A 121,896-nucleotide genomic window follows, 5' to 3' on the forward strand; every position below is an offset into this window, starting at 1 on the left:
TGCCCCTCGTGATTTTATAGATTTCTGTAAGGTCGCCCTTCAGTCTCCAACACTCCATGGAAAAAAACACCAGCCTGTTTATCCTATCCCTATCACTCCAACCTTTCAATCCTGGCGATGTCCTTGTAAATCTTTCCTGAACTCTTTCAAATTTAACAATCTTTTATTTAGTATGTGTCCAGTGCTGTTTTTTTGCTTTAAAATCCCATTCAAATTTGCAGCTCCAACAGTGCAGTATTCACCTGACAGTGAACTGGAATGTTAGCCAACATTTAACAATGAAATCTCTATAATGAGGCTTAGTCCCACAGCCTACTGTGTGACAGGCAAGTGTTCTAGCCAATGTACCACAACTGGCACCTTGGTTTTATACGTAAGCCAATCAGCTGGATTCGTCATGCTTAGTATTCACCTACATTTGTCCTGTTCATGTGGCAAACTTATGTAAACTCAGAGTAATGTATACATTCATGTACAGTACATACACTTGGATAAACTGCTTCTTCCTGTGTACATTTGCATTATCCAAGTCAACCTCTCTTCCTCTGTCCAATACGATTTCTATGTTATCACGTCTGCTGAAATTCAGTGAAACCAAGAGGAGATCGTAGTCACTACAGGTTGTCGCTAGTTTTAATATACACGTTTCTGCCTCTCCTTAGGTTGTTCAGATTACATTTCATGATGTGCAGGGTGCTATGGTCAGTCAGTCAGCGGTTGTGAACAAGGAAGAGGATCTGGTAACGTACCATATAATGGACAGGAACCACACAGCAGTAGTGCTGTTTGACAGTAAGAATGTAAGTAAGGGGCTGGTATGTTCCAGTATGTTTTCTAAATTAATTATGAGTTGCTGCTCAGATCTCTCTCAGCCAAATCTCAGGTTGAATTTGTAGTGGCTTCATCTCAGTACAATTGAATTTATTATGTGTTTATGGATTATGTTTCACTTAACCTGCTTTCCATTTAAATTCTTGTAATCTGATCAGCATATCCTTCCCTTGTTTCCATCATGTACTTAGCTAGTTGCCCTTGTGTTATATGCATCAATACTATTTCAATCCAATCACTCCACGTGGCATACTGACCACTCTCCAGATAAAGAAGTTTCATCTGAACACATTATTGGATTTTTTTTTTATTAGTGACTGTTACATAACTACTGACCTCCTTTGGGATGGAAAACTTGGAAACCTGTGGGTTTCCTCCATTCTGTGGCATTTTAGTCCCACAGACTGCTACATTTCTCAGTAAGATTTCACCTCTCCCCTTGTGGAGAGCTTCTTAGGGCAAACAACCACTGGATTACATGTTGGGGGGGGGGGGGGGGGGAAGAGCTTGGGAGGTACTCCTGCTCCATCCAGCTTCCATATACTTAACATCTCCCCCAATACTGTCCCTACCACAGCAAACCGTCCCTCAACAAAGTAGAGTGTCTCCCCACCCCTTATCTTATATGTTAAACCTGAATATTGTTAGGTTTAAGATTTTAAAAATGTTACTATCTCCCCAAGCACATCCCATTAACATTTGGGTCCTAAAACATATCCCACAACTTCATAATTTTGTAACATCTGATACATCATGAGACAACTGCTAATATTACAAAACAATTGCACATTAACTAGTGCAATAGTTCTGCATCACATATGAGAGGTAAAACTCACCAGCAAAAATCAAGGTTTGGATATTCTGTTGCTGCTCAGAGGTGCAGCAGCAACCCAATTGGTAAGTTATAGATCTTATTACTTAAAGTCAAATTTCCAAATTAATTTGTTCATTTGAGACTTTAACCATATTGAAGTAAGATGAGTAAGTCTAGTGCTGTACCTCAGGAAACTTCATATGTTATAAATAATGCCTATTAAAGCAGGACACCAACTTTATGGGCACAATGTAGCTGTTCCTTGCTGGTTCAAGTTAGAGTTTAAGTCAACATGGTATCTGGTCTCTCTCCAATGCCCCTGTTGGCCAGCAGGATAACTTCGAACTTCTTACAAGCCTCAGTGACTGAAAGTTGTTGCGTGTTAACTCTTTCCAAACCACAATCAAAGCATGGTTAATTTCACCATTGCATACTTATTGATTTGGGTTGGGTGAGTGTAATAAGTAGTACATCTCTATGACTCTATGGCTCTCAAGGGTGATGGGCATTGACTGATGTTACCTCCTACTAACTCCTGACTGGTTCCTTATGTTGAAAAATGCAGCACTGGAAAAGCATAGCAGGTTAGGCAACATCTGAGGAGCAGGAGAGTTGAAGTTTTGGGCATATGATCTTCTTCAGGAATGTGGAGGGGGAAAGGAGCTGAGAGATAAATAGGGGTGTGGGGGTGGAGTGGGGGGGAAGATATCTGGGAAGGCAATAGGTGGATGCAGGTGGGAAATAATTGTGATAGGTCGGTGGGGAGGATGAAGCAGATAGGTCGGAAGGAAGATGGACAGGCAGGACAGGTCAAGAGGGCAGTGCTGAGTTGGAGGGTTGGATCTGGGATGAGCTGGGGGAGGGGAGATTTGGAAACTGGTGAAGTCAATGTTGTCTCACTTTCTCCTGGTTCCTTATGTCGTCAATAATTAATGGGTCCATTGTCTTTATTAAGATTGTTATCATCATTTTATGCCATTTTACTAAGTGGATAATTTTAAATGTTCTTTACTTCTTTGTGAAAGCAAAAGGGAGGTTTATGCAGTCAGAATCTAAAGATTAATATTCTCGAGCTCATTTCTCAATTCTTACTTAGGAGTATGGAAAAGTTCCCATAAAATCACTGATCATTTCCTTTTCCAGAGAGCTCTCTGCTTTGTGATTTTACTTTGAAGGTAAAACCAATACATACAATCAGAAAGTAGTAATATAAAGATACAGGTTTTGAGATGGGAATAAGCACGGCAGAGGTCTCTCAGCATTGCAGATGTAACTCTAAAACATTAATGGTCTTTACTCTGTTCATAATCCCATAGCTTCATTTGACAAAAAAAAAGCGCTAAGCAAAGTCACATGATATTACAGTACCAAGATCTGCATTGGCTATAGAACATAGAACAGTATAGCATAGTACTTCGGCCCTCAATGTCGCGCCAACCTTTTATCCTACTCTAAAGATCAAAGTAACCTACATACCCTTCATTTTACCTTCTTCCATGTGCCTATCCAAGAGTCGCTTAAATATCTCTAGTGTATCTGACTCTACTCCCACTGCTGGTAGTGCATTCCACGCACCCACCACTCTCTGTGTAAAGAACTGACATCTCCCCTAAACTTTCTTCTAATCACCTTAAAATTATGCCCCCTTGTGATAGCCATTTCTGCCATTGGAAAACGTATCTGATTATTCATTCTATCTCTGCCTCTCGTCATCTTGTACACCTCTATTAAGTCACCTCGCATCCTTCTTTGCTCCAATGAGAAAAGCCCTAGCTCCCTCAACCTTTCTTCATAAGACATGCCCTCCTGTCCAGGCAGCATGCTGGTAAATCTCCTCTGTACCCTCTCTAAAGCTTCCACATTCTTCCTAGAATGAGGCAACCAGAACTGAACACAAGTGTGGTCTAACCAGGGCTCTATACTGCAGCATAACCTTGTGGCTCTTAAATTCAAATCCCCCTGCTAATGAAAGCCAATATACCATGCATCTTCTTAACAACCCTATCAATTTGGCTGGCAACTTTGAGGGATCTATGGACATGGACCCCAAGATTTCTCTGTTCCTTCACACTGCCAAGAATCTTGCCTTTAACCCTGTAATCTGTATTCAAATTCAACGTACTAAAATGAATCAAGTTGAACTCCATCTGCCACCTGTCAACCCATTTTTGCATCCTGTCAATGTCCCTTCTCAACCTACATCAGTCCTCCACACTATCCACCACTCCACCAACCTTTGCGTAATCGGCAAACTTCCTAACCCATCTTTCCACTTCCTCATCCAAATTATTTATAAAAGTCGCCAAGAACAGAGGTCCCATAACTGATTGCTGCGGAACACCACTGGCCACCAAGCTCCAGGCTGAATACTTTCCATCTACTACCACCCTCTGTCTTCTATGGGCCAGCCAATTCTATATCCAGACAGCCAAATTTCCCTGTATCTCATGCCTCCTTACCATGGGGAACCTTATCAAATGCCTTGCTAAAATTCATGTACACCATATCCACTGCTTTACTTGATCAATGTGTTTGTTACATCCTCAAAGAATTCAGTAAGGCTTGTGAGGCATGACCTGCCCCTCACAAAGCTAACCTGACTACGGTTTTCCAAGTAATCATAAATCCTGTCTCTCAGAATCCTCTCCAATAATTTGCCAACTACAGATGTAAGACTGATGGGTCTGTAATTCCCAGGATTATTCCTATTTCCTTTCTTGAACAAGGGAATAACATTTGCCACCCTCCAATCATTTGGCACAACTCCAGTGGACAGTGAGGATGCAAAGATCATCACCAAAGGCACAGCAATCATTTCCCATAGTAACCTTGGGTATATCCCGTCATGCCTAGGGGATAACTTATCTATCCTTACATTTTTCAAAGTGTTCAGCACATCCTCCTTCCTAACATCATCCTGTAACTAAACCAAATCAATCATGAAATGTTAGTTTCCCTACCAAACCTACACAGTGCTGAAATAATTTATTAGGCTTCTGACATAGACTAACTGATTCTTTGCTTCCTTGGCAGGGTTTAGTTTGTTATCAGCCCGGAGGGGGAAACATCTGTCTAGTTCGAAAAATGTTGGCTGCTGATCAAAAGAATATTCACACTGTCATCACTGCCCAGAAGCATAAGGTAAAACGCGGTATGGAGACTCAACAGTTGGCACCAAGGTCTCACTTCAATTCCATCTTTGGGCGACTGTCTGTGTGGAGATTATACATTCTCCCCGTGTTTGTGTGGGTGTCCTCTGGGTGCTCCAATTTCCTCCCGCTGTCCAAAGATGTGCAGGCTAAGTGGATTAGCATTGACAAATGAGTGGTTATGAGGATAGGATGGGAGGGTGGGTCTGGGAGGGATGCTGTTCAGAAGTTTGGGGTTAACTCAATGGCCCAAATGGCCTGCTTCCACACAGTAGGGATTCTCTGAAAGCAATATTTACATCTCCCGAAACATAGCCCAAATCAGAACATAGCTTCATGGAGCAACAGAAACAACATGTTCTATCCATGTGCTGTAATAATAACACTGTCTGGACAAAAAGAGCAAATAAACTGTTTAATTTTGTTCAACTGAGGACTTATCAACCTTAGAGGTATTGTCATAGAGATGTACAGCACGGAAACAGACTCTTCAGTCCAACTCATCCATGCCGCCAGATAGCCTAAATTAATCTAGTCCCATCTGCCAGCACTTGGCCCATATCCCTCTAAACCCTTCCTATTCATATACCCATCCAGTTGCCTTTTAATTGTTGTAATTGTACCAGCCTCCATCACTTCCTCCAGCAGCTCATTTCATACTAGCAGCTCATTTCATACAAGCACCACTTTTTGCATGAAAAATCTGTCCTTTAGGTCTCTTTTAAACCTTTCCCCCTCACCCTAAACTTAAACCCTCTTATTCTGGACTCCCCTAACCCAGGGAAAAGACCTTGTCTATTTACCCAATCCATGTCCCTCATGATTTTATAGACCTTTATAAGGTCACCCCTTAATTTGGCAGAACAGTTGGGGGAAAAAAAACGATGAAACAGCAAAGATACTGAGCATACTTTTCCACAGCTGACTGAGAAACAGGAATTGTGACAAAATTGTGAGCAGCAAATATGGCAAAAAGGGAAATAACTAAAAAAGACATCGTTCATCAACAAAAACTAACAAAGATGGTCAATGGTTGACTAAAAAAATTAACAATGGTACCAAATGGAAAGAAAAGAATGCTGCAATGCTGCAATCTAAATGGTATGACAGAATAAAAGGAAAAAATTTAGAACCCGGAAAAGGATGGCAAATGAAATAGAGAGATAAATTAGAATAAGATTAAACTAGCAAGAAATATTAGAACAGACAGTAGGAGTTTCTAAAAGTGTACAAAAAGGAGGAGAGTAGGTAAACTTCGTAAATGAGACTTGAAAATTAATAACAGCCAATAAGGAAATGGCAGAGATTTTGAGCAGCTGTTGTTTATATCTGGTTTCATAACGAAGGCAATAAAAGCATCAACCTATAATAGAAAATCAAGGAGTAAAAGGGAGGGAGGAATCTAAAACAATCTCTGTCACAAAGAGATAAAGTATTAGTAAAACTGTAAGTCTGAAGGCTGACATGTCCCCAATCCTGATAGCCTTCATCCTAACATCTTAACGAAATGGTTATTGTAGTAGTGAATGCATTGGTTATAATCTTCCAAAAGTTCCTTAATCTGGAACGGCCCCAGTAGCTTGCAAATGGAAAACTGCAAATGCAGCACTCCTCTTCAAGAAAGGATTGATACAAAAAGCAGTTACCCTAACATCTCCTATTGGGAAAAATGCTGGAATTCTTGATTATGTAAGAAGCAGCAGGAATTTAGATAACCAAGCAGGATCATCAGGGTTGTATGAAGGGGAAATCATATTTGAGAAATTTATTGAAATCTTTGAAGCTATTACAAACAGGTTTATAAAGAGAAACAAGCACATAATAGTTTATTTAGAATTCCAAAAAGCATTCAATAACATATCACATAAAAGATAATGCAGAAGCTAAGAACTCATGGCGATGTGGGTAATATGTTAGCATGGATAGTTTATTGGTTAACTAATTGCAAAGAATCAAGATAAATGTGTGATATTCAGTTTGACAAAATATTGACATAACTTGTATGGTGTCACGGGTATTAGGCAATAAGCCTCAACCATCCACAATCAATATGAAGGTATATTGTAGTCAAATTTGCTGATGATTTAAAGAGAGCTAGGAAAGCAAGTTGTCAGGAGAACATGAAGAGTCTACAAATGGTGAGAGCAGTGAGTGGGTAAAGTTGACAGACGAAAAATATTGTGGGAAAACGAGAGTGGTCAACTTTGAAAGCAAACAAAATGGCAGAATATTACTTAAATGAAGAGTCTCTACATTTGAGTCGCTCATACCTAAATCATAAAGTTAGTATGCAGGTACAGCAAGTAATTAGGAAGGCAAATTGAATGTTGCCCTTTCTTGCAAAAGACTGAAGTATAAAAACAGGGACATTTCACCAACTTGTACAGGGAACTGGTGAGAACACACCTTGAATACTGTGTGCAGTTTTGGTCTCCTTATTTAGGGGAATATATACTTGACTTTGAGTTGGTTTGCTTGGTTGATCACTGCTATGAGTAAATGCTGAAGTTGAACCTTTACTCATTGGAATTTGGAAGAATACGAAATGATCTTAATGAAACATATTAAGATTCTGAGAGGTCTTAACAGGGTACTGAGAATATGTTTTTCCTTTTGGGTTTGTCCACAACAAATGACAGCTTCAGAATGGCTGCAGAACAGGCTCAAGAATTGAAAGGCCAACTCTTACTCTTATTTCATGTGCTGTGAAAATCAGATTCTGAAGTTATTAAAAGTGTATGATTGACAATTTATCCTTACAGGGGATTTTTAAAAATTATTAGTCGGAAGCAGGAACACTGATCCATAGCCTTCCGGTTTTCTTTAATGTCAGCGATACGTACTGTATTTAATTTGGAGTTGCTGGCAAGAAGCCTAAGTAACTCAATACAAATCAATAATATCTTTGAAATCCATCTGTAGTTTGAAGTGAAACCATAAATGAGGACTGAGCAGGCTCACAGGGGTTTCTACTCAGACATCTGCAACATACAGAATTTACATGGGCAGGGCAGTTGCAGAATATGCACAAGTGCTAAAAGACACTTCTTATAAGAAATAGGACAATGAATACTTAAGAAATATATTAATATTCTTATAGACCTGGACATCAAATTCATTAAAAGTTGAAAATTGTTGCCCATTAAAACAGGTCATTGCAGCCAGGAAGCAGAATTTGCCCTGAGTATTTCTGGTGGTGGGCTAAGGCCCAGAATGAAATGCATCCCTTCAGGAGTGGCCTTGGATTTAACACAAAACCTGCTTTGTTCCACTCTTGCTGTAAAAGTTGTAGGACTAATGTGGAATGCTGCACTGAAACATCATCTCAGTTCACATCTCCAAGTTGATTCTAGTCATGCTTTTACACAGACTTCCCATCATCGAGGAAAATTAGGTTCCAATAAAGTGCAGATTACTCACTTGTATCTGGAGGAACAGATTCTCATTAAACATTCTCCTATCCTCTTCTGTCGGTACTGACCGTTTCTGGAATACAGTTCCACAGGCTCCAGTAAACTTGCCTAAGCAACTATTTTTCATTAGTGACCCCAGACTGAGCTGGTGAATTATGATGAGGAGTCGCAGCATGCGTGATCAAAGCATTGCCTGATTTCCACTCTCCAGCAGATGACCATGTACATTCATTTTCTTCCTGTCTAATTTAAAGTCACTAAAGCCATTTTGCACAACCGTTCTCCATCTGAGTATAGTTAATTTAGCACCAATAAGGAATCAAACCTTCTATAGTTCTGCTAAAGCATTTTACTTACTATGAAGTGTTTGTTACTCATGAATTTTGCAAAATTATATGCTCACATTTTCACAGTTTGCAATCATTCATCCTGTGCAAATTGCATTTCTTCTGCATTTCATTTCCTTTAAAAAATAATTTCTTTTATTTCTCTCTTCCTTTGTTGGGAATTCCTTTCTCCAATGATCTTGTGCATTCCATCTCAGTCTGTTGATTAGTCAAATGGAGAACATGGTTTATGTTCAAGATGTCTGGCTTGCACTAGTGAAAGAGGTGGTCAGCACAGGCAAGATCAAAAAACAAAATTAAGATTGTGGCATTTTAGATATTTTAAACTATGTACTATTTGCAGCACAGTATTTTCAGTCATACACATACACACACACACACACACACACACACACACACACACACACACACACACACACACACACACACACACACACACACACACACAGACGTACAGGACTACATACTCATCATCTTTCAGTCATGCACAGGTCATTCAGCAACCACAAATTGAATAGTCATAGTACAGCATGAAACAGATCCTTCTCGTCCATGCCGACCTTGTATCCTAAATTAATCTCGTCCCATTTGTCAGTATTTAGCCCATATCCCTCTAAACCCTGTCTATTTATTTACCCATTCAGTTGCCTTACAAATGTTATGATTTGGAGGGGCCAGTGTTGGCTGGGTTGGACAAAATTAAAAATCACACAACACCAGGTTATAATCCAACAGGTTTATTTGGAAGCACTAGCTTTCACATTGCTGTTTCTTCCCAAGGTGATGAACATGCAGAGCTGCGAAAGCTAGTGCCTCCAAATAAACCTGTTGGACTATAACCTGGTGTTGTGATTTTTAACTTGTAAATGCTGCAAATGTGTTGCTGGTCAAAGCACAGCAGGTTAGGCAGCATCTCAGGAATAGAGAATTCGACGTTTCGAGCATAAGCCCTTCATCAGGAATAAGAGAGAGAGAGCCAAGCCGGCTGAGATAAAAGGTAGGGAGGAGGGACTAGGGGGAGGGGCGATGGAGGTGGGATAGGTGGAAGGAGGTCAAGGTGAGGGTGATAGGCCGGAGTGGGGGGGGGGCGGAGAGGTCAGGAAGAGGATTGCAGGTTAGGAGGGCGGTGCTGAGTTGAGGGAACCGACTGAGACAAGGTGGGGGGAGGGGAAATGAGGAAGCTGGAGAAATCTGAATTCATACCTTGTGGTTGGAGGGTTCCCAGGCGGAAGATGAGGCGCTCCTCCTCCAGCCGTCGTGTAGTTGTGTTCTGCCGGTGGAGGAGTCCAAGGACCTGCATGTCCTCGGTGGAGTGGGAGGGGGAGTTAAAGTGTTGAGCCACGGGGTGATTGGGTTGGTTGGTTCGGGCGGCCCAGAGGTGTTCTCTGAAGCGTTCCGCAAGTAAGCGGCCTGTCTCACCAATATAGAGGAGGCCACATCGGGTGCAGCGGATGCAATAGATGATGTGTGTGGAGGTACAGGTGAACTTGTGGCGGATATGGAAGGATCCCTTGGGGCCTTGGAGGGAAGTGAGTGTGGAGGTGTGGGCGCAAGTTTTACATTTCCTGCGGTTGCAGGGGAAGGTGCCGGGGGTGGAGGTTGGGTTGGTGGGGGGTGTGGATCTGACAAGGGAGTCACGAAGGGAGTGGTCCTTGCGGAACGCTGATAGGGGAGGGGAGGGAAATATATCCTTGGTGGTGGGGTCCGTTTGGAGGTGGCGGAAATGGCGGCGGATAATACGTTGTATGCGCAGGTTGGTGGGGTGGTAGGTGAGAACCAGTGGGGTTCTGTCTTGGTGGCGGTTGGAGGAGCGGGGCTCAAGGGCGGAGGAGCGGGAAGTGGAGGAGATGCGGTGGAGGGCATCGTCGATCACGTCTGGGGGGAATCTGCGGTCCTTGAAGAAGGAGGCCATCTGGGTTGTGCGGTGTTTACTTAACTTGTAAATGCTGTAATTGAACCTGCCTCCACAACTTCTCTGGCAGCTTATGCCATACACACTCCACCCTCTGTGTGAGAAAGTTGCTCCTTAGATCCCTTTTAAATCTTCCCCCACCCCCCTCACCTTAAACCAATGTCCTCTAGTTTTGGATTCCCATGGAAGATAAAGTCTCACAACTGAACAATAAGATATACTGATGCTCATGGGATAAAAAAAACATGGTCAAGCTATACAGTGTACTGGATGTGTACAGTGAAGAAACTTTAAAAAGCTAACTGATGAAGGGATGGAACAGTTTGAATGGAAATAGGGAGGTGAACCCCACAGTGCGGGGAGGTAGGAATTTGCAGACACAAGGATGACTAATAATCAAACGCACGTATTATTGAACCAAGAGTTAATGTGTCAGTGAGCCTTGGTGTGAGGAATGATAAAGGACAGAAAATGGATAGTGGGAACAAGTAGGTAATTTTTCAGGTTATAAGGCTGGTATTAGTGGGTATACTCCAGACACAACTCTCTATAATGTCTATCTGAGATGACGGGATCATGTTTGAAGTTTGCTGATCACACAAAGTTATGTCAGACAGTTAAATAGGAGGGGGGCAGGGGAAGGCCGGGAAGGGGATTGGACAGGTTCAGTGAGTAAGTAAGCAGGAAATAGACTTTGCAACATCTTATAGAGAAACGGGCAGCTTGTTCCTTCTTTTAGTCTTGAAAGTGTTTCAGTCTATTCTTAGCTTTTTTCGATGATGATCGTAGTCCTAGATCCAGAAGCAGAAGCCTTTCTCTGTAGCCCAGCAGTTTCCATTATTCACTTGAAAACTTCAATAATCTCTGATCATTTCAGAAATATAACCCTGGATTTGTGTTATTTCACTCCCTCGCCAATGAATCCGTGCTGTCCAACTATCATTCTGGTGAATCTATGCTGCACTTGAATGGACAGACTCCCAAGTCCCTACTCTTCCCTGCCTTTCCCTATTTATAAACTCAATATCAGATTTGTGCTATCAATGAAATGGCTGCCATGAACAAACCTTAAATGGCTGACTGACTGACTCCTGCTGAACCTTTGATCATTTATACATTCCTGCACTATAGAAATGTTAATTAGCATTGAAGAAGCAAGATGTGGAGAACTCTGTTACAAAGAATATGTACATTTAATTGGATGAAGTTGCAAATTCCAGGATCTGTTTAAAGTCAGTATCCAGAGAAATTGTCAGTGCTGTCTGTCTAATTTTCCAAACTTCAAACAGGAAAATATAATTGGAGTATACGAAAGATAATATATCCGGTCAGCCACTGCTGAATTGTAGGTGTTAGGCCTTGTTTAGAATCTGTCACAGAGTTTGAACCTGGAGTCAGACATGTTTCATCCAAAAAACAGGAATTTATCAAATGCCACACTGTCGGACTTAGGCTTCAAATTGTATGCTGTTTAAAAATTTTTTAAAATGTGGATTTGCAATTAAACAAACTTTTGAACCTTTAGATACACGTGTGTTGTTTGTACATACTTGTGAGGAAATATGTGTGACAGTGAAGGAGTCTGTGTAACTGTGAAGTGAGAGTGCATGTGAGGGAGTGATAGTGCTTGAGGGGGAATGAGAGTGACTGTGTGTGTGTGTGTGTGTGTGTGTGTGTGTGTGTGTGTGTGTGTGTGTGGGGTGGCGATAATTTATGGTTGAGCTTATTTGAATGAGAGATTGTACTTGAGTGCGAGAGAGATATGCGTGAAATTGTGTGACTCTGAGAGATGGTGAGTGTGTAATTCTCTACATGTTAGTCTGTGTGAGTGCATGTGTATGTGTGTCTGACTGAAAGTGTGCAAGTGCACGACAGAATGTTTATGTGTGAACATGTGTCTGTGCAAGAGATTTTGTGAGTTCCAGTGTGAGAGAGAGACTGAGTTAGTTCTGTGTCTGTGAAAAAGGAACTCCAAAGGGATATTGATATCTTCAATGAAAGGGAAAATCTGACCTAGAGATTCACAGCAAGACTTCTTCACTTTCCAAACAACATCTCTTGGCAATAACTGGCAATATATCATTTGTCCTCCTAACTGTTGTCTCTAACATCATGTTAGCTTTCTGATAACATCACCCTAACCCCCCTGGACAATAATGTTTCACAAATTCTCATCATTTTGAATAGTAACATTCTGTTTTTCTCTTACAGAGAAAATACATAGAGTTACACAGCACAGAAACAGACTTTGGTTCAACCAATCCATGCCAACCATAATCCCAAACTAAACTAGTTCCACCTGCATGCACTTGGCCCATTTCCCTCTAAACATTTCTTATTCATGTACTTAACCAGAAGTTTTTTAAGTGTAATAACTGTACCCATATCCATGGTTAAATAGCTGAAGAATAGAATTGAGAATTACCAAGAAAGCCATTAGAAACTATCACCTAACTATCCAAATATTAATCTGTATTTTCTTAAAATCTTTTATACTTCAGCTCAGATTTGATCATACCTAATTGTCATGAAATACTTGTGTATACACTGAGTATCAGTTACTGTTGTTAAAATTCAGTTTAATATAAAGACAACAATCCTGGCAGAGGAAAATAACTGTTTCCATTGAGACGTAGTAATCAAGTTGCAGTAGCAATGGAAGATTAATGATAAATGACATAAACCAGACTGATAATGAAGTTTAAAAACAGAAAGAACTGTGGATTCTGTAAATCAGAAACAAAAACAGAAGTTGCTGGAAGGGTCACCGGACCCGAAACATTAACTATGATTTCTCTTCACAGACCTGCTGAGCGTTTTTCAACAACTTCGGTTTTTGTTTCTGATGATGAAGTTTAGCAGGGCAACATTCAGATTTCACTATTCCATGGGATCATTCTTAACTCTGACAATTAAACATTTGACTTGGTTCCAGCCTTTTAGTGGTTTAACGGAAGATGGTTGTGGAATGACATTGTTGGATTTTGCTCAACTAGGTTAAGACCTCAATTTAATATTCTTTACAAGTCTTTAAAATGTACAATAGTACAAATATATGTTAATTTTACACAACAATGTAATTGTGACCCGAGTGGAATTGCACACATTATACTGAACAAGGGAACATTGGTGTGGTGTAGTTATAGCCGCAAACTCAGAAAGACATATCTTTTCTTTCCCCTCAAAGGATAATAAATGTTTGGAATAATCACAAGCATGATGATTAGAAGCAAGAACATAGAAGTTATTTGAGGTATAATTGTCTCTCAGTGAGCAAGTTAATATAACTGAGGAATGAACTTCAAAGACAGAGTTAACAAGCAGTAAGAGCTGAACTTAACTGAATTGATAAAAAGGATTTTCTTCAGAGAGTGCTGCTGCACAAGAGACAGAGATTTCAATGGGAGCACATGCATCAACAGGCTGAACTTCAATGATAGATTTATACTGCTGAAACAATATAAATTTATGAAAATATTCCACACTATTTCCATGTAGAGGGTGAAGGCTCACCTTGACAATGAATAGTGCACTTCTGACAATGCAATTCAGGGTCAAAGAAAACAGAGAGTGAGATGGGACAATTGGGTGGGAGTTGGTTGCATTGAAAAAGTGATAAGGTGAGGTTGCGAAGAAATTTTACAATGAATATATGCAGGGGAAGGAAACACTTGAGGTTTGTGAAGTTAAGGCCGATAGGGTGACAGTATTTAAATAACAACAATTTATATAAACGTATGAATTTAATGAAAAGAGCTTTGGTGCAATGAAAAGGTGAATTACAGAACAAACCATGACAATAAGCCACTTAAGGAGACATTAAGTCAGATGACCCAAAACTTCAGAAATGAAATAGATTTTCATGAGTGACTTAAAGAAGGAAATAGACGAAGAGTGTTGGAGCAAAATTCTGTCATGATGGAAATGTGACGTAAAATCAGAAAATCCTGGTAAACTCAGCAGTGGCGGTAGCAACTGTGGAGATTGAAACTGAGCTAACACAGAGTTCAACATGACTGTTCCTCAGAACTGAAAAGATTTAGACGTGATTGGTAAAGGAAGAGGGTAAGGAATTGGTTAGAGAGCAGGCAAGATAACTAAAAATGGAGCAAAAGGCAAAGGGAGTAGAAGTAGTTGTAATGAAGATTTGGGGCGAAGTGTTAGTAGCAGAAGGAAGCAAACTCTATCAGAAAGGAAAATCACGAAAACAGGGCACAGACTAGCACTAACATAAAGAAACAAAGTAGAGGCCAGAGTTCATGGTCTGAAGTTTAGTTGAATGTTGAATCCAGAGAGTTGTTGAGTTCCTAAATGGGAGATGAATTGTTGTTCCTCAAGCTGGGCTTCACTGGAACACTGCAGCAGGACGACAGAGATGTGAGTATGAGAACAAAGTGGTGAACTAAAGTGGCAAGCAAAGTGGTCACCCAGTTTGTATTTTGTCTTCCCAGTGTAGAGAAGACTGCATTGTGAACAGCAAATACAGCGTTCTAAACTGAAAGAAGCAAAAGTAGTGTCCCTTCTTCTGGATGGAGGTTTTAGGGTCATGGACAGTGAACAATGTCTTGACAATAATAGAGGAGGAGAGAAAGGTGGAGAGATAATAGGAGGGTTTAAGCTATGATGAGAGGTTGAATAGGCTGGGGCTATTTTCCCGGAACATTGGAGGCTGAGGGGTGACCTGAGAGAGTTTATAAAACCACGAGGAGCATAGATAGGGTAAATAGATAAGGTATTTTCCCTGGGATGGGCAAAGTCCAAAACTAGGGGGCATAGATTTAGGGTGAGGGGGGAAAGATATAAAAGAGAACTAAGGGTCAACATATTCACACAGAGGGTGGTGCGCATATGGAATGAGCTGCCAGAGGAAGTAGTGGAGGCTAGTATGATTACAGTATTTAAAAGGCATCTAGATGAGTACATGAATAGGAAGAGTTAGAGGGATGGGCCAAATGCTGGCAAGTGGGACGATATTTATTTAGGATATCTGGTCGGCATTGACGAGTTGGACCAAAGGATCTGCTTCCCCGTTGTATATCTCTATGACTATAAATGGCCAGTTGAGAGCTGCACACTTATCTCAGAGGTTAGGGACAGAAAAGGGGAAGGCAAATGCCGTGGGAGGATTTTAACAATAAGGGCAAGTTCAGGATTTACAAATTATAAGTAACCAATTTATCATGTGGAAAACCTGAACAGTTATACAGAACAAACATTGATTTCCTTTTAACTTAACCAGCTCTTGCTGCCAAGAAATGAAACCCAATTCTCCAGGGAATATCTTGGAATTCTGAGTAGAAAGAAAGTGGACCCACTGACTTTGGGCGATCATATTGACAGGCTCTGCAATCACACCTCTATTTACTGGCTGCAGAAAAGTAACAGTAAGTGTTGTATTTTTAAAGGGCTTTAACAATTGCAGTGTTATTTTATAAAACACTAAGTATCAGGGTTGGATTAGCTCCTTTTACTTATTTCTGACAAACTCAGAATGTCAGTTGTGTAACTTTCCTTTTGCTCCTTTACATTAAACTCTATTCAACAGTGTTCTTGGAGAAGAACATGATGCAGACAATCCATTTAAAGACGCTCTAGCTCAACAAGTAACATAATTTTACTTGTAACTTGTTCAAGTGCCACTGAAGGGAGGAGTTTCATAACTTTTACAATACTGTGCCATGACCTTGTGGTATTGAATCAGCTCTGAAAAGGTGCAGTTATGCTGTATATTCAGTGAATAGTTAAAGGTACATTAGTGATCCTAAGAGCTGCATTCCATTTGGCTACTGATTTTTCTCATAGTGCTATCTTTCTGCTTCCACAGGGCCTGCACGGCAACGGCTGATCTACTTCTGCATCGATATCTGTTTTCCAAACAATATCTGTGTCTCTGTGTGTTTTTACTATCTGCCAGATTAAACATTTCCTGCATTATTTCCTTACATTAAACTTTACGATGAACATAGCTGATTTGTTTTAAAAACAGTGACTTAATTGCTTTTCCCTTACTCTTACAATTTTGATTTCTTTCTTTCCCAATTCTTATTCAAAGCTCCAACTGTTAATTAATAAGCTTCAATGCAAGAATATATAACAACCTATGTATACGGGGGGGGGGGGGGGCGCTGTTGTTGAAGGGAAGGAAGTTATTTTTGTTAGCCTGGTTAGTCTGTTGAATACAAAATGTCACTTCTTCCCTATTTCAGAATTAAACTATTTTGATATTGAAGTATTAGTGGTTAAAAATCAACGAAATTCAAGATTTTACGATGACATCAGAGAACTAGTTTCTTTATATTGCTTAATGCCATTGCCTATTTGTTACCCGATGTACCTCATCAATTTATATGTTTTTGAGGTTTCCAGAGAAACAATAAAACTGATGAACTCTTCATGGATACATCTTTATTGTCATAGTTTATAACATCCAGACATGGGATCACTTCATTGTCAAAGTCTCTAAACTGCACCCATTCACAGAACAAGGGAAGTGGGAGGATGGAATAAGGCCACTCATCGCAAACTCAGTACTGATCTGGAAGAGGTCCTTAATCCGAACCATATATGCAGAATACCAAAAATATGTGTTCAAAAAAAGAGAGACTGAAAAACACATGTGCACTTCCTCAATGTTTTTCTTGATCCTGGATCTTTCTAGAGTGTTTTACACCCAAAGGACTTTTGGGTATAATCACTATTTTAGTTTAGAGAAAAAAAGCATCAAATTTGCACACATATTTTGTACACAGTGTATATTGCAAAAACATTAAATCTGTTCCTCCATAGATGTAATCTGACTAGTGGAGTATTTCTAACATTCTCTGTTTTTATTTCAGATTTCCAGTGTCTTCAGTAATTTACTTATGTATGTGTGCTGAAACATCATGTGGTTTTAAAACCATCCAGTTATTCAGAGACAAAAGAGAAATAAGATTTGCACTTATAGAGTGCCATTCCAAACAGAACAGTTTAATGATAGAATCTATGATATCCTTTCTCCCCCTCTCAAAAAAGGAAAGCAGCATCCAGTCGGGTGTAGAAATAATTTTATTTGTCTATAATTTTAATGATCTTACTCAGCATCAGGCTAATGATGAGGGCATTCAATATTGCACTGTAAACTCATTGGCCCATATTGTGTCAGTGCACAAAATGTTCAATGATTATGCTACTGGCACCATGTATGCCCACTTCCTGCAAATCAAACAGCTTCCATTCTGGCTCCTACAACAAGTAGGAGTAAAAGCAAACCTGTTCATGCTGGAGTTCTAGAATTTTTGATAAGCTTCTCTTCTATCAGAACTACTACATAGAAGGAAATAACAACAGAGAACTTATGTTTTAACATTGCACAAGATATCCTTAATTTGTACCTTCAAAAATACTCACACTGTTGTCACAATAATAGACTTGTACTTACCAATACTTTAATCCAGTATTAGAAAGTTCACAATATACATCTGACTGTCTAGGTTTGGAAGAATAGTATCTAGAATTGTGCTTCTGGACACTTCTTCACCATTCAGGTGGATACTGTGTGAAGGGTTCACTCATCCGTCGCTAACTTTATTGAAACCTTGATGTCAGAACTGATGCTTCTTGGGCTATTAATTACTGCCTCACAGGTCATGTGATGGTGAGCCTGCCAAAGATGCAACCACAAATGTTCCAGCATTCAGCAACTTCGACTGATCTCACAGAGACTTCCAAAGAAAAACTTCGACTAGGAATTCATTTTAAAAATAGCTTGGAATGGAAGAGGGAATGGGGCAAAGACAGAGATGGAGGTGAGCTGGGAAACAAGTTTTTTTTTTTGGAAATCTTCAGCCCAGAACGCTGTCATTAAAGGCCAGGCACACGACTGCCTTCTGATGGCCACTGTACTCTCGTTTAATTTCACCTGTCTCCACACACCACAGGCGCGCAAGGTTATCTGAAGAGGCTGTGAGCGAGAAAAATAACACTATTCTTCAGTACACAAAGAATGCTCATCGGCCATTAATTTAGTCTTCTGGATGAAAACATTATAACATACTTTATAAAGATCTTGAGCTCACTGTTGGATAAAGTCAGTTACCTAAATGGATTTATGCAGAAGTGGGTACAGTAGATAGAACATAGAACAATACAGCACAGAACAGGCCCTTCGGCCCTCAATGTTGAGCCGACCTGTGAACTATTCTCAGCTCGTCCCCCTACACTATCCCATCATCATCCATGTGCTGATCCAAGGACTGTTTAAATCTCCCTAATGTGGCTGAGTTAACTACATTGGTAGGCATTTCACACCCGTACCATTGTCTTAGTAAAGAAACTGCCTCTGACATCTGTCTTAAATCTATCACCCCTCAATTTGTAGTTATGCCCCCTCGTACAAGCTGACGTCATCATCCTAGGAAATAGACTTTCACTGTCCACCCTATCTAATCCTCTAATCATCTTGTATGTCTCTATCAAATCCCCCTTCTTTCCAATGAGAATAGACCCAAGTCTCTCAGCCTTTCCTCATAAGACCTTCCATCCAGACCAGGCAACATCCTGGTAAATCTCCCCTGCACCTTTTCAAATGCTTCCACATCCTTCCCAAAATGTGGGGACCAGAACTGTACACAATATTCCAACTGTTTTGTACCGTTGCAGCATGATATTGCGGCTCTGGACCTTAATTCCTCTACGAATGAAACCCAACACACCATATGCCTTCTTAACAGCACTCTCCACCTGGGTGGCAACTTTCAGGGATCTATGCACATGGACTCCAAGATCCCTCTGCACGTCCACACTACCAACAATCTTTCCATTGACCCAGTACTCTGCCTTCCTGTTATTCTTCCCAAAGTGCATCACCTCACATTTAGCTGCAGTGAATACCATTTGCCACCTCTCAGCCCAATTCTGCAGTTTATCCAAGTCCCCCTGCAACCTATAACTTTCTTCCAAACTGTCCACTACTCCACTGACTTTAGTGTCATCTGCAAATTTATTAATCCATCCACCTATGCCTGCGTCTAAGTCATTTATAAAAATTGACAAACAGCAGTGGTCCCAAAACAGATCCTTGTGGCACACCCACTAGTAACTGGACTCCAGAATGAATATTTTCCATCAACCACCACTCACTGCCTTCTTTCTGAAAGCCAATTTCTAATCCAAACCGTTAAATCATCCTCATTCCATGCCTCTGCATTTTCTCCAACAGCCTACCAAGTGGAACCTTATCAAAGGCTTTACTGAAGTCTATGCATACCACATCTACTGCCCTACCCTCATCTACATCCTTGGTCACCTCCTCAAAAAACTCAATGAAGTTTGTAAGATACGACCTGCCCTTGACAAGACCATGTTGACTATCAGAAATCAAATCAGATGCTGGAGATCAGAGTCAAGATTAGAGTGATGCTGGAAAAGCACAGCAGGTCAGGCAGCATCTGAGGAGCAGAAAAATTGACGTTCTTGGCAAAAACCCGATGAAAGGCTTTTGCCTGAATCGTCGATTTTCCTGCTTCTCAGATGCTATCTGACCTGCTGTGCTTTTCCAGCACCACGTTTTTACCTAAATGGTTTTGTCAAGCCAGTGTGTTTTTAAAAGATATAATTTGCATTTACACAGCATCTTTCACAATTTCAAACAGGTTCCAATATGTTTTAAAGCCAATCAAGTATTTTGAAGTGTAATAATTATTTATCCAAATAAATACAGCAGTCAACGTTTTGACAGGGGTAGTCTCACAAACAGCAATGTCATACATGACTAGTCTATCTATTTCAGCAATGTTGTTTAAGAGACAAATACTCAGCTGTACTGTGGAAGAACATCCCTGCTAGTTTTCAAAGTATATTCCAGAATCCTTTGTGCCCAGGTGAGGTCAGCTGGGGCTTCACCTTAATGTCTCACCTGAAAGTCAACAACTCTAACAGTGTGGTTATCTGTCAGTACTAATCTGGTGCGTCACCTTAGATTATGTGCTCAAGTCTTGCAGCAGGACTTGACTTTACAACCTTCCAATTCAAGGCTATTGAGCAAAGCTTGGTTTAAAAAGCAGAGTATGTTAAGGTCTTTAAGGCATAAATAGAGTTTTATTTCAAACCCATAACTCCTCGAAACTGCTCTGCTATCTGACACTTCCACAATACTAATCTGTAAGATCTCATTTTGACATCATGATTAAGAGCAATGAATCAAGATTTTTTTTTAAAGAGGTCCAAATCACAAATGTTTCCATGAAATCAATTTTAAGTTGGAGTGAATCATTCATTTTCACAAACCTGATGATAAAACCAGAACAGTTCTAGGCAGAGCTAAAAATGGAACCATTTCCTTCCTTGTATGGTACTCTTCTTACCTGTGACAATATATTGTGAATCCCCAGAGAATGCACAGTCCCACATCCAGCCTCGTGATGTCTCTCCTGGATTGTTGCTCTTGATGCTAAGCTCTGTCATCAGCGAAAAATTTGAAGTCCTCCATATTTTACAGGTCTGGTCAGCTGAGCATGTAGCAAGAAGTCTAACAGGAAATAGTAACTGGACTTGTAATGGGATCATAATATAGTAAACAAGAATACATATTAACAGGATGATTTCAAGCAGGGTTATTATAAAGCACATTATTAATAGTGTGATTTAAAGTGGAATCAACTTATAATATGCAACAATACAGAGTACGAGAGGGTTTGTTCTAAAATACTCAAAGCTTTGTTAGCCTGAGCCTTCTCAGTGGCAGCTTCTCTGACATAGTCAGGTGGTTTTAATATCAATGATGTATCGCCTGAAAGGACAGCACAAGTCATTTGGTTCTGATTAGTTCTTCCTTCAATTGCTTGTGCTTGTCCAGATATCTGAATGCAGGCTGTAATAAGGTCAGGAGCTGAGTGGCACTGGCAGCACCCAAACTGGGCATCATTGAGCAGGTTACTGCTGAGCAGATACTATTTGACAACACTGTTGACGATCTCTTCCATCAGTTTACTGATGAACAAAAGGAGATTGTTGGGGCAACATTGGTTGAATTGGATTTGCCCTGCTTTTTGGGTATAAGGCATACCTGGGCAACTTTTCACATTACTGGGTAGATATCAATGTTGGAACTGTACTGGAACAGCTTGGCTAGGGGCATGTCAAGTTCTACAGCATAAGTCTTCAGTACTATTGCTGGAATGTTGTCAGGGCCTATAACCTTTGTATTAACCAGTACCTCCAAATATTTCTTGATATCAGATGGATTGATGCAAATTGGCTGAGGACAGACATCGGTAATACCGGAGACCTGTACCTTGATGGACTATGCAGATGGAGAAGCAATATGGGACTGACTGGATTTCTTCACAGAGAGCCAGAAATGAAGCTCAATGGCTTCCTTAGGTACCATAAATGAACTCTGCTAACTTTTCTGATAGTATTGACGAAGGGAGTAAACCACTTCCTCCAAAGAGGTCAAAAATTAGCAGAAGCACAAGGCTGAACATCAGTGTGACCACAGAGAAGCACCACTGACTTCCCGATATAAAGCTTGATGGACAAGGGAAGGAAGCATCAATGTCGTTGAGTACTTGAAGTAGTGAAACGAGGCAAGTACCGGTAACAAGTACCGTAGGAGAGTGTCTACTGATTCAGTACAAAGTTTGGAGCAGAATTATTTCATCATGTCAGATGTTGTGAAACTTGAAAGGGTTCAGAAAAGATTTACAAGGATGTTGCCAGGTTTGGAGGATTTGAGCTATTGGGGGAGGCTGAACAGTCTGGGGCTGTTTTCCCTGGAGGGTTGGAGGCCGAGGGGTGACCTTATAGAGGTTTACAAAATTATGAGGGGCATGGATAGGATAAATAGACAAAGTCTTTTCCCTTGGGTCGGGGAGTCCAGAACTAGAGGGCATAGGTTTAGGGTGAGAGGGGAAAGATATAAAAGAGACCTAAGGGGCAACTTTTTCACGCAGAGGGTGGTACGTGTATAGAATGAGCTGCCAGAGGATGTGTTGGAGGCTGGTACAATTGCAACATTTAAGAGGCATTTAGATGGGTATATGAATAGGAAGGGTTTGGAGGGATATGGGCCGGGTGCTGTCAGGTGGGACTAGATTGGGTTGGGATGTCTGGTCGGTGTAGACAGGTTGGACCGAAGGGTCTTTTCCATGCTGTACGTCTGTTTGACTCTATGACCCTATGTCCAGTCTTTTACTAGACTTTATATTAAGTAAAATAGAGGGATGAAGAAAATTGCAAACTTTTCAGACATTTCTTACTTGAAACAGTTAATCTGAAGTGTGTTGTTGGCCTATTTGGGTACAACTTACACATGCATTGACTTATTATTCCTACTGCACACTTTCAAAGAGAGTAGGGTCATTGTTTGTCACATATGGGCAGCACGGTGGCTCAGTGGTTCGCACTGCTGCCTCACAACGCCAGGGACCTGGATTCGATTCCCACCTTGGGCAACTGTCTGTGTGAAGTTTGCACATTCTCCCCTTGTCTGCGTGGGTTTCCTCCGGGTGCTCCGGTTTCCTCCCACAGTCCAAAAAGATGTGCAGGTCAGGTGAATCGGCCATGCTAAATTGCCCATAGTGTTAGGTGCATTTGGGGTAGGGGAATGGGTCTGGGTGGGTTACTCTTCAGAGGGTCGGTGTGGACCTGTTGGCCAAAGGGCCTGTTTCCATAGTGTAATGAATCCAACCTAAATTATACTCGTCTGCAGATTAATCTAAAAACATACATAAAGCTGCAACAAATCCAGAGGACCACAGGGCTGCGTTCTTATTAGAGAGATATGACTGGTGGTGATTTAATTTGAGGATCACTGTTCCTCAGGTGAGGAGCAAGGTCAAGAAAGTGGGACTTTCATGGGGACCTTAGCTGGTATGGGAATTAAACACATGTTGTTAACATCATTCTGCATCACAAACCAAACATCCAGCCAAGTAATACAGTCAGACATGTTTTGGGTCTCAGGAGACAAAGTACTTTGCAGCAAGAATAAGATGAACTATCATCCCCAATGCATTTCAGACCCACTTACGGCACTGAGCAGAGTTTGACAGCAGGTTAGGATATCACAGAAACAGAAGGACCTACGTGGAATCAGGGCTGAATTTGCAGCGGAGAGCATAGCGTTTGTGAGCTGGGATCTTGGTCTTGGGAATGAGCTGAGTAACATCATCACCAATTCCACCTGTCAGGTTCCACACATAGCAATTACCCTGGAGATAAAGAAAAAACTGAGAAATCAATTAATCTATTAAGCTTTTATGGATAGTATTGACCTAGGGAGGAAACCAACCTCTCCAAAGAGAACAAGATTAGCAGAAGCACAAGGAGGCTGAACATCAATGTGATGAACAAAAAAAAAACACTATTGACTTCCGCCATAAAGTTTGGTAGATAAGGCAGAAGAGCTCAGTGCCACTGTGTACACAAATTGTAGTGAAACAAGTGTGAAGCAGGAAAAAACACCAGGTCGACAATTGGTTGCATAACACCCCACCAGCACTGATTACACCATCTCGCTTTTCTTACACAGCCCCTGCTGCTCCCATCCACCTGCACTGGGTCCCTGCTCCCAGAGTCCAGCACAGACCCTGACACCCACCAGCACCAGGCCCATGCTCTCACCCACTAGCACTGTTCCTGCAAAATTCATCTATGATTTTCTAATTTATAGATAAGGTGAATAGCAAGAGTCTTTTCCTAGCATGGGGGCAGTTCAAAACTAGGGGGCATATTTTTAAGGCGCGAGGAGAAAAATTTAAAAAGGACTCTCGGGGTAATGGTTGTACACAGAGAGCAATTCATACATGGAATGAACTGCCAGAGGAAGTAGTGGTTGTAAGTAGAGTTACAATATTTAAAATACATTTGGATAAATACTGGAATTGGAAAGGTTTGAAGGGGTATGGGCCAAATGCAGGCAAGTAGGACTAAGTTTGGTTTGGGAACATGGTCAACTGACGGGTCTGTTTCCATGCTGTACGACTCTATGACTCTATGCCTCAATCTGGTTTTGACACAGATGAAGATATGTTCTACTCATGGTTTACTTACTGAACTATTGATAGCTGCCATGTAACTCGCATCTGGATCGATGTGTACTGCATTGACCGAAACATCTGGCTCTGGAATCAGCTGCTCGTTGTGGTCAGTTTTCAGATCCCAGATGTGAATGGCACCACTCTGATCCCCAACTATCAGTTCTGCCTGTGAAACAATGGTGGCAACATCCCATGAACATGATCCATATGATCCAGAGTCCAAAACAGAGTTTTATGTTCTACAAAGGGGATAAGATGGTGAGCAAATAAAGACACCAGGAGCTGATGCTATTAACATTCGTGAATAGAACAACTTCTGCTATGACACTCAGACATTCGTAGGAATTAAACACTTCACTTATAAGCAATTCAGTGTTGTTCTCCTTAAAGCAGAGAAATATAATGAGAGGTATTCAAAATTCTGAGGCCATTTTGATAGATTAGATAAGAAAGTACAGATTTAAACATCTTTGGCAAAAATATCAGGGAAGATGAGGGGACAGCACATTATGGTGATTTGGAATGCACTGTCCATAAAGATGGAGGAAGCAGATTCAATAATATTTTTCAAAAAGGAATAGATTTATATTTCCCCAGGAAAATTTAGCACAGCTTTATGGATGGAGTGGAGCTGGGTGGAGAACTCTTTCAAAGAGCTAGCACAGGAGAATGGCTTCCCATTGTAATGAGAGAGTTTATCACTAATCCAATCTCTAAACGAATATTCTACTTATTCCATATCTCATTATATGAAGACACAGTTAGTAATTGAAGCATCCATCAGTGTTGAAATTCAGACCTTCAGTTGCCCTGCTACACCCTAACTATTACTATCCAGCCATCACATGATTTTTTGCATTGTTATCTTCTTCAACCTGTTACAAAACCTGAACTTATCTGATTTCTGCCTCTGGCAAAGACTTTACTTTTCAGCAGGCCCTGAAGTCCGAGCACATACTCGGAAGAGTAATGCGACAGGATACATTTGCTTTCTGTCTTTCTGTTTTACATTTAAAGGGCTTGACCATCAGGGTGTCAGAAGTGCACCTATAGGATTGCAGTGGACGCAGAACTGACCATGAGACATAGACTGGTGCAAATTCATGGCACAAAACCCAGGACAATGATAAAGAGAAAATGAACAGCAACTGGGAGAATGAGACCTATCCTGAAAAGGTGTCTTTTAACAGATTCTAAGCAGTTAGGGCTCAGAGAAGTCATGAGAGCCAGGAGATGCAGTTAAGTGTTGGGGTAAGGCTCAGGAAAAGTGCAGGAGTTACAGGGGCTTGAAAGAAACCTGAGGGTCACTAACTTCTTCAGAGAAGCTGTGACAGGTGTGATGGAAGCCCACAAGCAGTATTTGTTAGCAACAGCTGAGAAAGACTGGAGTTCACAGAAACCCAGGGACAGTGCTAGCTTCCAGAAACTAGCAGCCAGTGAAAAAGTTAGAATTGTATCTTTATGTAGGTGCTGAAATGCAGTCTCAAAAATCCAGGGGAGACAGTGTCAGAGGAGGAATTTAAGGTGCCAGGATGTGAATAATCATCGAGGTGGTCCATAAAGAAATGACTTCAGAGGGATTTCGAGGCTGAGTTTTTGGAAGTGAAGAACTAGAGTCCTTTATAAAGAGAGGTATGGTGACATTGACATTTGGGAGGATTTCAGAGAAAATAGGGATGTCTCTTGAAAGGTTTGCATCTTGACGTGCTCTATGGGATAATTCATCCACGGTTTGTCTAAAATCCATAGTTACCTTTTTATTTCTGAATGATTTAAGAGTATAAATTGCATATTTAAAAATCAAGTGTTCCACCATTCTAGTTTTGCATAGAAAAGTTCATTTCATTTATTCAAAATCATTCAAACTGGTGGCTTTATTCTCTTCAGAAGTACTTGGAAATCACTTTTCATCTACTTCAAAAAATTTTTATTCTTTTCTAGCCAACTTGTAACATAAATTTGGTGGTCTTGTCAGAGGTCATAACAATCTCTGTCCTTTTGTTTCATTTGCTCAAGTTTAAAGGCTGATTTCAATTTAGGTTGTATATATTGGTCATTTTTGCTGATTTGAAATAGTTATTACTTTCTTCAACACATGTACAGTGTCCAGCACTAAAAAAACTTTGCTCTAACATTATGATTATCACCAGGGCATTGAATCATATCTAAATTCTTGATTTTCATAAGAGAAACTTTCAATGCTTAGGCTGAATTTGTAGGTCAGGAGCTACTGAAACAAAACAGTTTAAGTCAGCCTGGATCAGATCAACGATCCAATCAGTACCAATAAATTATTAAGAGACTTTGCAGAGGACAGCAGCGCCACACACTGGCAGGAAATGTTTACTGTGGCAAAGTTGAAAGATAAGATTTCCAGCTTTAACTATTTGCATGTCTCCATTGGAAACGACACAAATTTAGCTTCTTAGGGTGAAGTGACAGGCAAAGTCTGTTTGCAGTTTTGGGCACGCAATGTTTCCCCTTACCTGATTGGGATGCAGGCAGACACAATTAATAGGAGCATTGACCTGGAAGATTCTCTGACACTGCAGGTTACGTGACCTGTTGATGGGGAAAGATTTCAGTCCAAGTTTGAAATGAAAAACAACTTGTACTTATCTAGCATCTTTAATATAACTTCCTAAGGCACTTTGAAGCAGCATTATAAAACAAAACAAAGTTATTTGCATTGCCCAGAGCATCATAGAAGCCAACCTCCCATCCATGGACTCTATTTACACTTCCCATTGCTATGGAAAGGGTGCCAACATTATCAAAGACCCCCTCCCACCCCGGTCATGCTCCCCTACAACGTCTTCCATTGGGCAGAGGATACAGAAGCTTGAAAACACACACACACACACACACACACACACACACACACACACACACACCAACAGGTTCAAGAACAGCTTCTTCCCTGCCATTATTAGGCTGATTAACTCACTAACTTCAAATAATGTTGATCTTGCTTCATGCACCTCCTTTGCAGCATAACCTGTGTGCCTCATTCTGTCTAGGTACCCTATGATCTGTATGTCCTTGCTTACTATGATTTGCCTGTACTGCTCGCAAAGCTTTTCACTGTACTTAGGTACACGTGACTACAACAAATTAAATCTGCAAATCAAAATCATCAAATATGACGTCAAGAGAAGTAAGGAATCATTAGGGCAGCAATAAAAAGTTTAACTAAAGAGATAGATTTTAAGAAGTGGACCTTAAATGAGCAAAGGGAGGCTAAGTTGTTTAGAGGAGGAACCTCAAACCTTAGGACTCGGACAACTAAAGGGATGTCCATCAATGGTGAGGTGAATTGTTTTATTTATGCATTCAGAAACATGGTGGTCTTTGGCTAGACCTGTATTTATTGCCTGTCCCTAATTGCCCTTGAAATACACAAGAAGATCAGAATTACAGAAATGCAGAAACATTGGTATACTGTAGACCTGGAGAAAGTTGCATAAATAAGCAATGCAAAGACCATGAAAGGTTGCATGAACTTGAAAAATCATGGTAAATAAATCTGAAGATTCATAATAGAAATAAAAATAGATTCAATGGTTTGACTCATGCACACCCTCCACCCAGTCAGGATTTCTCTCAGGTAATTGGCTGGGCTGAGACACACATCACTAGTGAGCAAGTGCTGGAGACAGAGACAGTAGTGGCAAGACAAATCTCTGTCAGAGGTGTGGGACACTTTAAGCTCTGAGAGAGAGACTAAATGTTGGCTTGGAATGGAGAGTACATGACCAGCATGATTGCATGACCAAGATGGTGCCAGAAAATGGTGACCCTGTACATCTTTTCACTGTACTTACACATTTGTATATGTGACAATAAAATCTAATTCTCATTCTAAATGACGGGAGTAGCAAATGAGCAGCAAGTGCCAGTGAAATGGAAGGATTATTGACTATAGAAATGCTTCAAACTAGGCTAGGCGAAAGAAGAGACCAGTGGGAACAGCTGACAAGCCAGGTGTCTACATAGCTTTAGCTGCAAGACACCTAACTGGACATCACCAGTAACTAGGTATGCAGCTACAGGCAGCCTGGCAAAATCAGACTTCTCTTCCTCTTGGTGCTAATCCTCTTCATCTAAAGATAAGCGTTATCATCACATTTGTCTCCTACAGCTCCAATCCTTTCTGCTCTGCCATGTTTTTCAAAGTATATTAATTCACTATAATTTGATACATATCGTGCATACTGAAAGGTGGTCACTATCTGTCCAGGTAACTCAATCACACTTCAACAGCCTAACTGTTTTCACAATAACCATCCTTGTTCATGTGGATTCTGTTTTATCTTTCCTATACACTAATGCACAATTAGACGCCCTCACAGGTATCATTAGCAATATCTGCAGAGGTTATTCCTTGTCTCAAATGAGCCTTCTGTTAAGTCGCTTTGAAGTTTGGAAGATCTGTGAGGGACCTAACTGATGCAGAATGAATGTACCATGGCATGCTTCGTAAATATTGTACACAGATATGCACACAACCTGATCCATTCCCTTATTCCTCCATACTTCCCTTGACTAATGCACCCAACGTTACGGGGTAATTTAGCATGGTCAATCCATCTGACCTGCACATCTTTGGATTGCACCCGGAGGAAACCCATGCAGACATGGGGAGAATATGCAAACTCCACACAGACACTTGCCCGAGCCTGGAATCGAATCAGGGTCCTTGGTGCTGTGAGGCTGCAATGCTAACCACTGAGCCACCGTGGCACCCCTTTCTTTACTCCTAAATACTCCTAGTTTCCTTGAAGATGCCTGGGTTGCCTGATGGGTGCAATCTGACTTTCTAGACTTGTAGGAATCCAGTCACTGCATCTAACACAAGGGCCCTCTCATTCCAACTGGCTTTCTAAGTTGCAAAAATGGTTGAAAGTGGCAGCCTTTGCAAACATGACAGGAGCCTGGAAGATAAACTGTTGTAGTACAAATTGTGAAATTCTTCAATGTTACCAGCTGATGCCTGGAAGAAGTTAAGTCAAAGAAAACTGGCACCTTGACCACAACTAGCAGTATATGCCTACATGACTCAGTGGACAGTAAACCTTCCAGAACAATGCAGATGTGTGCAACAATCATAATCTTCATATGGATTTGCAACATGCACAGCAGCAGCTCAGCAAATCCTCTTTTAAACAGACTGCCTCAACTTCTAGGAGGGCAAGGGCATGGAAAAACCACTGCAAGACTGCTTTTAAGTGGTCTACCATTCGGATATCGTTATTCCTTCACTTTCACTGCATCAAAAACCAAGGACTCCCTTCCTAATGGCACTGTGGGTTATTGTCATCAAGTTGATTGCAAAGATACAAGGAGGTGGCACAGTGACTCAGTGGTTAGCACTGCTGCCTCACAGCACCAGAGACCCGGGTTCAATTCCTGCCTCGGTCAAATGTCTGTGTGGAGTTTGCACATTCTCCCTGTGGGTTTCCTCCGGGTGCTCCGGTTTCTTCCCACCAGTCCAAAGATGTGCAGCTTAGGTGAATTGGCCATGCTAAATTGCCCATAGTATTAGGTGGATTAGTCAGGGGTGAATGTAGGGGAATAGGTCTGGGTAGATTGCTCTTCAGAGGGTCAGTGTGGACTTGTTGGGCCGAAGGGCCTGCTTCCACACTGTAGAGAACCTAATCGAAACACTACATTGAACATACAGGTAGAAAACTAACCATCAGGATACATGAACATCAACTTGCCACAAAACTACATGATCCACTCTCACTAGTATCCTTACGTATGGATGAGGAAGGACACCACTTCAACTGGGACAAAACATCCATCCTAGGACAAGCCAGACAGACACACACGAGAATTCCTGAAAGCATGGCATTCCAACCACAACTCTATCAACAAACACATTGACTTGGATCCCATTTACCACCATCTGAGAAAAAGAACAGGAAATGGCATCACCATAGGAAATGACATCACCAATCCTAAGAAACTCAAACATATAAACATAAAGCAGGCTGCACCACCAGTGCTTCATTCAGAGCCCCACTGAAGGTATTATCTAGTATGGTGATGAAACATCTGAAAACAAGCCTTCCAGCTCAGTGAGATACATCCAGATGTTATATTCCTCCTTGACCACCTTATCCACTTGACTTGGCACTTCCAGGGAACTGTGAAACTGTACACCTAGATCCCTCTGTGTGTCGATGCTAAGGGTCTGCCATATACTGTATATTTCCCTTCTGCATTAAACCTTTCTCAAAATGCATCATCTTGCATTTGTCTGCATTAAACTCCATCTGTCATTTTTCTGCCAAAGTCTTCACTGTTCCAACCGTTACTCTGTCTTCTAGAGCCAACTTGCCAGCTCACCGTGGATCCCATGCAATTTCACCTTCTGTATCAGCCAGCCTTGAGGGGCCTTGTCAAAGCCTTTCTAAAGTCTTTATAGACAACATCTACCACCTGCCCTCAGCAATACCTTTGTCACTTTCTCAAAAAAACTCACTCAAGTTTGTGAGACACGACCTTCCCCACACAGAGCCATGCTACCTATCGCTAATAAGTCTATTCTTTTCAAATGTGAGTAAATCCTACCCCTAAGAATCTTCTCCAATAATTTCCCCACCATTGACGTGAGACTCACTGGCCTGTCATTTCCTGGATTATCCCTATTACTTTTCTTGAACAAACAAACAACATTGGGTCTTCTCCAATCTCCAGGACCCCTCCTCTACTTAAAGAGCAACAGAGTTTTCATACAAGACCAGCAACTTTCTCACCTGCCTCCATCAGATCCTTAGGACTTGCCTACTTTAATGCTTCTTAAAACACCCAATACCTCTTCCTTTTTTATAGTCACATGCCCCCCCATTACCAACATACCCCTTCCGAGACTCATCATCGACCATGTCCTTCTCCTTTGTTAATACTGAAGCAGAGTTCTTTAAGGACCTCACCTCTTCCTCTGGCTCCACACATGAATTCCCTCCTTTGCCCTTGGCTTCTTTCCCTTTCCCTAGGAACACCCTTTCTCCTCACTTATGAATAAACCACCTGGGGATTTTCATTAATCCTATTTGCCAAAGGCTTTTAATGGCCTCTGTTATCCCTACTAATTCCTTGTTTGAGTTATTTCAAGCTATCTTTGGAGTCTTCGAGGGCTCCGTCATCTTCAGTTTTCTAAACCTTAAGTATGCCTCCTTTTCCTTTTTGACTAAGCTCTCAATTCCTCTTGTCATCCAAGGTTCCTGAATTTTGCCGTCCTTATTCTTCACTTTCACAGATACACGCTGGTCCTCTCAAGCTGGAACTCTAATCAACTGGCATTTAAAAGATTCCCACATGCCAGATGTGGATTTATCGTCAAACAGATGCTCCCACTCTACATTCCCCAGTTCTTGCCTAATATTGTGCAAGTTAGCCTTTACCCAATTTCATACTTTCACTCAAGGACTACTCTTGCCCTTATCTGTAAGTAACTCAAAGCCTTCAGAATTACGGTCACTGTTCCTAAAATGCCTCCCCCCTGAAATTTCAATCCAGGTACATTCCCCAATACCAGGTCTAATATGGCCCCTTCCTTAGTTAGACTACTGAACACATTGTTATAAAATAAACATCCTAGACACACCTAACAAATTCTCCCTCATCCCTAAGTGAGTCCCAATCAATATTGGGGAAGTAAAAATCCCCACCATATCAACCCTGTTGTTTTTATATTTTCCATAATCTGTTCCCATGTCTGTTCCTCTATTTCCCACTGGCTGTTGTGAGGCCTGTAGTACAATCCCATCAAAGTGATTGCACTCTTCCTATTCCTGAGCTCCAACTATATGGATGAGCCCTCCAAGGTGCTGTCTCGCAATAAAACTATGAAATTCTTTCTGATCAGTTAAGCAACTTGCTCACCTCTTTTACATCCCTCTCTTCCATGCCTGAAACATCTAAGTCCCAGAATATTAAACTGCCAGTTTCGGACCTCTCCCAACCAAATCTCTGTAATGGCTACAGTATCATATCTAAAGACCTAAGACATAGGAGCAGAAATTAGGCTATTCAGCCCATCAGATCTGCTCTATCATTCAATCATGGCTGATAAGTTTCTCAACCCCATTCTCCCACTTTCTCCCCGTAATCCTTGATTCCCTTTACAATCAAGAACTTATCTATCTGTCTCAGATATACTCAATGACCCGGACTCCACAGCCTTCTATGGCAGTGAATTCCACAGATTCACCACTCTCTGGTTGAAGAAGTTTCTCCTTATCTCTGTTCTAAAAGCTCTTCCCTTTACTCCAAGGCTGTACCCTTAGGTCCTACTCTGTCCTACCAATGGAAACATCTAGCCAACATCCACTCTGTCCAGACCATTCAATATTCTGTAAGTTTCAATTATATCCCCTCTCATTCTTCTAACCTCCATCGAGTATAGACCAGAGTTCTCAAACGTTCCTCAGATATAAAGCTGTTCATTTGTGGGAGCTTTCTTGTGAATCTCCTCTGAACACGCTCCAAGGCCAGTACATCCTTCCTGACATATGTGGCCCAAAACTGCACAACACTGTGATCTGACCAGGGCCTTATAGAGCCTCAGAAGTATATCCCTGCTTTTATATTCAAGTCCTCTCAAAATAAATGCCATCATTGCATTTGCCTTCCTAACTAATGACTCAAGCTGTAGTTTACCTTTAGATTAGATTAGATTACTTACAGTGTAGAAACAGGCCCTTCAGCCCAACAAGCTCACACCGACCCGCCACCCAGCCAGACCCATTTCCCTACATTTACCCCTTCACCTGACATTACAGGCAATTTTAGCATAGCCAATTCACCTGACCTGCACATTTTTGGACTGTGGGAGGAAACGGGAGCACCCAAAGGGTGTCCATGCAGACACGGGGTGAATGTGCAAACTCCACACAGTCAGTTGCCTGAGGCGGGAATTGAACCCAGGTCTCTGGCGCTGTGAGGCAGCAGTGCTAACCACTGTGCCACCGTGCCGCCCACCTTGACAGAACTCCCTCATCTGTTTGCGCTTCAGACTTCTGAAGTCTCTCCCCATTTAAAAAAAAAATTCCAAGCATCTATTCTTCCTACTAAAGGTGTATAACCTCACACTTTCTCAAGTTGTACACCATCTACCACTTCTTTGCCCACTCTCCTAACCTGTTCCAAATCCTTCTGCAGTCTCTCCTCAATGCTGTCTGTCCCTCTAACTATCTTTGTATCATCTGCAAACTTAGCCAGAATGCCCTCAGTTCCTTCATCTAGATAGTTAATGTATAAAGTTAAAAGTTGTGATCCCAGCATTGAGCCTTGTGGAATACCACTTGTCACCGGCTGCCATCCTGAGAGAGACCCTTTTATCCCCACTCTCTGCTTTCTGCCAGACAACCAAGCTTCTATCCCTGCAAGCACCTTTACTAAAACCGTGGGCCCTCATCTGACTCAGTAGCCTCCTGTATGGCACCTTGTCAAAGGTCTTCTTGAAGTCCAGGTAGGTAAAATCCATTGGCACTCCTTGGTCTAATCTGCTCATTACTTCCTCAAAGAATTCCAGGAGATTTGATGAAACCATGCTAACTCTGTCTATTTTACCATACACATCCAAGTAGTTCAGAAATCTCATCCTTTACAGGGGATTCCAGGATATTACCCACGATTAAGGTTAAGCTAATTGGTCTGTAAGTTTCCATTTTCTGCCTTATTCCCTTTCTAAACAAGAGTGTCATGTTAGTGATATTCCAGTCCTCTGGAACCCTCCCTGAATCTAGCAATTCCTGAAAGATCACCACTAACGCCTCCACTATCTCTTCAGCCATCTCCCTTACAACTCTGGGGTGTAGTCCATCTGGTCCAAGTAATTTATTCACCTTCAGGCCGTTCAGTTTTTCTAGCACCTTCTCATAGTCATAGTCATAGAGATGTACAGCATGGAAACAGACCCTTCAGTCCAACCTGTCCATGTCGACCAGATATCCCAACCCAATCTCGTTCCACCTGCCAGCACTCAGCTCATATCCCTCCAAACCCTTCCTATTCATATACCCATCCAGATGCCTCTTAAATGTGACAATTGTACCAGCCTCCACCACTTCCTCTGGCAGCTCATTCCATACAGGTACCACCCTCTGTGTGGAAACATTGCCCCGTAGGTCTCTTTTATATCTTTCCACTCTCACCCTAAACCTATGCCCTCTAGTCTGGACTCCCCGACCCCAGGGAAAAGATTTTGCCTATTTATCCTATCCATGCCCCTTATAATTTTGTAAACCTCTATAAGGTCACCCCTCAGCCTCCAACATTCCAGGGAAAACAGCCCCAGCCTGTTCAGCCTCTCCCTATAGCTCAAATCCTCCAACCCAGGCAACGTCCTTGTAAATATTTTCTGAACACTTTCAAGTTTCACAACATCTTTCCGATAGGAAAGAGACCAGAATCGCACACAATATTCGAAAAGTGGCCTAACCAATATCCTGTACTGCCACATGACCTCCCTACTCCTGTACTCAATACTCTGACCAATAAAGGAAAGGATAGGACACCTTCCTATCTACCTGCGACTTCACTTTCAAGGAGCTATGAACCTGCACTCCAAGGTCTCTTTGTTCAGCAACGCTCCCTAGGTCCTTAGTATTAAGTGTATAAGTCCTGCTAAGATTTGCTTGTCCAAAATGCAGCACCTCGCACTTACTGGAATTAAACTCCATCTGCCACTTCTCAGCCCACTGTCCCATCTGGCCAAGATCCTGTTGTAATCTGAGGTAACCCTCTTCGCTGTCCACTACACCTCCAATTTTGGTGTCATCTGCAAACTTACTAACTGTACCTCTTATGCTCGCATCCAAATCATTTATGTAAACGACAAAAATTAGAGGAACCAGCTCCGATCCTTGTGGCACTCCACTGGTCACAGGCCTCCAGTCTGAAAAAACAACCCTCCACCAACACCACCTATCTTCTACCTTTGAGTCAGTTCTGTATCCAAATGGCTAGTTCTCCCTGTATTCCATGAGATCTAACCTTGCTAATCAGTCTCCCATGGGGAATTTTGTCGAATGCCTTACTGAAGTCCATATAGATCACATCTATCACTCTGCCCTCAACAATCCTCTTTGTTACTTCATCAAAAAACTCAATCAAGTTTGTGAGACATGATTTCCCATGCACAAAGCCATGTTGACTATCCCTAATCAGTCCTTGCCTTTCCAAATACATGTACATCCTGTCCCTCAGGATTCCCTCCAACAACTTGCCCACTACCAATGTCAGGCTCACTGGTCTATAGTTCCCTGGCTTGTCCTTAGCACCCTTCTTAAACAGTGGCACCATGTTAGCCAAACTCCAGTCTTCTAGCACCTCACCTGTGACTATTGATGATACAAATATCTCAGCAAGAGGCCCAGCAATCACTTCTCTCGCTTCCCACATAGTACTAGAGTACACCTGATCAGGTCCTGGGGATTTATCCACCTTTATGCATTTCAAGATATCCAGTACTTCCTCCTCTGTAATATGGACATTTTGCAAGGTGTCACCATCTATTTCCCTACAGTCTATATATTCCATATCATTTTCCACAGTAAATACTGATGCAAAATACTCGTTTAGTATCTCCTCCATTTTCTGTGGCTCCACGCAAAGGCCACCTTGCTGATCTTTGAGGGGCCTTATTCTCCCTCTAGTTACCCTTTTGTTCTTAATGTATTTGTAAAAACTCTTTGGATTCTCCTTAATTCTATTTGCCAAAGCTATCTCATGTTCCCGTTTTGCTCTCCTGATTTCCCTCTTATGTATACTCCTACTGCCTTTATACTCTAAGGATTCACTCAATCTATCCTGTCTATATCTTACATATGCTTTCTTCTTTTTCTAAACCAAACCCTCAATTTTTTTTTAGTCATCCAGCATTCCCTGTACCTACCAGCCTTTCCTTTCACCCTGACAGGTATATACTTTCTCTGGTTTCTTGTTATCTCATTTCTGAAGGCTTCCCATTTTCCAGCCGTCCCTTTACCTGTGAACATCTGCCCCCAATCAGCTTTTGAAAGTTCTTGCCTAATACCGTCAAAATTGGCCTTTCTCCAATTTAGAACTTCAACTTTTAGATCTGATCTATCTTTTTCCATCACTATTTTAAAACAAATAGAATTATGGTCACTGGTCCCAAAGTGCTCCCCCACTGACACCTCAGTCACCTGCCCTACCTTATTTCCCAAGAGTAGGTCAAGTTTTGCACCTTCTCTAGTAGGTACATCCACATACTGAATCAGAAAATTTTCTTGTACACACTTAACATATTCATCTCCATCTAAACCCTTAACACTATGGCAGTCTCAGTCTATGTTTGGAAAGTTAAAATCCACTACCATAACCACCTTATTATTCTTACAGATAGCTGAGATCTCCTTACAAGTTTGTTTCTCAATTTCCCTCTGACTATTAGGGGGTCTATAATATAATCCCAATAAGGTGATCATCCTTTTCTTATTTCTCAGTTCCACCCAAATAACATACCTGGATGTATTTCCGGGAATATCCTCCCTTAGCAAAGCTGTAATGCCATCCCTTATCAAAAATGCCACTCCTCCTCCTCTCTTGCCTCCCTTTCTACCCTTCCTGTAGCATTTGTATCCTGGAACATTAAGCTGCCAGTCCTGCCCATCCCTGAGCCATGTTTCTGTAATTGCTATGATATCCCATTTCATGTTCCTAACCATGCCCTGAGTTCATCTGCCTTTCCTGTTAGGCCCCTTGCATTGAAATAAATGCAGTTTAATTTATTAGTCCTACCTTGTCCCTGCCTGCCCGACTCTCTTCTGTTCTCATCTGTACCAGTCTCAGATCGATCTCTTTCCTCACTATCTTCCTGCGTCCCACACCCCCACCTTGCTAGTTTAAATCCTCCCGAGCAGCTCTAGCAAATGTCCCTGCTAGTCTATTAGTCCCCTTCCAATTTAAGTGCAATCTGTCCTTCTTGTACAGGTCACTTCTACCCCAAAAGGGATTCCAATGATCCACAAATGTGAATCCTTCTCCCATACACCAGCTTCTCAGCCATGCATTCATCTGCTCTATCCTTCTATTCCTGCCCTCACTAGCTCATAGCACCAGGAGTAATCCAGATATTACTACTCTTGAGGACCTCCTTTTTAAATTTCTGCCTAACTCCCTGTAATCTCCCTTCAGAGTCTCCATCTTTTCCCTTCCTATGTCGTTGGTTCCAATGTGGACAATGACCTCTTGTTGGCCCCTCTCCCCCGTGAGAATATTCTGCACCCTCTCTGAGACATCCTTGATCCTGGCACCAACGAAGCAACACACCATTTTGATTTTTTGCTGCTGGCCACAGAAACATCTGTCTGTACCTCTGACTAAAGAATCCCCTAAAACAATTGATCTCTTGGAGTCTTATGTACCCCTCGTTGCATTAGAGCCAGTCTCAATACCAGAACCTTGGCTGTTCATGCTACGTTCCCCTGATAGTCCATCACCCCCTACATTTTCCAAAACAGCACACCTGTTTGAAATGGATATATCCACAAAAGACTCTTGCACTAGCTGCCTACCTCTTTTACCTTTCCTGGAGTTAATCCGTCTATGTGACTGTATCTGAGACTTTCTCCTCTTCCTATAACTGCCATCCATCACATACTATTGCTGTTGCAAATTCCTCATTGCTTCTAACTGTATCTCCAACTGATCCATTCGATCTGATAAGATTCTCAGCCAGCAGCATTTATGGCAGATACAATCCGCAGTAACCATTAAATTCACTTTAAACTCCCACATCTGACAAGAAGTGCGTATCACTTTATTAAAGGTCATTTTTGCTCCTTCACAATCTACAAACCCAGAAATTAATACCGTCTTAAATTAATAGTTATTGCTTATATTTTAAGTTTAAATCAAGAAACAGATCTCTAAAAGCATATAATCAGGAAAGAACCCACTCTACTCAGTACTGCAGATTCACTGTAGGCCACACTTAAAGCAACAATTAACTTATATGATTCTGTGCTGTGAACTTTGCCCAACAGTTCCTCCAAGATCAGTTGTGAATTTCACTGTTTGTTAATTTTTCCAGATGCACTCCGAGGTCCAATGATACATGAATTCAAACAGCAAAGGCAGTAACTGTGCAGGTTCTCTCTCTCTCCTTTTCCCCTGCAATGACCTCACCATGTGCTTCCTTTGTCTGTTCTTCTCCCTTTTAAAACTGCTGTTTAGATTAGATTAGATTACTTACAGTGTGGAAACAGGCCCTTCGGCCCAACAAGTCCACACCGACCCGCCGAAGCGACAACCCACCCATACCCCTTACCTAACACTACGGGCAATTTAGCATGGCCAATTCACATCTTTGGACTGTGGGAGGAAACCGGAGCACCCGGAGGAAACCCACGCAGACACGGGGAGAACGTGCAAACTCCACACAGTCAGTCGCCTGAGGCGGGAATTGACCCCAGGTCCCTGGCGCTGTGAGGCAGCAGTGCTAACCACTGTTGTTTTGACTTTTTTTCCCCAAAGTTCCAAAACAATGCAATAGCAAATAAAACAGTAATTACTGCTCCTGGAATTTGAGGAAATCACCTCCAGCACCTAAAATACCTCAAAAAAGGAGCAGCTGTTACAGCCAGAAATTTTTCCCATCTTCCATCTTGGATTCTCCTTCGTGATGGCCACAATACCCAGCTCTGCCCCTTCACTCTCTTGAATTTTTGGGATATTACTCATGTCTTCCACTGTGAAGACTGACGTGAAGTAATTATTCAGTTCCTCAGCCATTTCCTTATGCCACACTACTATCTCTCCAATGTCATTTTCCAGCTGCCCAATGTCCACTTTTGTCTCTCTTTTGTCCTTTTTTCATTGAAAGAAGCTATTACAGTTTTCCTTTATATTCCTGGATCGCTTACCCTCATATTTAATCTTCTCCCTTCGTTTTTTTGGTGTCCTTTGTTGGTCTTTGTAAGCTTCCCAATCCTCTAGTTTCCCACTGCCCTTTGCCAAATTACATGTTTCCACTTTTGCTTTTATGCTATCTTTGACTTCCCTAGTCAGCCATGGTTATCTCATCCTCCCTGTACCATGCTTTTTTTCCATAGGGATGAATCTCTGCTGTGTCTCCTGAATTACTCCCAGAAACTCCTGCCATTGTTGTCCACTGTCTTTCCTGCTAGGCTCCTCTCCCAGTCAATCCTACCCAGCTCCTCCCTCATGCCTCTGTAGTTGCCTTTATTCAGCTGTAATACCATTACCTCTGATTCTATTTCCTTCCTCTCAAATTGCAGAGTAAATTCGATCATATTTTGATCACTGCCTCCTAAGGATGTCTTCACATAAAGTTCCCTTATCAAATCTGCCTCATTGCACAACACTAAATCTAGTAGTGGACTGCATCACAAGCTGCTCAATCTTGTAGATATCCCACAAATTCCATTTTTTGCAATCCAAGTTTTTACAGTCCACCTTTACATTGAAATTCCCCATGATCACTGTAACATTGCCTTTGCTGCACATCTTTTCTATCTCATGGTGTACCTTGTGCCCCAGCTCCTGACTACTGTTTGGAGGCCTGTACATAACTAATTATGTTTTTTTTACCTTTACAGTTTTCAATTCTACCCACACAGATTCTACACAATCTGACCCTACTTCATTTCTTAGTAATAAGGTAATCCCATCCCCTCTGCCCTCCTGCCTATATTTTCAATAGGATGCATATCCTTGAATATTCAGCTCCCAATCCTGATCCCCTTGCAACAATGCCTCTATGATGCCCACATATCATAATTGCCTATTTCGATCTGCTCATTCACTCTTCTTATTATCATTCATTCATCCAGTGTACTTGAAGTTTGATTGCTAACCCTTTCCAGATACTCTGTCCTACTTCAGCCTGTGCTGAAGATTTTAATCTTACCTCCTCTTTTAATTCAGGCTTTCTAATTCACCCTGTAACTGATAGCCCCAACCAAACCCCCACATTTAGGTTATGCAATTTGCCAAGACTCTGGTCCCAGAACAGTTCATATGAAGACTGTCCTATTAGAATACTGGTGCCAATTTTCCACGAATTTGAACCACTTACTTAGATTTAGATTACTTACAGTGTGGAAACAGGCCCTTCAGCCCAACAAATCCACACCGACCCTCCGAAGAGCAACCCACCCAGACTCATTCCCCTACATTTACCCCTTCACCTAACACGATGGGCAATTTAGCATGGCCAATTCACCTAATCCGCACATCTTTGGACTGTGGGGAGAAACCGGAGTACCTCCATGCAGACATGGGGAGAATGTGCAAACTCCACACAGATAGTTACCAGAGGCGGGAATTGAACCCAGGTCTCTAGTGCAGTGAAGCAGCAGTGCTGACCACTGTGCCATCGTGCCGCCCACAATTTCTCCCACACCAATCTTTGAACCATGCATTTACCTGCTTGATCTTATTGACCCTGCGCCAATTAGTTCATGGCACAGGTAGTAATCCAGACAATATTACCTTTTTGGTTCTCCTTTTTAATTTAGGTATATGTGCTAATCCAAGTTCTAAGCGCATCTGCCTTACCTTGCATTAAAACAGATTGCACAAACTAAACCTTCAGACCACCACTCCTGCTGTGTTCAGTAACCTCCTCTTGTCTGTTCTTCCTCTTAGTTTTGCTGGCCTTAATCTCAGACGCTTCTTCAGCATTTTACTTGCTGACCTACTTCTCTTCCTCTTGCTCCTCTGACACCTTAGTTTAAACACTCCCAAGCGGTACGAGCAAACTTCCCCAGCAGGACACTGGTGCCTCTTCAGTGTACGTGCAATCTGTTCTTCTTGTACAGGCTCCACCTGCCCCAGAAGACATCCCACTGATCTACATAACTGAAGCCTTCTCTCCTACTCCAGGTCTTTAGTCACACACTTAATTATGCTATCTCCCTATTCTTAGCCTCACTTGTATGTGGGACAGGAAGTAATCCTGAGATTAGAACCATAGAGGTACTGCTTTTCAACTTCCTAACTAACTCCCTGGACTCCCTTTGAAGGTCCTCATCTCTCTTTCTGCTTATATCATTGATACCAATATGGAAAACAACCTCTGCCTGCTCACCCTCCCGTTTCAGAATATTCTGTGAGTGCTCAGAGTCTTCCTTGACCTGGATACCAGGGAGGAAACACACCATCCTGGAGTCTCGCTTGCAGCCACAGTAAAGCCTATCTGTGCTCCTGATTACAGAGTCTCTATCACTACTGCTTGCCTACACTTCAACTCTCCCTGTTGTACAACAGAGGCAGTTGTGGTGCCACTGATGTGGCTGTTGATAAACTAAATATTTTGGAAAAGCAGTCTCTGCTACATTGGAGATAAATGAGGTTGTGCACTGCAAGTTCCCAGAAATAGCTCCGCGATATTCTGTTTGGGTTGAAGTTGCTGGAAATTGGGTTGCTTTTAAAATTGTATTCTCTTACTCTTCTTAATCCAGTATTTCCTGTGTAGCTTGAGAACACATTTAACTGTGGTATAGTGGTAAATAGCCTTTTATCAGTGTAAATAAAAGATTTATTGGGTTTCATAGTAACTTATTAGGAAGCAGTATTAAAAAGAAAATTGTGTTTGGAAGGAACGAAAGCTAACTTTCAAATGTAGTTGAGCAAGGAGTCAAAGTCATCCAATGTCATGAGTAGCTGCCCATGGCTATTAGCCAAAAGGATTCATACAACTGATTGATACAGTGTAAGCTAAGCACCTAGAAGGACGGTATACCGCAAAGTGCTCAGGAGCAGTCGCCAGTTCTCATCAGGCAGTCCTTGTAGGCAGCTATGCTCATTAGGGAGCTGTCTTCTCTCAGTGGAAGATGGTCCAGAAGAGGAGGAAGACCACCTAGAGAAGAGTTCCCTAACATTTTGGCTAGAAAACAGGATGCTGTATTCACAAATCTGTGCCAATTGCCTGTTTGTCCTCTGGTATTAGTGAACCAAACACTTTTATTATGGTTGTATACTTGCTTTGACTAATTAGCTAATGTATTATATCTAATCTGCTGCTTCTTAATCATCTCAATAAGCTATCTATTAATTGTTTACAAATTATCAATTGTCTACATTAGGCTATGGTTACAAATCCCTACAATCAACAAAGGATAAATATTGGACAGAATACTAAAAAGAAATGTATTGTTCATCTTCAGAATAATGCAGCAGAGTCTTTCCCACCCAAGAGGGCAAACAAGGCATATATTTAATGATGCATTCAAAAGACAGTAACTCCAATGGTACTAAAGGAAGACAACATTGTTAACCAAGAGTATGTGCTCATGTCTCTGGCATGGTACTTCAATCCACAACTTTCTGGCTCAAAATCTGAGCATGCTCCTGAATGGACCACAGCTGACAATTTGTTATTGGTGTCTTAATAAATACCTTAGGTCCCAGATTCGCGCCATGCAGTCCTCCCCGCCAGTATACATCCAGCGCCCATCTTCGTGGAATCCCACTGAGGTGATGTTTTTGCTGACTCCATCATAGTTGATGACTGGGTTCGGGTTGTTAGAATTCAGGTCATACATTCGGATATGCTGATACCCTACAAGGTGAACTAGAGATGTAACTTTACCAGACAGCACATGCACTTTGACACCATCTACATGAGATAACTTGGTTCAAATCATGCTCTATGCTATAAGACTGTGCAGCAATATGGTCAAAAATGAAGTTCTTGTTCTTCAAGAAAGTGGGCAACAAGATGCATCAGGTCCAGTGGTGGAATAATGTCACTCATTTTCATCTTTCAGGAAAAGTAAGTACTTTGGGCATAAGTAAATGATTGACAAGCCTTGAACAAGAATAGAGATTGAAAAAGACATTCATCCTTTTCTTCTCTCACTCATTAGGAAGTAAATCTATGGATGTTAGAATCCCAGATGTTAGGAGTAAACGTTTGCCTTAGTTACTAATGCCATCTCAACTTCACACGAGTTGTTTGTCAAACAATGTTAGATTTTCATCATTAATAAGGAACTCAATTATCACACATTTCCCAGTATGCAAGGATCATGACTATGGGGCTGGCTAAAACAAAACATGAAGAATAGATTGCAAATTGTGCTTACCAGCTGCTGCAATCATACTGCGGTCTGGGGTGATTTCCAAGGCATTCACTTGCTGGAAACTTTGTTAAGGAAGCAGAATGAATGAAACAGGACTTTACGGTAATTCACAACCTCAGTTCCTAAGTGGATCCTCAATAAGACACTGAAGATTTCACTGAAGCTTTTCAAGGCATACATGCGCAGCAAGTGAGGCTCAGTCACTCTACACAATAAATGGTCAGAGACATTACTTTCAGCTTCAGACACAGATTAACACGCACATTGGTACAGTATGTGGACCTGGCCTATAACCACTAGGGGAAGGCATACTAACAGCATTATGAAGCTTAGGCTCATTCTCATGGCAAGGATAAGATAACATGAATGTTCTAAGTACCGTGAGAAATAATAAGGAAATAGGAAATACAGCATGAAGGGAAAAATGTTGCAATTCAGGAAATAGAGTATAAACAGCTGGAAATTGACTAGAGGTCAGCTGAGCTTAGATGGGGATTGTGCAACAAAACCTGCTTCTTGTTAAGTTTTACTCCATTTAGTTTTTTCTTCCTATATTTGTACTTGCTTAGTTTCACTTAAAAGCATAATTTATCATAAAGAAGCCTTACATAATATAAATGTTTATTGGACTTCCTGTAACAAGTCCTGAATTCTGTATATTCCTGATATTTCACAAAGTACAAGCATAATGTCTGCTGTCAAGATATGATGCATCAACCACTGCATATCCTTGTATAATAGTATAGGCAGGGTAGGTGCCACAGACTGTGTAACTGTATTAAATTGCTGTTTTACACATACTGTTTATGCAACGAGGGGATGTTCATTCACATTTCTATCTAAATTTACAATTGGAATCCAATGACCTCTGGAGATGTTTGGACTTTTCAGGAATTGTGCATACAGTTGAACAGCATGTGAATGAGCAACAGCTGGAAGCAGCCTCGGTGTGAGCCAGGAGGTAGGATGTGGATGGGAATTTAGGAGACATGGTTAGTAAGTTTGCGGATGACACCTAAATTGGTGGTATAATAGATAATGAAGAAGGTTATCTAAGATAACAAAGGGACCTTGATCAATTGGGCTAAGGAGTGGCAGATGGAGTTTAATTTGGATAAATGCATTTTGGTAAGGCAAACCAAGGCAAGATTTATATACTTAATTATAGACCCCTGTGTATGTTGTCAAACAGAGAGACCCAGGGGTTCAGGAACATAGTTCTTTGAATGTTGTGTCACAGATAGACAGAATGGTTAAGAAGGCATTTAGCACGCTTGAGTTCATTGCTCACAACACTGAGAATAGGAATTGGAATGTCTTGTTGAGGTTGTTCAGAATGTTGGTGAGGCCACATTTGGAATACTGTATACAGTTCTGGTCACGCTGCTATAGCAAGGATATCATTAAATTGGAGAGGGCTCAGAAAAGATTTACCAGGATGTTGCCAGGACAGAAAGGTTTGAGTTCTAAGGAGATTGGAACTTTTTTCACTGGAGTGTAGGAGGTTGCGGGATGACCTTATAAAGGTTTGTAAAATCATGATGGGCATAGATAAGCTGAATAGCTAATGTCTATTCCCAAGGGTGAGGGAAACGATAAAAATAGAGGTCATATTTTTAAGATGAGAGGAGAAAGATTTAAAAGGGACGTGAGGGGAAACCTTTTCACACAAAGAGTGGTTCTTATGTGGAATGATCTGCCAGAGGAAGTGGTAGATGCAGGTACAGTTAGGACATTTAAAAGACATTTAGACAGGTACATGAATAGGAAAGGCTCAGAGGGTTATGGGCTAAACAGAAGTTTAATTTAGAATTCTAGGTCGACATAAATGAGTTGACTGAGCAGTCTGTTTCCGTACTGCATGACTCTATGACTCTAGGTGAGGAATGTATCTGCCACAGTGATTGCAGAGAGGGCTAACTCACACACTAAGAAGATTGTGAATGGAGGGGTGCTTACAATCCCTTTAATAAATATCATTATGTAGATCCATAGTTGCTAGGGACAGGGCACAAGGAGTTCACTCTTATTCAAAACAGGAGGAATTTTTAAAAATATTTAATTTAGATGTTTGGTTCTCCAAAACTATTTGGACTACTACAACCCCAAAAATTCCAGAAGAATTCCTATTGATTATACAGGAGCAAACATAACCTTGCTGTTTAACAAAGGAGAAAGACAGAAAATGGAGAATGATAGGTCAGTTAGCCTAATATCAGTAATAGATAAAATCATTGAATCTATTATTACAGATGTGGTAAGAGGGTACTGGGAACATTATGGTATGGTTAAGCAGAGTCAATACAAATTTACTTTTGATAAATCTGATGCCAATTTTTTGAAAATGAAACCAGTAGGATGGATAAAGGAGAACTAATGGATAAGAACAGGAGAAATAGGATCAGGAGTAGGCCATCTGGCCCAGTGAGCCTTTTCATGGACTCAGTTCCACTTACCTGCCCATTCATCACAACCCTTAATTCCTTTACTGTTCAAAAATCCATTTATCTTTGTCTTAAAAACATCCAACCAGGTAGCCTCAAGGGAGAATTCCACCGATACACAACCCTTTGGGTGAAGAAGTTCTTCCTTAGCTCAGTCCTAAGTCTGTCCCCTTAGGCTATGCCCCCAATTCTGGATCCACCCTTCAGTGGAAACAACCTCCCTGCTTCTATCTTATCAATTCCCTTCATAATTTTATAGGTTCCCCTCATTCTTCGAAATTCCAATGAGTATACTGGTATATTTGACAAATTGTCATACAAAAGCTTATACAACAAAAGCTTAGGACTCATGGGATTGGGAATCTTTGCACGGATGAAAACTGGTTGAAACACAGGAAAGAACAAGAATAAAAGTAATTATTAGTCATAGAGATGTACAGCATGGAAATAGACTCCCTCGGTCCAAATCATCCATGCCGACCAGATAGCCCCACCTAACCTAGTCCCACATCCCTCCAAATCCTTCCTATTCATATACCCATCCAGATGTCTTTTAAATGTTGCAATTGTACTAACCTCCACCACTTTCTTTGGCAGCTCATTCCATATACGTACCACCCTCTACTTAAAAAAGTTGCCCCATAGGTCTCTTTCATATCTTTTCCCTCTCACCCTAAACCAAGCCCTCTAGTTCTGGACTCCCCCACCCCAGAAAAAAGACTTTGTCTATTTATCATTTCCATGTCCCTCATGATTTTATAAACCTCTATAAGGTCACCCCTCAGCCCCTGACACTCCAGGGAAAACAGCCCCAGCTTATTCAACCTCTCCCTGTAGCTCAAATCGTCCAACACTGGCAACACCCTTGCAAATCTTTTCTGAAATCTTTCACGTTTCACAACATCCTTCTGATAGAAAGGAGACCAGAAGTGCACATAGTATTCCAAAAGTGGCCTTACCGATGTCCTGTACAGCTGCAACATGACCTCCCATCCCCTCAATGCTGACCAATAAAGGAAAATAACCAAACACCTTCTTCACTATCCTATCTACCTGCGACTCCACTTTCAAGGAGCTATGAACCTGCACTCCAAGATCTCTTCGTTCAGCAACACTCCCTAGGACCTGACTATTAAGTGTATAAGTCCTGCTAAGATTTGGTTTCCAAAATGCAACACCTCACATTATCTAAATTGAACTCCAACTGCCATTCCTCAGCCCATTGGCCCACCTGATCAAGATCCTGTTGTGATCTGAGGTAACCTTCTTTGTTGCCTACTACACCTCCAATTTTGGTCTCATCTGCAAACTTACTAACTATACCTCTTATGGTCATATCCAAATCATTTCTATAAGTGCCGAAAAGTAAAAAAGATATGGTCAATGCCTAGGCCTGAGTTACAAGTTATATTAATAATTTAAAGGCGGGTACTGAGTGTAAAGTATCCTGGTTTGGATATGGTACAAGTTAAGTGGAAAGTTAGCAGTGAGGAAGACATAAAAAGGCCATAGAGGGATACAGACAGGTTGAATGAGTTAGCAAGAAAATGACCGATTGAATACAATGTGGTAAGAAAAGCTTAATTGGAAAATGAAAGAAGCAGATTATTTTTTGGAAAGGTGAATGTGTAAATCTTTCTGTCTACAGAGAGATGTGGGTGTCTATGTACATGAACTACAGAAATAATCAGGTATAACCACATATAAACTGGCACAGATACAGAGTCCTGATGTTGCACTGTTCGAGTGCAGATACCGCTGTGTGCTTGCCAAAAGCGGACGGTGTGATCATAACCAGCGGTGGCCAGAATGACAGGGTCACTGCCCACTGTGCCCGGGCTTGTATTCATTGTATCAGCCTTGAACGGTCACCTGTAACAAAAAAAAGAGTATCAGCTTCACTGCCTGTCATCAAGTCCTTAATCATTGTTATACCAACATTTGTCAGTGTAGTAGTATAGTGGCTACAGGCTTGGATTAGAACCCTGAGGATTGTACCTTCAAATCAATTTAACCCAAATTAATAAAGATGAAAAAGTTAGAGAGCAAGAAAACTCTAGCTAGATATATAAAATCAGACAGTAAGAGTTTCTAAAGATATTTATGAAATAAAATTGTTAATAAAGTAAACATTGGTCCTTCACAAATAGAATCTGGAGAATTAATAATGGAAAATTAGAAGATAGCAGATGAATTAAACTGGTATTTTCCATCAGCATCTACGATACAGGACAGTAGTAACATGCCAGAAATATCTAAATTAGCAAAGGATATGGAAGAACTTTAAAAAATTACAATCACCAGGGAAATGGTACTAAGTAAATTGTCAGAGCTGTGGGATGACAGGTCCCTATCCTGAGACACTTCATCCTCAGATCTGAAAAGAAATGGCTAATTGGATAGATAGTTTTAGTTTTCCAAAATTCAAGGAAGGCTCCATTTGATTGGAAAATATAAATGTAATTCCTTTACAAAAGAAGGGAGACAGAAAATAGGAAATGACAGTTCAGTTGGCTTAACATTTTTCATGGGGAAGACATTACAAGCTATTATTAAAGACATTATAGCAGGTCATCTCAAAACGTTTAAGATAATGAGGAAAATTCAACATATTTTGTAAAAGACCAATTGATTGTAATTCTTTGAGGAAATGAAATACACGGTTTTGGATAAAAGATGGATGTGCTGAACTTAGATTTCCAGAAAGAGCTTAATAAGTCCACACCAAAGGTTATTACAGAAAATAAAGGTTCATGGCATACAGGATAATACATTGGCAAGGACAGTAGATTTAGCAGCTGACAGGAAAGACAGAGTAGGCATAAATAGGTCATTTTCTGTTTGGCAAGATGCAACAAGTAGTGTGCCACAGGGATCAGTGCTGAGTTTTTAACTTCTTACAATTTATATGTTACTTAGACATAGGGATTGAAATTGTGTTTGCTAAATTTGCTGATGACACAAAGATATGTAGGAAAGCAAGGTGCAAACATGAAATATGATGGCAACATATAAGATTCAATATAAGTGAAAAAGGGGGATCTGACAAGTAGAGGAGAATAAGTGAAATTGTCCATTTTGGGGAAAGAATAAAAAGCACATTATTTAAATGATGAGGGATTGCAGAAAAATGTGCATGGAGTAATCTGGGTGTCCTAGTGCATGAATCACAAAAGTACATGAAACAGCAAGTAATTAACAAAGGTAACAGAATGCTTTCATTTTTTGCAAGAAAAATTTAACATAAAGGTATGGAGGTCAGCTTCAGTTGTTACAGGCACTGACAACACCATATCTAGAGTGGTGTACAGAATTTGTATCCTTATTAAAGAAAATACATAAATGCAGGAGAAGCAGTTCTGAGCTTTAACTGACTAATTCTCAAAATGGACAGATTGGCTTTTGAGAAAAAATGGTCAAGCTCAGCTGGTATCCAGGGGAGTTTGGAGGAGCAACATGTGACTTCTTTGAAACAGACAAGACCCGGAGAGATCTTGATAGGACGTAAAGGATATTTCCTTTTGTTGGAAAATCCAAAACTCTGGGTCACTGTTTAAAATACGAGGAAACCCATTTAATACACAAATTAGGATATTTTATTTCCTCATGAGTCTTTGGAAATCTCTTCCTCAAAGGTAGTACAGGTAGAGATTTTTGTCAATAATTTAAGGCTTAGATAGGTGGATTCTTTGGAAGCGGGAGGGGTGAAAAGTTTTTGGGGGGATAGATGAAATCTGGAGTAGTCAGATTAGCCATGATTTTATGGAATTTCGGAGCAGGCTTCAGAGTCTAATAAGCCTACTCTTGTTTCCAACTCAAATGTTCGCGAGGCAAACTGCAAAGCTAATTCAACAAGATCTGGCAATGAATGAGTTACCGAATTGTTGTTGAACAGAACCTCACTGATATGATAGTTCATTAATTATAAAACCTGGACTCGTCAGTCAATCCTACCCTCCCCGGACTCAATCCAGTCCTCTAGCCGGGTTTTGTTCACCATCATTCAATCCGCAGACCCACCTTTCCTCAACACAGCCCCTGCTTTATTTCAATCGACAAATTCTACTCACAAGCAGGAGTCTACTTCGTCTCTACATATGTCCGCTGGTTCATTCATCTAAATGCGCCGGCCTGCCGCACCACCCACTAACAAACGGTCCGCCCGAGTTGCTCGTCCCTTCAGTGAGCGAGTTGATCATAGGGCATTCCTCCTGTCAGAGTGATTACTGATAGACTTTGGACTCTGAGACATTCATTACTTTCTTGTGCCACATCATCCATATTTATAATCCTAGTGTGTGTGACTTCTAGTATCCCAAATTAAACTAAAATTATAATATTTATAATCCTAGTGTTTGTGACTTCTAGTATCCCAAATTAAACTAAAATTATCAATAGCAGGGAAGCATCATCATGGAGACACAACCTTGTAGCAGAGATGAGAAACAGAAATCACTCATTTCCATTTGATAAAGAGTGGAATGTTTTAATCTCTTTGACTCTGAGCAGTATATCCAGAATCATAATTTTAGATCTGTTTGCCATCTATGTTGCTGTTGAACCACTCCTAACATTTATGTTTTCAGAGCAGGCTGTGGTTCTTCGTAAACAATGTTAATATTTGACATTGCAGTACGTTTATCCCAGTAACTCCCCTCAGCCAACGTGACATTAAATTTTCCCAAACTGACAGCCAACTCAAATAACTCAACATTCGGATGTCAGTAATTAGCAAAGTACATAAATAATGAAAGTAGAGCAAAAGGTATAGACAATTAGACAAAGCAAAAGCAATGATCAAAGAAGTTGTTTTGTGAGGAGAGGTAATAGAATGTATTGTTAAATAGATTCTAAGCTAAAGGTTTTTGGATAGAAGTGATGGTGTCGTACAGAGTGCATTATTGGTCGCATAATTTAGACCCAGAAATTGGAGGAATTGTATCAAAATTTTACATCAGTTGACATCATATGGAAGTGGGTTTAGATCATGACGTGAAGGGCTGCAACAAACACAGCAAGATGCAGACACACTTGCAGATGGATGAAAAATGGCGACGTGAAATGTAATATCCAAAATAATGAATTTTTAAAAGCATTAGAAAATGCTGGGGAATCTCAGCAGGTCTGACTGCTTCTGTGAAGCGAGGAAAAGAGTTAAGCTTTCGAGAGCAACTTTGAATTTGAAGGGAGCGGCAAAGTAAGGTTCGACGAAGGAAGGAGTATGTGGAACAGATGGTGGGTGAGTCCAGAGTCAAATACACAGGGCGTCCTACAGGTAATAAGGGAGAGTTTGATATGAAGAATGAACATGAGTGGTTGGTTGGAAGTAAAGAAAAATAGGTCTGTTCTGTTGGCAGGGAAGCAACAAGAAACAAGCAAGACATGTTGAGGGGGAGTGTGGAGGGGGCGGGCGGGAAAAATCAAAATACACATAGAGGACAGTATTCATGCTCTAAAATTGTGAATTTAATGTTGAGTTCTGAAGAGTGTAAAGTATCTAAATGGAAAGTGCTATATTCCTCCAGCGTGCATTAAACTTTGCTGGAAAACTGCAACAGGCCCTGAAGGAGGGTCCCTGGAGCACACAAAAAAAAATTCTTTTTCACAGATGCTGTCAGACCTGCTGCGTTTCTGCAGCATTTTTTGTATTTTTCTAGATTTTTAGCACCCACAGATCTTTGTTTATCATAGAATGGAAATGTTGGGCATTGCAGCAAGATGGTCTATTGAAATGACAAGGAAGTGGAAGGTTCAGGTTATTCTTGTTGAGTGAGTGGGAGTGTTTTGCAAAGCGGTCACTCAGTTTGCATTTGGTCTCACTGATATAACATTGTGAGCAGTGAATACATGGACTAGATTGAAAGAAATACAAGTAAAATACTGCTTTACTTGTTTTTAGGATCTCGGACAGTGAGGACGGAATCTCCTGAAGGGCAGTATTACACCTTGGTATGGTGTCATGGCTCGTTCAATCCAGCCTCCTTGGCATTCTTAGCAGTTAAAGCAAGAAACATAACTGGGCTGGTAATACAAGTAGCTGAAAATGTGTTGCTGGTTAAAGCACAGCAGGTTAGGCAGCTTCCAAGGAACAGGAAATTCGACGTTTCGGGCATAAGCCTTTCATCAGGAAACGTCGAATTTCCTGTTCCTTGGATGCTGCCTGACCTGCTGTGCTTTAACCAGCAACACATTTTCAGCTCTGATCTCCAGCATCTGCAGACCTCATTTTTTACCTGGTAATACAAGTAATTTGGCTTGTGAAATTACGAACTCTGCGGGCGGGAGGGTTAATCACCTCATGACTCCCAAAGATTCCTGATGAAGGGCTGTGGCCCGAAATGTCGAATTTCCTGTTCCTTGGATGCTGCCTAACCTGCTGTGCTTTAACCAGCAACACATTTTCAGCTCATGAATCCCAAAGTCGAGAATGTAGTGCTGGAAAAGTACAGCAGGTCAGGCAGCATCCGAGGAGCAGGAGCACAGACATTTCGGGCATAAGCCCTCATCAGGAAGCCTCATTCCTAAGGAAGGGCGTATGCCCGAAATGTCGATTTTCCTGCTCCTGGGATGCTGCCTGATCTGCTGTGCTTTTCCAGCAGCACACTCTCGACTCTGATCTTCAGCGTCTGCAGTCCTCACTTTCTCCTTCCATGTAATTTCAGTACAGTACTGAGAAAATGCTACTATGTTGGATGACCATGTCAAATAAAGACCCTGTCTGCCCATTTAGGTAAGTGCAAAATATCCCACTGCACTTTGCAAAGAACAGCAGGGGAATTCTCCTGTCTTGCTGGTATTGTTCATTCAGTTTCATAAACAGGTTATCTCATTGTCATTTCTCTCAAAGCTCAATGTCAGCTCATGTACAAATTAGCTTATTTTATGTTACAATAAAAACAATTGAAATATAATTAATTAGCCATGAAGCACCTTCGGGGTATTTTGTGTGCTAGCTCTAGGAGTAAAATCACTGCGTGCGAAACATTTAGAAAGGTATAAAAAATAAATACTGAATACTTCAATTGTTCCTGGCCAGTCCATGGGAAACGGTATCTCACCGCTTTAAATCAGTACATTCCATATATCAGATTCTCCACATAAATACATACACAACTATTTTAAGGTCGAATCTAGAATTGAGTGATTTCCATTTCATGACAGCAGGGTGAGTATTTTGCCCATCCAACACTGTGTTTCAATTTAGAGGTTATTTTGTGGATTATTTATCTTACGTAAAATATACTAGAGATATTGTTGTATACTGTATATTATCATTTTGTGCATTGACCATTGTGTCCAATATATACTTGTAACTGACCGTCGGCAGGTGAGAGGTATTTAGGTCCTGAGACGATAAATGCTAAATTGAAAGAGCGACAAGTGGGTGACTTGCTTTAAATAGGCTGCGGGAAGCGGAAAAGGGAGAATAGCATTGGCATAGACACGGAACGGACGAGTGAAGATGTTTGGACGACGGGGACGAGGTGAGTATTCAGGATTGGAGACGGAGAATTGATCACATCAGTACGAGCTGAAGATTGTAGTGGATCAAAGCTGTTCTCGCACACTCAAGGACTTGGCGGTGGGAGGAGACTGTCCATCTCCATTTAAGCACTCGCCGTCTTCATGCGGAATATCCCAGAACCACGTTCTGAGGATTCCTGACACATTACAAGATTTGATTGCAATTACTGCAGAATTACAATCTTTTGTTTACATCTGACTTAAGATTTAGCATTACGGTTGGAACTAGCCCCGAGAATGATAGAGGTTGCCAAACCCTCCAGTAATGTCCTAGAATCTCCTAGGATTTGAAAATGAATCTCCAGGAAGCTGCTGGGGACATAGTTGCGTTTAATATTCTTCTAATTGTATTCGTTATTCCTGTATTTTAAATGGGTAGGGAGTGGTGGGAGAACGGAACGTCAAATAATATTAGCTCCAAAATGTATGTTCACTTGATAGACCTGTTTATGTGCACTATTACAATTGAATATTCAGCGTCGCACATTCTAAGTTGGCTCAGGTAGGTTGTGCTATGATGAATGCGTATTTTACTGAGATATGGATTTTTAGCGGGCTGGATTAACCCCTGGGTCCATAGATTCTATACTGGAGGCTGCAATATAGCAAAGCCCCAGCCAAGTTTAAACGAAAGGTTTAATAGAAATATCATCTTTATTTACACGCTACTGGTCCACTTTGACGTGTATTTTATTGCACGCGTGTGTTTAATGCGTTAGGAGAAAATGGGAGTTGGGAAAAGTTGTGATGTTCTTGCTGCTTATAGGCGTAACAATTCATCTTACTGGCAGATGATGCTTCGAGGCTTGGTATGTGATCAGCGTTCTGCCACTCCAGTGAAGGAATGCTGCATTGTTGGAAGTACTGTGTTTCAAATGAAACATTACATTGAGTTGGTTTGGTGGATATACAAATTCCTTGACACTATCTGAGGTGAAGGGTAGTTCTCCCTGCTGCCTTGGTCAATACTTATGCAAATTGGAATGGAAGTTTTTTTTGTAAATAATGGATTACATATATGCAATGCAAGACCACAAACTAAAAATTTACTTTCTTGGTTCCGTTTGATGCTGTAAAGTTAGTGCTTTTACAAAATCCATTCTTGGGATGTGTGATGCTGGAAAGGCCAACATTATTGCATAATTCTAGCTGCCCTTGAGATAATGCATTTTCTTGAACTGTTGCACTTGGTAGATACAGTAAACAACATGTCTGTAACTGTTTTACTTCTTGAACGTACACAGTACGTAACAAGCAAAGATATGATTGATTGTTTCGTCTAGTATGAACAATTTTTTAATGGAACTGATTACAGATCCTCTGAGAAACAATGGTAACAATCAGTTGGCAGCAATTTGATTCTAAATATCTCAATACTAAATAATGTGTTAAAACAACAATTTTGCTAAATAATTATTAGATGATCCCATATGGTTAGACGAATGTGAGGTGTTGCATTTTGGTAAAACAAATAAGGGCAGGACTTATACAATTAATGGTAGGGCCATGGGTAGTGTTGTAGAACAGAAAAACTTAGAGATTCAGGTACATAATTCGTTGAAATATACGTCACAGGTAGATTGGGTGGTCGAGAAGGCATTTAGCACACTTGCCTTCATTTCTCAGACCTTTGAGTTTGGGAGTTTGCATGTCATGTTGAGGTTGTATTGGTGAGGCCTCTTCTGGGATACTGTGTGCAGTTCTGGTTGCTCAGGTATAGGAAAGGTATTATTAAAGTGGAAAGGGTTGAGAAAAGTTTGATTTGATTTATTGTAGTCACAAGTACCTAGTACTATGAAAAGCTTTGTGTTGACAGCAGTACAGGCATATCATAGCAAACAAGGCCATACAGATCACGGGGTGAGTGAGGAATTCAAGGTTACAGCTGCACAGGAGGTGCACAAAACAAGATCAACATTAGCAAGATCAACATCATTTGAAGTTAGAGAGGTTCTATAAGTAATCTAATAGCAGCTGGGAAGAAGCTGTTCTTGAACCTATTGGTGTGTGTGTGTTTTCAAGTTTCTGTATCTTTTGTCTGACAGAAGAAGTTAGAAGAGAGATGGGAGGGGTCTTTGATGATGCTGGCAGCTTTTCTGCAGCAACGAGAGGTGCAAATGGAGTCCATGGAGGTTGGCTTCGGTAATGGTATGGGCTGTGCACACAACTTTCTGTAGTCTGTTATGGTCTTGGGCAGAGCAGTTGCTGTACCAGGCCATTATGCATCCAGATAGAATGCTTTGCATGGTGAATCTGTAAAGGTAGGTGAGGGTCCTTATGGACATACCAAACTTCCTAAGCTGCCTGAGGAAGAAGATACATTATTGTGCTTTTTTAACCGTCACATCCACATGAGAGATCTAGGAGAGATTGTCAGTAATCATCATTCCTAGAAACCTGACCCTCTCCACCTCAGCTCCGTTGATGTATTTAGGAGTATGTCCTCCTCCTTTCTTCCTGAAGCCAATGATCAGTTCTTTGTTTTGCCGACATTGAGAGACAGGTTGTTGTCATGGCACTCACACATCTGTGATTGAGCAGGATTTTATAAGGTCCTAGTGAACCTTAGAAATAGTAGGTGGTTATTGTTTGTCCAAGTCAGGATCTCAGCCTGGGCTCTGGCCCGAAAAGTCGAATTTCCTGTTCCTTGGATGCTGCCTAACCTGCTGTGCTTTAACCAGCAACACATTTTCAGCTTGTTGCAACATGTCTGATTTATTGGATGTTGAACTCTGTGGTGTATTTAACCTTCCCAACAGTAGCAGACACAAATATTATTTGTTGCATCACCGTGTAAAATTATAGATATGATCATGGTTGTTTGTTTTCTATGTTTCATCATTTTTAATTTGATCTCTGAATTCTGAGGGAGAAGTTTTTTATTTCCTATTCAATGGCTATAGAACCTCAAAAAGATTGTGACACATTTCTGGAGCAGGGAAGTATGAGGTGATATGTTTTAATACAAAGAACATGGAGACATAGTATAACATAAAAAGTACTATTCCAAAGGGTGAGGAGGAGTTGAATGACCTAGGTGTGTATGTACATAAGTCATTAAAGATGGTAGGACAAGTAGATAGAGCTATTAATAAAGGATATAGTAGCGTCAACATACAAAGAATACAACAGCAATAAGTTTTTTATAATTTTATATCAGACACGGGTTAGACCTCAGTGTTATGTACAGTTTAGGGGTGACCTTAAAGCAGTTTATAAAATCATGAGGGGTATAGATAAGATGAAATAACAATCTCAGGTTATGAGACTAGAAATGACACTATCTGATATTAACACAATTGTTTAATGTATTTATTTGAAATAGTATTGCCTTCTATTTTACAGAAGTGTTCACTTATTTATTTTTAATTGGTTTAAAGCTTTATTGAAACACGAGACAAGACATATCCATATGGAACAATTCTGTAGTAATATAGTCTAATTTCTAGGATATCATGTTTTACTTTACACATATATGAAATCTACCCTAGACCAGAGTGTATTTATTGATTGTGCATTTAATTACTACCTTCTTATATTTCTGTTTTGAACAGTTCATATTTAAACATTGAGTTATAGAGTTGAGAAAAGGAAGAATTGAAATATGGGTTTCTATGAGAAGAAAAGATAAGCATGTCCCTGAATTATCCTTCACAACATTGAAGATTGGATGGGAGATTGGGCAGAACCTTCCACACTGGATCCAAAACTGGCTTAAAAACATTAGAAAAAGGTGATGGTGGAGGGATGTTTTTATGATTGAAAGCTCGTGACCAGCGGTATACCACAGGGACCTTTGCTGTTTGTTATGAATATTAACAAGTCAGATGTGAATACAGAAGGTATAATTAGTAAGTTTGCAGATGACATGGAAATTGATGAGAGTGCTAATAGTAAGGAGGATATTCTGAGGCTGCAGTCTGATATTGATCAGCTGGTAAATTGGACAATGACAAATCAAATTTAATCCTGGTAAGTATGAGGTGATGCCTTTGGGAGGTCCAGTATGGGAAGGATACATACAATGAAAGGTAACTCCTATGGGAGTACTGAAGAACAAAGAGACCATGGTGTACAAGTCCATAGGTCCCTGAAGGTGTCAGCACAGATAGACAGAGTGAGAAGAAGGTACAATGGATGCTTGTCTATATTAGTCAGAGCACAGAATATAGGAGCAAGGAAGTCTTATTACAACTTTATAAAATACTGGTTAGGCTACAGATGGAATACTATGTGCATTTCTGGTTGCCACAGTATCGAAAAGATGTGATTGCACTGGACAGGATGCAAAGGAGTTTCAACAGGATATTGCCTGGGATAAGAAGTCTCAGTTATCAGGAGAGACTGGATTTGTTTTCATTGGAGCAGAGGAGGCTGAGGGGAGATCTGACTGAGACATACAAAATGATGAGGGGCACCGACAGTAAATGTGAGAATCTGTTCCACATGGCAGACATTTTAAGACCAGAGCTGTAAGTTTAAAGTGAGGATTAAGTGGCTTGTACTGTGTCCAGTTCTAGTCACCCTGTTACAGGAAGTGTATTGTTGAGTTGGAGAGGATTCAGAAGAGATTGACCAGGATGTTGCTAGAAATGGAGGATTTGAATTATGAGGGGCTAGATAGGCGGAGACTTTTTTCACTGGAGTGTCAGAGGCTGACGGGTGACCTTACAGAGGTTTATAAAATCATGAGAAGATAATAATGGTAGATGTCTTTTCCTATGGTGGGAGAATCTCAAGACTTGGAGGCATGTTTTTGAGGTGAGAGGAGCCAGATTTTAAAAAGACATGTAGGGGAAACCTTTTTACACACAATGGTGTGTGTGTGGAATGAACTTCCAGAGGAAGCAGGATGCAGGTACAATTATAATGTTTTAAAGACATTCGATAAGACATGAGTAAGAAATGTTTGGGGGGGCGGAGGGGATATGGACCAGGAATAGGCAGGTGGGACTAGTTTAGTTTGAAATTATCATCAGCATAGACTGGTTGGACCGAAGGGTCTGTTTCCATGCTGTGACTTTATAACTCTGTTACTAGAGGAAATTTGAGAAAAATATTTTTCATCCCAAGGATGGTAGAAATATGGAATGTGCTCTCTGAGAGGTTGGTGGAGGTTACTTTTGCAACATTTAAGAAGCATATGCATAAGCATTTTAAAATGCCAGGGACCAAATGCAGGTAAATGAGATAAGTGTAGTTTGGTATTGGTTTGTTAGCATACAGCTGGTAGGCTGAAGGTTCTATTTCTGTGCTGTATGATTCTGACTCTACTGGAAGATTTTCAGGTCTACTTGGTCCCTCCAATTCCCACCATCAGATCTTCTTGGGAGCAGGGACTTGCACTCAGTATGGCACCACTCTTGTTTACTATTAGCATGTGCATGCTGCAGCACAGCATGTAGACTTGAGTAGCATTTCCAGCTAAAATCAAACGGAACCACATCATTGAAATCATCTCAATTGCAGAATAAAGTCTATTTTGTTGCAGCCTTGCTTTTGTTTCTATATCCCCTTACCCTCCAGGAGTGGAACAGTTCCTTATAGAACAAATTGTCCTAACATTTTGCAACACAGTAGCACTTCACCCGTACATTGCCATCACAGAGGTGAAAACATTAATTTGAATGGCTTGATGTTGGTGTGCATTTCATTTTACTACTGTAAATTCCAAGAGCAAGCAATTCACCTATTCAGGCTGTGCTGCCATAGATACATTTTCCTTTTAAGCTATTCTTGCAATGCTTCCAGGTGCCATTTCAAGGCAACATTAGAGAAAGTAGATGGCTGATTATATTCTGCAGAAGGGACTGAAATGCCTCTCACATCTTGGCAGTTTGATGTCACCTTTTGGATGAGACATTAAACAAAGGTCCTCAGCTGGACTTGAAAGATCTCAAGGCATCTTTTCAGTGCAAGTATTTAGATTCTGGCAAATAATAGTCCCTACCACTTATCATGGGCGGTTTTGTATGAATATGGTTTGTCTGCTATTGTACAACATGTGGAATTATTTTAGTTAAGTAACAGGAAATGCACCTTCCATGTAGTGTCATTATGACCTGCAGCTTGATTTAAGTTACATTTAGAAACTGCAACCTCACACCACTTTAGAAATGATAAATACTTAAAACCTAATTGAACATTAATGCTATTTGGAGAAGTTTGTACTTGCATTGCTTGCACCTTTAATGAGATATGAAATAATTAGTAATCCCAGTTGTTTCTACCAAAGGGTGGCTTGGTGGCTCAGTGGTTAACACTGCTGCCTCACAATGCCAGGGTGGAGTTTGCACGTTCTCCCTGTGTCTGCACGGATTTGCACCAGGTGCTCTGGTTTCCTCCCACAGATCAAAGATGTGCATGCTTGGTGAATTGGCCATACTAACATTGCCCATAGTGTCCAGGGATGTGTCAATTAGTTGGATTAGCCATGGGGAAAATGCAGGGTTATAGAGATAAGCTAGAGGGGTGAGTCTGGGTGGGATGCTATTCTGAGAGTCAGTGTGGACTTGTTTGGTCAAATGGCCTGCTTCCACATTTAGGGATTCCATGGAAACTAAACTTAAAACACTACCAATGGCAATTTTGAAACTGATGGGAGTGTAAATGAAGACTTGTTTGAAGTGATAAAGATTGTATTACCCCAATTAGATAACTGATCACTCATCCTTTGGCAGTTTTTTGGACCTTAATTTGAGCAAATTGTTGTTTTCCCAAATTACCACATTTTGCATAAGTATTTATTGGATTCTTAGTGCCCTAAAGCTATGCAAGAACACCCTATGAACCTAAGTTCTAAGATGTTTTTAAAAATTAACATTACTGATCTTGTTTTCTCTTCCCTGTAGGATTACAGTTGGACATGGCACGGATAAACTGCATGACTTTGCTGCGTTTCCTAGTTTTGTTGATTGTAGTAATAATGGGTTTGAAGATGTATCCAATATTCAAGTAAGTTATCTTTCCAATTTATTTTCAACGTGTGGGTGTCAGTGGCAAGGCCAATGTGGGAAAAGATCTGCTAACTCACAATTGTCCCACAAAAGCAAAATTGGCCAAACTGTACCAAAAGCTCCCAGAATTCCCAAGCAGGCTCACAAGCCAAATCAGACAGCCCATGCAGACAAGAGGATACACTTTAAGCTGATTAACAGTGACAGAGCACCACAGATATTTCAAAGCCCCAAGGGCAGTTTCACAACCCAGCAATACCAAAGCCACACAAAGAACAGGTCAGACAGAGAGGCATCAACAAGGACATGTTCCAGGAACAGGACAATGGAAGCACCTCACCACTTGAGAGGAGACATTAACATCTACCTGTGAAAAGGAATGGAACCATAAATACAGTCAGGATGTTGCATTGTGTGAAGGAACAGGACATTCATCCAATAACTGTTTTCCAATTAACGTCCTTGTAACTAGATTACTCCATTTCCAGATACATTGTAGTTTCCCATTTTTTAATCAGCCTCATTGTGCACATTACTATAAAACTGGTTTCATCCTCCGCTCTGGGAAGAGAAATATAATCTACCTGTACAGACTATCAATTCTGTGTCAGCCTTATCAATAGCCTTACCAATTTCTCTTTCACCTACATCGCTTGCAATAACTGTTTAGCGATTTCACTTTGGACTATGTTTTGTGATTTCTAACCTATTGGGCAAAATTTCTCCGACAGACAACATTTATAGTTCATCCCTAATTGTCCTTGAGAACTTAGTGGTGGGTCTTGTATAATTGCTATAGTCTGTGATAAAAATGTCCCCACATTCTTTCAGGTAAGAACATCTTAGACATTGACCTAGCGTAAACGTGAGAACAGCCAATCTATCTTGATGTCAGGATATTATGTGATCTCAAGGGAAACCTGGAGCTTATGTTGTCCCTCAACTCCAGCTGCACTTGATATTCAACCTTATTGAGGTTACAGGTTTGAGAATGTTTTCTTGAAGAAAGTAGCTCAAAAGTGTGATGAAGATTCAGCTTGCCTTTGCCATGATCCCACTAGGTTGTAGCTGTGGGTTAGTTGTAGGTTGTGATGGTAATTTATGTTTGGTTGAAGGTTCTTGCCAACGGGCATCAGGTGAGATTTTTAGTTGGTCGGGTAAATGCGGAATGCACCTTTCCCCTTGTGGGTAAGTCTAGGACCAATGGGCAAAATCTCAGAAGGGGTCGTACATTTATGACAGAGTTGGGGAGGTATTTCTTCTCTCAGTGGGTAGTGAATATGTGGAATTCTTTTCTGTAGAAGCTGGATGATTAAGTATATTCAAGTCTGACAGAGACAGCTTTTTAATTGGTAAGTAAATCAAGGCTTATGGGGAAAGGACAGAAATGTGTGAGTTAAGGATCATCAGAATGGCCTCCTTTGGCTCTTAGGTCTTATGATCTATTCATGACAATTGTAACTAGAAGATACGATAGTGAGAATCTCTAGAAAAGTATTACCGAGGTAAGATAAGTGTCAGTTAATCAGTGGCTCTGTTTTCCTGTACTAGGGTCAGTATCACTGCCCAGTATTAAATTACAGACAATTTTCTGCTTGGGATACACAGATTTGCGCTTTTTAAAATTTGATTTATTATTGTCACATGTACTAAGATAGAGTGAAAAGTATTGTTTAAGATTTGGGTGAACATTTGTAGATCAGGTTGTGGATCAGGTTGTAAATTTGCTCGCTGAGCTGGTAGATTTGTTCTGTTTTGTTTTATGTGCTATCCAGACAAATCATAGCTTATATAAGGATTGAGGTACCTTGATTATCCAAACAAGATGGGCGGGCACTATTTTGTTCAGATAATTGATTATTCAGTTAATTGATTTCCTCTGGGGCTCGGAGTTTTCTGTGAAGTCTGCTCCCTGTTCAGGAAACTTGGCAAAAGCACACCGTGCGCAAGACCCTACCCCAACCCCATCCAACCCTGCCCGCCGGTCCGCCCCCAACCCCATCCAACACTGCCCTCTGCCCGCTCCCCAACCCCGCCTGATCCCACCCTGCCCCTCGCCCCCCCCCCCCCCCCCCCAACAACCAGTCCGCTCCCACTCCGCACCCCCCAACCCCGCACCTCTGTCCATCCCCACCCACCGTCTGACCCCCATCCGCACACACCCCCTCTCTTGGGCAGCTGTACTTTACACCAACAGTAAGACTGCTGCTGCGTTTGTGGAGTAAATCTCCAAATAGACCTGTACAGGACAATGTTGGAGAGATTATCTGGGAAGGGGGGTTCAGGGTACACCCCTGTGTAGAACTTCAGGGAAAGTGTAAGGGGAGAGAGAGGCAGGAGGTCAGTCATTTAGAGACGGTGCCTGGACAGCCCAGGACCCTTCTTGACAGCATTTCAGTGAGCCAAGTTCATTTTTAATCATTGTACCTGTAAACAAAAGATGCGATCAGGGTTGAAACAGGTCTTTGACGTAATGTTTCTATCAGGACCTTGAGATGCCCTTCGGGTAATCCGATATTCAGATAATTGATATTCGGACAATCGAGGTTCCTCTGTACATTAGGGTAGTAGAACAGAATGCAAAATATAGCGTTACAGCTAGAGAGAAGGTGCAGAAAAAAGATCAACTGTAATATATGAGAGATATGTTCATAAGTCTGACAACAATCTAGCAAAAGCTGTTCTTGAATGCGCTGGTCCGTATTTTCAAACTTCCATATCTTCTGCCTAATGGAAGAAGGTGGAAGAGGGTATAATTGGAGTGGGAGGAATCATTGATTATATTGGCTCTTTTCCCAAGGCAGTGGGAAGTATCAATGGAAGGAAGGCTGGTTTGCACGATGAACTGGGTGATGTTCACAACTCTGTAATTTCTTGTGGTCTTGGGCAGAGCAATTGCTAAACCAACCTATGACAAATCCAGATAGGATGCTTTTTGTGTTGTATGTATAAAATTGCTAACAGTCATTGTGGACATGCTGAATTTCCTTAGACTTCTAAGGAAGTAGAGCCGTTGGTGTGCTGTCATGACTGTACTGTTGATATGAATGGACCAGGACAGTTTGTTGCCGATATTTACTCCTGGAAACCTGAAGCTCGATCATGTCCACCTCAGCATCATTGACACAGACATGGTGTGCTCTCCACTCTGCTTCCTGAAGTCAATGATATTATTTTTCTGACATTGAGGGAGAGATTGTTGTGTACCTCTCTTATGTACTCTGCCTTCCCACCACTACTAAGTTGGGCTTCCAGTCCTTCTTCCAATGAAAAAGAGGCTTGCATTTATATAGTGTTTTTCATGACCATCAGACTCATAAACCATTTTACAACCAATGAAACACTTTTGAATACAGTCACTGATGTGATGTAGAGTATTGAATCTTTTCCAAGTGAATTTTGTCTTTCATGACAATCTTTCTTTTATTACATTCCCAATATGTTATTAATTTTCCCAAATAACTTCTATTTTCAGTAGCTACCTCATGTTATAATACTCTGCCAAGTCTTTCCCAAACACTGATCAACTATCTCAGCTTGTTCTCAATTTTCATTGTGCATTGTTACCTCCATCTTTTCTGGCCTCTGTATTCCCATTACTGTTTTACAAAATCTTTAATAATTTAAATGCTAATGAATGTTTATGATGTCTTGAAGAAATCCCTATCATTTTACTATTATTACTTCTTTCTCCTTCTCTAGCTTATCTTTCCTCATCCCCATAACTGCTAATCTTCTTCTGCTTTCACGCGAGTTTAATTAAATAAAGTCATTTCTACTTTAATTTTGAACTTCAAGATTTACATTTTAATGATTAACCCGCTTTCATCAAATTTAATCTCACCAGTTTCCTCGGTTGGAGAACCTGTTATGGGTCTCTGCTGAAAGAGAATTTGCTAATTTAAAGTAATTGGTTGTCTATTTTAGAACAAAGCAATTGAACACTATTGCAAAAGATAGCTTTTGGAGAAAGCGTGGAGGAGCAATTACAAATAACCAACAAATGGAGCATGAAGTAATCCAAACCACACAGCAGGTAAAGGAAATCATAAAGGCAGAGGTGAAACCAGAGACTCGGAAACAGAAGGATTATGGCATTTCAGGGATGAGAATTGTACACTTGGATCTCAAAGGAGCTGCACCAAAACTTTCATACTTGCAACAGGTAGGACATGTCATTTCAGTAGCTGAAGCTACTCTTTATGTATACTTTTGAATGTATTTAAATGAACTATGTAGAAGCGCATGTAGTTGAAAAAAAATAGAATATTCTGTTGATAAGGCTAAATGAGTGAAGTGGGAAATGTTTAGCTTTAGCATAAACACTAGCTTGGACTTGTTAGGACAAATATTATATAGTATTTACAGGCCTTTTATGTTAGAATAAGTTGTAAGGTAGCGCCATAAGATCTAACCAACTCACTTTCTATTCTTTTGAGAATAGGAATTGAGGGATAATCTGTTTTAAGTATTTTACATGTTAAAAATATCAGACAGAGTTAGATAGAGAGAAATTTTTTTTAGCAGGAATTGAGAACAAGGGGACATAATAAAATTAAAGTTAGGCCAAACAGTAAGGAAATAATGCTCAGCGGACCTGGTAATATTGAATGATAGAAACACAGTTAAAATTTCAGATTGATGATTTTTCACCATAACTTCTAATAAAGGGTCATCAATTTGAAACACTGACTCTGCTTCTTCCTGCAGAAATGTTGTTTGTCCTGTTGAACATTTCCAGCATTTTTGGTTTACAGATTTCAGTATCTACACTATTTTACTTTTGTAAGGTATCAGGCCCGATTGAATCTTTTGAGCAATGTCAAGTACATTGGATTTTTAAGAAAGGGAATAGACTTTTGAAATTTTTCCCAGAAGGCTGCAGATACTGGCAGCAACATTTTAAATTCAACTCAGAGATCGATGGATTTTTTTGCTGAGTTACAGTACCAATGTACAGTATATGATACAAAGGGAGATACGTGAAGTAGAAATCAGCCATGACCTAAGTGACTGGTGGAGCAATCCTAAGAAACTGAAATAATAGGAACTACTGTTCCTATCTTTCTAGTAGACCTGATTTCACTGAGAAATAAACAGAATCACAATCCTTGGCTTTACTCTGAGGCTTGATGCTGTTATGTGGAGCCTTATTCCCATGCATAGTAATGCAAAAAGGCTGTATTTTAAAATGAAGCTATATGGATGTTCTATATACAAATGGGCAACAAGGTGGATGGTTTCAAGAATGCAGTCTTTAAGCAACAAAGATTTTGAGGGAAGAAATACAAAATAAATATTAAGACGATGCTTAGCTGTCACCAAATCAGAAGTTTGTGAGTTCAATCCTTAATATAGGCTGATGTTAAGGAGGGTACAGCCTTTCAGGTGAGATGTTAGATGGAAGATAATGTAAAAGATCCCATGGTACCTTTTTAATTTGAGAAAGTGCATGAAGCTCTCTCCCTGTTCCTTCTCAATCCAGCATTACCAGACAAGATAGCGTCTTGTTCATTTCACTGCTGTTCATTGATCTTTGCATGCCAATATTTTCCCAACCTGAAATGAATTACAATAGACAACATCTGTGAACTTACCCAGTTTACTTCTATCGGCCTAAAACATATTGATTTTTAATCTATATTACTTGCCTCTTGTACCTATGTCCACCTCTGTACCAATAATGAAATTTAAGATCATTAAACGTCATTGCCTTTTGACAGTTTTGGACCAAATTGTCTGGCAGCCTCATTCAGATTCTCCCATTTAGATTTATTATATCTCACCTGTTAGCAATGCAGCACAACGTGGTTCCAATACAACCATAATAATCTAATCCCATCCTTCTGTGTAGTACTTAATCAAATGATTTATGGAAATGCAGTTATACGACACAGTCATAGAGATGTACAGCATGGAAAAAGACCCTTCAGTCCAATCCGTCCATGCTGACTAGATATCCTAACACAATCTAGTCCCACCTGCCAGCACCCTGCCAATATCCCTCCAAACCCTTTCTATTCATATACCCATCCAAATACAAATACCACCCTCTTCGTGAAAATGTTGTCCCTTAGGTCTCTTTTATGTCTTTCCCCTCTCACCCTAAACCTATGTCCTCTAGTTCTGGAATCCCTGGCCACGGGGAAAAGACTTTGTCTATTTATCCTATCCATGCCCCTCATAATTTTGTAAGCCTCTATAAGGTCATCCCTCACCCTCCAACGCTCCAGGGAAAACAGCCCAGCCTGTTCAGCCTCTCCATACAGCTCAAATCCTCTAACCCTGGCAACATCCTTGTAAATCCTTTCTGAACCCTTTCAAGTTTCACAACATCTTTCCAATAGGAAGGAGAGCAGAATTGCACACAATATTCCAATAGTGGCCTAACCAATGTCCTGTACAACTGCAACATGACCTCCCTACTCCTGTACTCAATACTCTGACCAATGAAGGAAAGCATACCAAACGCCTTCGTCACTAACCTAGCTACCTGCAACTCCACTTTCAAGGAGCTATGAACCTGCACTCCAAGGTCCTTTTGTTCAGCAACGCTCCCAAGGACCCTACCATTAAGTGTATAAGTCCTGCTAAGATTTGCTTGCCCAAAATGCAGCACCTCGCATTTGTCTGAATTAAACTCCATCTGCCACTTCTCAGCCCATTGGCCCATCTGGTCAAGATTCTGTTGTAATTTGAGGTAACCCTCTTCACTGTCCACTACACCTCCAATTTTGGTGGCATCTGCAAACTTACTAACTGTACCTCTTATGCTCGCATCCAAATCATTTATGTAAATGACAAAAATAGAGGACCCAGCACCGATCCTTGTGACACTCCACTGGTCACAGGCCTCCAGTCTGAAAAACAACCGTCCACCACCACCCTCTGTCTTCTACCTTTCAGCCAGTTCTGTATCCAAATGGCTAGTTCTCCCTGTATTCCATGAGATCTAACGTTGCTAATCAGTCTCCCATGGGGAACCTTGTCGAACGCCTTATTGAAGTCCATGTAGATCACATCTACCTCTCTGCCTTCATCAATCCTCTTTGTTACTTTTTCAAAAGACTCAATCAAGTTTGTGAGACATGATTTCCCACGCACAAAGCCATGTTGACTATCCCTAATCAGTCCTTGCCTTTCCAAATACATGTACATCCTGTCCCTCAGGATTCCCTCCAACAACCTGCTCACCACCGAGTTCAGGCTCACTGGTCTATAGTTCCCTGGCTTGTCCTTACCGCCCTTCTTAAACAGTGGCACCATGTTTGCCAACCTCCAGTCTTCCGTCACCTCACCTGTGACTATCGATGATACAAATATCTCAGCAAGAGGTCTAGCAATCACTTCTCTAGCTTCCCACGGAGTTCTTGGGTACACCTGATCAGGTCCTGGAGAATTATCCACGTTTTTGCGTTTCAAGACATCCAGCACTTCCTCCTCTGTAATATGGACATTTTGCAAGATGTCACCATCTATTTCCCTACATTCTATATCATCCATATCTTTTTCCACAGTAAATACTGATGCAAAATACTCGTGTAGTATCTCCCCCACTTTCTGCGGCTCCACACAAAGGCTGCCTTGCTAATCTTTGACGAGCCCTATTCTCTCCCAGTTACCCTTTTGCCCTTAATGCATTTGTAAAAACCCTTTGGATTCTCCTTAATTCTGTTTGCCAAATCTATCTCATACCCCCTTTTTGCCCTCTTGATTTCCCTCTTAAGTATACTCCTACTACTCTTCTAAGGATTCATTCGATCTATCCTGTCTATACCTTACAAATGTTGCCTTTTTTTCTAAAACCTTCAATTTCTTTAGTCATCCAGCATTCCCTATACCTACCAGCTTTTCCTTTCACCCTAGCAGGAATATACTTTCTCTAGAGTCTTGTTATCTCATTCCTGAAGGCTTCCCATTTTCCAGCCGTCCCTTTACCTGCGAATATCTGCCCCCAATTAGCTTTTGAAAGTTCTTGCCTAATACTGTCAAAATTAGCCTTTCTCCAATTTAGAACTTCAAATTTTAGATCTGGTCTATCCTTTTCCATCAATATTTTAAATCTAACGGAATTATGGTCACTGGCCTCAAAGTGCTCCCCCACTTTCACCTCAGTCACCTGCCCTACCTTATTTCCCAAGAAATAAGGTCAAGTTTTGCACCTTCTCTAGTAGGTACATCCACATACTGAATCAGAAAATTTTCTTAACAAATTCCTCTCCATCTAAACCCTTAACACTATGGCTGTCCCAGTCTATGTTTGGAAAGTTAAAATTCCCTACCATAACCACCCTATTATTCTTACAGATAGCTGAGATCTCCTTACAAGTTTGTCTCTCAATTTCCCTCTGACTATTAGGGGGTTTATAGAACAATCCCAATAAGGTGATCATCCCTTTCTTATTTCTCAGTTCTATCCAAATAACTTCCCTGGATGTATTTCCAGGAATATCCTCCCTCAGCACAGGTGTAATGCCATCCCTTATCAAAAACGCCACTCTCCCATCTCTCTTGCCTCCCTTTCTATCGTTCCTGTAGCATTTGTATCCTGGAACATTAAACTGCCATTCCTGCCCATCCTTGAGCCATGTTTCTGTAATTGCTATGAAATCCCAGTCCCATGTTCCTAACCATGTCCTGAGTTCATCTGCCTACTCCGTTAGGTCCCTTGCATTGAAATAAATGCAGTTTAATTTATTAGCCCTGACTGTATGACTCTCTTCTGTTCTCAACTGTACCAATCTCAGATTGATCTCTTTCCTCACTATCTCCCTGGGTCCCATCCTCCATCTTTCTAGTTTAAATCCTCCCGAGCAGTTCTAGCAAATCTCCCTGCCAGTATATTGGTCCCCAAATCTGTCCTTCTTGTACAGGTCACTTCTACCACAAAAGAGCTTCCAATGATTAATGGGAATTCTTTAATCCAATGTATTTGACATTGCTCAAAAGATTCAATCGGGCTTGAAAAAGAAGCCTTTAGTTCATTGGTGAGAAGCCCAAATAACAACACAACTTGCTAAGTATTCATAAATTCATTCCAATTTATTGCTTTCCACAAGTGGCACCAACCTGTGGAACAATAGTCCTTGGGATTCAGTTCTTTTCTCTTTAATGTGACCAAATGACTTGGATACATATCTGCACATATGTAGATACATCTGTTGGGGTAGCACATCTGTACATAACTCTTTACACAGAAACTCACAGGCTGATATCTACATGCTGACTGGTATCTGAGAGGAAGCTACTAACACATTAACACAACTTGCATTTAAGTTATATGGGATGTGAACATAGAATAGACTAGCATAGGAATAGCCCCTTCGACCCACCATATCTTACCTGACGATGATGCCATTATCACCTAATGCATTCTGCGTGCACATGGTCCATATCCCTCTATGCTCTACCTGTTCATGTTTGTCTAAATGCCTCTTAAACATTGCTATCATATCTGCTTCTACCACCTCCCCAGCAGCACATTCCAGCTCCATTCCTGATGAAAGGTTTTTTGCCCGAAACGTCGACTTTCCTGCTCCTCGCATGCTGCCTGACTTGTTGTGCTTTTCCAGCACCACTCTAATCTAAACTCCGGTTTCCAGCATCTGCAGTCCTCACTTTTGCCTAGCACATTCCAGCCACCTCTCATCCTCTGTGTGAAAATCTTGCCTCACACATCTCCTTTAAATTTCACCCGTCCCACTTTAAATCAAAGCTCTGAATATTTGACATTTCCAGCTTGGGAAAAATATTCTTGACTATCCAGCTGATTCATGACTGTCATAATTTTATATATTTCAATCAGGTTGCCCCTCAGCCTCCAATGCTGTAGCAAAACCAATCCAAGTTTGTCCAACTTCTCCTTATACCTAACGCACTCCAATCTAGGCAACGTTGTGCTAAACCTCTTTTGCACCCTCTCCAAAGACTCCACATCCTTCCTATCATGTGATAACCAGAACTGCACACAACACTCTAAAATGTACCCTAACTAAAGTTGTATATAGCTGCACCATGCCTAGCCATGTATAAAATGTCTTTGATTCTTTTTAATCTTACTTTCCAAGGAGATTTCAAGACTCCTTTTAGCACTCCTCATTTCTTGTTTAAGTTCTTTCCAGCTTCCTTCAAACCCTGTAATTATCTTTCCAGACCAGTTCACAATAGCAAGCATCAGTCTTTTGATTTCTCTCTTTTTAAAACAAGCTATTATTTAAAGTTCAATTCTCACCGCAACTCACAGATCCAAACCAAAATTGAGAAAACAGAAGAAAAATAATGACGGTGTCGACATACTCGCTTCTGCATACACTGAAATAACCCCTTAAATGTCTGTAAGTCCGACTCTAACTTAAATTCCGAATTCAATTTTGCTAGCTCTGTTTTCATGCCCTCAAAATTTTACTTCTTTAAATTTTTAAAACTAATCTCTCAACCACTCCTCTCCCTCTGACTTAATGTTAAATTCCAATTGTATTATGGTCACCATTACCCATGTGCAATTTCAATTAAATTATTACTTGATCATACCTTGTTACACAATACTAAGTATACTGTAGCCTGCTTTCTGGTCCACTCCAGAACATGATTTGCTAAGAACCTATCCCCAAACTCATTCTCAGAGCTACTCGTAAAGCTACTCAGGAACTCTCATGATTCACACTATTTGAAAAATCCCCGTTATCTCTTCTCCATCCTGCTGTGTGGATACTGTTTGGGACTTTAGAAACATTAGGCAAGCTAATGAGTGGACTGTTAACTTAAACTACTTTAGACATATTGAACCAGTGTCACTGCTCTCTGCCCATCGGGGACCCTGCTTTATGATTGCTGGTCTGGAGAACTAGGGTTTCCTGCCACCGGTTGCGATCTCAGTCCGAGGTGGAGTCAAACGATTGTTGCAGAGTCCCTGATATTAATTTTATTCTGGGTGCTTTCAGTACTTTCCCAGACATTCCACTGCGCAGAAAACCATTCTCCAGGTGGCTGTTTCACATGGTTCGCTGACAGCCGAAACAATGGTTTTGCATTTAAACAAGTTATTTTCCACTTGATCTTCAAATGCTCATTGTCATGTCCTGTTAAACCTTAATGTTCTGGTTTGAAGCTATCATTTTTAATCCTACCACTATAGGGAGCTGATGACCACAAATTATTCTGAGACATTTGGTCCATTGTGTCTGTCCTGAATTTTTCAGATATCAGTCATCCATTCTTTCCCCATATTGTTGCAATTTTTGTTTTCTTCACATGTTTCTCCAATTCCCTTCTGAAAACAACTGTTGAATCTATTTCCACTACCGCTACCTTTTCAGTGCATTATAATCATGTTAACACATTACATTACAATGTTCTTCCTTATGTTACTTTTGGTTCTTTTGCTAATCACTTTAAACCTTGGACTTTTTGGTTTATGTAGGGGATACAAAAGTGTATATAGTATTTATTTGAACTCTTTATAAGAAAGCATAACTGAGAGAAGAATTCTACAAACACAGCCTGGGAGTAAATATCTCTATTTTGTAGATTTTTCCCCTTCTGGCCAGCACTGGGGTGAACGGTATACTAATGGAGTATGAGGATACCTTTCCTTACCATGACGACCTTGAAATTCTGAAATCCACCTATGCATTCAGGTAGGGATTGGTCAGCACGTTCAGCTGTTAACTAGAAGGTTGGTGGTTCATGTCCACCCAGAGACAAAGCATGGATGTTGGAGTGGCATGGTGCCACAGTGGTTAGAACTGCTGCATCACTACACCAGGTACACAAGTTTGATTCAAGCCTTGTGTGAATGTCTGTGGAGTTTGCAAATTTCCCCTGTGTTGGATGTGAGCACAGAATCATAGAATCCCTACAGTGGTAAAACAGGCCATTCGGCCCAACAAGTTCATACTGATCTTCCAAAGAGTATCCCACCCAGATCCGTTCCCCTACCCTATGACTTTACATTTCCACTGACTAACACACCTAGCCAACACATCCCTGAACACTACAGGGCAATTTAGCATAGTCAATTCACCTCACCTGCATATCTAGGAAACCGGAGCACCCGGAGGAAACCCAGGCAGACATGGGGAGAATGTGTAAACTCCACATAGTCGCCCAAGCCCGGAATCAAACCCGGGTCCCTAGTACTGTGAGGCAGCAGTGCTAACCACTAGCCACTGCCGTGAGGGCTGTGACCTGGCAATGAGCATGTATAGATGGGAACATTAGTTGTTACCTCTGTTCCTTTTCTTTCCTCCATCCCATGGTTCCATAGCCTAGGATGATGCTGCAGCCAATAATGGACATCGAAGGGTTCATTTCTGGCTGACTGTTATCAATGAGTCTAGAAGTTGTAGAATAACAAGAAATCTAAAAGTTACAGGTTGAAAGAATGTTAGATATGTGGGAGAGAATTGCAGGCTGAAATCTAATGGAAGGATTTGAATAGTTTATGTATACACTAATGAATATTTAACAGCGATCTATATGGAATTCAGTATTTTTTTACCTCTGGAGTGTCTCTGTAAAGAGTGTAGTTGTTATACACTTGCATTAATTCCATTTATTTTCTTTGTACAGTTCTGCTGACATTGACAAGATCCAACAGTTAGCTGAGAGCAATAATCTGGAGATTATTCCCCTAATTCAAACCTTTGGGCACATGGAGGTAAGGTCAATGGGTGAGTGTGGGAGGGACTGTGAATAGACAGGTAATTTTACTACTGTATGGGTTACCTTGTGACTAGGTTTGTAACACCAGTAACAAGGTCTGCTGCAGGTATCAGACAGATCTGAGGCGTTCTGTAATTAAAACAAATCAATGTTTCCAGTGAGACCCTTCCTGAAAATGCTGCTTGGATTTGGTTTCAACCAAAGTCAAGAATGTACTTATTCACAAAACTGCTGAACCTTTCCAGATTTTTCCTATTTTTAATTCTACATTTTTTTTTCTGTTTTAAACCCATTTACTGAATGACAGACATGGAATTTATTGTGATACTGAAGTTGGTCTTCCATGTTTGTGGATGTGGTTTCCATTGATTAGTCTCTAGGATCCAAAATGAAGAGCCTGGTTGAATTTCTGACAATATCAGTGGACTGTTGTCAAGCAGTTGAATATAAGGCATTTTAGATTTTTAACTATATGGCAGTGCGGTACTTTTTAAAAAATTCAATAACGATATGATCTTTGCCAGCAAAGCCAATGTTTATTGCCAATGAGGAGATGTGGTAAGGCATCTTTGTGAATCACTGAAGTTCATGTGGTGTAGGTACACGGAAAGAAAATTCCAAGATTTTGACACAGTGATAATGATTGTATTTCCAAATCAGGATGTTATATGGCATTAGGAACTTGCACTAACTAGCTTTGTTCTTCCAGATGGTAGAGATTGCAGTTGTTGTCAAAAGGAGCTTTGTTGATTTGCTGTAGTGCCTCTTATAGATGGTACATATTGCTGCCATTGTGTAATGGTGGTTGTGGGAGTGAATGTTTAAAGTGATAGATGGGGCGCAGATTAAGTGATCAACTTTGTCCTTCATCCTGGCAAGTGCTCTTTGTTTCTCTTTTTTGGAGATAGCAGACAGGCATTGGGGAATTGGAAGGTGAGTGCCTGGTAACCAGGTCTGGTATTTAACATAGCAACTCTTTTCTTTTCAAATATTAGATCTTCCTCAACCGCCCTCCATGAAGGTACAGACTTCATACTGTACCTTAGATGTCTGGCCTATCTATCTCAGTGCTGCATTTAGCTTGCACTAGACAGAAAACAAGTGGAACACAAATATTTAATAAAACATCTATTGTAAAGTTATTTTTTATTTTTAAAAATGAATGATCAATGAATTGAACGATGCAAATTATACAACCAAATGTGATTTAACACTTGGAAAAAGTGAACTGTCAGTAAATTGAGGGTTGTAATTGGGATTAGTGTTGACTTCAGATCATTTCTGTTCATGAGGGAAAGCTTTGTGCTGAGTTGCTCCCTTTAGATACATCATTATGAAATTCAAACATAAAGGGGCTCAGGGCATTAAATAGGTTCTGAATGTTCTTCATGAATGTTTCTTTTGAAAATTTGGTTATTCCTGTGATTTATCTTTCATTCTAATAAGACATGAAATTTACAAACCTCAATCTTGCCTGAGAGAATCTTAGAATGTTGAGGGGAAGCCCATTTGCTGCTTTGTGCAATAGAATCTTAAGCATTTGCCAACAAATTTTTTAGTTAAGGAAATTAATGATGGTCTATCACTCATGAACTTGGTTAACTGTTGACTTTTAAACTACTGTTAGTTTCCAGGTCTCAAATCATTATTGAGATTTCTTGAATAGGATCAAGTAACGACTTTATTCAACATCGTCAAAACCTGTAGCGTTGGAAAAACACAGGTCAGGCACCATCCGAGGAGCAGGAGAGTCGATGTTTCAGGCATTAGCCTTTCATTAGAAATTCCTGATGCTTTTCCAGTGTCACATTTTTCTACTCTGATCCTCCAGCATCTGCAGTCCTCACTTTCTCTCTTTATTCACCCTTGTCCTAATAACCGAAAACTGGTGAGTTGTTTTATTGTTTAATTGTAGATTGTTTTCTTGACAGTTTGTTCTCAAGCATGATAAATATTGGAACCTCAGAGAGGTAAAGAAATATCCCAATAGCCTGAATCCCCATTTGGCTGGCTCTTTGAATCTGGTGAAGGAGATGCTGTCTCAAGTACTCGATAAACACAGCAAATCTGGCTGGATCCACATAGGAGCTGATGAGGTAAGTAATATGCAGAGATGCTCATTAATTGTAGGGTATAGGATAGCAATATTGTGGTGATAACCCATCATATAGTTTATTGTCTGTTGTATATCATAGAACCCCTACAGTATGGAAGAAGGCCATTCAGCCCATCGAGTCCACAATGACCTTTCAAAGAGCATCCCACTCAAACCCACCCTATCTCTATAAACCTGTTTCCTATGGCTAATCCACCTAGCTTGCACGTCTTTGGATTGTGGGAGGAAACAGAAGCACCTGGAGAAAATCCATGCAAACATGGAGAATGTGCAAACTCCACACAGATAGTCGCCTGAGGGTGGAATCAAACCTGGGTCCCTGCACTGTGAGGCAGCAGTGCTAACCACTCAGCCATCATGCTGCCCTTATAATCTTTGTACTTGTGCAGTTTACACAGCAAGCCTCATGCAACAATTCACATTAATATATAGTAATGGCCTTTAGATGGAGCTTTTTAAAGCTGGGAGATGGTGGTTTAAGGACTTAAAATAAAATTAAATGTATTGGGGGTGAGTGGGGAATAGCAAGATGGTGTATAGTTGGTCAACACGGAGAGAGTGCAATAGGATCGTGGAATAAGAGTAGCTGTGCTCCAGAAGAGTTGGTGTTTTGTAAGGTGGAGGATGGATGTTGCCCAACTTGCTGCTCAGTGGGAATTTTTATGATGTTGCATTGTAGGTTATTGATCTTGTATATTATGTAATTGGAGCAACTAAGTATAATAATAGTGAGAAATGAATTATAGCAGTGATTGAAACTGACTGGGGGAGAATTGGAAAAGTGCTACTCAGACTGCAGATACTAGCTAGATGTATCAACCTCAAATCCCAGTGTGGTTTCAAAACTGCACGGTCTACAATTGACGTTATTTTTCCACTCGGGCAGTAGAAAGAGAAATGCAGCAAAAATATAAGATTACTACATATTGGCCTCATTGATCTCACTGTGAACAGGGTGGTCCATTTCAGCTGCTGGAAAAAACTGGCTGCCTACTAAATTTGCTTAATATAATCCCCACTTTCCTTGACCATATGACAGATTAAAGTCTGCTATGATTGGGTAACATTGAAACCCTTTGAGATCTGCAATGTGTTCTAGCACTGACTTTTTTGGCACATTCTTCGCTTTGCTGCTGTCAGAGCGTCATATACCAGACCTGAAGGAAACTGTTCAATGTTACTTCTCTGGGTTGCAAGACAAAGATGTATGAAGTTCTCATCAGTGAGCTGCTCTGTGCTAATGATACCTGTACTAGCATCCTACAGAAAGAGCTGCCTCAACAGCACATGGTGGACTCTATTGTGCCTATGAACTTTGTTTGAATCAACGTCAGGAAGACAAATGTTATAGTCCAGTATATAGCCATTATCTATCAGCACTGACAATGTAATGCTTCACATAGCTAGGCTCCAAATCACCAGCAATGTCACTTGAAGCTGAAATGAATACACACAGGTCACCAAGTTAAAGGTAATCTATCCAAGATCATAACAGTGTGGAACAACAGCAACCTGAATGAAAACATCAAAACGTGAATCTATCAAGCCTGTGTCTTCAGTCAGTGAGACCAAAACAACATGCTAAGCAAAAGAAAATGCTGACAAATTTCTCTTGGCAGGACATGATCACCAATTCTGGAGCATGCAGATCCTATCTGCATTCACCCCTTATTAAGTCAATTACATCAGTGTTGACTTGGCCACATTCATCAGACGGATGACAGTTGCAGACATGAAGACCTTTGATATGGACCACTTGGTCATGACCTCTTCTAAATACACCTGGAGAGGCAATATCAAGATGACAGATATTGACACTGACAACTGGGAGAAATTTGCTGACAGGATCGCTGGAGGCTGATTGTTTGGAAGGCCAACAGAAGAGGCAAGCAGAAATGAAAATCTTAGCAGGCCAAAAGAAAACCAAGAACAGTGAATCGTGCACATTCTCAACCTATTGTCTTCCTCTGCAGCAAATGTGGCAGAGATTTGACTCGGAGCAGAATTGCTGAGGTATCAGACTGTGTTGGCTATCACATCAATCATGATCTTACAAGATGGAGGAATCACTTTGTGATGAATGGGATATTTTACAGTAGTCATGCTTTCTCCATTTTTCATTTCTAATAGCTGTGCTTAGTAATCAGTCAGAGGACTAATGAATCTGTTTTTGCTTAGTTTAACTCTGCCAATGGAGATAGGTTCAGTTTCTTGACAAGTGATGAGTGCAAGGTTTGCAGTTCCTTTAGCATGGGTTTTGTTCTCCCAGGTCTTTTGGAAAAATTGCTTTCAAAGAAATTCAACGTGCTGTCCAAGTGAAGTCTATATAGTTGACTGAACTATAAGATTGGAAGATACATGAAAATGGTTTTGCGAACTATCACATTAAAGCTTTATCTCCAGTAGAAGCAGTTGCATTATTTGGAGAATTTCTATAATGTTGAAAATTCAACAATGAAGCAGAAATTCATAATTGTTTTATTGCTATGAACTAATAAAATCTTCTCTTTCCCTCAGATTTACACAGTTGCAATGAATTCTATTGAGAATCCCCTATGGCGGGGCTTGGTATTAGTTTACCATTTGCTGTATCAACACTGTGGTTAGATACTAGAGTACTTGAATAGCATGTGTTATTATGTAGTTTATACCAAACTTGTATTTATGCAGTATTTTTAATTTTTAAAGGATAAAACCAAGGGAGAGAGGCAGAAAGGTATAGATAGGGAGGCTGTGCCAGAATCTAAGGCCTAGACAACTAAAGACAGACTCACCATTGTGAAGCAGTTAATTCCAGGATTCTAATTAAAGGAGTATGAATACCTAGGAGGGTTGTAGGGCTGAAATTACAGGGATTTTATGAAGAATTTACTTTTTTTTTGAGGTTTTTAATCTTGGAGAAGGTACTGAATCCAAACAGTGGATCAACGAACAACGAGGAGACATTGGAAAGATGTATTTGGACCACATAAAGCAAGTTGGGAGTTTCGTGGTCAAAAGATATCCTGGAATTAAGCTCATCATATGGGATGACATGATGCGAAAGATTAATAAAGAAAGAATCATTGGTGAGTCTTTTTAATTTTTTGGTTTTAGAAAGGAAAGTAAAAAGATTTTATGATTTGCTTATTCTATGAAATGTCATGCAAGTGTGGTGGCAAATTCAAAGGTCTGCAGTCTGTTCTTTTACTGAAAGAAGCTCTCAAGAGAAAATGGAATTTGAAAAGATATCTCTCTTGCTTAATGCTACATTAGGGTGAGAATTAGGTGCATTCTACATAAATACAATGCTTCCATTCAGTTTATTTCAGGATCTCCAGACATCCCAAAGTGCTTTAAGCTACTTACAAGACTTTGAAGTGCAATCACTGCTACAATGTAGGAAATGTAGTATCAAGTTTCCACAGAACAGCAAATACAATTATTTTTTGTGATACTATTTGAGGGATAAATATTTGAATAGGACACGATGCAGTGATTAGTCAGTTTTGAACGACATCGCTAATGTGGCTTGATTCGAATTGCTCTCCTCGAAGAAACCCCAGAAGAATTGCTACCCCTCTACAGGGCCATGATGAAAATGTTCTGGAAATACAGGCCAGTACAGAGTGATTTCTCTGACCAGCAACTTCATAATATTTCTATTGAAAATAGATCTCTTCCATAGTTGGAATCCATCTGTGGTAACCAACATTCCCTTACAAAAAATGACACTATGGTATGTTTGGTCCCACTCAATGTTTTAGAGATTGGACATTAATTATTGTTGGAAAACCATTCTGGGTGTCTTGGAATTGTTTCTAATTCCCCCTGCTGTTGCTTTGAATTTAGCAAATACTTTGTATATTAAAAATGTCATGAGCCCCAATTTATAAATAAATCAAGACTCTAATCATTTTGGTTTGTAAGCAATATAAAAATGTAGAAGTGAATCTACCTGTGTTTTGATGTTTTCATATAATCTCATGTCTTTTGATGCCATTCCTGAAGTCTAGCCATGACACTTGTAATTAATGTATTAACACATTACACCTATATTAGCTTTGGCTTACAAGGAACACTCTCGCTTCCTAAGACATTAGTTTGTAAGTTTAATTTCCAGTCTGAAGACTTGAGCACAAAGTCTAGGCTGACAGTTCGTAGAGTGCTGTAATGGGAGGAACGACTTTTCAGATGATACTCACTTAAAACCATGAACAGAATTTTGTACTAAAAGTGGGGGTCTTGGTCATCAGCTTGAAAACCAATGGAACCACTTCCCCATCAATTCACTTCATTTTTGTTTTGGAAAGGCCCACTGGTGTACATGCCAGTTAACAGGCTATCGGTGAAGTTTTCACTGAAATCAGAGGTCTGCTATCTGAACAAAAATCACCCAAAGTCCACAATACATACCACAAGTGATGGTGGGAGGTGGTTCACAGGTTTGGTGCTTGGCTGTTCACAGGTTGAGGTTTAGGGGAATTAGCAGAAGGGACAGGAGAGAGGCATTCAGATGGTCCCACCCTTGTTGCCAGGTCCTTTTCATCAGGCAGTGAGTGCCTTTAAATGAGGGGCCTCATTCCAAGTGGCTAATGGGCAAATGCATGAAATATGGCAAGCTCCTGCCAACTATGCAGTTAATAGTAGTGCTAGTGGGATGAGGCCTTTTTTTTAAAGTGGACATTAATTGATCGCCTAAGGGTACAGTTGGCATTGGAATGGTCACTCATGGTAGTGGTGGGGGTGGAGGAGGTCGCAAGATTCTGCTCTAAGTCCCTTTTTTTGTGTTTGGCTTAAAAATGTCATAGCACATTTTGAAGAAGATCAGAGAAGTTCTTTTTGATGCTCTGGCTAACATTTATTCTTAAACCAGTCTCACTAAAACAGAACACCTGGTTGTTATTGCTGTTTGTGGAACCTTGGTGCGTGCCTGTTGGTTGCTGAATTTCATACAGCAGTGACTACATCATAAGAACTTAATCGGCAGAAAGACCTTTGGGACATCCGAAAGCTATCAAAGATGTTACATAAATGTATGTTTTTATTATACCATATATATATATTATACATGCAGATATATATTTTATACATATAACATACTTGAATGATCTCTTCCCAGAATCTGGTATAACCGAACATATTACCCCGATGGTATGGTTCTATCATCCAGACTTTAGAATTGACCAAGTAGGTAAGTAGAAACAATCCTCAGTGCTATCATCATCTTCCCTCTTTTGACTGTTTCTTTATGGAATCATAGAATCATACAGCATAGAAAAGGCCCTTTGGCCCACTATGTCTATGCTGACCAACAAGCCTCAAACTACACTAAACCCATTTACCTGAATTTGTAGTTAATCTTCATTTTAAGATGAATATCAGGGTTTTGGTTGTATTCTTTTGTATTAAAATAACCATTTGGTATTTAGAGACATTCCTTACCAAGTACATGGACAGTGGATTCAAGAATGTCTGGTTTGCAAGTGCCTTCAAAGGGGCAACAGGTGTTAGCCAGAATTGGACCCCCATTAAGTTCCATCTGGAAAATCACCTCCAGTGGCTGCAGGTGATGAAATCCATCTCAAAGTTCTCATCTCTCCGCTTTCAAGGCTTGGCATTAACAGGCTGGCAAAGGTAAGACACTTCCTACACGTATTTATTCTCAACAATGTCAAAATTGAAAATAGAAACAGTCACTTGGGTAGAACAGTACTTGAAAGAAATTCATGTTGTTAAAGTTTTTCATCTTGCATTCATCAGGACAAAGGCAAGAATGCCAAAATTTCAACCAATCGCAACAATTTATCATAAATTCTACCAGTGATGGTGAAACAACCAATATGTGTAGGAACACGCCACTGAAATACTACATCACTGCAGCACCACAAAATGTCAACTACCTCTCTAAGATGGTACTGCCCAAATGTTCACAGGAAAGGGCAACCAAAATTAATTAATCATTCCTGTATTTCCAGCAGGTACAATAATTCAAGATCATGAGATATCCCTCACATGTGCAAATGGGTATTAAATTTTTATTCGTTTTCATTTGATGAAAGGAACATATCGTTTTAAAATAATGCTTTACCAATACAGAATAATTCATGGTTTTCTGATAATTGTCTTTTATTTTTAGTTTGCTAATTACAGTAGCATCATTGACAAATAGTCTGGTTGTAATTCACAATTTCATTCTTGTTCAGAGCCAGGGAATCCCAAGAAACCATACTAGCATTCAGTCACAATCTCCCAATATCTGATGGTCCTGGAGGTACAGAGGACAAGTTGAATTTTTTACCTGCGGGGTTCTTATGTATTCCAAATACATGAAAGCATTAAAGCAACCAGGTCATAAGGTTATTTTGACTAGTGGGTCAATGGAAAATTGAAGTGCGAAGCTTCTATTTTGTTAAAGCTTAATGCATTAAAATAAATTGCTGCTTCAAACAGAGTCAAAGAATTATTTTAACAAGTCACAGATTTAAAAGCTTCAATTTTCAACATTAGCAGATGGTTGAAGTAGCTATAGGCTGTTGTAAAACAGAATCATAGTGGGACAATTTTAATTTCATGTTCTCCAGTAATTCTGACCATATTCTCACTGATATGTCTGAACTGGTCATTAGCACATGTGCAGACATTTACTGGCAGAAAATGACTGACTGATGTCTTGGTGCCCATTTCTGCTATCTGGGCCCCAGGAGAGCTACCTTTGATTTTGGGAACAAACTCCAATTTCATTATATTAAAAAAACAGTGCTGATTGATTTGCAAGTTTAGTTTGATTGGCAGACGCTTTCCATGTCAACTTATTTTAATTTTAAATACTGTGTAATGGTTTCTTGACAGGGATTTCAGTATTTCCTCAAGAACTTGCAGATTTATGAACACTGTGAGGAATGTGTAAGGCAGTGTTTATTGCTGGGGTGGACAATCTTGAAGGAATTAATGTGCAACTCTGAGGCTTTAGGTCAGTTCAGTAGGAATGGGATCAGAAAGGCTCTAGTGTTCAATGTATCATCAAGTCCACCAAACCAATGATTAGACATTGTAACTGCTTATACAATCCTGAGTCATCCCAACCCTTACTTTAGATGCTTCGTCAGTTAATAGGAAGCCATTTCTGGATATGAGAGATTGTGAACATTGTGATGGTTTCAGAACATTATGATCTTGTTCAAAATTTCTTTTAAAATGATGTCAGTTAGAAAGACAATTTTATGCTGTTTCTATATCCATTCTTCAGGTACGATCATTTCTCAACTCTTTGCGAGCTGCTGCCAGTTGCAATCCCATCCCTGGTGGTCTGCATGCAAACTGTGACACATGGTGAGTTTCTTTTAGTAAAATAAGTTGCAGTTATTTTGTTTTGGTTGCCATTCACATTTTCTTTGGATACTTTTTATTTCCTCTTTTTGTTTTACTTATTGCTTCACCACTCTGTTTTTGCCTTGCACCATCAAACTTTTTGGCACTTCATTGCTCAAAAAATCTTTTTTTGTTCTTTCTCTAACCCTTTCCTCCTTCTCACTGACTCCAAATGTTTAAGACTTGTTATATTAATTTCTGTCAATTCTGATGACAGGTTATTGACCTGAAACACTCAAGGCTTTTCTCCCCACCGATGTAGCTAGACCTACTGAGTATTTCTAATATGTCTGTTTTTGCTTAGATTTCTAACACTCAGTATTTGGTTGTCATGTTCAGCACCACTTGATGTAACATGCTGATTTGATGTATATCTTCCACAGGCTCCTCCTGTCAGGTGTACTCAAATAGATTTGTCAAACAGAATTTTCCTGCAGTAAAACCGATAGACCTGATCCAGTGATTACATTCCTGGTGAAGGGCTTATGTCCAAAACGTTGACTCTTCTGTTCCTCGGATTCTACCTGGTCTGTGCTTTTTGACCCCAATGATTCAATGCCTTTCTAAATGTATTATTACAACTTCCTTGACAAATTTTGGCATTTCCCAATAACTGATGTTAAGCTAAAACATTTGCAACATCCTGTTTTCTCTCATCCTCCTGTTTTAGTGTTTTTAACTTTCTTTGCTAATATTTCAAAATATTAACAAATTTTCAATCTGATGGGACAGTGTCTGAATCTAAGGAATTTTGTAAATTCATTGCTAATGAGTCCATTATCACTGCAGCGATCTCTTAGTTTCTCCAATGCCGCTGATGTTAATTTCCTCACTTTTTTAGATTACTGTCTAATTCTGGAATGAAACTTGTCTTCTGCAGTGACGAACATAAAATATCCATTCAATGCTGCTGATGCTTCCTCAGTCCTACAATAAATTCTCCTATCTCTATTTCTAAGGAACCAACTTCAGCTATTTTCTTCCTTTTTGTACACCTAAAATGGCTTCAAATTGTATTTTGTCTTTTTGGCTAATTTACTCTCATTCTACTTTTTCCATTCTGATCAACATTTTGGTAGCTGTTTTCTAATGCCCTCCCAATCTTTAGAGTTGGTGCTTTTTTTTTGCAATATTGTAAACTGTGCTCTGGGCGGCAAAGTGGCACAGTGGTTAGCACTGCTGCCTCACAGTACCAGAGACCAGGGTTCATTTCCCGCCTCAGGAAACTGACTGTGTGGAGTTTGCACATTCTCCCCGTGTCTGCGTGGATTTCCTTCGGGTGCTTCGGTTTCCTCCCACAATCCAAAAATGTGCAGGTCAGGTGAATTGGCCATGCTAAATTGCCTGTAGTGTTAGGTGCAGGGGTAAACATAGGGGAATGGGTCTGGATGGGTGTGCTTTGGCGAGTCGGTGTGGATTTGTTGGACTGAAGGGCCTGTTTCCACACTGTAAGTAATCTAATCTAATCTAAAACAGTGTTCTCCTTCACAGCCACTGTACTGTAAATATTTTGCCTAGTACTTTCTCCCTTTCTGCATTGCCCTGGACTAATACAGATTATCTTCTCATATCTGCGTTATTACAATAGTAATACTATAGTGTAATATTCACTTGTATAACTTAATGTTCTGCTATAGAGAAACACAGCTGTTTGTTGTGTATTTTGGTGCACTATCTGAAACCTGAAGTCTCTGACATGAGAAGTTTGATGCTGCTGTTGAAGCAAGAACCCCACAATGTACTTAACACGATCCAGTCTAACTAGAAGCTCACTTTGTCTTTTTTCTATCTTTAATGCACATTAATACAAAAACTGTTGGAACTGGAGAATTACACCAAGAATTAACAATAAATACACCTAGAACACATACACCAAAGGTTATATGTAGATTTAAAGTCCTTTTGATTGTCCCATCAAACATTTGCAGTGAAGGTACAGCATAGGCGAGGGCTAGCGATGACCTAGGGGACTGTTAATCTACACACCCAGGTAACATACTGGGGACCCAGGTTTGAATCCCAACATAGGAAGTGGAGGAGCAACAGTCCTTGTCCAACAGGTTCAAGAGTTTTTCTCCCTGTGTGGACAGGAATGGGGACTGCAGGGAGGATGAGCCAATTGACCACAGCACTGTGGTGCAGGGAGCCATTCAAGTTGGGGGGGGGGGGGGGTGGGGAAGAGAAGAGAAATGTTGTTGTAATTGGGATATTATAGTTAGATGCATAGACATTGTTCTCTGTGACCAGGATCAAGTGTCCGAAAGGTTGTGTAGCCTGCCTGGTGCTCAGGTTTGGGATATCTCATCTGGGTTGCAAAGAACTTGTAGCAGAAGGGTAAAGATCCAATGGTCGTGGTCCACGAAGGTACCAATGAAATAGATAAAACTAGGGCAAAGGTTCAGCTAAGGGAGTATGAACAGCTAGGAGCTAAATTAAAAAGCAGAACCCCCAACATTACCATATGAATCCTTTCTTATTGGAGGATACCAAATTTATAAAGTATTTTTCGCAGGAATTCAGAGCCTTCTAGGATATTAATTCAGGTACGGCTAGGAACCCTTTGATGATGAGGGAGACCATTAAGGCATATGCCGAGGCTTGGTCATCTCATATTCTGCGTCCCGGAAAAGTCAAAAGGGAGACTCGCTTGAAGGCAGCTGAAATTGCGTATGTTGATAGGCCCTCCATTACTAAGCTACAAAAGATCACAGCCCGTAGGGCAGCCTTGAATACTCAAACAGCAAAGAGGGAAATATTATTCGCATATCAGAGATTATTTGAATTTGGCAACAAGCCTGGCAGATATCTAGCATATCTTGCCAAAGAGTAAAAGACTCCCCAAGCCATTACATCTATTAGAGAAAGTGCTGGTACCCTGAATTGTGATCGTGAAAAGATCAAAACAGCGTTTAGAAAGTTCTATTCTGAATTGTATAAGTCGCAGGAATGTGAGGCTGGAACTGGGAAGACGGAGTCCTTCTTTAAAAGTGTGGCCCTTCCAGGCCTAACCTTGATCTTGAATGCTCCCTCGACAACCCAGGAAGTACTGGACGCGGTTAGGCAGCTTCAGAGTGGCAAAGGGCCTGGGCCAGATGGATTCCAGGTTGAGTTCTATAAAGAATTTATAAGGAACTGGCCGGGCCACTCATAAATATGTACAATTACTCACACAGTCAGGGCTGCCTCCCGACTTCATTGAGAGAAGCAAATATTTCTTTAATTCTTAAGAAGAGAAAGGCCCCAAAAGATTGCTCTTCATATAGGCCCATATCTGTTTTAAATTTAGATTTTAAAATTCTTTCAAAAATGTTAGCATTAAGACTGGAGAGGGTTTTACCATCCATTATAAAAGAGGACCACAAGGGGTTTATAAAGGGTTGCAGGTCAACTAAAAACATTAGAAGGGTCTTAAATATGATACAAGCCTGTCAACAGGCAACAATACTGGGTTTAGTTGGCTCCCTTGACGCAGAGAAGGTATTTGAGCGCGTAGAATGGCCATATCTTTTTTATACGTTGGAGAGGTCTTTACTAAATGGGTTTCAGTATTATGTAATGATCCCAAAGCAGAGGTGATCACCAATGGTTTAAGTTCGGATAGCTTTAGCGTTGGCAGGGTCTGACGTCAGGTTACAAAATCAGTTTTATGAAATCAAGAGGCCATGCCGGTGGGAGGCCTTGCAATATATCTAATTTACCGGACGGATCTTGTTTTCCCTTTTGGTGGTCACCAGAAGGTTTTCTGTACTTAGGTATTTTTATCACTCCAGTATTTGGTCAGCTATATAAAGCCAATTACGTACACTTGAGAAAATAAGGGAGGATCTTCAACGCTGGGGAGATCTCCAATATCCTGGCTAGGCAGAGTGGCCTTAGTTAAGCTGAATATCCTGCCTTGTATTCTATATCTGATGAGAATGCTCCCCTTGATGCTGCCGAGACAGGTGTTGTGTAAGCTTTATGGCTGGCTCGGCTCCTTTATCTGGAATCATAGGCGACCCCTTATCAAATTAGAAAAACTGCAGCACCCACAAGCAAGGGGAGGACTGGACTTTCCAGATTTCAGGATGTACCAATTGAGCTCCTTATTATCTTATGTAGTTGATTGTGGGTCACGAGAGACCCAATCAACCTGGTTAGATATTGAGACTTCCCAAGCAAAATGTCCCCATATCAATCTATTATTTATGGACAAGATGAGAGGTATTATGGAGTATTGTAAAAATCCTATTGTACTAAATGCAATTAAAGCCTGGAGGACAATGCGACAAGATGAGGGTAATCTGCAAAAAAACCTCCCCTTATACCCTACAGTGGGAGCACCGGGATTTCAGCCTGGGTTGACAGATACTGCATTTAAAACTTGGGAGTCCAGAGGTATCTCCTGCTTGGGAGATCTGTTCGATGGGGAGGTTATGATGTCCTTTGAGCAGCTGCACCAGAAGTTTGGACTGCCTAACAAGGACCTCTTTCCGTATTTTCAAATACAAGACGTTATACAAAAGAAAACCACACTGATAGTCAATCCTTACAAATCGGGACAGGGAAAGGAGAGTGCTATGACCGATGGGGCTGCCCTCAGTCAGTATTCTTTATCGCTCACTATACAGTAAGGTCTCAAAGGACATGGAACGACTATATAAAACCTGGAATCAAGAATTAGGGTTGGAAATCTCTAGAAATGTGGGAGGACATCTGGGAAAATGCCAGGAAGATCTCTACCTGTAATAGAACTCAGGCTATTCAATTAAAGATACTTCACAGGGCTCACATGGCACCTGAATGACTCTCAAAATTCAAGGCAGGAGCATGCCCAATGTGTCCTAAATGTAAAATAGAGTTGGCACTCTCACACATTGTCTATGGACATGCCATAAGATCCGTAGGTATTGGGATAGAGTAGCGAATGCTTTGACAGAGATTTTGGGTACTGAGATTAATCAGATCCAATGTCCCTACTTTTGGGTTCTCCAAATTTTCCCTCCCTGGATGTATACGGGAGGAAATAATTTTCTATCCTCTCTTTTTGTGCGAGGAAAAATATTTTAGTGAATTGGATATCAGAAGGCCCCCCAGGACTTTCAGACTGGCAAAGGATAATCATGGAATATATCCCCCTTGACTTCTTCATGAATATGGTGCACCAGAAAAACGGAATGATTTTATAAAACTTGGCAGCCCTTTTTTGAACTATATCGACACAGATATTTCAGCCATATTGTCCAGGGCTTTTGTTTAGCAGGGGTAATGGTTCTGGCTGGTTCAGGGGCCCCCAAGAGGAGGAATCCCGTATAAATACGGATTCTATTATGACTTGATGTATATCTATTTTGAGCATGTATCTAGTTATTTAATTACTTTGTTGTTTATTGTTAGTAATGTTTGGTATCCTATTTATGTTTTAGTTGTTTGTAGAATAGATTAGAAGTTAGTTGGGTTTTTATTATTTATTAAAATTTATATTGGTGCTGTTATCATATTGTAAAGTGGAATACTCTTGTTTGTATTATTTTTATAATTTTGGAAAAAAATCTTTAAAATTTTCTTTTTTCAATAAAAATACCTATAAAAAATTTTTAAGAAGCACAACCAAAAAGGTGGTCTGGATAACTACCTGAGCCATGAGCTAAGTGGCATAAGGTTAATAGGATTAAGCAGGCAAATGCATGGCTCAAAGATTGGTGTGGGAGAAATGGTACCAGTACTAGGGAAGAAGGGACCTGTTCCAATGAGATGGTCTTCATCTGAACTGTGCTGGGACCAGAGTCCTAGCGATTGCATAACTAGTGTTGTAGACAGGGCTTTTAACTAAATGGGAGGGGGTGGAATTCAGTTATAATGAAATTAGAAAACCCTAATTAAAAAAGAAAGTAACAGTGCAGAACTCAGGAGAGGTTATTAAATCTCCAGCGCAGACACAAATAGGACAGAGTGTATGGAAAGGCTTAAGAATTAAACATCAAGCACGCTGAGCAAACAAATGACAAAGGGAAGAGGGACAGTTAATACAGGACTGAAGGTGTCATATCTCAAAACATGCGGTATAAGGAATAAGGTAAATGAGCTTGTGATGCAGATCGAAATTGGCAGGTATAACGTGGTAGTTATCATGGAGACATGGCTGCAAGGGGATCAGGATTGGGAGCTGAATATTCAAGGATGTGCATCCTATTGAAAAGATAGGCAGGTGGGCAGAGAGGGTGGGGTTGCCTTATTAGTAAGAAATGAAGTTAAATCAATAGTAAGAAGTGAAGTAGGATCAGATGGTGTAGAATCTGTGTGGGTAGAATTGAGGAACCACGAAGGTAAAAACAAAACATAGTTGGAGTAATGTACAGACCTCCAAACAATAGTCAGGAGCTGGGGCACAAGATACACCATGAGATAGAAAATATATGCAGCAACGACAATGTTACAGTGATCATGGGGAATTTCAATATGTTGGTGGACTGGGAAAATCAGGTTAGCAGTGCATTGCAAAAAAAAAAGGAATTTGTGGGATATCTACAAAACTGAACAGCTTGTGATGTAGCCCACCAGAGAACAGACAATACTGGATTTAGTGTTGTGCAATGAGGCAGACTTGATAAGGGAACTTAAGGTGGAGGCATTCTTAGGAGGCAGCGATATAATATGATCGAATTTACTCTGCAATTTGAGAGGGAGAAAATAAATCAGAGGTAATGGTATTACAGCTGAATAAAGGCAACTACAGAGGCATGAGGGAGGAGCTGGGTAGGATTGACTGGGAGAGGACCCTAGCAGGAAAGACAGTGGACAACAATGGCAGGAGTTTCTGGGAGTAATTTAGGAGACACAGCAGAGGTTCATCCTGATGAAAGAAAAGCAAGGTACAGGGAGGATGAGAGAACCAAGGCTGACTAGAGAAGTTAGGGATAGCATAAAAGCAAAGAGAAAGCGTATAATGTGGGCAGTGGGAAACTAGAGAATTGGGAAGCTTACAAAGACCAACAAAGGGCAACAAAACAAAAGGAGGGAGAGGATTAAATATTTGGGTAAGCGAGCCAATAATATAAAGGAAGACTGTATGAGTTTCTTTAGATGAAAAAAGGGCAAAAGAGAGGCAAAAGTGGACATTGGGCATTTGGAAAATGACATTGGAGAGTGGGAACAAGGAAATGGCTGAGGAACTGAATAATTACTTCATGTCAGTCATCATAGTGGAAGACATGAACAATATCCCAAAAATTCAAGAGAGTGAGGGGGCAGAGCTCAGTATGGTGGTCATCACGAAGGATAAGGTGCTAGAAAAACTGAATGGCCTGAAGGTGAATAAATCACCTAGACCAGATGGACTACACCCTAGAGTTCTAAGTGAGATAACTGAAGAGATAGTGGAGGCGTTAGTGGTGATCCTTCAGGAATCACAAGAATCAGTGAGGGTTCCAGAGGACTGGAAAATCATTAACGTGACACTCCTGTTTAAAAAGGGATTACAGAAAATTACAGACTAATTAGCTTAACCTTGGTCGTGGGTAAGATCCTAGAATCCATTGTGATGGATGACATCTCTGTATACTTGGAAGCATATGGTAGAGCAAAGTTAGCATGGTTTCATCGAGGGGAGGTCATGCTTGACAAATCTTCTAGAATTCCTTGAGGAAGTAATGAGCAGATTAATTAATGAGCAAGTAGAGTCAATGGATGTTATCTTCCTTTACTTCAAGAAGACTTTTGACAAGGTGCCGCACAGAAGGCTAAGATAAGAGCCTTTGGTGTTAGAGGCAAGATGTTTGGCTGTCTGGCAGAAAGCAGAGAGTGGGGGTAAAAGAGTCCTTCTCAGAATGGCAGCCAGTGACTAGAGGTGTTCCACAAAGCTTAATATTGGGACCACAACTTTTCATTTGGAGCGTATTTGGAGGAGGTTCAGGTGAATGGTCCCAGGAATGAAAAGCTTAACATATATAAGAAACATTTGAGGATTGGGTTTATACTTGATGGAGTGTAGAAGGGGAATCTAATTGAAACATACTGAATGGTCTGGACAGAGTAGATGTTGGAAAGATGTTAGGAGAGACAAGTACTCGAGGGCACAGCCTTAAAAAAATGGGAAGACCTTTTAGAACAGTGATAAGGAGAAACTTCTTCAGCCAAAGAGCGGTGAATTTATGGAATTCATTGCCGCAAAAGACTGTGGAGGCCAGATATTTGAGTATATTTAAGACTGATATAGATAGGTTCTTGAGTATCAAGGAGATGAAGGGTTATGAGGAGAATGGGTTGAGAAACCTATCAGTTATGATTGAATGATGGTGCAGACTCAATGGGCTAAATGGCCTAATTTCTGCTGCTATGCCTTATGGTCTTATAGATGGTAGAATTTTAATTCAATAAAAATCTGGAATTAAGACCATGCAACCATTGTCTATTGTAGTAAAGACTCATCTGGTTCACTGGTATCTTTTAGGGAAGGAGAGTACCACCCTTACCTAGTTGGGCGCACATGTGATTCTAGACTCACAGCATTGCGGTTGACTCTTAACTGTACTCTGGGCAATAAATGCTGGCCAAGCTAGTAACGCCTTTATCCCATGAGTGAATTTTTTAAAAAGGCTAGATGCAAAGTTCCCTCTAAACTTGACTGTTTCTTGAAATGAAATTGAGCCCTTTCAGTGAAATCTTTTTCTCTTTTTTTTCTATTCACTTCTTCAGGTTCTTTCACAGAGAAGGCGAAAACCAAATCACAGCAGCTTTTGGGATTTAAAAATATTAACCCAGAAAATAATTCGAGGTAATTTTAAAAATATGTTTTTAGGGTGTACCTGAAGGGAGGTGAGCTCTGGCAATCACAGAAAGCTTGTGATATAAGGCAATGGAGGGTATGTGGAAATTATAAGTTAGGCATATGGAAGACAATTGTTTTAGATTAGCATCCTGGATGAATCAGAACTTTGGGTGTCAACACTGACAATTCTCCATTTTACCAAAACTCTTGATTTAACCCTCTTCACTATTGGGTGGCCATTTTCAGTACAGTCCAACAATACACCTTATGCTTAATCCTGAGCTTAATTTGAAACTTAAAAGAAAACTAGTATTTAAATACTGCACTCAACAATGATAACTGACCAAGTCCCATTTCCAAGCATCACCACTGGCTTATTTCTGTTTTCTGTCTCCACTCCTACTTCTTCCCATTATGACTAAAACTCTCATCCATGCCTTCAGGGTCAACCACATCCACCCAAGATCCTATGCTCACTCCAAGTGAACCTGAGCGTCACTGTCTGCATTCTATACTACTAGACCTGCTTAATTAGATTGTCCATGTTAAAAGCATCGGTTCCTCATCTCAAGAACAACTTCAAAATTCTCCATCATGTACAAGTTTTTCCCTGTGAGGAGGCGATGGCCTAGTGGTATTGTGACTGGATTAGAAATCCAGAGACCCAGGTAAGGATCTGTGGACCTGGGTGTGAATCCCACCATGACAGATGGTGGAAAAAACATAATAAACTATCCAATAAAAATACCATTAGATTTGGAATTCCAAGGGCAACTAGGGATGAGCAATAAATACTAGCTGAGACAGTGACACCCAAATAGCTTGATAATAAAATCAATAAATAATTAATATTAATAACAATGTCACTATCACCCAAAGGAGACAATGGATTGGTGGTATTATTGCTGAGTTGTTAATACAGAGAGGAGAAAGTGAGGTCTGCAGATGCTGGAGATCAGAGCTGAAAATGTGTTGCTGGAAAAGCGCAGCAGGTCAGGCAGCATCCAAGGAACAGGAAATTCGACGTTTCGGGCACAAGCCCTTCATCAGGAATGAGGAAAGTGTGTCCAGCAGGCTAAGATAAAAGGTAGGGAGGAGGGACTTGGGGGAGGGGCGATGGAGATGTGATAGGTGGAAGGGGCTTCCACCTATCACATCTCCATCGCCCCTCCCCCAAGTCCCTCCTCCCTACCTTTTATCTTAGCCTGCTGGACACACTTTCCTCATTCCTGATGAAGGGCTTGTGCCCGAAACGTCGAATTTCCTGTTAATATAGAGACCCAGGATAATGTTCTGGGGACCCAGGCTCAAATCCTGCCATGGCAAATGGTGGAATTTGAATTCAATAAAAATCTGGAATTAGGTTTGGAGGGATATGGGCCGGGTGCTGGCAGGTGGGACGAGATTGAGTTGGCATGTCTGGTCGGCATGGACGAGTTAGACCAAAGGGTCTGTTTCCGTGCTGTACATCCTAAGACTCTAAGGGGCTAATGATGACCATGAAATCATTGTCAATTGTTGTAAAAATCCATCTAGTTCATTAATGTTCTTCAGGGAAGCTACCTTCCTTACCTGGTCTGACCTACATATGATTCCAGACCCACAACAATATGGTTGAATTTTAACTGCCTTCTGGGAAATTGGAGAATGGGCAATAAATGCTGGCCTAGCCCTCATCCAGTGACTTTTTAAAAGTTTTGTTAGATTTCCCTTTGCCAGTGAGTCTTCCTGGTTGCCAGCTTGGACAAATCAGCTCAGCTGGCTGGATGGATGGCTAGTTTGCAAGGCACAGTGAAGCCAAAAGTGTTGGTTCAATTCCCACTGCGATTACCAGGAAGGACTCTCCATTTCAACTTTTCCTCTTGCCTGAGGCATGATGACACTGAGGTCAGACCACCACTGCCATTTCTTTAATGAGAAAGCAACCCGATGGTTGTATTATTGTTTACTTTTATTGTTTTTCAGAATGCTATTGAAACACTTTGAATTGCTCAGGTATTTTTAACTCCATGATGACTACATTCCTTTTATAGTGAAGGTGAAGGCACATTTGCAGGAGCTGAGATTTATCAAATGGTTCATTGGATTACTCAAAATCTGAAATCTGAAGTAATTTCTGTTCTTGAAAATAACAGGTAAGGTGTACAGATGCAGAGACATTTCATTATGGGAGTTAACTGGTCTGTTGTGATTGTGGAAGTTCTTATTAATCCAAACTTCCTGTTCTTTCACTTTACTCTAATTTTATAATTTTGCTTCTACCATCCATGTAGTTTGCACAAATACTGATTAGCTCAGTTTCATTAGATCTTTGTGGTAATATATTGCATTGGAACTTAACCACCACAAGAACAGCAGTTTTAATCCCATACATTTGTTTTGTTGCCTATTCCTTGAACTACCCACCTGAATGTTATTGATCATGAACAACCTCACAACTTTTTCTATTTTTTGAAATACTATTTTCCCCATTTCATCTGGCATTTTATCTTAATTCAAGATCCTTTAATCAATGGCAATAGTTATTTTTACATACTCTGTTCTAACTCTCTATTTTTATATAGCTCAAGTGAAATTAATCATCCTAATTTCCCTTGTAATATGCTGAATTTCCCTACTGCAACAAGCTCTTTTTTGATTTAAAAAGTTTGATGCTTATTACCTATTGATCACAATGTTTTTTGGTTTCGAATTTGCACTTCTCCCCTTCTTTATTTGCCTCCCTTTGTTGCCATCTCTGTCTCTTTCTATAATGTATTGCTAAGGAGCGACATAAAGTCAAAGCCATTTGTTTTTACACTATTCAGGACTGAAGCACAAGAAAACCAACTTTAAAATCAAAATTGTTTAGTAGTACAGAACTTGAGAATTGCTGAAAAAAGCCAAATTTGTTAAAGCTTCTTGTCTTGTCCTCATCAGGACAAATTGCAAGAATACCAATTTAAGGGAAAAAAAATTATTCTGTATGAGGAGAGTGCTGACTGGTTGGCATATGGACCTTTTGATTAGTAGAGACATTGTCATTGATTACCTACAATAAACTTCCAAACTTTGCTTACAGTTTAAACCAGGCAGGTTGACACTAATTGATTAATTTCTCAGGACAATCAGTGTCAACCTACCTGGTTTAAATTTTAAACATAGCCTAGCAGTTAACAGTACATCATCATTAATTGTTCTGATGAGTGCAAGACAAAAAGCTTTTGACGAAATTGTCTTTTACTCAGCAATACTCAAGTTGGGTTTCTTGCATTTCAGTCAAGATGAATACAAGACAAAAAGCTTCATGTCTCTTATTAACAAAACTTAACTTCTGTGTTACCAGGCAATTAGATCTACATATTAACTTTTGGAATGCAGTAATTGTGGAGGTGTTTTGATTTTCTACCACTCGCATATTTTCATGCAACTCTCAATCTATTCTGAAAGTGAGGCCAAAACTTTATCCAGATGTTCGTAATTACATTCTAGGGTGTCCTAATCTCCAGTGACATATTGAGACTAAATTTTTCTGCCCTCAGTAAAGATTAACAATGTATTTATTTGAATGTATACTCCATCTAAACAGAGAAATCAAAGGCTGGTTCAATCGCTATAACAGGAAGCACCAGTTTGCAAATCCTCGCAACATGGAGCGTTTTGACAGTGAATTACACAGGTGAGTTCAACTTGAGATCAATAACTTCCTTAATCCTTGGTTTGTCCTGATGTCTCCTGGAACTAGACAGTTTTTCAGGCTAAGGAATATTAACATGGCGGTTATTTAACTGGGAGAAAGTGAGGACTGCAGATGCTGGAGATCAGAGTTCAAAAGTGTGGTGTTGGAAAAGCAGTCGGTCAGGCAGCATCCGAGGAGCAGCAGCGTTGATATTTTGAGCGTTAACTCTTCATCAGGAATGTCTTACTGGACTGGTAATCCAGATGATAGGATTACCCATCTCTACAGCTGTTTAATATAAACTCTATTAAACGTTAGAGCAAAAAAAGCTGCATCAATTATGGTGACCAGACCACTACAACACAGAAAGTTGCTGTTCTTAGAAGAATCAAAGAATCCCTACAATGTGGAAGAAGGCCATTCACTCCAATGAGGCCACACTACCCTTCCAAAGACCATCGCACTCATACTCATACCCAACCCTATCCCTGTAGCCCTGCATTTCTCATAGCTGATCCACCTAGTCTAAGCATCCCTAGACACTATGGGCAATTTAGCACGGCCAATCCACATAAACTGCACATCTTTGGATTGTGGGTGGAAACTAGAGCACCCAAAGGAAACCCATGCAGACATGAGAAGAATGTCTTTTTAACTAGAACTAGGGAGGAGTAACTAACAGAGTATTCTGTGCCAGGATAATCTCTATTGATTAAAAGACAAAGTGTATTATGTTTGTTAGGGCAATCTGTATTAATGCAAGAGATTGGCTTAATTTGTGTATGAATAGGCTCTGAAGTTACTGTGCAAAATAAGAGTGCTTGGTATATGGGGTAAGATAGTAGTGAGAATAGAGGACTATTTAGTCAGTAGAAAATGTACAACGGGCATAAATAGGTTACTTTTGGGTTGGCAAGCTATTACTACTGGACTACCATAGTGATCAGTGCTGGGCCCTCAACTATTCACAATTTATATCCAGGCGGTCCCCAGTTTACAAACACTCATACTTATAAACAAAATCCCACATAGGCATATATTAATATTCACTTTAAAGAACAGCTATATGAACATTTCCTGTACTTATAATGGCTATTTTATATATTTCCTCTATTATGTTCTGACTTGCACACAAATTGACTTGCAAACTGATGGAAGAACAGAATCCGCAACCTGGAATTAATTGCCTGTAAATTATTTGGATGAAATAACCAGTATTTGGTTCCAAATTGCTTATTACACTAAGATAGGTAAGAACATAAATTATGAAGAAGCTATGTGAATTCTGCAAAAGGGATACAGAGAGGTTAGGTGAGTGGGAATAAATTTGGCAGGTGGAGTATGATAAAGGAAAATGTGAATTTGTCCACTTTGGCAACAATATTACAAAAACAACATGTAATCTAACTGGAAAGAAATTGCAGAATTGAGGCATGGAGGGATTTGAGTGTACTGGCTCATGAAATGCATGTAGTTTGAGCCCTTCAACTACTGACTGATCTCATGGTGGTCTCAACTCCACATTCCTGCTTATCCTCAATTACCATCAATTCTCTTAAATAGAGACATAGAAAATAGATGCAGAAGTAGGCCACTTGGTCTTTCGAGCCTGCATTACCGTTCAATATTATCATGGCTGACCATGCAATTTCAGTACACCACTCTCACTTTCTCTCCATACTGCTTGATCTCTTTGGCCACAAGGGCCACATCCACCTGCCTCTTGAATCTAACAAACTAGCCCCAACAGCTATTTGTGATAGAGAATTCTAAAGGTTCACAACACTTGAGTGAAGAAATTATTCATCATCTCTGTCCTGAACGGCTTACCCCTTATTCTTAGACTGTGAGCTTTACTGCTGGACTTCTCCAACATTAGAAATATTCTTTCTGCATCTAATTTGTTAGTCCCATCAGGATTTGATATGTTTCCATGAGATTCCCCCTCATTCTTCTAAATTCCAGTGAGTACAATCCAGTCTTTCTTCATGTCTTCGTAGTGAAGAATCTGTTCACCTCCACTTTTAAAATATTTAATGACACTGTCTCTATTGGTAGAGAATACCAAATGCTCATGACTTGGGAGAAAAAAAATGCTTACCTCCATTTTAAATTAAAGACATGTTACTTCTAATCTTTGTCCCCTAGTTCTCGGAAAACATTCTTTCAGCATCCAAGTCTTTTCAGGAGCTTGTACATATTAAGATGACCACTTATTATCTAAACTCCAATGGATACAGGCCCAGCCTATCTCTCACCTTTCCTCACAAGATAAGCCCCAACCCATTCTAGTTGTCAGTTGCATGAACCGTCTCTGAAGTATTTCTAATACATGTATATCCCTTTTAAAATATTAGGACCAAAATTGTACACAATACTCCAGCTGTGATCTCGCCTGTCCAACTTCAGCAAAACATTCCTGCTTTATATTCTGTGCCATTTGTAATGAACAACATTCTATTTGTCTTCCTTATCATAAGCTGCATCTGTATCCTAACCTTTAGTGATTCATGTACCAGAACACCCAGATCCCTCTGTCCTACAAAGTTCTACATTTTCTCTCTATTTGAAAATATGATACTCTTTGATTCTTCTTGTCAAAGAGGACAAGTTCACATTTTGCCCAATTATACTCCATTGGTCTAACCTTCACCCACTCACTTAATCTACCTATATTCCTTTGTGGTCCATTGGGTTATTGTCCCTCTAAAAGGCAAGATTAAGAATAAATTTGATAGGGGTGTTGAAAATCATAAGGGGTCTGCACAAAGTAGATGGGGGAAACAGTAACAATTTAGGGTGAGAGGGAAAGAAGAAATAATATTGTGATGGAACACCTCTTTATGCAGTGAGTCCTCTGGATTTAGAAAGCACAGCCTTAGAGAGGAGTTATTGGAGGCAGATTGAACCATGGCTTTCAAGAGATTTGGATAATTATCTAAAGACAAAAATTTCCAGTGTTACAAGGAAAAGATGGACAGTGAAACTAAATGAATTGGTCCTGTATGGAACTGGCACAGACACAAGGGATCAAATGGCCTTCTTCTGTGTTGTAACTAATCAATTATTTTCTAAGTGCAGTTTTATATTGTCAGAATATTTTGGTTAGTGTGACTGAAATGCATGGTGTTTCAAGGGTTAATGGGTCATTGTTGGCAGTTTTTGTACTTTTTTGAGGATTCATCTGTATCGAGTATACTTGTTCAATTTGCTGGATCATAATTTATCACTACAATCTGATAACCCTCAGTTTGCTAGGGAAATCTATATTAATACAGGGTCTGCTGGTGCTTGTAGAGTGATATTTTATTATGCAACATTGTTAATTCAACTATAATATGTGTTCAGAGTTCACAAAAAGTGGGAAGAGTACTTGGGAAACTTTCGTGCACAGATGGAAAACATTTACTTTCCCGACACTGTGGAGGAATGGATGGAAGTGAATGTAAACCTGTACATGGACCCACTTAGAGAACTTGTGAAGGACTATAAGGAAATTATGGCACTAATGACTGCGCCAAAACAAAATTAGAAAATCAACAAAAAACAAATTCAGGAATGCACTGCCATTGGTGCAAAAACTGGAAGCCATCAATCTAAACTATATTCAGAATGACATATTTTAACAAGAGATCTAGGATCAAAACTCAACAAAGCACAGGAACAAGATCCTATTTCATTGCATTTTATTTCAACTTTGGAAAGAATCTGAGCTGTTGATTCTGTATGGCTTCTTGCTTTTACCAGTCTGGATCTGATTGTGTGCATACTCCAGATTAAATGTTTACAACTGCAGGAAGCTATATACCTGTATCTCACTCTGTCTATTCAATTTCACCCTCAAACCTTGTGGCAAAAAAGGATTACCAAGTATCATTATGACCAACCACTGCTGCAAGCTCAGCAGGTGACTTCAGAATTCAGAAGCAAGTAACTCAATCTAGTTAAGGTACTGTACTTGTTTAGAGAATTCAAAATGAATCGGTAATTCTTGTTGTGCAGAGACATGTTTGTTGTCATCCTTTCTGAGTATGTATGAGCAATGCAAGAGGACTTGGACTTTTAAATAATACATAATGGGGAAGTTGATTTGTTTGCAGGGGATTTACCAACATATTAGATGAACTTTGATTTAGATTTTTTTTATACAAGTTATTTAATTTTCACATCAATTTCTTCATTCCATTTGACACAATGGATTGTAATAAATCAATCTACGTTGATTTTTTTTAGCAAATTTACAGTGAGAGATCTGTTGATTTTAATTGAGTTCTCCAATTGCTGCTTTTGTCTGGGGTAAATCACTATTTGATAATAGATTGCTTATTTACATTTAGTTAATTAATTTAATATAAAAGAATGAAGAATAGGTAATATGGTCTGAGAAGGATATTCCATTAAACTGAAGCTAAAGTTCAAAATGAAATAAATTGAGCTGTTCTCTAGAATATTAATGTAGCTTGGTAGCTGTTGTCAGAGAGGGATCATCTGCAAAAGAACAGATGCAAATAATGAACAATACAAGGGATTCTTATTTCAAGAATGTGGGCAAAGTTTTGATTAGAACAAGCAGGTCAAGAGTCCAGGCTTCAAGAGACTGTTTCTTTCAAATATACATAAGTGACCTTGTAGAACTGGTACTGCCATTTGCACTGAATACACATGGCACTTTGTAAGATGTTGGTGGAAACATATGTTGTTTTGACTCTTCTACACTTCACCCAAATTCCAACTCACAACTTATGAAGCTGTAGTTTCAGGATACACTACTTGTCACTTTTTTAAAAAAAATTGCTTTAAAAGCTCTTGCCCTTAAAAATCACCGTGGGGTGCAAAGAGCAGAAACAGTCAAGTAGACAAAAAAAGTGAGATGAGGTGGAAACATATTCAATAAACTTTTAAAAATAAAGTGGATTCGTTTTTGGAAAAATAAATTTGTAAAAATTTACAGAAAAGAAAGTGAGACTAATTGGATAGCTCAGGTACTATAAGCCAAATGGCCACCTAATATAAAGTAGGCAGTGGTTGAAAATCAACTCTGAATATTGCCAATGGAATATGAAATAACTCCACGGAGGCTGATATCCCATGACCAAGTCACCCTTTATTTGCATGTTCATAATATATGATACTGATTCTGCTAGCTCAGAGCCAGTTCCTAGCAGGCTCAGTTTCATCTCCTGTACACTAGGACATAAAGGGTGACTTGGTGACAGGATATTGGCCTTCGTGGAGTTATTTCAGATTACGTTTTGGATGAGTACTGGGTAAAATCAAGGACTACAGATGCTGGAAACCAGAGTAGAGATTAGAGTGGTGCTGGAAAAGCACAGCAGGTCAGGCAGCATCCGAGGAGCAGGAAAATCAACGCTTCGGGCAAAAGCCCTTCATCAGGATTGGAGGCAGAGAGACTCCAGAGTGGAGAGATTGGGGTGCTGCTGGGTAGAAGGTAGCAAAGAGTACAATAGGTGAATGGTACCTGGGTGGAATTTTAGTGAAAAGGAATAGGAATTATACTTGAAAGGGAAGAAAATTGCAGGGCAATGGAGAAACGATGGTGCACTGGAACTAATTTGGATAACTGTCAAAAAACATGATGGGTTGAAACCTCTCCTGTGTAATGCAATCACTGATACACAAGAATGGCTCTTGGTAGGCTACATTTGAAATGATCTAATTTCCCAGTGGGGAATCATTTAGTCTTTTATTTTACACTTCTACTAACACTGGCTAACTTGTATTAATGGCACAATAAAAATTAATATCTCCATTTAAACATCCTGTACTAATAATAAGCCAATGTAGGCACCTTCTTCTAATAGAGCATCATAATTTCAAATCAGTTCCTCACACCAACAACATACATAGAGTAGACAAATACAGCACATACCTCTGGCTTGGTGTGTTAATTCAAACTTATTACAATTACACAGCTTTTCCTGAGGCCTTTCCCTACCTGCTAGCAGCCCTGTAACTACAAAACTGATTTTTTTTTATTAAAAGCTTTATTTTCAAAAGAAAGTGTCAGATTAATCCATTATGCTAAAACCCACTCAAAGTTGTGTTTACATTTTGATAGATGAGAAATTCCACTAGTTCAGCTGAAATAAATTTACGATGTTTCAAAATTAACCAAACTATAGAATGGTTGGGAATGTCAAATTGCCCTATTTTGCAATGTTAAAAATCCTTTAAAAGTTATAGGTTCTGGATCTGCAACATTGCCAAAAATTAATACATTCTTTCTCAAGACATACTTTGGCTATGCATAAATTTTCACTGAAATCCATCCATTTGTTTTTGAGAAATATAATTTACAAACAGACTAACAAATGTGAACAAAAATATTACCTCGGCCCATAGTCAATTAAGAAGTAACTTGAGTGACTCGTCACACCTGGATTCAGGTATGACTCAGCGTCAGTACTCTCACCTCAGTCAGGTAGCTATGGATTCAAGACGTATTCCATATATAATCCAGCCTGACACTCAGGTAGCACTACGCCATTAAGGGCATAATTTTTTTCCATGAAACACTAAACTAAGATCCAATGTGAAAATACACATGACATCATTTAAGAGAATGGCAAAGGAGTTCTTTCTGGTGTTCTGGCCAAAGTGTATCCATCAAATATCACAAAAATGGAATATCCAGTCATTATCATATTGCTGCTTGAGGGATCTTACTGTGATCAAATTAGCTAAGTTATTTACAATAGTATGAGAGTAATAACATTTCTATTGGTACTTAACTGACCATAAAATGTGTGAGATGCTGAGATGATGTCTGGTGGTTTATTATTAGAAGTATTTTCTTTTTCTGTTCACACCAAATAGCTGTAGCTTTAGCCAGCATGTTTTGTTTGTATAAAACTTGAATGTTTGAAACTATCTCCAGAAATGGAGATAGAAAGTCAAAGTTAAATGGTATGAATTCTGACACTATCCATTATAAGCACTTCACACAAAAAAGAAATACTCATCAGCAGGTCATGAGAGGAAGGTGATTGCTTTGAATATGCACATAGCTTGGTTAGTTTACTTGATATGATTTTGAAATTAATAGGTCTGTTAATGAATGCTTCTGGTACTGGGCAGGATAGAGTTTGCATTTTACATCAATCCACCATTACATGTAATTATACCTTACTTGGTAAAAAAAATTTACTTTTTTTCTATAGCATCATGGAGTATCCTCTGTTTTTGGTTATACTGATGTGATCCTGTGTTTTCAGTGCATGATTCATTCATGTATCTTCTTGTAATTTATAACCTGTAATGCTGCTGTGATTTTAATCTTTTTGCTGTAATACTTGTTCCCAATAAATAATTTCACAAAACTGAATTGTGTAATAGCTTCTGTAATAGACTGCTTGAAATTAGGTTACATTGTAATTACTTACATTGTAATGTTTAGCTCATTCCTAAGGAACTCTCTTTATGAAAAGGCTAATACATTTCACCTTTGACCTACAATGCTACAAAAACAGATAAATTGGTAATTTGTGCCAATTGCAAGACTTTCCCTGAGGCGCAGTGGCTTTACGTCTGCTTAATATCAGTGATTGCACTTCTAAGTCAATTGCACTGGAGTCTGATATGGGAGATGTCACCGTGAGTGATCCCATATAAGGAGATCCAAACATGTCCACATTCAGCAACAGAATACAACTGAGCAGGATATTTTCTAAAGCAGAAATAGATAAGACAAGAATTCAACTTACATATCCAGTTGTAGGTCCCTGAGGATATTTCTTATATGTATATAAGAAATATAATTGTGGGCAGTCCAAGATGGCAGTGTCCTGATAGGATCATGTTTGCTCGGCTCCATGTTGTAACACTGACCGACAAAGCCTGAACCCATTCCAAGACACTTTACTGTGTTTAAGATCACAGTAAAGGAGCTGGAAATCCGAAAATTCTTACTTACCTTTGTCCCTGCAGCTGCAGAATGCCAAAGAAAAGGAGGAAGCTCACCTGGCCCAACCCACTGAATTAGTGGGCTTGCTTCCTCACCAGATCCTGGTTGAAGACCTGGCCAAATCTCATGAGATCCTGGGGAGGCTGATCTAGGAAAAAATTGAAGAGAAGTTGGCTCCTGTATCTGCTATGCTGCAAGACCTGGGAAAAAGGACCGATGAGCTTGAGTGCCAGGCTGCAGTGGTAGAGTAAAAAGTGAGGTCTGCAGATGCTGGAGATCAGAGCTGAAAATGTGTTGCTGGTTAAAGCACAGCTGGTCAGGCAGCATCCAAGGAACAGGAAATTCGATGTTTCGGGCCAGAGCCCTTCATCATGCAGTGGTAGAGGCAGAGACTGACTCTTCCAAGAGCCACATTGAAACCCTGGAAATACAGGCCTTGGATCTGTTGGATCTAGATCTCAAACAGGGGCAGAAGAAAGAACCTGCGCATTGTTGGCATACCAGAAAGGACGGAAGGTGAGTGGCCGGTGGAGTTCTTGGAGAAATGGTTCCCGAAGTTCCTTGGTTTGGAGGCTGAGAAGTGATGGATAACAATTGAAAGAGCCCACCGGGTCGCGGCACAAAAACCAGGTGTGGATTGGTGTTCACCCCCTGTTCTGTTAAGGTTCAATAATTATAAAGACAAGCAAAAGTTCATGGAAGCCACTAGAACTCAGGGGAGAGGCCCGACAGTGTTGGTACATGGCTTCTCCAGGTTCCTGAAGAAGGGCTTTTGCCCGAAATGTCGATTCTCCTGCTCCTTTGATGCTGCCTGACCTGCTGCGCTTTTCCAGCAATACATTTTGAAGCTCTGATCTCCAGCATCTGCAGTCCTCACCTTCTCCTTCTCCAGGGTCATGTTTTGTCATGACTTCTCAACAGCAGTGATCCAGAAAAGGAAATCCTACATGGAGTCGATGAGATTGAGAGAACCTGGGATCCAATATTCTTTAAGATATTCAGCGGTGCTTCGGATCAATCATAATGGATCCGTACATTTGTTCGACTTGTCAGGGAAAGCAAAGAACTTTGTGGACATGTTGACTTAAGTTGAATGGCCAAATAACATAGAGGACAGAACTGTTCAGGTTTGCTCTTTTTTAAAGACAACTTGGTGGAGTATCCTCTCTGTAATAAGTTGCGTAAAATGACCTCCAGGATGAATAGAGTATTTATTTTTAATTTCCAAGTTTTATGTTAAGGAATGAGTGAGGTTTTTTTAGTTTACTTGTTTATAGTACTAACATTGCTCTCGGGTGTTTTTTTTCCTCTACCGGGTGGTCGGTGTATGTGGTGTGACCCTAGCTGGTAGGGGTTGAGAGCATGGTTATGATGGTGAGTAAGGTTGTAGGATGTCATAGAGATGTACAGCATGTCCAACCCGTCCATGTCGACCAGATATCCCAAACCAATCTAGTCGCACCTGACAGCACCTGGCCCATATCCCTCCAAACCCTTCCTATTCATATACTCATCCAAATGCCTCTTAAATTTTGCAATTGTACCAGCCTCCACCACTTCCTTTGGCAGCTCATTCCATACACGTACCACCCTCTGTGTGAAAACGTTGCCCCAGGGCTCTTTTATAGCTTTCCCCTCTCTCACCCTAAACCTATGCCCTCTAGTTGTGGACTTCCCGACCCCAGGGAAAAGGCTTTGCATATTTACCCTTCCATGGCCCTCATAATTTTGTAAACCTCTATAAGGTCACCCCTCGGCCTCCGACGCTCTGGGGAAAACCGCCCCAGTCGGTTCAGCCTTTCCCTATAGCTCAAATCCTCCAATCCTGGCAACATCCTTGTAATTCTTTTCTGAACCCTTTCAAGTGTCACAACATCCTTCCGATACCAGAACTGCACACAATATTCCAACAGTGGCCTAATCAATGTCCTGTACAGCCGCAAAATGAACTCCCAACTCCTGTACTCCATACTCTGACCAATAAAGGAAAGCATACTAAATGCCTTCTTCACTATTCTATCTACCTATGACTCCACTTTCAAGGAGCTATGAACCTGCACTCCAAGGTCTCTTTGTTCAGCAACACTCCCTAGGACCTTACCATTACCAGGTCCTGCTAAGAGATGCTTTCCCAAAATGCAGGACCTCTCATTTAACTGAATTAAACTCCATCTGCCACTTCTCAGCCCATTGGCCCATCTGGCCAAGATCTTGTTGCAATCTTAGGTAACCTTCTTCGCTGTCCACTATACCTCCAATTTTGGTGTCATCTGCAAATTTACTAACTGTACCTCTCCCCTTCGAATGGAGGGTAAATTCCTCCAATCAGTGTCTTTCGAGATTTTTTGTTTTTCTGTTTTTGCTGTGTATCGTTTTTATAAGTTTTGTAGATCTGTTGGATCTAGTTATTTTAGTCTGTGTTATTTTTGTGGTTTTGTGGATTCTTTTGCATTAAAGCTCAGTAATCTGTAGTTTGGGTTCCTCCTTTCTGGAGTCTAGATGATCCTGTGGAAGATTATGGCTAAGGATGTGTTTCAGCGGTGCACCTGGAATATTAAGGGGAGTCACTCATCTTTCATGAGGAAGCAAGTATTTTCCAGCCTTAAAAGGGAGAGAATGGATGTTGCCTTATAACAAGAAGCACACTTGGATGATGCAGAGCATTTGAAGTTGCAACAGAACGGGTTTATTTTTCATCTTTCGATATGAGGAGTAGAGAGATGGCCATTTTAATTAGAAAGAATCTCCCATTTAAGTTAAAAAAGTGCATTAAAGACACACACGGGAGATTTGTAATCCTTAAAGCTTTGATACATGGGGAAGAACACGGGATCCTAAATATTTACTGTCCCCTGGCGCATCCCCTTAAATTCTTGACAGATGCACTTGCTTGACTGGTTAACCTTGCATCTCAACATATCATTATAGGAGGGGACTTCAAATGTCTCATAGACCTTATGGTAAACAAATTGCCCAAAGGCCTGCTGATATCTTCTTTGCAATCTAAACAATTAAGGGATTTGTGTGCTGAATTGGGGTTGGTAGATGTTTGGAGGCACCTGTAATCTACTGGCAGGAACTTCATGTTCTTCTCAAACCCACATAAATGCCATATCAGGATTGCTCTTTTTCTGACCCCCGCAGCACATCTGGGCTTGGTAGCGTCATGTACAATTGGCAATATCACTACTTCTGATCACACCCCAGTGTATATAATGATTAAAAGTGAGGATACTGTGGTAGGCTCGAGGCACTGGCAACTGGACCCCTTCATCCTTAAGGTTAGCAAGTTTACTGAATTCTTTTCAACTGAGTTCAGGGCTTTCTTAGATATTAAATCAGGCTTGGCCAGTAGCCCATCCATTCTTTGGGAAACAGCTAAAGCCTATGCTAGGAAGTTGATTATCTCCTATTCAGCCAATAAGAAGTGACAGACGGGTGGGCAGCAATGCTTGCTCGTGACGCGTCTGAAAGTAGCTGAAAAGGCATAGTTTGACAGACTGGTTAAGCTGTGCTTCGGTCTACGCAGAACTCTATCCTCACATGGACAGCCAAGAGTGAGCTTACATTTGCAAGTCAAAGACTGTTTGAGTATGGGGATAAGCCAGGTAAGTATCTTGTGTACCTTGCTAGGAAAAGGAGTGCCCCAACCCCCCACCCCACAAGCCATTACCTTGATCAGAGAGGAGACTGGAAATTTGACCTACGACTCTTAAAGGATTAATGCAGCATTACGGAAATTTTACTCTGAATTATACCATTCTGAGAGCTGTGAGAGTGGACGGGTTAGCGTGGAGTCTTTTTTTAAGCATTCAGACCTTCCAGGAGTGACCCTTGAACAACAGTCTCTCCTCAATGCCCTGTTGTCAGAACAAGAGGTGCAGGAAGCTGTGAGGCAGCTCCAGAATGGGGAGGCACCGGGTCTGGACGGGCTCCCCAGTGAGTTCTATAAAGAATTCATAAGTATGTTGTCAGGGCTGATACTTAGTATGTTTAATGACTCACATAGTCATGGCCTCCACCCACCATATCTAAGAGAGGCGAACATCTCTCTCATTCTTAAAAAAGGGAAGGCCCCGGAGGATTGTGCTTCCTATAGACCCATTTCATTCCTGAGTGTTGACTTCAAAATTCTATCCAAGACTCTGGCATTAAGGCTAGAAACTGTACTGCCCTCCATCAATAAGGAGGACCAGACAGGGCTCATAAAAGGTCGCATATCATCAGATAATGTGAGGAATTACCTAACATAATCCAAGTATGTCAACAGCAATCGATACAGGGATAAGTGATCTCCTTAGATGCAGAAAAGGTATTTGACAGGGTCGAGTGGCCATATATTTTTCATACTTTGAAGCGGTTTGGCCTGGGAGAGACTTTCATCAGGTGCATGGAAGTTTTGTATAGTGATCCTCTTGCCGCGGTTCTCACCATTGGTGCACGGGCAAGCAATTTATATCTGTAGGGGTAGTAGACTAGGCTGTCCCTTGTCACCATTACTTTTCACACTGGTGATCGAACCGCTGGTGGAGGCAATAGGCAAGGATCCAAATATAACCATTCCAGAAGTAGGGATGAATATAGAATAATACGGCACAGAACAGGCCCTTTGGCCCACGATGTTGTGCCGAACATTTGTCCTAGCTAAAGCACCTATCCATGTACCTATCCAATTGCCGCTTAAAGGTCACCGATGATTCTGACTCTGCCACTCCCACAGGCAGCGCATTCCATGCCCCCATCACTCTCTAGGTAAAGAACCTACCTCTGACATCCCCCTATACCTTCCACTCTTCACCTTAAATTTATGTCCCCTTGTAACACTCTGTTGTACCCGGAGAAAAAGTCTCTGACTGTCTACTCTATATATTCCCCGATCATCTTATGAACCTCTATCAAGTCACCCCTCATCCTTCGCCGTTCCAATGAGAAAAGGCCTAGCACTCTCAACCTATCCTCGTACGACCTATTCTCCATTCCAGGCAACATCCTGGTAAATCTCCTCTGCACCCTCTCCAAAGCTTCCACATCTTTCCTAAAGTGAGGCGACCAGAACTGCACACAGTACTCCAAATGTGGCCTTACCAAGGTCCTATACAGCTGCAACATCACCTCACGACTCTTGAATTCAATCCCTCTGCTAATGAACGCTAATACACCATAGGCCTTCTTACAAGCTCTACCCACCTGAGTGGCAACTTTCAAAGATCTATGAACATAGACCCCAAGATCCCTCTGCTGCTCCATCTTACTAAGAACCCTACCATTAACCCTGTATTCCGCTTTCTTATTTGTCCTTCCAAAATGGACAACCTCACACTTGACAGGGTTGAACTCCATCTGCCACTCCTCAGCCCAGCTCTGCATCATATCTAAATCCCTTTGCAGCAGACAACAGCCCTCCTCACTATCCACAACTCCACCAATCTTCGTATCGTCTGCAAAATTTACTGACCCACCCTTCGACTCCCTCTTACAAGTCATTAATAAAAATTACAAACAGCAGAGGACCCAGAACTGACCCCTGCGGAACTCCACTTGTAACTGGGCTCCAGGCTGAATATTTACCATCTACCACCACTCTCTGACTTCAACCGGTTAGCCAGTTCTCTATCCAACTGGCCAAACTTCCCACTATCCCATGCCTCCTGACTTCCCGCATAAGTCTACCATGGAGAATCTTATCAAATGCCTTACTAAAATCCATGTACACTACATCCACTGCTCTACCCTCATCCACATGCTTGGTCACCTTCTCAAAGAATTCAATAAGACTTGTAAGGCAAGACCTACCCCTCACAAATCCGTGCTAGCTGTTCCTAATAAGCAGTGTCTTTCCAGATACTCATAAAAAGATCACGTCATATGCGGATGATGTTCTTATCAAACCCAGCAGTTTCAGTGCCATGTCTGATACAACCCATTAACCTATTTGGTGGCTTCTCGGGTTATAAGATTAATTTTGCGAAGTCAGAGGCCACGCCCATGGGTGGTCTCCTGAGAGTGCCTGATCCTCAAGGTTTGTGCGAAGATTTGTAGCTCGGGTGCTTGTTGTTGTGGTTCTGTTTGCCGAGCTGGAAGTTTTTGTTGCAAACGTTTTGTCCCCTGGCTAGGCGACATCATCAGTGCTCTGGAGCCTCCTGCAAAGCGCTTCTTTGATGTTTCTTCCGGTATTTATACTGGTCTGTCCTTGCTCCGAGCGTTTCAGAACTGACAGCCAGACTACTGCGACCCTTAGGACTCATAACGGCACACAAACCAACAGCCACGCTCAGACAACAACTTACTAGAACAAAGGACCCGATACCCAACACGAGCAAAACTAATGTAGTTTACAAAATACCATGCAAGGACTGCACAAAACACGATATAGGACAAACAGGAAGACAGCTAACAACCCGCATACATGAACATCAACTAGCCACGAAACGACACGACCAGCTATCCCTAGTAGCCACACACTCAGACAACAAGCAACATGAATTTGACTGGGAAAACACTACTATCATAGGGCAAGCCAGACAGAGAACAGCCAGGGAATTCCTAGAGGCATGGCATTCATCCACAAACTCCATCAACAAACACATTGACCTGGACCCAATATACCAACCACTACAGCGGACAGCTGAAACTGACACCCGGAAGCAGCAAGGACAGACCACTATAAATACCGGAAGAAACATCAAAGAAGCGCTTCACACGAGGCTCCAACAGCACTGATGATGTTCCCTAGCCAGGGAACGAAACGTTTGCAGCAAAAACTTATATGAAGCAAATATTTAGAAGACTGAACGGCTGATTTTAGTTCTTTTGTCTGGTATAGCAAGCAGCCCCTAACTAAACTGACTAAATTGCAGTTACCTAACAGACTGGGAGGAGTGGGCCTCCCCGATATCAAAAACTTATCAATTAAGCTCGTTGTTATCTTAGTGAATGATTGGGATCGAGGGGACCCTCACTCACATTGGTTGGACATCGAAGCATCTCAAGCAAGATGCTCCCCTATTATTCTGCAGTGCTTAGAAAAGTGCTTCTATTCCTAGAAGCATGGCATTCATCCCCAAACTCCATCAACAGACACATTGACCTGGACACCATATACAAACCACTACAGCTGAAACTGACACCCGGAAACGGCAAGAACATCCATCAACAGACACATCGACCTGGACCCCACATACAAATCACTGCAGCTGAAACTGACACCCGGAAGCGGCAAGAACAAACCAATATAAATACCGGAAGAAACATCAAAGCAGCGCTTCACACGAGGCTCCAACAGCACTGATGATGTTCCATAGCCAGGGAACGAAACGTTTGCAGCAAAAACTTCCAGCTCGGCGAGCAGAACCACAACAACGGATACCCAAGCTACAAATCTTCAATCAGATTTTAAAGTGCTTAGAAAAAATGAGAACAGTTAAGGAATATTGCCATCGCCCAACAGTCATCAATACTGTCAAGCCGTGGAGGGCAATGTGTCAGGATGAGGGCAATATTGCCAAAACATCATTTTTGACACCCATAGTTAGTATGCCAGGGAAGATGGACTCTGGGTTTAAACTATGGGCAGCTAGGGGTGTGTTTTGTCTGGGTGATTTACTTCAAGGGGACATACTGATGTCTTTTGACCAGTTGTCTCAGAAATATGAACTGCCCAATAGGGACCTCTTTTGTTTCTTTTCAAATTAGAAACTTCACATAAAAACAGACCACACTTCTAACTGATACTTATAGGTCTGGCATGGAGAAGAGGGTGTTGAGTGCTGAGGGTACATTATCTATTAGCAACGCTTATCACCTACTGGGAGAGGGTTCCTCAGAAGAGACCGAACAGCTCTGTAGGATATAGGAGAGGGAGTTGGACGTTCAGATCTCTTCTGAAATATGGGAGGATATCTGGGAAAATACAAGAAGGATCTAGATTTGAAACAGGATCCATACCTTGCAATTGAATATTCTCCACAGGATCCACCTGGACCCAGACCACCTTGCTAAATTTAAAGTGGGAACATCTTCAATGTGTCCTAAATACGAAGTGAGCATGGGCATGCTTACTCATTTTCTTTGGTCCTGCCACAGACTGCGGACATACTGGAGTGCTGTGGTAGGCAAAATAGAGAAGGTCTTGGGGACAGAGGTGGAGGCGGACCCAGTATCTCTTCTTCTTGGGTTTGTTAATTCTCTTTCATTAGATGCACACAAAAAAAAAAGCTTTTCAGTGTCCTCACTTTTTATGCCAGAAAGAACATTCTATTAGGGTGGGTGTTGGACAGTCCCCCAGGGCTGTTGGGCTGGCGTAAGCTAGTCATGGAGCACATCCCCTTGGACTTTCTGATGTGTATGGTACACCATAAAACTGAGAATTTCTTTAAGACGTCGCAGCCCTTTTTGGACTATCTGGATACAGATTTGTCTGCCATCCTAATAGGAATCTTTATATAGCCATGGCAATTCTAAGTCATGGGTTTGGTACCCAGAGGGGAGGAACTACGAACATATGAATATGTATAAACATATGCATTTGATGATCGAGGGCTATTGCTTTATTTTGCTGAGCTGTGTTGCAGTTATTATTATTAAGATTTTCCTTTTTAGCTTAGTTATTAGTTGGTATTTATTTATGTAATTAGCAGTTTTTTTAAAATATTGGTTTGAATTGTTTGGTTTTGTATTTGTTGTAATATTCAAAAGGAAAAACATTTTTCTTCTTTTTAATAAAAACCTTTTTTAAATAAAATATAATTGTTTCACCTGATTGTGTTGGCCCTTCTCAAACACTTTTCATTTGTGCACTAAATTCATAACCTCATTCGACCAATGAAATAAAGTTGGAAGCTGGTGAAGATAATAGGACGAAGAAATACTTAAAAAGGCAAAAACATAGAAATATTAATCAAACTTCAATAACATGGAGAAAGGTTATAATCCAAATACCTAAAAATTAAATTATAAAACACCTTTTTTTAAAAAGAAAAAAAACTTCTCCTTTGATAAGGCTCACTAAGTAGGTCCAGATAGTGACAGAGAGTAAATAGTAGCAAGAGTAGGTCAGTCAACCCTTTGAAAGCCAACACTTCATTTGACATTCTAACGACATGCATGTTAGTTTTTTGTGATTTATGTACAAAGTAAAAATTGGGGACACCCATAAAAATTATAATCTCTTAGCATTCCATACTTTGTACTTCCTTTGTAGCATATGACCTCATTTAACTGTTGGTAATAACTTGCATTCTACAAATGTAAACAAACAAAAAATTGTGTGCTACACTACCCTATAATTAACGCAGCTACCCACGATCATTTGCCAAGAGGATTCCATTAATTAACTGATACAGCGAAAACTATCAAGACTGAGAAATAGCACGTATCAGCAAGTGTTCGGGGACAGTGGACAGTCCTCATCCGGAAGCTGTCTTTTCCAGATGTAAGATGGATCAAAAGAGGAGGAAGAAGATCCAGAGAAGAGTTTCTTAATATATGGGCTAGACAGCAGGATACTGCCTTCACAACTTTAATGAGACTGAGACAGAGACATTGTGTTGAGAGTATGATGCTGGAAAACACAGCAAGCCAGGCAGCATTCGAGAGGTAGGAGAATTTTGGGCATAAGCTCTTCATCAGAGACATTGTGTGTCAACAGCCTATTTGTCTTCTGATATCAGTGAACCATCTCCAATGGTCATGGCTGTATACTTTCGTTGTCTAATATCATATCTAAACTGCTGCTTCTTAGCAAACTCAAAAGTATTAGAGAATTGTTACAAATTGATGACTACATATTTAAAGGTAACATCATGAATCCCCAAAATCAAAAAAGAGCACCACAATATCCTGTGGTCGTTTTCCATTTAAATATTATTCTGCTTTTACATTCTTCATTTTCTATTATGTTATACTCTACCTCAGGACAAATAAGTCCTTAATTAAACAAACTGGGATCTTACATAATTGCAGAAAGGCTCATTTAGTCTTGTACACCAAACCTCTTTACGACAGAAACTAATACGCCGTTTGCTTTCGACAAACGTGTCGACATTTTGACTTTCTGATTTATCTAAAAGGCCACCCAGGTCGATTAGAATATCAATATTTTCCAGTCTCTCACTATACTTGAAGTGTGTGTGTTTTTTTCCCCCCGACCAAAATACATAACGCATAGAATCAGAGTCTCTAGAGTGCGGGAGGCGACCGTTCGGCCCATCGAATTCACACGGGCCCTCCAAAGAACGTCCCACCACCCCGTCCCTGCATATCCCATGGCTGACCTACCTTAGCCTCTCATCCCTGGGCACTATGGACAATTTAGCATGGTCATTTCACCTGATCATCATTTGCGCAAAGTCATGCGGGAAAACTCTCACCTGATCCTTCCATATTTCCCACCGCTTTGACGGCCCAGTGACACCGAGACGTTCAGCGTCACCCTGACGTGATGCACGTGCAGACTTGGCGCGTGGTGCTGACCGTTAGGTGAACGAGGCGCCATGATTCTAACGGTTGGCTCGGGCTGGCGAGGCTTGCTGGCAGTGGCCGGCCTTTCACTCACGGTCGAAGGACTCTACTATCTCATTCGTTACCTAAAGCGGTTTCGCGAGCGGCGGCCGCAGGTACTTTTCTTCCCCGCGCCGGTGACGTGCGTACGTCCACTGCTGCTTTCGAGTCCCGGCCATTGTAACTGTAGCCTGTCCCACCGGGAGAGTGCACTGAGCTGCCTGACCCGCCTGTTGCTCAGTGCTCGCCGCTCCCTCGATGTCTGCGTGTTCACCATCTCCAGCGTAGAGTTGAGCAGCTCAGTGCTAGCGGTGCACGGCCGCGGGGTGCGGGTACGGGTCATCACTGACTCGGATTACATGGCGTTAGCCGGCTCGCAGGTCGGCGCCTTCAGGAGAGCTGGTGAGTGACTCAGATCCCTTTCCCTCTCCAACCCTCACTTTACCATCCACTCTCCCGCCTCTTCCTTCCCTCCATACCCACCCATACCTCCCTCGAATACAACTTGCATTTGTATTTTTAAAATTAGATTCCCTACAGTGTGGAAACAGACCCTTTAGTCCAACAAGTCCACATCGACCCTCCGAAGAATAACCCACCCAGACCTACTTGCCTCTGACTAATGCACCTAACACTATGGGCAATTTGTACCCATTATACGCTGATGAGCTTCTGGATCTTCATGCCCTGGTTGCATCTTGGGTATATTGATTTTTTTTTTGTTTAGCTTTGAAGTGGTAAGAAGGTAGTTAGTACAACAGTCAGTGTTGTATGTAATTGTCACACACACCCTATCCTGCATGTCCCTCTGTTTTGGCGCTGAGAACAAGAATGCATCAAAGACCTGTTATTGCCATTAGGGAGCAAACACTGGTTATTGAGCTCATTCTTAGCCAATATCTTCAGTAAGAGAGATCATTATTAATATAGCTGCTAAACCTTTTTCTTCCAACTACTCCTTTCTACACCATTATCTGGGGGGCATAGTGGTGTAATAGTACTGTTGCTGGATTAGAAATCTGGGGACATGGATTTGAATCTCATCATGGCAGATGGTGGAATTTGACTTTAGATTTTTAGATCCAGATTTTAAAATAATGATGTTGTGGTTCTGTTTGCCGAGCTGGGAGTTTTTGTTGCAAACGTTTCGCCCCCTTTCTAGGTGACATCCTCAGTGCTTGGCAGCCTCCTGTGAAGCGCTTCTGTCATGTTTCCTTTGGCATTTATAGTGGCTTGTCTCTGCCGTTTCCGGTTGTCAGTTGCTATCCGCTGCAGTGGCCGGTATATTGGGTCCAGGTCGATGTGTTTGTTGTTAGAATCAGTGGATGAGTGCCATGCCTCTAGGAATTCCCTGGCTGTTCTCTGTTTGGCTTGCGCTATAATAGTAGTGTTGTCCCAGTCGAATTCATGTTGTTTGTCATCTGTGTGTGTGGCTACTAAGGATAGCTGGTCGTGTCATTTCGTGGCTAGTTGGTGTTCGTGTTTGCGGGTTGTTAGCTGTCTTCCTGTTTGTCCTATGTAGTGTTTTGTGCAGTCCTTGCATGGGATTTTGTACACTACGTTGGTTTTGCTCATGCTGGATATCAGGTCCTTTGTCCTGGTGAGTTGTTGTCTGAGAGTGGCTGTTGGTTTGTGTGCTGTTATGAGTCCTAGTAGTCGCAGCAGTCTGGCTGTCAGTTCGGAAATGCTCCTGATGTATGGTAGTGTGGCAGTACAGAACAGGACCCCACACCGCAAAAAAAGGCACTAAAAGAAAAAATGGCCAAACTAACACACAACGAAGAGGACACCACAACACACACCTGGGTTAAAAATCTCTCACAGACAGCTCACAGACACGGAAAGAACAATACTGGCCAAGGGACTCAACTACAACCACAGGAATGCCAAGGCAACAGACTTCCTAGCAGCACCAGAATGCACACTCAGGAACAATGGATCGACAGAAGAGACACAACAAACAGTGAGACAAAGTATCGTACCTCTGATAACAAGGAAAAGACAAACACACAACCTCAACACTAAGGAGAAAGAAGCACTAAAATCACTAAGAAACGATAAGAACATAATCATACTACTAGCAGACAAAGGTAGAATGACGGTCATACTGGACAAAGCAGACTACACCCAAAAGGCACAACAACTACTTGCAGATACCAACACCTACCAAAAGAGGGAGTCTGACCCCACCCCGCAGCTCACCAATAGTATAAAAAACATACTGAGGAATCTGCAAAAAAACAGATAACCAGGTCTGACCTACAAAGAATGAAACCTGAAAGCAACAACACCCCCAGATTCTATGGACTACCTAAAGTACACAAACCAGACATCCCACTCAGACCCATAGTATCACTACCAGGGACACCATCACACAAACTGGCTAAAGAGCTACAGCAGAAACTGAAACACCTGATCAGCGGATCCAGATACTCTATACAGTCAACACAAGAATTCTTGGACATCATCAGAAATATACACATAGACAAGGAAGAAACCATGGTCTCATTCGATGTAATAGCACTGTTCACCTCTATCGACAAAACCCTAGCCAGAGAAACAATATCCAACCTTCTGGACATACAGAACAGACAACAGGACGTTGAACCTATTAACAAAGACGGCATACTTAAACTACTGGACCTGTGCCTCACAACACACTTCACATTCAACAACCAGATATACGAACAAATCAACGGAACACCCATGGACTCACCAATCTCTGGACTCAGAGCAGAAGCAGTAATGTAAAGGTTAGAACAAACAGTCTTACCGCAAATACAACCCAAACTCTGGGTCAGATATGTGGACGACACCTTTGTAATCATTAAAAACACAGAAATAGAGAACACACACCGGATCATCAATGCCACACTCACAGGAATCCAATTCATGAGAGAGGAAGAAAAGGACAACCAGCTCTCATTCCTAGACGTGATGGTACAGAGAACACCGAACAGAGAATTCAACACGAAGGTATACAGAAAAGCCATACACACAGACCAAGTCCTGAACTATGAAAGCACACACACAAACGAAGTTGCATCAGGACATTATTCAAAAGGGCCACAACACACTGCAGTACACCAGAACTGCAAAAAGAGGAAGAAGAACACCTATACAAGGTATTCACCAAAAACGGATACCCACGCAATTTCATCAACCAATGCCTAAGGGAAAGACAACAGAACGAGGACATGCCGCAACCCAAAGGACGAGCCACACTACCATACATCAGGAGCATTTCCGAACTGACAGCCAGACTGCTGCGACCACTAGGACTCCTAACAGCACACAAACCAACAACCACTCTCAGACAACAACTCACCAGGACAAAGGACCTGATACCCAGCATGAGCAAAACCAACGTAGTGTACAAAATCCCATGCAAGGACTGCACAAAACACTACATAGGACAAACAGGAAGACAACTAACAACCCGCATCCACGAACACCAACTAGCCACGAAATGACACGACCAGCTATCCTTAGTAGCCACACATACAGATGACAAACAACATGAATTCGACTGGGACAACACTACTATTATAGCGCAAGCCAAACAGAGAACAGCCAGGGAATTCCTAGAGGCATGGCACTCATCCGCTGATTCTATCAACAAACGCATCGACCTGGACCCAATATACCGGCCACTGCAGCGGACAGCAACTGACAACCGGAAGCGGCAGAGACAAGCCACTATAAATGCCGAAGGAAACATGACAGAAGCGCTTCACAGGAGGCTGCCAAGCACTGAGGATGTCACCTAGAAAGGGGACGAAACGTTTGCAACAAAAACTCCCAGCTCGGCGAACAGAACCACAACAACGAGCACCCGAGCTCCAAATCTTCTCCCAAACTTAAAAATAATGATTTTGGAACAAACCATCCTCGATTTGTATTTTTTTAAAAAATCTGGTTAACTTTATCATTCAGGAAAAAGAAAACTGCTACCTTTCCCTAGTTTAGTCTACATGCGATTGCAGCTCCATAGCAATATGGTTGATTCTTAACTGCCGTCTGAAAACGCCTACCATGTCATTCAGTTGTCAAACCACTAAAAAGACTCAAAAAGGGACGAAACTAGGCAGAACATCTGATTTTGAGCTAATATGTTTGCCATGCCACCTTTACAAAGTCCTCCTTGATAACTTTTAGGAGCTAGTATCAAAATTAGAAGAGCTGCCTGAGTAGTCAAGCAACAGCCTGACATATTCACACTCTCTGAATTTGGGACTTTACAATGTTCCAAGCAACACCATCACCGTCCAGCAGCAGTAGCAGCATAGTGCTCTATGGAAGGGAGGGAAATGTCATGAAAATCCTTGACATTGACTTGGGACCCTGTGAAATCTTATGATATCAGGTCAAATGTGGACAAGGCATGTTTTTGATGTGTGCAACATCTCTTTTGTAATAAAAAAACCTGCCAAAATGAATCTATACTCTTCCCCATTAAACATCACTTGGAGGAGCAATGAGAATGGCAAAAGCAGAGAACATTCTCTTGGTGAGGACATTTGTCCAACCTGGATACCCTCTAGTCAACATCCTGGAGTTTACCATTGCTCAGAAACTGAACTGCTTTAGCCATAAATACTGTGGCTACAAAACAGGCTAGAAATCCTGATAAACCTACCAGGTGTCTTAGACAGACCCTTCCAAACTGATGCTCATGCCTATCTACAACGACAAAAGCTGCAGATTTAGTTGTTGGTTTTCCCACCACAAAGTCCTCTTCCAGACACTCCCCCTCCTGACGTGGAAATATAGGGTCATTCCTTCCTTCCCCAATAGTACTGTGCATGTGCATGTATCTGTACCAAATGGGCTACAGAGGCTCAAGGTAGCAACTCACCACCACCTTCTCAAGGACAAGACATGAGCAATAGATGTTAGCCCAGCCTGTGAAATATGGTTCTAATGAATGAATAATCTTTAAAAACTCTCTTATGGAGTGACTGAGAGTGATCAGCTTGTCTGACTTTGGAATGTTAGTGGTCAAGAAGTGGAGGTCATAAGGACATTTCTTAATTTAATCAGAACTGATTATGGAACATATAGACAAACAATTCAAATCTATGGATAAGTCATGGTCAATAATTGGAATAAAATGTGTAGTTGGATTTCCAGAAGGCATTTGATAATGTGCTACATAAGTTCACTATATAAGGTAAGTACTCATGGTGTAATCTGTTTGGATGGAAAGGATTGGCTAACTAATATGGAATGGAAAACTGGGAGAAAATCAGTTCAGGTCAGCCAACTAACTGTTAAATGGTGTTAAAGAGACATCTTGTTTGGACCTGCATAGCAATTATTACTGTTGTATAGCTTGCCCAGCAATGCCTCTACTTCCTCAGGAGATTAAGAAAATTTGGCATGTCCACAAATACTGTTACCAATTTTTATAGAAGCACCATAGAAAGTATCCTGTCTGGATGCATCACAGCGTAATATGGCAAATGCTCTTCCCAAGACTGCAAGAAACTACAGGGACTCAAAAAGGGACAAAACTGGGCAGAACATCTGATTTTGAGCTAAAATGTTTGCCCTATCACCTCTACAAAGTCCTCTTTGACAACATTTAGGAGCTAGTATCAAAATTAGAAGAGCTGCCCCAGGAGGCAAGCAACAGCCTGACATATTCACACTCACTGAATCATACTTTACAATGTCCCAAGCAACACCATCACTGTCCAGCAGCGTCCAGCAGCAAAGTGTAAATGGAAGGGAGGGAAATGCTATCAAATCCTTGACATTGATTTGGGACCCTGTGAAATCTTATGATATCAGGTCAAACATGGGCAAGGCATGTTTTGATGTGTGCAACTTCTCTTTTGTTTAAAAAGAAAATCTCTTCCATGATCAACTCTGATGAAATTAAGGATTAATATCCTTATGATCTCCATTTCTTGACCACCAACACTCCTGATGAAGGGCTCCTGCCTGAAATGTCGATTTTCCTGCTGCTCAGATGCTGCCTGACCTGCTGTGCTTTTCCAGCCACCACTCTAATCTTGACTCTGATCTCCAGCATCTGCAGTCCTCACTTTTGCTAGGGTTGTGAACACAGCCCAGTCCATCATGTAAACTAGCCTTCTATCCATTGACTCTATCTATACTTCCCACTGCTTCAGGAAAGCAACCAACATAATCAAGGGCTCCTTCCACCCCAGTTATACTCTTTTCTACTCTCTTCTGTCAGTCAGAAGATATAGAAGTTTGAGTATACTTACGAACAGATTCAAAGTTTCTTCACTGCTAATAGACCTCTCAAGTGTTAATGTTGATCTCTCTCCCTCTCTCTTTGCACCTTCTCTATGGCTATAACACTCCGTCCTGCTATCTGATGGACTCTATCTGGTACGATCTGCCTATAGAGCGCACACAATAAATCAAGTCAAGTCTTGTTACATGAACCAGAAGGGGCACAGTGCTTGTGCTTCACCTTGAGAAGCACTGACCTCAATATTGTAGAATGCATAGGGACCTGGGTGTTTTTATGCATGCATGCAGTTTCGATGAGTAATTAGAAAGTCAAATATATTTTGCAAGGTTTGGTGGGGAGATGTCGGTGATTGAATTATAAAAATAGGATGCCTTGCTACAACTGTGCAGAATGCTCAGGAAAGCACTCCTTATGACCTCCATTTCTTGACTAACATTTTGTCTCTGAATTTCAGGAAGAATAAACTTGCATTATGGGAGCTAGTTAGCATTGCTTGTACACTGGCTATTATGTGGATTCAATTTCTGTTCTAGCTGAGTAGACTTAATACTTGCCTCCTAGTCCTGCCCCTGAAATCAGAAGAGGAGAAAGTGAGGACTGCAGACACTGGAGGTCAGAGTCGAAGAGTGAGGTGTTGGAAAAGCACAGTCAGTCAGGCAGGATCCGTGGAGCAGGAGAATCGACATTTTGGGCATTCCTGATTCTCCTACTCCTGAAATTGGAAGGCAATGACCAAAAGCAAAACGAAGCTGCCATTTGGCACTGAGTCAAGGTCTTTGAGTACAGTACCCACGAAGAATGAAGACTACAGGATTAGATTCAATTCAATGAAGATTCAGTAGGTTAATTCCTGGCTTGCCTTATAAGGAAAGCTTGAATAGCTTGTACCTAATATTATTGAAGTTCAGAAGAGTAAAAGTCAAGGTGGGTAATTAACGATAATCCACAAGGGACCCTAGGTGTGTATCTCCATTACGAAAAGGCATTAGATAAATATAGCTTTAAGGACACCACTACCCAAGTCTGGGGGAAGACAAGAGGGCTATGAACTGGCACAGCCACTACAGGAATCGAGTCCGTGCCTTTTGGTATCGTTTTACATCGCAGTCTTGCCATATAGCTTGAAAAATATAAGATTCTGAGCAGTCTTGGTATGGTAGATAATGTGGATTTTTCAGACACTGTGGGTAATTTCAGACTAGGGTGAGAAAATTTCTAAAGGGATTTGCAATTTAAAATGGACAAGTGGAAGAATTTTCTCTTTCTGAGGGCTGTTAATTTTTGGAATTCTCCACCCTAGGGACCTATGGAGATTTGGATCATCAGACATATTTGAAGCCATGTTAGATAATTCCCTGCAGATCAGAAATTTGAAGAATTGTAGCTGCAGGCAGGAACATAGAGTTGAGGCCACAATCAGGTCAGGAGGCATGAGCACAAATGTGCAACCAGCACATTTGCATTTGATCTATTGATATATGTTCATTGTTAAGTGTAGTATTCTATTCGAATTTTATGTTGGGAAACTGACAATCATATCATTATGAATTACAGTGGTCTCACTTGTGGGATCTGATGTGTTGCAATAAAAACAAACATTTGTGAAGCCAATGCACATTCGCATAAGGTACCTATTATTTTTCTTCAGGCAGGTTTTGTTCAACTGTGAAGACTGTCTAACGTAACTTTTTTTGTTGACAGGTATAGAAGTCAGACATGATCAGGATGCAAACTACATGCACCACAAATTTGCTGTGATTGATGGATTGATCCTCATAACTGGATCTTTGAACTGGAGTGCCCAAGGAATTTTTGGGAATAAAGAAAATGTAATCATAATTAAAAACACTGATGTTGTCAAGGCATTTATTGAAGAATTTGAACGACTTTGGAATGAATATGATCCGGCAAAGTATAGCTTTTCTCCTAAAAGCTGAACAGGAACCAACAGTTTTGAACCAGTTTGGAAGGAATGGCAAATAATACTCCCAAGATGTATAAGAATTTGAATTGGATAAAGAACATTTGGTTTTGAAACTGTATTTCTGTGAATCACTTATGTTTGAAAAAAGAGATGAATTATGTTGATTTAAAGACTTAAGGAAGGAATGACTAATGTATGAAGGACTCTGATATTTACAAGAGGTTACATTTATAAAGTGCCTTTGAAAGATAGGAAATAATCCAAGTCACCACTTAGCATGTGCAGTA

At 40.7% G+C, this 121,896-nt stretch overlaps 3 protein-coding genes across 5 annotated transcripts; 2 read left to right on the plus strand and 1 right to left on the minus strand.

The window, feature by feature from the left end:
* Window positions 1-16,851: 16,851 nt before the first annotated feature.
* On the minus strand, window positions 16,852-50,160 carry mlst8 (MTOR associated protein, LST8 homolog (S. cerevisiae)). Of its 3 annotated transcripts, none has more exons than XM_060840287.1 (9): window positions 50,090-50,160; window positions 47,741-47,891; window positions 43,579-43,630; window positions 42,890-43,052; window positions 26,974-27,049; window positions 24,501-24,653; window positions 23,535-23,659; window positions 20,810-20,973; window positions 16,852-18,408 (listed from the first exon to the last, which is right to left on the minus strand). In XM_060840287.1, the coding sequence occupies exons 2-9, from the start codon at window positions 47,867-47,869 to the stop codon at window positions 18,290-18,292; spliced, it is 981 nt and encodes a 326-aa protein (XP_060696270.1). In that variant the 5' UTR covers window positions 47,870-47,891; window positions 50,090-50,160; the 3' UTR covers window positions 16,852-18,289. The 3 variants fall into 3 exon arrangements, with proteins under 3 accessions (XP_060696270.1, XP_060696268.1, XP_060696269.1); XM_060840285.1 differs by having other exon boundaries at window positions 47,735-47,891; XM_060840286.1 differs by having other exon boundaries at window positions 47,735-47,891; window positions 50,040-50,119.
* Window positions 50,161-53,425: 3,265 nt separating this feature from the next.
* zgc:113333 (beta-N-acetylhexosaminidase) lies at window positions 53,426-99,214 on the plus strand. Its single transcript, XM_060840288.1, has 14 exons — window positions 53,426-53,503; window positions 60,395-60,497; window positions 64,427-64,664; window positions 72,026-72,135; window positions 73,070-73,157; window positions 75,094-75,258; window positions 78,163-78,346; window positions 80,380-80,451; window positions 80,690-80,894; window positions 82,507-82,589; window positions 91,302-91,380; window positions 93,408-93,509; window positions 94,943-95,032; window positions 98,381-99,214. Exons 1-14 carry the CDS (start codon window positions 53,482-53,484, stop codon window positions 98,562-98,564), a joined length of 1,725 nt encoding a protein of 574 aa, XP_060696271.1. The 5' UTR covers window positions 53,426-53,481; the 3' UTR covers window positions 98,565-99,214.
* Window positions 99,215-113,416: 14,202 nt separating this feature from the next.
* Window positions 113,417-121,622, plus strand: pld6 (phospholipase D family, member 6). Its single transcript, XM_060840989.1, has 2 exons — window positions 113,417-113,855; window positions 121,387-121,622. Exons 1-2 carry the CDS (start codon window positions 113,447-113,449, stop codon window positions 121,620-121,622), a joined length of 645 nt encoding a protein of 214 aa, XP_060696972.1. The 5' UTR covers window positions 113,417-113,446.
* The last annotated feature ends 274 nt before the right edge of the window (window positions 121,623-121,896 follow it).

The sequence above is a fragment of the Hemiscyllium ocellatum genome, chromosome 20 (genome assembly GCF_020745735.1).
Source record: "Hemiscyllium ocellatum isolate sHemOce1 chromosome 20, sHemOce1.pat.X.cur, whole genome shotgun sequence".
Taxonomy (NCBI): Eukaryota; Metazoa; Chordata; class Chondrichthyes; order Orectolobiformes; family Hemiscylliidae; genus Hemiscyllium; species Hemiscyllium ocellatum.

Excerpts from the sequence above, each read along its gene's own strand:
- mlst8 (XM_060840285.1), bottom strand. The coding sequence starts at position 47,869 with ATGAATACAAGCCCGGGCACAGTGGGCAGTGACCCTGTCATTCTGGCC. Across the intron at positions 43,053-43,578 it reads CAGTATGATTGCAGCAGCTG|GGTATCAGCATATCCGAATG; the intron begins GTAAGCACAATT and ends TTCACCTTGTAG. Across the intron at positions 18,409-20,809 it reads TTCACAATATATTGTCACAG|CCTCTTCAGATAACCTTGCG; the intron begins GTAAGAAGAGTA and ends TCTCGCTCACAG.
- zgc:113333 (XM_060840288.1), top strand. The coding sequence starts at position 53,482 with ATGTTTGGACGACGGGGACGAG. Across the intron at positions 73,158-75,093 it reads AAACCTTTGGGCACATGGAG|TTTGTTCTCAAGCATGATAA; the intron begins GTAAGGTCAATG and ends TTTTCTTGACAG. Across the intron at positions 80,452-80,689 it reads CTTTAGAATTGACCAAGTAG|AGACATTCCTTACCAAGTAC; the intron begins GTAAGTAGAAAC and ends TTTGGTATTTAG.
- pld6 (XM_060840989.1), top strand. The coding sequence starts at position 113,447 with ATGATTCTAACGGTTGGCTCGGGCTGGCGAGGCTTGCTGGCAGTGGCC. Across the intron at positions 113,856-121,386 it reads CGGCGCCTTCAGGAGAGCTG|GTATAGAAGTCAGACATGAT; the intron begins GTGAGTGACTCA and ends TTTTGTTGACAG.